At 49.9% G+C, this 140640-nt stretch overlaps 7 protein-coding genes across 20 annotated transcripts; 4 read left to right on the forward strand and 3 right to left on the reverse strand.

Moving 5' to 3' along the window:
- Nucleotides 1-2440: 2440 nt before the first annotated feature.
- Nucleotides 2441-40210, reverse strand: LOC120835956 (spermatogenesis-associated protein 20). 5 transcript variants are annotated; one of them, XM_042294633.1, is made up of 13 exons: nt 39972-40204; nt 35567-35716; nt 30551-30615; nt 29448-29602; nt 27227-27373; nt 24471-24839; nt 23110-23289; nt 17124-17333; nt 11880-12072; nt 9835-10003; nt 7713-7921; nt 5598-5864; nt 2444-2912 (listed from the first exon to the last, which is right to left on the reverse strand). In XM_042294633.1, the coding sequence occupies exons 1-13, from the start codon at nt 40106-40108 to the stop codon at nt 2566-2568; spliced, it is 2598 nt and encodes an 865-aa protein (XP_042150567.1). In that variant the 5' UTR covers nt 40109-40204; the 3' UTR covers nt 2444-2565. The 5 variants fall into 5 exon arrangements, with proteins under 5 accessions (XP_042150569.1, XP_042150567.1, XP_042150570.1 ...); XM_042294634.1 differs by having other exon boundaries at nt 2582-2912; nt 5615-5864; XM_040215444.2 differs by having other exon boundaries at nt 2647-2912; nt 5665-5864; nt 39972-40210.
- Nucleotides 40211-40220: 10 nt separating this feature from the next.
- LOC8025779 (cathepsin O) lies at nt 40221-43013 on the forward strand. Its single transcript, XM_002399189.5, has one exon. It carries the CDS (start codon nt 40603-40605, stop codon nt 41692-41694), a length of 1092 nt encoding a protein of 363 aa, XP_002399230.2. The 5' UTR covers nt 40221-40602; the 3' UTR covers nt 41695-43013.
- Nucleotides 43014-46982: 3969 nt separating this feature from the next.
- On the reverse strand, nt 46983-67490 carry LOC8025781 (E3 ubiquitin-protein ligase ZNF598). The gene is made up of 6 exons (XM_029969699.4): nt 67111-67490; nt 62737-62988; nt 61675-61886; nt 57789-57997; nt 51389-51491; nt 46983-49747 (listed from the first exon to the last, which is right to left on the reverse strand). Exons 1-6 carry the CDS (start codon nt 67273-67275, stop codon nt 48241-48243), a joined length of 2448 nt encoding a protein of 815 aa, XP_029825559.2. The 5' UTR covers nt 67276-67490; the 3' UTR covers nt 46983-48240.
- A 707-nt stretch (nt 67491-68197) lies between these two features.
- LOC120843941 (synaptogyrin) lies at nt 68198-83009 on the forward strand. Its single transcript, XM_040215455.2, has 4 exons — nt 68198-68726; nt 69957-70176; nt 75462-75601; nt 78693-83009. The coding sequence occupies exons 1-4, from the start codon at nt 68628-68630 to the stop codon at nt 78921-78923; spliced, it is 690 nt and encodes a 229-aa protein (XP_040071389.1). The 5' UTR covers nt 68198-68627; the 3' UTR covers nt 78924-83009.
- A 1924-nt stretch (nt 83010-84933) lies between these two features.
- LOC8025783 (guanine nucleotide-binding protein G(o) subunit alpha) lies at nt 84934-99723 on the reverse strand. Its single transcript, XM_002399193.5, has 10 exons — nt 99396-99723; nt 98475-98627; nt 95528-95619; nt 94663-94755; nt 94446-94606; nt 93791-93919; nt 92029-92158; nt 88366-88437; nt 88038-88125; nt 84934-87735 (listed from the first exon to the last, which is right to left on the reverse strand). Exons 2-10 carry the CDS (start codon nt 98596-98598, stop codon nt 87545-87547), a joined length of 1080 nt encoding a protein of 359 aa, XP_002399234.1. The 5' UTR covers nt 98599-98627; nt 99396-99723; the 3' UTR covers nt 84934-87544.
- Nucleotides 99724-100832: 1109 nt separating this feature from the next.
- LOC120836319 (beta-1,4-galactosyltransferase galt-1) lies at nt 100833-114654 on the forward strand. Of its 5 annotated transcripts, none has more exons than XM_042286149.1 (7): nt 101032-101259; nt 101347-101603; nt 105820-106385; nt 107583-107730; nt 109090-109338; nt 110448-110849; nt 112861-114648. In XM_042286149.1, exons 3-7 carry the CDS (start codon nt 106033-106035, stop codon nt 113242-113244), a joined length of 1536 nt encoding a protein of 511 aa, XP_042142083.1. In that variant the 5' UTR covers nt 101032-101259; nt 101347-101603; nt 105820-106032; the 3' UTR covers nt 113245-114648. The 5 variants fall into 5 exon arrangements, with proteins under 5 accessions (XP_040072283.2, XP_042142083.1, XP_042142084.1 ...); XM_042286150.1 differs by having other exon boundaries at nt 101032-101218; XM_042286151.1 differs by having other exon boundaries at nt 101208-101218; nt 101408-101603.
- Nucleotides 114655-117073: 2419 nt separating this feature from the next.
- Nucleotides 117074-132960, forward strand: LOC120843938 (zinc finger protein 358-like). 6 transcript variants are annotated; one of them, XM_040215442.3, is made up of 6 exons: nt 117185-117240; nt 117688-117718; nt 117788-117909; nt 125066-125191; nt 127018-127100; nt 131255-132960. In XM_040215442.3, exons 1-6 carry the CDS (start codon nt 117225-117227, stop codon nt 132851-132853), a joined length of 1977 nt encoding a protein of 658 aa, XP_040071376.3. In that variant the 5' UTR covers nt 117185-117224; the 3' UTR covers nt 132854-132960. The 6 variants fall into 6 exon arrangements, with proteins under 6 accessions (XP_042150419.1, XP_040071376.3, XP_042150418.1 ...); XM_042294484.1 differs by lacking the exon at nt 117185-117240 and adding an exon at nt 117247-117324; XM_042294487.1 differs by lacking the exon at nt 117185-117240 and adding an exon at nt 117421-117496.
- The last annotated feature ends 7680 nt before the right edge of the window (nt 132961-140640 follow it).

Consider the following 140640-nt stretch of genomic DNA (forward strand, 5'->3'; position numbering starts at 1 on the left):
CACATTGTTACCTCGTGGACATTTGAGGAACAGGGCATAGCTTGGCTGCAGCTGAATGACACGTCTGGTGTTCCTACGCAGAATGCACACAAGCTGCTGTGCGGACACCATCGAGCCAGCCCTACCACCGATGAACAGCAAGCTGCTTACATCGTGCAACAATCCCTTTGACTTGAGCACAAACATACCTACTAGGCCGCACTGCCGACACATCTCCAGTAAAAAGGAGATTTGTGTTTGTCAGGGCCGTACCCAGAAAAACATTTCGGGGGGGGGGGGGGGGGTTTTCGAGGACAATGGCGGCCATTTTGTCTTGTTTTCGCCTATGAATCATGTGCATCGGTGGCATATAATGAAGAGTTATAGCAAACCGAAGAACCGGTCCCGGTTTGGTACCCGGTAGCCGACCGGTGCCACTGCGCATGCGCAGAGGTGGAGATTAAAACCAACTGGCTGCAAGTGCACCGACCAGGGCCGTACCCAGAAAAAAATTTCGGGGGGGGGTCAGAACCCCCTATCCCCCCCCCCCTGGTTACGGCCCTGTTTGTCCCCCTTCTCCAGAGACCATTTCTTCTAGTTCAGCTTGCTTGCACCTTTGCGTTAATCGCATCATCACCATGACCTTCTTCCCTGCAGAATACCCAAAGGGTCGTGTTCGTCCCTATGGGTATTCTTTCAGTAATGCGTATACACTGGCATTTTTTCTTTGCTCATACACCGCTCATTACGTTGTGCTTTGGGAGTTGTCGCGCTGCGTTTGAACTTTTGAGGTTCGATTGCACACACAGCGTTAAATCGCGATGCATTGGTCTCCATTTGTTTGTTTCTGTTATTGGGCTGCTTTTTGTTTTTCGTATTATGCCATTCCTTTTGTATTCCTTACAAGGAATGATAGCATGCGCGAATAAATAAAAAAAAAAAAAGATCCGTCGAGGTTTCGAGTCTTTGGTTGTCCCCTGGTCAAGGAACACAGCACGAGCCAAGTGAACTGTTGACCCGTTGAAGGGACCCCTCGCTGCTCCCAGATAAATTGCATCGCTTCAACACTTTGACCACAGATGGCAGGAGATGGTGCATCTTGAGCCTAAAAATTTCAGGGATCGAGCTTGCCCCAGTAAAGAGTCCAGATTGATACACGACAAAATACGTTTTGGGCCGCCTCCGTGCAAAATCCAGGTTGATGCAATAAGGAACCTGCGTAAGCACTTGACTCGCGCGGTACGTTACTGGCAACATGCGTGGCCAAAGGCGTCGCTCTGGACAGCATTCCACGACTGGCCAAGCGCTCACTATTGCCATGTATTGACTAGGATTGAATCGGCTTCAATCAACGGAAATGAGCGTAGACGACCGACCCACTAACACCTCCGGGGTCTGAATTTTTACATTTCCAAGTTGCTGATGTAGTGCATTTGCAATGGTCCTAAAAACACATTCGATGAATGTGATTAACAATTGTTAGGCATATGCAATTCGCAACATTTCTAAATTTCTCAAAAATGCCTTCCTTTTCTATGTCACCAAAAGAAGAATGGGGGAGAAGAATGCAGATCTTTGACAGGCTCGCTAGAAAAATATCTTTTAGCAATAATACTTTTTTTGGGGGGGGGGGGGGGGGGGGGTTATGTTACGCACTTCTGAAGTGTCCGAGAGAATAAGCATCAATGGCCGACGCCATCTGCCCCGAAAATAATAAAGGTTGGGGAGTTCCCGACTTTACCCGACCAAACGCCCAGAAAGGCAGCGCTTTTCTCAGCATTTGTATGTGTTTTCTAAGGCTTCTACCCCATTTTTCGCGCACTGCCGAGCTTTTCAATAAACTTCTTCGGAATAATGTCGAACGGGGTTCCGTACGAGCCAGAGATTTCCAACCTCTCAAAATGGCCCCGAGGTCGTCTCCATCCCTCGCCGCTTTCTCCCGTGTGCCACTGGCAAGTTACGCACGGACGTTGCAGGCTCGTAGCCGTTATTGCACAAACCAGCCGCGGCACAAAACGCGTCGCCGCTCCTGCGAACCACGCCCCCCAAAGGGGGAGGAACTACACCATACTGCGAACAGTCCGACCGGACATTTCGATCGACGCTATGCTAACTCGGCCTTTCAAAGCACTTATTGCCCCGGCGCGTGCAGCCGTCTTTGGCTCGGACCAATTTCGTGACGCTGCGACGCACTTCCCGCTGTGCTTTTTCGCTTCGTTCGTTACGTCCACCTTCTCTCCGACGTTAAGAGGGGAAGAATCTTCTGGCACGGTTCCAATCAACATGCCCAATGAGGTAAAACAGGCGCAGTGACGAAGCCGTCCGCACAAATGCAGACACCAAGTAAAAAAGATTGGCTCTTGGAAGTGTGCAGACCGTAGGCGTCGATCGAGCAAAGCTAAATGTAAGCGCATTTGATCGAGAATCGGCATAGCAACAACCGCAATTTCGCCCTCACTTTTCTGCTACCCTTTACTAACTCACAAATTTTTTTGGGACTCCTTTTAGCAGTTTTCGGTTTAACCCTCCCCCACTATAATGCCCTCGTGGGCATTATAGCAGCCTTGGAGTCTTACGGAAGCTATTTTACTCTCGGCAGGGTGGCGACGAAAGAAACTTACGGCAAACATAGTAGTATGTACAAAATGAGTCCACGCAGAGACCAAAGAAAGCGAAAACTATTTTTGTTGCAAGAGCCGTTCGAGCTCCACGGCGGACGTGACGGGTTTCGAGCAGACGAAGTTCCGGCAGACGTAGGCTGTGGGCTTTCCGTCGACGCATTTGTACGCGTCGAAGTTGGGGAGACGCTTGCGGAGGGGGTTTTCGGGATCCTGGTCTGCCAGGATGGTCGTGAGGAAAGGAAGGAAGTGTCCTCGCAGACAGGACAGAAGTTCCTGGGTCCCCGGATGGTCCTTGCCGCCCGCCACGACCACCTGGATTGGACGACGGAAAAGGCGGCACTTAGCGATGGAACCGAGCAAGAGACCCTTTCTCTGGACCCCAAAGGCACTCAAACGCGTAGCATTTACTCCGTGGGGTCGTGATGTTGCGCACAACGGCACGTGACCTCAAAATGGACGGTCGCCATGCCAACGACACCGCGTGAACGCCATTCACTAAACATGGCCCTTTCACTGAGGCTGCGTCGCACAAATGCAAAAAGAGTTTATCGTTTTTTTTTTTTTAATCCTTAATTTTCTAAAATTTCAAGTTCAATCTTACTTTGTTCCTATTTTCAGAATTCCAAATAAAAATAAAGTTTATCCAGACAGAAAGTTACTTTAACCCATTCGCTACCAAAGCCGGTGAATCGCTGGGTGCACTGTCCGGGGCCGTGCCGTTAGGCACGGCCCCGGACGGCACACTTGGCGTTGCTGTTGTATTACCGGGTGTGCCGTCAGGGGCCATATTACCAAAGCCGGCGATTCGCCGGCTGCACAAATTTCTGTTTTAAAGAGCCTTTCATAGATAGCGTGCTATGTAGACTTCAGGTAGTGTAGTTAGATACACTGCCAACAGATGGCGAGGGTCGTTCTGTTCGCTGTTTGTTTGAGCGTGTTCTTTTGCGTCTTTCTCGCTCTATCGTCGCCTGCTTGGAGAAGATGGCAGCGTCCAGTGTACGGTGTGGCCTTTCTGACAATGAAATCATAGATATCCTCTCCGACAGTGGTAATGACGGGACTTCTGGTGAGGATAGTGAGTTTTCGGAGAATTCTGTCGACGACGGGAGCGATTCCCACGGCAGTTCCAAGTCCGAATGGCGACAAGAGTGCACTGGTTGTGCGATGCCTAAGCGACCGAGGATGAAGTGCTTCGAGATCTTTCGTACGAGGAAGAATCTTTGAGGGCTTATTGATTTAAAGACTCGAATGAACCACTTAAGCGTGTAAATAAACACGTTTTCTTGACAACCAAATGCAGGCACAGTTGCGCCAATCTGCCAAGGAGGCATCCGCCATTAAATTGCAAATGCTCTCCATGGTTGGAGTTGCTCCTTCTCCTAAACCTAGGCTCCCTCCGTTGGTATGCTGTCCCTAGCGCTCTGAACTCCCCCGTCGGCATGCAACGACGGCCTCCCCGCGTGCAATGCTGAAAAGTCGCTTCCCAGATACGGAGAGGGGAGCAGACGACGATGCAGAGGCCGCCGCCGGTGGCCTTGGCAGCATCGCCTGCGGTCCGTTCTGGGTGGATGCTCGGCAGCAAAGTGCGTCGGTCTGCGGCTTAATGAACCTTCTGAATTCGATTATTGTAAAAATATTGCGCAATTTCTTTTCGCTATATCCTCGGGAGCTGCTCACTTTTTTTAGACTCAAATACATTGAAAAAGTGCAAACGGGATTGAGAAATAGTGATGGCTTCGCTACAGCCGCCATTTCGTTACAGCCGACTTCATTATAAGTGGGTGCGACAGTATCGTAAAATAAATTTCACCCGTCCATAGGTTCTTTAAGGGGGGACATGGGCCTAAATTTTTTATTTTTTTGAAAAAATTCATTTTTTAATTTTGAGGTTTTCAGTTTTAGAAACTAATTATACACCCTTACACCAAATTTGATGACAATATGCCAAATAGTTACGTTAATATAAAATATTTTCAACACATTGTGAGCCAGTAACAAAGTAAAGGAGTTCAATGTTTGAATGCATTTTTCTCAGTTCCACTTTTTGCTGCAAACTTCATACGAAGGAATCTTTTGTTCGAAGGTGAAAGTATTCTGTTACCACAATCAAGATGTTTCTGAACTGAAATTTACTCAGGAATCGGGCTATCTACCTTATTTTGTTTTAAGTTGAAGTCCTCAGTGAGAAAAACTCAGTTTTCAAAAATTGACAGATGACAGATATGCATCTCCTAGTTTAAGGTAATAACTCTTCCTGAAATATTTACATTTAAGTTATTAAAACTAGATAGCCCGACGTCCCATATCTTCCACTTTATATTCAAGCAGTCAAAATGGTGCTTAATAGCTTAATTTGCATATCATAGATTTCTTAATGAAAAGTGACACATCATCTTATGCAGGTATGTAAATTTGTTCTAGAGAGCTGAAAGTTTGCACAGTACACCTACATCTGAAGCTAAATCTCCCGTGCAAATTTCATTCCAATCACTTGAGTAGTTTAAAAGTTCGACCTCTAGCCAGTGTCCCCCCTTAAGATGTCCCAGTCACCACTGTATTTTTACTCCCTTACACGTACGTTGCCGCTCCCCTTTTGTGCTTTAGGCTCATTTTCTTAATGCCACAGTTTTCTGAAAGTTGACTATCGACAGAAAGTTGCCTCTAGATATAGTTGACTACCGATAATCCACTATCAACAGGCTACTACTACTATCGATAACCGACTAGTCCGATAGTTGCCTCTCATTAGCCGACTATCGATAGATCACTATCGATAGTTTTGAAAAACAATCTATAGTATAAACCAGTGGTCCTCAAATGGGAGTCCACGGACCCTTCGGGGTCTTTGAAGGTCCCCAAAAGCTTCGATCGGCAGTCAAGCTGAGCAATAAAACTTTTCTGGTTGATTATTCTCCGTTTCTGTGCTTTGTTTGCACGCATTTAGTTTCCATAATCTACCCTTTGTGACTGTAATGGTTCCCCCTCAGTTGCGCAGATCCAGAAGGGATGCCCACTGGTGGTCGAGAACCAGCGGAGGAGGGAGTGACGGGGGCCGAGTCCCCACCTCCTGGGGCCCCGCCTGCAGCCGCAGCAGCCCGCAGACCATCTCGGGCAGCGCTAGGGGCAGGAGGCTGAGCCGCCGGGCGTAGGCCTCGGCCAGTCGCTGGGCACGCTCCCTCAGGTCGGCCCGGTTCAGCAGCACCGACAGACGCACCAGGTTGCTCAGCGACACCGAGTTGGGGCTCGGCTCGGCTCCGTCCTGGTCTGCAGACGACCGCCCCGTCAGACGCTTCTGCGGTTTGGCTAGGCCGCCTGCAACGCATCTCCGACCGGTCCGTTTCCCCCATCCTAACAAGCTTTTTATCTTTATTTATTTATTAGATACCACGTGGGTCCCGGCAGTATCGGCAAAACACAAAACAAGAGAAAGCGGCGCCTGTAGATCGAGCACGACGAACAATGACGCCATCTCGAGGCAGACGTCGCCATTTGACCCTGCACTTAGTCTGTGCGCACTCGTGCACGCACAAAGCAAGAAACATCACAATCAACGCACTTTATACGACAATTGCAGGAGCAAAAATATACGACGCTTCAAAAGTGCAAAAAGCACAGCGAGCAAGCGGTACAAATTGTAAAAAAGAAAAAGTTGACCTATACAATCAAGATGACACGACGCCTTCTAACGGCGATGCAAAATCTGCCGTGGTAAACGATTCTCGAGGCCATAAATTCCATTCACCTTTTGGTTGAAGATGTATGAAAACCTAAATATGTTAGTAGGTGCAAAACAGGGAGTTATTTTTGTGGTTCTGTCTATTGGACAGTCAATGACGTCGCGGATGTGTCGTGTTGTCACCTGCCGCAACCCTGGTGGCATCGCACTAGTGGCGGTGGATGACACCCGTTCTGGTGCAGGTCACCCTCCGCCCACAACTTGGGCTGATGGCGACACTGGCATCTGCTCCTGCTGGACTTCGTAGCAATAACGTTTGCCTCATTAAACATTTATTTTCGGTTCCACGTTCCTCCACTATCTCTATTCGTAACGCTAAACATTTAGTTTTCGAATTTATTTTAAATTTTCCATTCATTTACCATCTTCTATCAGCGACTGTATTTGTAATTTTCGGAGTGTTAATTGTGGCGGGTCAGCCCCGTCAAGAGCGCTTCTTACCGAGCACCAGTCCGCCGCAGGGAAGCGATACTCACGGAGCTGACAAAGCGATCCCGCAACATTGGCCAGATTGTGGTGTCAGCTCTTCGGGTATTGCTTTTCCGCGTGGCACCCGTGTTCGGTAAGAAGTGCCTTTAAACGAGCGTTCAGCCTTTAAAGAGCGACGACCAGTTCGCGCTTTCCACTTTTCTCCCGCTTCCTCCTCTCCCCCTTCTACACTGTCCACAGTTGCCTGTTTCCTCCTCCCCCAGGGTGAGGATGATCTTCTGCCTTGCAGAATCTCAGGTCTGGTCGTCGGCCTTTAAGCGAGTGTTTATATTTCCCCCGAATTAAATATGGCCGGGCGTATTTGAAGTTTAATTTTACGCGAAATCCATCGATTACTTTCCAACCCAAAGCAGACCACAGTTCGAAAATATAGTTAGATTAAATTTAACGGAGCTTAGAACTGCATACGTGGGAGCTTGGGACCAAGCTTTGAGGTTCAGCCGGACTTTTGTTTGAGCGTGGTACAACAGCTCGTAGTGAAAGGCTTAGAAAAAACTATTTGACATTCAATTAGAAAATACCCGGCGAAAAGCACCATTTCCTTCTAAATTATTTGCGTATGCCTTCGTGTTTCTCGTCGCAGCCTGGCTCACTTCTGCCTATCTTGAGAGAAACGTTGGCCTCTAGCGACCTCCGGGATCCCTAAATTTGACCCAGTCCCGCTTCCAATTTCCCCGCTTTGCCGGGGGGTTTCAAGGGCTGCACTTGCGGTACGAACTGCGAGGAGGTGACAAAAGGCGTCCATCGTCCGCCCGCTTTCCTGCTCGCCCCGCGACAAGGAAACGCACCCGCAATCGGTCGTCGCGGGAGGCATCCGTCACTGAACTGCAAATGCTCTGTATGGCCCCCTCTGCTCCATCCCTACGAGTGGGGTGGCAGGTGCGTACCGTCCTTGAGCCTGAGCAGGAGGTGGGCGTCCTCCCCGCTGCTCAGGAAGTAGCCGCCCTGGTCCGGGTCCCAGAAGCGGGCGTCCTGGGCGTCCTGCAGCTCCTCCGCCCGGAGCAGGCAGGGCGCCTCGAAGCAGGCCTCGTACGTGTCCAGCAGCCCCTGCACCGTGAAGGCGTAGTCCTCCAGGACCCCGGGGATGGGGCGGGCTCTGCGCAGGGCGGGGGAGAGCGACCGGTTAACTCCGGCGTTTTCCTCGCCATCCCGGACTCGCCTACGAGTCGGTCGAATGTCGCTCAACTAAAGCCCAAATATTAGGCTGAAATAAGTATTTTTGGTAAAGCTATTCAATTTGCAATTTAGGTCCTCGAGAGTTTTTTCAAACTAAAATTCTCCACTGGCAACAATGAAAGAGTGATGCGTCTGGGAGGGGTTCGCTCGTTGAACCGTAGAATTTGTTCCCCAAGAACTACAAACAGTTTCGCGACGTCAAATTAAAGGGGCCATGAAACGCTTTTCCAACTTTTTCCTGTTTAACTTTCCTCCTCAACTCATAAATCGCGCATTCCACCAAACAGTTAAAGAAGACGAAAAGGGGGAGTCCCCTCTTGCTCGCACTCTCGTTTGCGTAATCCGGACACATCCATTCTCCCCCTAGAAGATTAGCCCGTCGCTCAAAATTCAGACAAAAGTTGCTTTCCCCACCCAGTTCATTCCGAAGCTGACAGTGCTGTTGAAGCTACGTGCTCGTTGGGCCAGCCACACTTGCCACGTGAGCGTGGCAAATGTGGCTGCAGAGAATGAAGTCAGGTGATGAAAGGGAGGCGGCTGATTGGTCCGGCAAGCGCGTAGCTTCCACCTCATTGTCAGCTTAGGGGTGAAGGGAATAAGTAAGGTCCGGTTGCGTGTGACGTCAGTTTGGACCCGATGACGCGCTTTTGGGACCGCAGATGTATCATAGTGAAAAGGCAGAGAGGTTGCGAAGGGGAGGAGGTACGAAATAGTCCGCTCTGTTTTCAAATTTTCGCACTGAAAGTCAGGCTTTTGACTTTCTACCTTTTTTCTTTTGGTCCACTGAACGATGTGCTATTAGTAAAATCCCAATCTAAAATGATTTATCCCAACCCAAAAATCGTTTCATGGGCCCTTTAATTGTTTGGAAGATCGCTACAGAACTCTCGCAGCAAAACTAAACCGTGCACCGGAAAAAAAAAATGACCGCATCTCCACGTGGTGAACGATGTTGATTGGTGCGAAGCTCTGGTGGTGCTGACGATACTGATTTTATTCGTAGGTAGTGCTGATGGTACTGATTTATTTTTATTGCCCACAAGTAGTGCTGAGTTCCGAGTTGCGTTTTGACTTCATTATTACTGCTTTATGGTCGGTGAAATGCAGAGCCAGCGGTTCTTCAAGCGGATCAGCTGGGATCCGCTAGAAGCCGTGGGAACACATCTCCCCCGCTTCAGTCAACGGTCCATGTCAGAAAGAGAATGTGTGCTATGGAATGTGGTTATATACGCAGTTGAGCATTTGACCGCAGTGCCCTCTCGTCTATAAACGTTGAGCCAATGCGTGCAAAGTCTAACGCGATGATATACGCATTTGACCGCAGCGCCCTCTCCTGTATAGACTTTGAGCGGCTACATGCAACGTTTCATCCATGACATCCCCAGCTCTTGAGTTACATCTCAGAGCCCCCTACTCGTCCTGCGGTACACTGCCCCTGCTACACCCCCCCGTCGGAGCAGCGCCGTTGCTTGCGTACGACACAGCGCGGTACAAAAACTCAAAACTTTGTTAGAGACAAACACCCTACAGATTAGGCAGATCCAAGCACAAGCGACAAGACGTGCAAGTAGCGGCATCGACGACACAATCTGTTTCCTTTTTGCACCGTTGCGTGGCACCGTTGCCAAAACCTACGCTCGCAAAATTTGAGCGCGACAAATGTGCCGCCTAAAGACGTCTTCGCGGAAAGTTTTGTCGCGCGCAGTTCCTTGGCTCATTTATACAATTCTTGCCTCGCACCACAATGGCGCTTGACGACGTTTTGTACGAGCTTGCCCGGACATTTGCGGGCCGGGGCACCCTCCGCTCCAAAGACCGGGAGCGACAACTCACGTCTGCGTCACATGGCCGCCCTCTCCCCTGTAGGCGCTCCGGAGCAGCGACTTGCGGTCCTCGTCGTACAGGTGCTGACCGAGGAAAGCCACGGCCTGGAGAGCGCGCTCGGCGTAGCGTCGGTCGCCCAGCACTTTGGCCGCCGTCGCAAAGCCCGACACCATCAGTCCTGCGCAGGGACGGTCACGGATCGGTCGGAAAGGACGGCGAGAGGTCCCGGGAGGAGGCAGAAGGAACCGCTCGAGTGGGAGAAATTATAAAAAAATCAAATTCGGAAACTGGAGATTGTACAAAGACTTGCAACCCGGTATATATTCTCTGGATACAGACTCTGTTACTGGCATGTTAAAACAACAGGACCTTTCACCACTTTCCAACCGGCGAGGAATGCTAGACGCAAGTACATTTTCATGATGTTTCATGGCCTCTTTAGCCTTGACTACACCCAGTATTTGAATCCTCGTATTACTTGCATTTCAAGTAATAGCCATACTCAAATGATCCAGCCATTTCAAAGTAAAATCAATGTATTTCACTATTCTCTCTTTTCTGAAACGATAAAGTAGTGGTTCTCCAATGGGAATCCACGGACCCCTTGGGGTCCGCAAAGGCATTCTAAGGGTCCGCAAAGCCCAGCCTCATCAGTCAAACTTGGCAATTAATAAAAGTTGTCTCGTTTTAGATTGAGAAGAATTAAACATTCCAATTTTCGGGTGAGTTTTCGCGCGTATATGTGAAAAAGAGAAGTCTATTTCACAGTAGCACTTAGTTATATCAATTTATTAAATCGCAATCATTATCAACCTATACTTTCCCTTCCCCTCGCCACGAACGGGGTCCTCCATCATTTTGTTCTGCACTGTTTTACAAAGTTGGACAAAGAAGGATGACACTCACATACGAAAGGCTCGGTAAACCTGAACAGCGCAGAACCAAAATACTGAAAAACCAACTAGCCCAAACCCAGGCTTTATTGCCCTCCATCATCTCTGTTGATCCACAAGGGGTCCGAGAAACATCCATGGCTGGGAACCACTGCGATAGAGGAATGGAAACTTCTTCTGCAGGAAATTGTGAACTCACATTCCCCTACAGAGTTTCTACATAATTTCGTGCTTGTGGAACCAGTTTCTTCTTGGTACCATTGAGTGGTGCACGCACATTTTCTAATCATGCTCCACAGTCATTGTAATATAACGAGTATGCACTTTTGCATTGTTTACGCATTTGCTTTTGTATTGGCAAATGCAAATTATGCTTTACGTTTGCGCTGTTTCTCATTTCCTGCTGCTGTTTATTACTGTATATCTTTTTGTACTCTCTCCCGCGATAACCCCAAGAGGGGCTAACAGTATCTTGGAATAAACGGAAAGCAGGCTGTACAGGCTACGCGGAGCGCAAGTTTGTTCCTTGCACAGGGGTTGTGACGATGTAAGAATGTTGAACTCTTCATAACCGATTGAAAAATATAGTGGGTAGACCTTGAGGCATCCAGCATTGAGGTCTACCCGCCATCTTTCAATCAGAGCCAATCAGAGCTTGGCATCGCTCTGACATCAACGCAACTCCTGCGCAAGAAGCAGACGACTTGCATAGACAAACGAGGTTGAAACGGTGCCAAAAACAGTGCTTGTCCCAATTTGCTCACTTCTTCTCCTCAATCTGCTTTTTTTTTTGCTGCTTAAACCAGGTCGCGTAAAAGGAATAGCGACTCGCCCTCTTCCCTACTTTGTTACAGACAGGAATCGCATAAAACGGTAAAAAAAAGCCATACACTGTAAACGACTCATATTCGCCAATTTTGGAATTCGTCAAATGTCGCAAAAATTATATCGCGCTAATACGGCATTTTGCGGTGACAAACGCATACATACCTTTCTCAATCGCAAAATTTTGGCCAGCAAAATTTTTTCTGATCCTTCGCTGGGCAAAATGTTTAGAACATCGAGACGGGGACACTAAAAGGGTTTCCGGCAAGTGTGAAAACTGAGACGCGAAGAAAAACGGCTCTCGAAAGAACGGGACAAAAAAAGAACGGGGCGCACCGTTCCAGGCGGCGAGGAACTTGTCGTCGAGGTGCGGCCTGGGCCGCCTCTGCCGGGCCTCGAGCAGGACCCTCCGGGCGTCCTCGAGCAGCGAACGCAGCACGGGCAGCTCCAGGCCAAAGCGCTCCGCCAGGCTCTCCTGGGACTCCCGCACCACCAGCACATTCTTGCCCTTCAGCTCGTCGTGGGGGTCCTGCACAATTCCATCTCGCTTCTTCCTTTGCAACGGGTACACCGTTCCGAAGGCGCGTCGAAAAAGCCGTCGCACGGACGGCTCGGACCCTCCGAGGTGATGAGGCAACAAAAAGTATGCTTCCGGAGTTGCACTTTTGGAGATTTAAGCGAAGCGTTTGCAACCGCCTTACGACCAAGTACCCCTCTCGGGATCTCTTACGACGAGAGAGCCCACTGGCACCATCCAATGGGGAGCCGAGGAACACTTGCCAGTTTGGTACACCTTTTTCTTTTGCGCATCATTGTTCCCTTATTGGCTCGAAAAACTTTCGACCATGTTATGAGCAACCGTTTAGTACGCACATTTGACCTCGCAAATACCGCAAGGCCTTCACTTTGGTGAAATGCAGTTCAAGGGCCACCTTGTCGTAAGAGACTCCAAGGACTGGCTTGACCCTCATCCGATTGTTGACCTTTCTTCGCGAGAGGGTACCACGATGTCGTCTGATGGCTACAAAAAAAACAAGCTCTGTACCCTGACAGCTTCGGTGGAAGCGACTACTCGGCCGCGAGCGTGTGATCTACGCTCTGCTTATAGCCATGTCATGCCGCGGAGGACGGCGGGCGCACTGCTTGCTGTCCTCCGCGCCGTGGATAGCGGGGCGTGCTTCTTGTAGGAATGCACTGCGTGTAGGTATGCTTTCACATTCCTAGACGTAAGCAGTCTTACGTGTCCTCCTGTCATTTTCAAACATATATCTTGTCTTCTTTAAAATAATAACTTCTGTCATAGCTAATGTGGCTTTTGGCGCGGCCTTTCAACTACTGCACGACCGATTGAAACGACTCGTGATATTACAAAAATTTTGTACCGACGGGGACAAGTCAACATTATATTCATTGACTACTCAAACGCATTTGACCATTTTTCACACCCTAAACTACCGCTAAAACTATCACGTATGCTAAATAATTCAAAGACTACTTATTGGCTCACCATTGTTTCTTCCGCTTGCTGATGTCTGATGTCCCTCAGGGAGACCGCCTTTACTTCTTACCTTTATTAACGACGTCAAAAAGTTTGTTGATGTAGACATACGATTTTAGGCAGACGGCTCTATTTTGTTCAGAGAAGCAAAAAAATAGAGACAATCAGCCGTCACTTAACCTTTACCTAGGGAGGTTTTCTGAATGGTGCTTGACTTGGCAATTGCACTGAATATTAGCCAATCTGTGCAGATAACTTTTCCTAGTAAACTTTCGCCAATTTGTTTTTTTTTACCACGTAAATAACAATCCTCTTCAATGTATCTAAACAAAAAAACATATCTAGGGGTGTATTTTTCGGCCGATCTGAAGTAGAATGCGCATGTTGACGCCGTCATTTGCAAAGCTTATGGTAAGCCCTGGTACTTGAAGCTTAGCTTAAAGCACTCCTCATCTGACATAAAACTCGCTGTATACATAACCCTGGTGAAGCCTGTCTTTGAATAGGCATCTTAAGTTTGAGATCCTCAGATGTCCACAACCACTGGCAAAATAGAGTAGGTGCAGAGGTTTGCACTTCATACACAGTCAGTACAAACGAATACGTTAACCCATCTACGAAACGGCTCAAATTAAATTTTTATAGTCTAGACGTCGTAGGGCGAGACTTGAGTTTTTATATTCTATACTTATTGGTGACTTTAAAATGGACACCCGAAAATATTCAGCTCCGCGACTGGTTTGTGCCACACAAAGCTTGCATAATAGGGCGTCAGTTCCGTACCTTTGCCACAGTGACTCTTAAGTTTTCTTTTTTTCCACATACTATCGAAGAATAGAATAGCCTTCCTTAAGTTGGACCTCTACTTCAGAACTGTCGTTCGCGGCACCGGCGAATTCTGTCTGCCCTTGAAAGAGAAATTTTGAACCGATCAAAGGAACTGATATTCCTCCCGTACGACACGCCCGACCAGCCAGCCGATTGCACGAAGACGTCGCCGAGCCGTCGTCCCTTCTCGTGGCTGAAGGCATCGCTCGCTCAAACGTCAAGCACGAAGTGCGTACTCCGAGTTGAATACGCACGCGTACAGTTTCTTTACGAGGTGCGAATGTGGCCTATGCGTGGTGCTGCCCGACTTCATGCCGGGAGTGCATGTATTGAAGGGAAATCGGCAGCAAACTTCCGACATACAGTCGACCGGCTGCATTACTACGCATGAAAGAGTTCCTTCAGTAGCTCAGTGGAAAGACGTCCGCTTCACACGCAGCGGGCACGGGTTTGATCCCTGGTGTGGGTGTACCATTTTTTTATTTTTTGTCAAGCATTTTGCAATGTTTACATTTCTTTTTTAACAATTATCACTGAAGAAAAACAATTGTTGTGGACGATACGTCGCTGAACTAAACGTTATGGGATTCCATTTTTTGACACCTGCAAACTCAATGTAGTCACTTTCCACAAAATGCAAGGAGCATATGAATCGGGTCGCGTCCGCATTCCGAGCTTCGCGTAACTGTTCTACAGAAATTGCAGGCAGCCATTGATCCCGACCCGTTGATCTTTCGGAAACTTGTGCAGACTCTGCCGCACAATACCACCTTCAGATGCAGGACATCTTGGGAGTATTCTTTTCGGAGCCGATCACGGGAATTCACCACGGGCGCTCAGTACTAATTGCCAACACTTAAATGTACAAAACAACTCATCTTGAAGTAGAGAACAGCGAGCGGAACAAACGTAACTGCAGAGGAATCGCACGGCAAACAAATCCCGGAACGCATTTCGTCTGCCATGTGCGGGAAAAAAAAAAAAAGAAAAAAAACAAACAAAAAACTTGCACGATTGGGTGTAGCCACATGACTTCCGCCACTCACTCTCTTCTCTCCATTTCTCTGTGCAGTGCGGGAGTTTCGGTTTCGAGCGGTTGCGTTTTTCTGGCTTTATTAAAAAAATATGTGACTCTGTAGAAAAATATTATTTGGGTAGTATTCCGGCACCATAATGAATCGCCTGACGAAAAAGGAAAAAAAAATTTTGGGGGGATGTCAGTGTAACTTTAAGTGTTGCATTTCTGTATAATATATTTTCTACTGAGTGTTTGCCAAACTTTGTTTATGTTGATGTATAAAATCTTGCGCATTACTTTGTATTACCCCTCCTGCCACAACCCCCGAAAACAAATTAACAATTAGGAAAAAAAATTTTTTTTTTGGCAAGCGCAGGTATGTAAATGATTATGAGTCTTTTAAGTCTCGTCCCTAAACATTTGTGCCAAATATCCATCCAAAATTCCAACCAAATGGCCCTGCAAACATTTTTTTCCCGTTTTTATGCTTTAAATTTTTTATACTGGGCAATTTTATGGAAGCTGCCACATTTTTGCTCGTAAACAACCAATACTATCTGTAGGCTTTCTTTGTTTTGTTTCAGCAAGGTGCACAACAAAGGCACGAAATAAAGGGTATAAATGGCTCAAGTATAGCATTCACATTCTCATTTAAATATCCAATATCTAAAAAAAAAAAAAAAATCTTGATTGAAGAACACGCAGACTTGTTGTCGTGAAAACATGATAAATTGTCCTAGAGCTTTCACCAACACTGAACTGCATTCTGTAGACCTTCTAAACTCCATTCCCTCGTAAGCTGAGACTACGGTGGGAGCTTGCATAATAGCGCGACAGTCAGGCACCTCTTATCCCAGAGCTCTGCATGTGGGCATGGCCGGGAGCGTGATGACGTGGCCAAAGAGAGGCGTGCAATTGGTCCAACAAGGACATAGCTTCCACCCCAGTCTCAGCTCAGGGCTGAACGGAGGAGAGTTTGCAGAGGTAAGTTGATTTCTGGGTTTCAATATTTGCACTTTTGCCAATACGACGGCAAGCTTCAAAGTTCCAATACTCTAACCAAACTACAGTAAACAACTTTGTTTTCGCGGCTTGCAAAATTTTGTGAAGTGTGGCTTTTGCGAATATTTCGCGGGCTTAAAATTCTGCGATGGGGAGTGGTGGGCTATGAAATCGTTACCACGGGGTATATATTTTTGGTTGACCAAATTTTCGCAATGGGGTTTTAGTTGCAGAATTTACGAAAATTATGTCCTCGCAAACAGTAGGTAATTTAAGGCACTATACCGAAGTCAAACATGCTACACAAATCTCATTTGGAAGGAATTGCAAATAAAGACAAAAGAGCTCTAGAAAGAGTCTGTAAAGAGGAGCAGCCAGCTTCCCCCATAGGGATCAATGTGTCACCAGGAACTTTTCCCAATGCAGAAATCTGGACTGGTTGTTAGATCATCGCAAAACTAAAGGGAAATGAGAGAAGCCACACTACCCTGGATCGGCTGTCTGCATTTCGTCGCCCATCCCCATTTATCAGTGCCGCAGTTTTGCGGTAAATTTTTCACTAAGCAATCTCAGATGCGACACTGTTTTCACTTTTGGGAGAATAGGACGTCTCGCTTTCGAAAGGGGCCAAGTGCTCGAGGGTGAGAGAGAAAAGCCGACGGGTCTGTCTGTGACTCGAGGGACTAACGGGGAAGCATTTGTGGCAGGAACGCCGCAATGTCTCAATTCTACATCTGCACCCGACATGCCGCCGGAGGTGTTCTTTTCCCCCCAAAGAAGGACAGAATGAACACGCGGGCCACCCAACAAAAGTGGCCGTTTGCTAATCGGACCAACGTAAGAAAAAAGTAACGTGCCAAAAAAGAATAAAAAACCCGACAAAGAAAAAAACAAGGCCACCCACTTCAGTCAAGATCTTCCAAGAAAGAAATTAAATGGCGCCTGCGCGCAATAATAATGGCCCGTGATGCCTTAGTACATATGAGCGAAGGAGCAGTAAAACATCACCTGCAAGGTCTGTACTTAACTCTTTTCTAGCCTACTTTAGAGGAAAACACCGGCGTCACGCACCGTAGGAACATAAACGAAGTCAACGAGCGCTCGAACGACTTTAAGTTATTGTGGCAAAACGAACATGCCTGCTTTCTTTCTCCACCATTGGGTGGATCACTCGGGCGATGTGGGTGCCTACGATCTGCCGCCTTCACCCCCCTGGCCGTATGGGAGAGGTCACCTGCATGGGGTCGACGTTTCCGCCGGCCTCCACGCCAAAGTGTCGGCAGAAGAGGTCCGCCACGGTGCGGCCGGGGCAGCCCGGCAGGGGCTCCGGGAGCAGGCGCCGCACCTCCGCCTCCTCCCAGACGCAGAAGGCCCCCTCCTTCTTCTCCCCGGAACTGGCCTCCGGCAGCGAGTCCGCATCTTCTGCGCTGTAGAAGCCGCCGCTCTGCGAGCGGAAGAGACCGGCAGATTCTTGTAAGGATCACCATAGCGGCTACCTTTTTCCTGTCCGCCGGCTCGTAACCACGGCACGTAGGATATATAAGAGTGCGGACACCGCGCACGTCGCAGCTGCCGGATAAAGTCCCCTCCTTGCCTCGGTTGCAAGTGGCACCGCCGGATGACTCTTCGATGCTAGTGGTAGCCTGTCACGTGCCCGGTTTCCCACGCTTAGCCGTAGGAGACGAGCTCGCTTTTAAAGTGGTCTTCTGGGTGCAGAACATGGCACTTGCGCTACACATGTTGCTTAAACGCAGCTTCCTCGTTGACTACAGTTTCTTGCCTCAACGGCAGCAAGGACAGTTTTACTAACGCGTTGAAGCGGAGACATCTCCGACGGTCCGAGCCAGTGTCCGTCGAGGTTAGAGCAGGCGCGCCGAGCGGGAAATGCATGCGCGCAAATGCTATGGCAACGAGGCACTTTTTTTTTTTTTTTTTCCTCGGCTGTGGACGGCAAGGATGCTCTCGGCCAAGGCTGGTCAACTGCGTCGGAGCGTGCACCCTGTGTCCGCACTTGTTCCACCGTTTGGGGAACAATTGTAGTGCACACTGTGACGGTACACACTGTGAAGAACTTTATTTCTGAAGGCTCAATATGTCGCGAATATTGCCGAGTGTGGCTCTCGAGATTATTTCGCAGGCACAACATTTTGCAGTTCTGAGCAATAGACAGATTTATTACGCTAATGCAATATAGTAGCGCGACTGATTTTTCGTAACATTTTCCCAGCCACGAAACTCACAAATTATTAGTTCCTCTTGAAAATTATGCCGTTTACTGTATAAAAAAAAACCTCGAGCGGAGTTAAAAAAAAAAAAAAAAGACTACTAGTGTCAGAAGGACGCAGAAAACAAACCAGAAGGATATAAATCAAAAGCCGGTACAAGCCCGACCCGACGAGACGTCGACACGATGCGTCGAGTCGTTCAAGCACTGCATTCTACCATTCTTACTAAAACTGCACTCAAATAGTACAGGAATAAAATACCGCGCAAGAACCTCTAAACGTGAGCCAGTGCGCAAGATTGGGACGACGACGCCAAACCACCGTGTATATTGGCGACTCCAGCGAAATCGCCACAGCGCAGCGGCAATGCCGGGAACATCCGAGAGGTCATTCTGCCTCTGTTGTCTGCTTTCGCTGCTTGTAAACAGCGTAGCTTGCGCGTTTGTTTATTAAGATTAATTGAATATTCGCGGTTCATCGGCGCTGCAACAAAATAAGGAAAGAACAAGGACGTGAAAATGTCTTAGTGGTGTGCAGTTTCTCTTGCCCGCGAGTTGAAAAACTATGTCATCACGCAACACATGTTCCCGTGCCAAACTTGTGGCGAGATCCACGAACTGGAGTAAATTTATTTATAAAATAAAAATTAATGCAAAAGTCCCCTCGGCAAAAGAAGAACATAAATAAATGCTTAGAAACTGTTTGTTTCTGCCTCTTTTGCAAAAATAAACCAGGCCAGAGGTCTAGCTTCGGCCAGACGTGCAAATCGAGCTGGCGAAATAAGAAAAACATTGTTTTCAGTAACCATTTTTATGGTTTCCCCGTGTCACTATTACACGCTGACTAGAAGGTTTTTACCGTCCAAAAAGCACTTTGCTTTTATATGTAACATTGATTCTACGCTGCAACGCAAGAAATCAAGGTGGACCACGTGCTAACCATGAAACCGACCTCCTTTCATCTGCCACTTTGTCTGACCAGCACACAACCTACAGTTCGCTGGAAACGTCAATAGCCGAACCAGTTTACGTAAAACGAAAATGGTGCGTGCAATAATTTTTTTCAAGCAATGTCGCTAAAGCGCCACAACCTGGACTTAGTTCTTGACAATACCATCTTTGGTGATGCCGTGCAAGAACTAAAATCTGAGATAACTAGGCCACTAGGACATGCAACGAGTATATACACTTCGTAAACCTTTCCCCGCAAGCTACCTTTTAGTTTCGCGAATCAACTCCATTTAATTGTGGGCATCATTGGGCGAACACTACCGAGGCCTTCCAGTGAGAATCCTCCTCTCAGGTTCCTCGACCCACGTCTCGGCACAAGTTTCAGTTCAGTGCCCCGTTCCGGCGGCAGTGTTAGTGTGCTCCTCTTCAAAATACGCCACGTAGAAATTGCATGTTTTTCATGAAGAAAGACATATGCAGAAAATACACAAGGCGGTTCATTCAGACTGCGAGAAAATGAAGCGACCCCACATCTAGAACAACCTCGGAATTCCGGTCGCCTCTAAGTAGTGATAGGCCAAACTTTCGCCCAATCGAAAATTCGCCAAAGCCAAATTTTTGCTGAACTTTTCTAAAGATTTGGCAAAGATAAGTTGTTCCAAGACCTAAAAGTTGATATTTTGTTCTTTTTCAAACAAAATAGTTCTTAGATTTTTTTTTTAATGCATATTGACACAATTCTTACTAAATAAGATGACATTCTACAAGATAATTGGATTAGTGTAATTTTGTGCATTTACTGGCAATATTACGGTGACTTTTTGCCGAAGTGGTGTGACAACGAGGTTGGGTGGTAGCAGGGGCAGCAGGGCTGGGCAGAGATACACCAAAAAGTATCCGGGAATACAAATAGTGCGATACATGTGTTTTAAGGCAAAAAATACAGATACTGGGATACATTTTTCTTTTATGCAACAAGATATCCCTGAGATACGTCTAGAAAAACGGCGAGAAAGTATTCCAGAATACAGATACAGGTACTTACAGAAATATATTTGTTCCCGGACAGTGTTACATGGGGAGGGTGTGGCTCGTTGTGAATGCAAATGGTAATTTATGCTTGTGCTCCACTTTTTGTGTCATTTTATGCACTACCCATTACCTCAAACTCTCTAGTTGTCCTTAATGCCGTTAAAGAAACATGTCACCCCGTTGAACCACATAGTTATAGAACGGTAAAGACGGCGGGCGTATCATGCTTGACAAAAGGCATCTGGCCGAAATGAACCCCGTCTTGCCCTGAGGGTGCATCTCCAACTGTCACATTATAAGGTTCTGAGTCACCGATATGCATGGGGAGATTGGACAGCAAGGCCATACTTTCTCCCCACTCAACTCATTTGCACCATTCGCTCTGCTAAATTGGAAAAAGCGGGGGGCTTCGTGAGAGGAGCTGATTTTGTCACTCTTGCCCGCAACCTTTTTTAAACCACTTTTTTGTTGTTGACTGTGAGGGATATTGCTATAGGGCGACTTAATATTATCAATACCAAAACAACTTGCACCAAACAACTTTTGTCTCTTTTAAATTTATCTTAAAGGCCGACGACCAGATTTGGGATTCTGCAAGGCAGAAGAACAGGCAACAGTGAGCAAGGTAGAAGGGGGAGAGGAGGAATCGCGAGAAAAGTGGAAAGCACAAACTGTTCGTCGGTCTTTACAAAGGGCAACAAATGTAACGAGATAAACTAAGTCTGGCAAAGTATTGTGATACAAGCGTTACATTGCAAAGGTATTTCACTACTGAGATACAAATACATTTTTCAAATGTTGATACAGAGATACAGATGCTCGAAAGTACCTCTAAGATACTATCGCGATACTGCCCAGCCCTGGGGTGCAGTTACGATACGAGAGTTTCGGTTTTGAGGCCTTATCAGCGCAAGCCTGCAAGCGTGTACGTTGTTGAAATAAAGGCGGTAATACTGTGTTCTTGCTTTCTATGCAAGTCAGCGTTTTGTGCGCAAAAATGTAGGGTTGTGCAAATAGTAGATTTTGAGTTTGAATCGAATTCGAAGCGAATAGTGATTTTGGTCGAATATTTTCGAATCAAATATAGAATACTTGCCATTCGAAAAACTTGACCGTTTTTAGAGGGAAGTTTACTGAAATACTTCCGAACTGGACTTCTCACGCTGTCGTCAGTCCATCTTGCCAACCAACTTAGCTGCCGTCATTTTGACAATATCGATGTCATCCACTCACCTTGTCGCTGTAATAATATAATATTCCTTTGAAATATGATAGTTTGAATGTTTTGAAACCGTGTTTATAAGTTTTATCGGAAATAAAAGTTTATGAGCAATTATGCATGTTATGAGAAATTTCTAAAGGTATTTATTTTTATCCTAAACTTGTTTTTTAAATTTATGTCTGGACGTAGCGGTGGTGAAAAAAGAGTGCTGGCAACCAGGCCGCCAAGATTGTCGAAGATGACGCCGGCGTCTCAGGAATTCGTTGCTCAATTTCTTTTGCCTGTTATTAAAAAAGCTGATGAAATAATTACGATGAGTATATTTGAAAGTTCCCACCATAATATTAATACCATTTTGCCGAACATGTCAGTATATTCTTGATTTTAGATATTGTTTTTTTTCTGGTCTTTAGACAGTAAACATACTTGCGACCGTGAGTTTGCGAACACTTCGAAAAGCATGAATATTACAACTGCCCTCGAAGCGAATATCGGATAGAGTACTATTCGAAACTACTATTCGAAAATTCAAATATTCGCAAAACACTACAAAAATTAATGCAACGGCTATCCAAGAGAAAACAATATTATTGTAAACATGCTTTTTTTTTTTTTTTTCAATTTAAATCACTTCAGCACAGCTCCAAAATGTGTGTCCCATATTCGCAATGTCTTGTTTTTAACTTTAAAAATACCGGTTTCTGATGTTAGGACACACGCAAACGTTTAGGAGGATGGGAAGAGTTAGGAATGTCGGATGTGGAATGCGTGATAGTTCTGTGTTTAGTTTTATGCGAATAGATGAAAACCGCGAAATAACGCTAATTAAAAAGCAACATTATTTTGTTTTGGCACAAGCTACAAGAGCTGAAAACAGAATTGTTATAATTGTGAGGAGTGCTTTAAAGTAGTTGTCAGTCAATAACGCGACTACCTCGTTGCATCACTGGAAAGAAAGATCAAATAAAAATCACACTGTCCAGAATGTATCCTATCATTTGTCACTTGCACAGTGGACTGCGTGAATTCCTGGTTGATCTATTCTTGAAGCAGAAAATATTGGAGAACCACACTCACAAAAGCTGACAAACACAATTATCATGTCGCCTATTTCGCACCTCGCCGCAACTGCCGGTAGTACTACCACACTGTACCATGGTAACCACAAGACCAGACGGTATCCATTTGCAATCGATGGTCTCGTTGCGTTTTCGGGCGTGCGCAGACGTTTCCCGAATTTTCGCCAAAACTTTGCCGAACTTTACTTCAAAAGTTCAGCACGTGCCGCAAACTTTGCCGAATCTAAAGTTCGGCAGATTTGGTCCACCACTACGTTTAATATTGCAAGAGCTCGAGTTCTGGTGAGCAACAGCAAATCCAGAAGGCCTTGGGTTCAGAGTCCTGGACCTTCTGAAATCCTGAACCTTGGTGCCACTCAGGATTGTAGATTGGGTGTCCTGGATTGTACCTCAATCCTGCATAGCACCTCAATTGTATCTGGATCTTCCTGGATCCACCTGGATTGCATTTGGGCTCTTCTGGACTGTACCTAGATTCAGGTATGATCCAGGAAAATCCAAGTGCAATCTGGAAGGACCAAAAAGGATCCTGGTACAATGCAGGACTCAAGACTATCCAGGTGCAACTCCGTTGGATCAGGGTGCAACCCAGGTGGATTCAGATATAATCCAGCAGGAACGAGAAACAATCGAGGTCCAGTCCAGGAGCATACAATCGAGGCAGGATTCAGGAGGACACCAGAATCCGGAAGGGCAAAAGGCCCCGACCCACCTGGTGGCTGAGGTCTCGCTCGACGTAGTCCAGCACGTCTCGGGCCACCTGCGCCAGGTGGGGGTCCCGGGTGGCCTGGAAGGCCTCCAGGTAGGCCCTGGCCAGCTGCGCCTGGTCGTACAGCATCTTCTCAAAGTGCGGCACGTGCCAGCCGCCGTCCGTCGAGTAGCGGTGGAACCCCTGCGGAGCACGGGATTCTACCACGGCACACACGTTGGCCGGCGGCCCAAGCGCGCACCAACGGCCTGGAAGGCCGTCCACTGTGTCCAAGGTAAGTGGTTCTTCCACTTCCGCCCGACGATGGAGGCGTCACGCTGTGGCCGGATGTTATCCTGGTGGCGTCAACAGCGGTGGTGGATCTGACAGACGCCTGTTCCGCTACAGCTTGACACTCCACAAAAGCTTCAGCAGCTGGGACTACACTCGCATTCTCTCGTGCTTTCTTCCATAACTTGTACGGCCAACCGACAGTAACGTGCGATGTGCGATGGCATGACACTCTGGCACTTGTGAAGTCATTTGTCGCTACTTCAGGACCCCTTTCCATGCATAGGCAGAATAGGACGCCAAATATCTGAATGAACCGTCCACGACTCATTTTCTCGTCAAAGCTGATCTCCGTGGGAAGATGAGGGCATTTCCACAATCGTTTAGTTTTCCAGCTTATTGATTGAGGGGGACTGTGACTGAACACGACATGCCCGCCTTGTGACTGGAGTTTTCCGTCAGCTCCGCGAAACAAACTCGACCGGGCCTCCGTCAGTGTTCGGAGAACTCTCGAGTCGGTCGACGATACTACGTTGTACCGAAGTATGCTGCACCCTACCAAAGTGCGACTAAATAGAAGTTTGAAGAAGGACGTCAAAAAGTAACATGGTTTCACATATTTCTCGAACACCGTGCACCATATTTTGACACATCACCGCGAAATTCTTGGACTTTTCTGAGCCGCCAAACGCTCCCCGACGATTTCGGGTTCTTCATCGCCGATGGCGAATGCACCGACGGTGCCTCGAATGAGTCTGGGACCGGCGTGTCTGGCGTCCCATTCTGCCCATGCATCCAGACTGGTCCCCAAGTGGCCGCAAATGACGTCCCCAAAGCCGTAACGTCCCACCGTCGGACGCCCCGGCAGTTGGTTGCCGAAGTTCCGGCAACGAGCACGAGCAAATGCAAGTGTCGTCACGGCGCCCCAACTTTGAGCCGACAAAGCTTCCACGAGCCGTCACGACGGAGAGTGAAGCGGAATGCGCGTCTGCCTCGTCCACAACGCCGCGGTTGACGACTGCGTTTACGTCGGGCAGAAATCGAGGGAGCGCTTTTTGAGGCACGGTCGAGAAGCGTTTTGACGGAAACCTCACCTTGGCCACGTGGTCGTGGATCCCGCCTCGCGCCATCTTGTTCAGCGTGTTGACGCACATTTCGAGCGCCCTGGCTGCCTCGCCCGGCTCCTGCGACGCCACTGCATGGCGCAGCAGGAAGTTGAGGTTGACGCACTGCGGAAACTTGGGCGCCTTCCCAAAGCCCCCCGCAGCCTCGTCGTAGGACCGCGACAACTGCTCAAAGCAAGTGGCCGCCACAGTGGACGCGCGCGGGACCGCCTCGCTCCCCGAGGTGGACGCGGCAGCACCCGCTTCCCGCTCGTCGGAGCTCCGCAAATCCGAGGCCTGCCGGAGGATCTCCACGATCCGACTGCCCTGGTCCAGCAGCTTGGCCCTGTTCGTCCTCCACTGCGTCGCACCCGGAGCAAAATGTCAGATCGACTCAGGGGAGCACCGAGGAAGCCGTCCGCCGAGCAATATCCTCCGTCAGTTCGTAACCGATGAGAACGTGCCGTTAGTACGACGTGACAACAAAAAGTTCCGAGACTAACTTTGTAGCTCAAAGAGAGAGGGCAGCACGGTGATGGGTGCATGGCGGTTGAGGGCAGGAACTTTCCTGCATCGTCGTGCCAAACAGCATTGTTTTCTGAATGTGTGAAGCTGCCCTATGCGAGTTTTTGTGACCACCAGCACAATGGCTATTTCTCCAAAGGCTGCGAACCAGAGCGAGGGCAAACATCAATTCTGCATTAAACTCGGAAAATCTAAGATGGAAAACTTTACGGTGATTCGGCGGGCTTATGTCAAAAAGCAGTGAACTGCACGTTTTTAGTGTCGCTCGCGCTTCAAGAGTGGAAGAATGTCACTGGAAGGCAAACAGAGGTCAGAGAAGGTTGCCCCACCTCTCTCGGTCTTCCAGCAATGTCCCACCATTCCTGAAGCGCATCTGCCACTCGAAATACTTTGCACAATTTACTGCTTTTCAACGTAAGCCTGCTAAATCAGTTCAAAGGCCTCCGTTCTCGATTTGCCGAGTCTGAAGCAGAATTGACATCCACTCTTGCTCTGGCTTGCAGTCTGTGGCAAAATCTCCATGGTGCTGATGGTCACAGAGAACTTGCGTAGTGCAGCTCCAAACGATCACGGAACGACGTCCTTTGGCACAATGAGACACGGAGGCCCCCGACTGCTGCGCATGCATCACCGTGCTGCCCCCTCTTTTCCCGCTACAAAATCAGACTCGAAAGTTTTTGGTCGCACCTCGTATTTCTCGGTGCAACTCGAACGAGCTGCTGCGGCGTTTCTCGACCGGAACGTGTTGCGAGGCCGGCTCCCCTTCTAATAACACACTTCCGTAACGGAAGGGCGCCGCACGAGCAACGGCGCTCTCTGGGCCGGCGGCGGGTGGCTCAATGTGCGGCCCCTCTCCGCAGTTCCCCGTGCGCCACCGCTGCCTTCCACGCTGCTCCAGGCCGTACAAGCCGGCTGAGAGAGCTCGCAAAGTGTGACGCGGCCGAGTTGAAATGGCCGAATGACGTTGACTTTCCCAAAGAAAGCCGCCCGACGCCGAAGGCTTTAGTTTCTGCCGAAATCCCGACAAGACCATTTCGAGCCCTTTTTCCCGAAAAATACTAAGGATCTGGCTCTGGCAATTTTTTAATCATATTTGCGCCGCCTCCTCAAGTTTGCTCGTTAGAAGCGGGCTAAAATTAGATTGAAAGTATAGTAGCCGGAGTATACGGCAAATATTAGTTCGTTACATCTTTTAACTCTTCCCTTACTCAATTCCCACCAAAATTAAATCGGACGAAAACATGAGTGCCTAAGATCATCGTCGCTTTCTCACGGATTCTGGATGGCGATTCCCACCAAAATTAAATACAACGAAAATGCGAGGGTCTAAGATCTTCTCGCAGATTCTGGATGGCATGCAATGTTTCGCTCGATTTAATTATTTGCATCCAATTATATCAAAATTAACTGTTGTGCTAGTTGGCTACACATTGTTAAAAATTCAAAAGCGCAAACACCAAGAAGAAAAAAAAAAAAAAGAAAAGCGCTTTGTTCTGTCTCTTCTTCTTTTCCTTGGTGTTTGCGCTTTTGAATTTTTATACAATCCAATTATAACTGCAAACGTAACATTTAGCGTCGTTAAACAAAGTTGGCTGTCGAAAACCCGCCTAGGAAGTGTGCTAGGTCCTCGCATCTTTATTACTGAAAAACATCCCCCGGTCTCCCGTAAAATGGAGGTGCTCGTGCACGTCTCAAAACTAGAGAGAAAATTTGCGACTGCAAATGGAGTTGCTCCTCCCCGTCGGTCGGTTCTACGAGCGCACCGGTGCAAAAGCTTGATGAGCGTTCACCAGTGTTGCGCGGTGAAGCGCCAGTCCGGTGAATCTCGACGCGAGAGATGGACCCTTTCCAAAACCCGCCGAGCAACACTGGCGGTCGGCATTTCTCGGGCCCGACGCGTGCGAATGGATTCGCGCCCTTGCCGCACGCTGAAGCGGCGCTCGTTTTCGATACGAGCCGAGTTCACGCCGAACACCGATGTCCCAACACACGCTCGGAGTAGGTGACCGAGCAATCGTACGCTCGGATAATTGGCGCCACAGCTACTGGACAGAGTGCACTTTTAAAAAGGGTCTACGGGGAATTTCGGAGGCCTTATTTGTAATAAGAAAATATTCCAAACACTCGTCGCTCAGAAAGTGAAAAAGTGTTAGGCAACGAATCGAACAGCAAATGATGGCAGCCCCGGCGAGAAGCTACCGGGTGGAGTCGGTCCGACTTACCTGCTCGGCAATGGCGGCGAGCAGGGTCTTGAAGCCCGGGCGACCGAAGTACCGGTCGTCCGGCGGGAAGTAGGTGCCTCCCACGATGGGCTTCAGGTCGGGGGTCAGCCAGACGCTCATGGGCCACCCGCCGCCGCCAGAGGTCGCCTGGAGAAGGGCAAACGCGTCACCCACTTCCAGCCAGTCTCGGCTAAGGTCTAAATGTCATTCGTTAAAGTTACTCTCAGAAAAATGTAGCAAAGTTAACTTGTTACAGGTAACGAAAAAAGTATCGGCTCTCAGTTACCTTTCTGTAACAAATCAAAGAAGCAGCAGCAAACGCCCCCCCCCCCCGCCCTCGAAGAAAGCTTATATAGGTCAAAAAAGTTAGCGGAAGATGAACGTAGCACTCGGAAATCTTAGAACACATCATTTGGAAAGTGAATGGCTCGATTCGTTCAAAATTTAATCCCGCCCGAAGAAACTGTGACAAGTAGCGGCAAAAGTGACGTCATCACCGACGCCTTCAGAAACAGTAACACAGTTGCATTTAGAAAAGGTAATGGTTTAGAGTTAAAAGCAGAAAGTAACCGAGTTGACCTACCCAAGACAGCTTCAACGTCCCTGCGCAAAAGCTGCCAGAAACTCGGCGAGAACAAAAACAGCCGTGTTTCTATCGCGATCCTCGGGTTCCCCTGGTCTAGAAATGCTGCCGTTTTCCACCCTGGGAAACTTTTCCAACATTTGTTCTCCCACAAACGTGTGCCACTGATCGCTGGGGGTGGAAAGAAAAGGCCGCTTTTACTTGTAACAGCCTCAACACACATTGTCCCTAATGTGCACTTGTGCCAAAATAAAAAAAACACGAAAACTGGCATTGCTGGCTGCAGCCGCTTTTATTTAGGCGCCGAGTTCGGAAAAGTTTGAAACTAGAACACGCAGTGACCAACGAGGATGTAGCAGAACTTTTCAGCGAAGCAAGAAATAGAGATAAGAAAACGAGAATAGCAGAATTTGAACCCGTCTGCGCAGGAGCCCCGTGGCACCGATCAAGGATCTCACTTTTAAACAAGCTGGAAAAGTTGTCGCCAGTGCATAACGAGCTCACATTTTCATCCAAGGCGTAATTTAATGGTGGCTGTTGCCTCAATAAATTTTAACGTGTTCATCCACTCAGACGAAACATTAAAACCAGTTGCCCGAGACCCTTGGAAGCAAATGGCGACGATGCGCCAAAATGAGCGGCTCTTGGAAGTAAATGGCGGCGGAGCACTCGCTCGTGACACGTGTCTCGCACGTTCTCACAACCACTATGGTTGGCGGTACTCGCAAAAAATGCCGAGCATGAATTTCTTCGAGGGATGAAGCAAGTAGTTTGTTGAAAGAACAGGACGCAGTGGCACCGTAGCTTGCTTTTGACCGAGCGCTCGCCGTGCCTACCGGTAGAGGGCGCTACGAGTGCAACTCTCGGGCGTCTCGGTCGTTTGCTTTGACACTAGTCGTCAAATACGTCAATGACGTTGTTTCACCTTTTCACTGGACTAAAGCTACGCCTCAAGATTTTGCAGATTGAAATCCACCACTAAAATACACCTTTGAGGGAATTTAAACTCTGGTGCCAATTTTTTCGGGTCACTTTACGGCGAGCCTCTCGATTTAAGACAACCTACACTGCTAGTGTGGGTGGTTGGACAGGCCCCATTTCACTTCTATTAACAGTCAAAGGTTGTTGGGAAGCACGAAACTGCCCCAGCAATCCATTCTCACTCCTTTCCACTCTCGTCGTCCGCTCGCTCGGAGCTTTCGGCCACGCCACGTTCGCGGAGCAGCAGCGACCAATGGTGGCATCTTACGTGGGTTGGCAAGCTCGGTCCTGCCGACGCTAGAGCAGGTGCCAGCTATCGACGTCTCAAACCTCTAAAAAAGTCACTAAGCCTTTTTCGTGGCCCAGTGAAATTTTGAAGCGACAATGAACAGCTCTCGTTCTAGGGAGCTCCTCACCCGACCGATTCGCTGTTGGCCTCTCATACTTTAGGGCGTCCTTAGGAGAAAATTTCTTCCGAGGCGTGACAAAAACGTCTTAGGACCGTGCGTCAATGCGCCGACGCCAGAGGACACTGCCGTAGAGACAGCCAGTCGCCGGCGAGGCTCCTGTCTCCATATTCGATTGTGAAAACAAGGCAAGGAAATTTCGTGCCGGAAACTGCAACGTCCGAACTGCAGGGTCCTTCGCGACGGTCACCTGTATGTAGGTCATGTAGACCCTGTCCAAGTCGGGCCTCTCCTCCCGGTCCACCTTGACGTTGACAAAGTGCTCGTTCATGAGCCGGGCAATGTCCGCATTCTCGAAGGACTCCCGCTCCATGACGTGGCACCAGTGGCACGTCGAGTAGCCCACTGCAAGGAGGAAACCGGCACTGGCACTTGGGGGCGTCCCCAGGGCACCGAGCTGTCCTCGGAGCCTTTGGTTCTCTCGGGAACATTTACTTCCAGAAATGGGGCCTTGAGTATGGCCGCGAGGCCGAAGACAAAGTGACGCTCTGGTGATGGCAACCAAGAGCCGGTCTACCTCTTAACCCTTCGAAGGTCGTCACCCGTACATGTGCGGCGGCCATAACACGTTTGTAAGTGCCCGCCTAGACGGAAAACCGTGAGCACCGTGCAAGGTGTTGCTATTTATTCTATCTGCGACAAACTCGTTTGCGCGGTGTTTCGCTTTGCGGCGTGGCGATTTATAGATTTGAAATTAGGCGCTCCGCGCATGTGAAGCGTGCGAGATGGTCGCTTCGTGTGTCGGCTGCTGTGGCGATAGTGGCAATTGGAGCGGCGGCTCTTCAAATCGAGACCTATAAGCCTTTTCAGAATCGAGTTTGGACAATGAGAGCTTATCGTCCAATGGAGAAGCTTCACAAACTACCTCCAATTGGAAGTCCGAAACAGCCGGAATGTTGCGGAAGCAGACGCGCCGAAACGAAACCGAATGGAAGGTGACAACATTTTGCCTTCAATTTTTCCATTTGATGCTTCTGAACCTGTACAGCTTGCACGCACAAATGTGCTCCCGCTAGATAATTAAGAAAAAAAAAAAACCTGCACATTGGCCCTCTCTTTATACTTTTCTTTTGGATACAAAACCCGACCACTGGGAAACATTGTTTGGGAAAAAAACTCACCTGTCGAAGGGTTAAAGGGGTACGCACCATTCGACGACCATTATGAGCTCTCAAATTGAAGACATTGTGTTACTCTTCACCTCGAGACTGCCCACCCAGTCGTTCGTTATCCCCATAATCACCAACAAAACATGCACGGAGAAGCCGACTGCAGATGCCTCAGATACCTTACCCGAAAGAAAGATTGGCTTGTCTTCCGACTTGGCGCGGGCAATGGCTTCGTCGCCCCACGGGTACCTGCACATGGCGGATATACTTGATTCAAAGTGAAGTGCAGTCTTGGACAAGAAAGACACACGTTCAATGCATTTCATTAGGGTGTGGTGCACCGCACCCTTGTGGGAAAATCATCTTCGTCAAACCGGGCATTCGTCGTCGTGGCATTGCTTCCGAAGCACTGTCCAAAATCTACCGCAGTTTAATATTTGCATAAATCTATCGGACAAACTGGAATTTTACTATACCAATACAAGTGAGAGGCCGCAATTACGTTGGTGCGTAAAAATTGTGACCATGCAGTTCCCGTTTTTTTACGCGATATAAATCGTCCAGCAGACTGGTTTTCCCGCAGCATATTTGTAAATAGAAAGGAAACCAACATAAAGTAAATAAACGCAAGATCAACTAACCAAAACTAACTAAGTGCCTACTGAATTGTGTTAGCTGCGCTTTTCCTCTGGCGGTGAATTTATTGGTTTGCGGTGCAACAGCAGCAAATCCAGGAAACGTCCCTATCCTCTGTCAGCGAATTTATTGGGGCCACTGGCCGGCTGGGACAAGATTAATTTCGGCACCCAAGACGCACGGGCAAGCCAAGATAAAATTGAATCTTTAGGCATTAAGTGTATGATGGGTACAGTAACAGGCAACTAGGTATTGTAGGTGAGAAATTAAGAGCCATGCAGAGGCTCCAGCACAAGCTCTTTTCCTTCCGTTAAGCTTCGACTGCACGTGCGACCAAGTTCTACCAAAGGCAGAAAGCTCACGCTCGAGGCAGGGCATCTGCTGGATTCTTAACCCATCACCAACTATCAAATGTGTTAACTAATCGAGTAAAAAACATGAAAATAACAGCGTCGTTTGGACATACAATTATCCTCACTCTTAAATAATGTCCTCCGCAGATAACAGTTAGATCATCCGCATTTGCAGACTTCGTATCCACAAAATTCGGAACCGCATCCGACCCTTAATCCGCACATTCACTTTACATCGTGAAAATGGATAAAAATTAAAGCATCTGGATGGTATCCTAAAAGCAGTCTGCTTACCCTTGTACAAAGAACTCTTTGTGTCAGAATACGGTGAGTCATTTTATTGCATTCTGTTTTATCAAAATTTATAAAAAAAAAAAAAAGCAATCTTCTTTACAGACACTTCACACCGCTGGAAAGAGGATCACAGATCAGTCATGGGCACATTACTACTAAAAAGTAACAGTGCTACAGTTACAGTTACCAATGGGGAAAAAGTAACTCTGTTACAGTTACAGGTTTCAAAAAAGTAATGTGTTACAGTTAGTGCAAAATCAGTAACGTCGTTACTTTGTCGTTACAATACCAAAAATTGGACACAAGAAATCCCAAACCAAAAGAATAATATTTTAGTTGTTACACTATAGTGAAAAGAAAGGTAGAGTGAGATATTAGAAAAATTTAAACCCGAAGGGTGTTTCTTTTTTTGCATCATTTGCCATTTCAGCATTTTGATGTGCATAATTTATTTGCAATAATTGTCATAACCTAGAATCAACCGTTTTTCAAAATTGTCATCGGCACGTGTCAGTGAACGTTTTGGTTTATATTTCACTCCGAAACGAATGAGGACAGATATAGTCCCATAATTACCTTACGGGATATACTCGGAAGCAGGCCTAAACATAGCAGGTCAAACAGCTTCCAAAGAATAAAGGGGGAAAGGAGACAATTAACTCCTGGTGCTTTACGAGTGTACGGCGACCACCCCGGCGTCTATGTCCGAAATGCCAATTGTAGAAGTCGTGTTCACTCGAGAGCCTCCGAAGAGAATGAAAAAGTTAAACAAGCGCCGGCTTTCTGCACAATATGGGGACGGCTTCCTTGGAAACTAATAGGGAAGAGGAAACGGCGAACGGCTGGGTGTAAAAACGACAGCACGAACACAGCCCAGACGGAATACTCGGAGGCATATCACACGAGCACCGACACCCACAGGTGGTCCCCACTGGAGAAGAGTGAGCTAAAGTCGGTGAAACAGACATTGTTTGCCGCCCCTACCACCGCAGGCGCCGCTTCCTTTATCTCTCAGCTTCGTGCTCACTTGTCCTTCGTCCATTCTCGGTCGTGGGCTAAACCAGGCAATTTTTTTGTTCGTTTAATGCGTGACCACGCTTCTCTTTATTATTTTTTTTTGTCATCGAGGAGCATGGAGAAAAATACTTCAAGATGGAAATTTTTTCTTGTCCGCGGCAGTGGCTTCTAATTTATATCGTAAAAAAAAAAAGTAACTGTAACGGCCTCAAAAGTTACAGTTACCCAATAAAAAAGTAACAGTGCTACAGTAACAAGTTACCAGTATTAAAGAGTAATGCGTTACAGGTAAAAGTTACCGAAAATAAGTAACTAGTTACCGGTAACGAGTTACTAGTAACTAGTTACTGCCCAAGACTGTCACAGATACAAGATCGTCTTGGGAGTTTGTGACAGACACTCCGTTCAGAAGATGCGCTCGAGAGGAAGGAAATTGCAATATTAATTTTCCTTCCTTTAAGCAGACGCATATTTAATAAACATGAAAATTAACAAAGGGCAGACTAATAACAGTGTGTCATTTTATTTAGGCCAGACGATAAAAAGAAGTGGGAGAGGAAAGGCACTCACTCACTGCAGCAAAATACTCGTGTACATGTGGTAAGGCACAAGTACACCACTGGGAAAATATCACAATACTCAATAATGGAAACATCTCCTACCGGTTACACTTCTAAACAAGAACCCTAAACTGCATGCCCAGTACTAACTGTCGAGAAAAAGAAAACGCACACACATGAACGCTTCACTTGTCTAGGTTGCTATGTAAGATAAATAAAATATTGTCACCATAAACAGATTCGAAGTGGTTTGCTTATCTTAAAGGGCAACTCCGCTTCATTTTTGTTTTTGAAAAAAACCATGCCGACCTCTTCAGTATCATCTAGGAAGACAAGATGTCAAATATAACATCCTGTTTTGTCTAAATGTTTCTTAAATGGTCCGTCAAAATTTGCAATGTGCCAAGTTGCCGAAATCTGCTGACTCTAGCGGGCGAATCGAGGTGCAACCAACAGTGCAGTCAAGGCTACAGCGTTGGCGTAGCCAACATCATCACCACTGCCCCTTTCTGTTTGCTTCGACTTCTCTTGGCAAGCGTAACAAGTGACATCAGCAATGCTTCCTCTCGGCGCTCAGCAATGTCCACATGATTGGTGTAACGCACCAGCGCAGCGCACTTCTAGGGAGCCGTCCGGCCGTCCCACCATTACTGCTCTCTCCTGCATCACAACGGCCTTCTTCACCTCACCGTTTGTGATTATTGTCTCTCGGAGTTTCGTTCACATTACGTGTGCAAACTGATACAGCAGTTGTGCGGATGTCGTCGAATGTCGTAGACACCAAAACGTGGTGAAGAGTGCGGTGCAGGCGACACTTGCGCCTTGCACGCGCTGCTCCAACGGAGGCCCGCCGGCCCACCCCAATCCTGCCCATCGTAGAGGATCGTGTGATATCTTGCACCACGTGATAGTCATGTTTTTGGCAGCCCGAGGCCAATGTTGCCAGACGGAGGTGATGTTTCGGTTTCTATTCATGTTTAAAGTAAGATTTAACCATACATATTTCATTTTTGCAAAGCAAATGACGTAGCATGTTTTATCAGCGCTTTTTAATGTAAAATCACTCATTATCCCGAAATTTTCCAAATTGAGCGGAGTTTCCCTTTAAATTAATACCCGCTAATGATAAATCTCTCTTCGTTGATGCTGGGATGGCACGCACAAACTGCGCTACAAGAATGAGGTGTGGAAACGTGCGCTGGCGCAAGTTCCTCCACTTCAGAGGATTGAATTCGGTTTCCTCCATCTACTTGCAGGTGAAGAAGGCACTTGCAGGCTTCTACTTTCTTCTGGCTTGTACGTTTTGGGTTTTTCTTTGCCCAAAGAACATTTTCCGCTCTTTCCCTGCCAAACAAGAACACACTTTCCTGGCACGACTGATACTCCTGCATTCTTTACTTTTTCTAGGGACAGCATTTTTGGTGAGATAGAATGTTCTAAAGCAATCTTTAATAAGAATCAGATCGTTCTCGACGTTAAAAACAATTTTTTCCCCGATCGGCACCTTTTATTTGCGAGAGTACTTTACCCCATAATACCGTTCAATGATGCACCTTCATAGTATCACTCACTTATTCACTCTACACTGTGAGGTTACACGCGTTTATGAGCCACCTCGGCAAAAAAACGTAAATCCGAACCCGTGGTTTTCCGCATCCGCGGCCTGCATCTGCAGCCCCTGGCATCCGCACCTGATCCACAATCCGCTACATATGAATAATTTTTATTCGCATCTGCCAGCTTGCTGCGGATATAGGCAGATGATCCGTGGGTAATCTGTGGATATACATAGAGCCCTTCTTATAGCTAAAGTAGATAACATTTCTAATAAGCTAAATCATTTACCTAACCCATATGCACAAACTGGAGGATTTAGCTTTACATATTGTTTGTGCTAAAATAAACAGCTTTGACATGGAACTAGAGATTCAATCTCGGAATAACTGGAAAAAGCTCGACGCCGTCGACATAGTACAAGCACGAGAAAGCAAGAACCCCGTTGAGACGACTTACGAAGAGTCTCATCATACCTTTCTCGTCCAAATTGACCCGCAGTCCTTTTTCCAATTCTCGTCGATCTGAACGAGGCACATTGTCTCGAAATTCCTCCCAGCGTTTGCAGTTTACGATTCCAAGCATATTGTCTTCCGCCGCCAATTGCATCGAGTCGGACGTTTTACGACAAATAAGCGTAAGCTGCGCAACGGGAAGAAGCCGGTTGCACAACCTAACCTCGACCCCACGCTTACGATTCCTCCGTCTCACGTTGGCGGGTACGCCCGAGGATTTGGAGGGTGTTTTGAAGCGAGCGAGGCATGGAGTGAGGGAGCGGGTGCTGACCAGTCGACGGGGTTGTTGGCGTGCTGGAGCAGGTAGGGAGACTTCTCGCCGGCAAGGCGGTTGGGCCCTTGGGCACCGCCACCCGTCGGGGCCGAGACGCTCGAGGAGCTGCAGGCCATCGCGGGGCTGCACCACGCTAGGGGGCTGCGCCTGCACAGTCCCCAGCACAAGATACTCTTTACACGAGGACAGACGACACGGAAGAAGCTGAGAAACGATCGCCCAGATAAAGCCCATTGGCACGCCTCCCAGTAGCCTCAGACAAAGGCGTCTTCGCAGACTAAATGACACCACTAAAGAGAAAAAAAAGTGTTCCGTTGCTATCTATCTGGTGCACGTGCATTGCTCTGCTCCGACCTCGACAAACACTGGCTCGAACACTGCGCCAGAGATCTCTCCGCTTTCATGGTGTTTGTGAAACTGTTTTGCGCAGTTGAGGCTCAAAACTGGGGACGAATCCATGCCTATACAACTCGCGTGGTGCACGTGCCAAGTTCTACGTGACGTGGCACACTGAAAAGATGACTTTAAAAACGAACCCGTCTTATATCTTGAGCATGCCGTAAGCAAATGTCCATATAATAGTTTATTTACTAATGCCAAAATTGTAAAATATAATTAATGAGTACTTTAGCAGGGCCAATAATTAAAGAAAATTCGTACACGGCCTAGATAGGACTGACGAAATATTTCTTGAGTAGTACTAAATAAAACGGGCCAACGAGTAATCATTTGTTTCTATAAATTCGCCGAGCCGTTATGCAATACCTTTTTAGTCTGTGAAGCTCACAAAACGATAAGTGTCCACGAAAACCAAACAGCAGGTAGTAAATTTGTGAGTTTCTTCCGTGTTTCCCCGATTCAGCACATTGCTAATCAAGTTGTCGACCTGCTTCTTCACATTCATGTATTAGTCTCTTCACTAGTTCACTTTTCTGGAAACTAGTGTCATCAGGTACGGCCATAGAAGAGGTTAATCCGCCCTGTACTCAGTCGTTTTGACACCGACCATGGCCGAAATTAACGATGAACGCAATCAGATGCGTCGAAGGTGTTAGTAAGAACGCCCACAACTTAGGCTCGAGATCACGCCATAGTCCTTAAAGCAGCACAGTACCACTGTTTCATCGGTTGTGACAAGAGACACATCTGTATCACAAAATTAAGCAAAAACAATATCAGACGGCAACACAACAGCGCATGCACATTGAAACGAACCAAATTGAAGCAACCTAATGGCGGCGAGAGTGTACACGACCTCTATCCGCCAGTCAGGCGACTAGTGAGAGGTCTTCATATATCTTAGACCGTGATCCCGAAAGAGACTTCGTCAAGCAACACTCGAATAAAGTGAAGCTCAAGTGGGATATCTTTCGAAGTGAGGCGCTCCGAGTGTCAAACTTTTCGAAAATGTACCTTCCTCTTGAATATGTGGAATTCCCGCACAATGGCAGGCACAAAAGATAGCGCCAAAGTTGAAACTCCCTAGTAACTTCGCTTTGTCGCCATCTTTTCCAGTTTTAAACTCGCACGTACGGCAATTCTGCAGCAGGTTAGACCTTTTAACGATCGGTGCGTTGTATTTAAATTTTTTGCAGTTTCTATATACACTACCTAGATGGCGCCACTGTGCACCATTGGGCCCGTGTTGTCAGGGTCGCGTCCCCGTGGTGCTTGACCCCCATGTTTGTTTTCCCTCCTATAAATGAGTACGCCATCAGCCACCATCCGTGTCGGACGCCTCCTTCCTTCTGGGGCTCCCGTGCCCCCGGCCGCACCGGTCACCACCTCGTCATGCGAGACCCCGCGTCTTTTCCGCAGGCCCACGCAGGCACTGCTCTTTTATTTTACGGGTGACCGCCTTTCTTTTTATTTACAACACGGTGCAACTTTCAGGGGTCCGAGAAATTGGCTACGTTCGTCGTACGACATCTGGTCAAATGGAGCTGAGGTTAAGTTACCGAAAGAAAACCAGAATCTGCATTTATTGCAGCAAGCTTATTTGCTCTCATCGTGTATGCTAGCTAGCTCAAGGCCTTTTCTTCCTTTTTTTTTTCATGTTTAAAGCCTCTTGAAGTCCAGGTGGGCAGAGTGTTTTGATCAGTTGATTTCAGGCTCGACAGATTTTCCGAGCTCCTGCTCGTATTACGCTATTAAGCTGCACTCAGCTGATCATGTCTTTGCTAACTTAATGATCAAGCTAAAAACTAGTGTCACATAAGTATACTATATGCTCTGCACCTGATGTAATCCTGCCAGCTCTCCGGCCACCACCAGAGAAGAGGGGAAGGAGGAACCCCCCTTTCACCGGGACTAATAATAATAATAAAAAATTCAACTCGGAAAGAGTTGCGACACTAGACAAGGTGAGGAGCTCCATATCAGGAGGTCTGCGGTGCCAGAGCTACATAAACGACAAAAAAAAAAAAAAAAATTACTTAAAAAAACATACACACACAGAGGCAAGCACAACAAACAACACTCGGATGCGTGCCACTTAGGGCCGCAAGTGGCTGGGTGTCCCAGACGTGGCTATTCTCCCTCCACAAGATTCTAGAAGATTAACCAGCCACTCAAAATTCGTACAAAAGCAGCTTCCCCCCCTCTCTCTTTTTTTCCCTGGTGGTGCGAAATGGATGTTGTGACGTCAGTACCTATCCCACCTATCCTCTCAATCCCCCCTACCCTAATCGGCTGTGACAAGCAGGCATCCTGCCAGCAAAAACAGCCCGTTTTCTGAAAAATAAAACTTCAGTTGCGTTGTCGTCACGTCACCCTCCCTCCTCCCTCTCTCTCCTCCTCCCTCCCCCCCCCCCCCCCCCCCCCCCTTCCTACGCCGCCGACTTTTGTGAACATTAAAGGCCCGTTCACACTCTTGCAACCGAGTTTGACTGAGAGAGACCAAACCGGTTTTTAAGCCTCTTGCGATCTCTTAGGACCAGCTCCGCCCAGCGCATCCGGTCCAAAGAAGTTTTTCTCGGTCGTACTCGGTTGCAAGAGTGTGAACGCGCCTTAAGGCCCGTTCACACTCTTGCGACTGCTTGCGACCTCTTAAACCTGGGTTCCTTAAAACTTCTTAAACCAAAGAACACACTGGCGCCATCTATTGGGAAGCAGTGTAAACTCGGCGGTCCGGCCTATTTTTTTTTTATTTCTCGCGCATTATCCTTTCTTTTTTGGCTCGAAAAACTTTTGTCAATGTTATAAACGAGCCTTTCTATGGTTATTACGCACATTTGACCTCGGAAATCCCGCAAAACCTTCGCGCTTGTGAAATGCAGTTCCAGGGTCACCACATAGATGGCGCCACAATACCAGTGTGTTCCCTCATTCTTAAAACATTTAAGAAGTTGTAAGAGATCCTCGTCTCTCTCAAGGCCCGTTCACACTCTTGCGACCGAGTACGACTGAGAGAGACGAGATCTCTTAAGGCCCGTTCACACTCTTGCGACCGAGTACGACTGAGAGAGACGATATCTCTTACAACTTCTTAAATGTTTCAAGAACGAGGGAACACACTGACGTTGTGGCGCCATCTATGCGGTGACCCTAGAACTGCATTTCACAAAAGCGAAGGTTTTGCGGGATTTCCGAGGTCAAATGTGCGTAATACCTATAGAAAGGCTCGTTTATAACATTGACAAAAGTTTTTCGAGCCAAAAAAGAAAGGATATTGCGCGAGAAATAAAAAAAAAATATGCCGGACCGCCGAGTTTACACTGCTTCCCAATAGATGGCGCCAGTGTGTTCTCTGGTTTAAGAAGTTTTAAGGAACCCAGGTTTAAGAGGTCGCAAGCAGTCGCAAGAGTGTGAACGGGCCTTTACAGCTTCTGAAATGTTTCTAGAATGAGGGAACACACTGACATTGTGGCGCCATCTATGCGGTGACCCTAGAACTGCATTTCACAAAAGCGAAGGTTTTGCGGGATTTCCGAGGTCAAATGTGCGTAATATCCATAGAAAGGCTCGTTTATAACATTGACAAAAGTTTTTCGAGCCAAAAAAGAAAGGATATTGCGCGAGAAATAAAAAAAAATATGCCGGACCGCCGAGTTTACACTGCTTCCCAATAGATGGCGCCAGTGTGTTCTCTGGTTTAAAGGAACCCAGGTTTAAGAGGTCGCAAGCAGTCGCAAGAGTGTGAACGGGCCTCAGTCGTACTCGGTCGTACTCGGTCGCAAGAGTGTGAACGGGCCTCATGGTTTAGAAGCCTTTAGTGCTTAGAAGCACTAAAGGCCTTTCTATTTTGTCCTGACGAGTTTGGCACAGATTTGTGCTGCGTAGGACACCAAAAAGGTGTCCTACGCAGCACAAATCTGTGCCAAACTCGTCAGGACAAAACAGAAGGCCCCGAGCAAAGAGAATCTGGGCGAGCTGTTTTTGGTCGTGGTAGAATCGGTCTCACCTTGATACACGACCGGGCGAAGTGCGAAGGGACGAGAACAGTCTTCCATTTCGGAGCGCGCGCGGCTGTCGGCAAAGCAGGCAGAGAGCTTCACCCCGAACAATCGCAGAGGACAAAACAGAGCGGACACAGTTCATCGAAATAAATCAACGGTGAAAAATTGCACTCGATCGGGGCGGGCCCCGAATCGAAAGTTAGCTCGGTCCTTCTTCGCGTTGGTCTTTCGGATTCGGATTCGGATTTTGGGGCGAACCGGCTAACTGTGGCTAACCCCTTCGCATCGGGTGCTGGATTTAGCCATTTAGCCACTCGTATTATTTTCCTTGATTTTTCTCCGCTGCCTTCCAGGTTGGGCGGTTGGGCCAGTTGGGCCAGGCTGGGCCATTTGGGCTCACCCACCGATCAGTGGGTTCGCCTGTCATGCAACATATACCTTGTGTCATGTATGTACAAAGCACTGTGATACAAAGCGAGTCAATCCGTTGTCACGCAACGGATTCAACGCCGATGCAGCACGAAGTAACGCTTAGGCTGACAGATACCTATGGAGCGCAACGATAAGCCAAGATAAATACGATGCCTGCCCGCCAGATAACCGATTGTAACAAACAATCCACCCCGCTCAACGACCATGTTAACCCCACGGTCTCTGGCTTTCGTTGCCGTCATCCAGCTGATCCCTCTGCACCACGGAGACGGCCGACTGCACGTCCTCCGAACCGAAACGGACGACACCAACCGTACCGCCGATCCGTCCGTGGAAGCCGCATTCGAACAGTACGTCAAGAGGTACAACAAGACCTACGCCCCTGGCAGCGCCGAATACTCCAAGCGACTGAATGCGTTCCGGGACGCCCTGATTCGAATCGAGGACCGTAACCGACACGGCAACCACAGCAACGGCGCCCTGTACGGTCTCACGCCGTACTCCGACCTCACTCCGGACGAATTTCGGGCACTCCTCGCCACTTTTGCGCCGGCGGAAAACACGCGGACCGAGGCTAACGAGGTCGAACACGACGATCTCCAACTAGCGCTGCCCGGTGCAACGTCTCCCAGGTATCCGCCCAAGTTCGATTGGAGGACTCGGGGCGTCGTGACGGCTGTCCGCAACCAGCGCGACTGCGGGGCCTGCTGGGCATTCAGCACGGTGGAAACCGTGGAAACCATGCACGCGCTTGCCGCTGGCACACTGACAGGATTCAGCGTTCAGCAGATGATCGACTGCTCCAACAACTCGAACCATGGCTGCAACGGCGGAGACACCTGCGCCGCACTCAAGTGGCTCAAGGTCAACCGCATCAAGCTCGTCCGAGACAGCGTGTACCCGTTCAAGGCCGTTACCGGAAGTTGCCAGCATCCAGCAAGTGATGTCACGGCAGAAGTCTCGGACTACACCTGCGACCGCCTGGTCGGAAACGAGGAAAGGATGATCGACATGCTTGCCAACGTCGGACCGCTGGTCGTGGCCGTGGACGCCACCACCTGGCAGGATTATCTGGGAGGAGTTATCCAGTTCCATTGCGACGCGGGCAGGAACCACGCAGTTCAGATCGTGGGCTATGACCTTACAGGCGATGTTCCCTATTACATTGTGAGGAACTCCTGGGGTAAACAGTTTGGAAACGACGGCTACCTTTACATAGCCGTCGGCAAGAACCTGTGCGGTATTGCCGAGGAAGTCTCCACGGTTCGGGTCAAAAACCCAGCCGGCGGTATTTAACGACGGAGATTGAGGTGCGCCAAACAAGAACGCATTTGCATTCGAGCTTCCCGCAGGAACCCGGTAGACCAGAGTTGGTAGTCAGCGACAGCTTTTAGAAAAGACGACCGGAACAATTTTTGATCAACGGAAGTCGTGTTAAGCTCTTCAAGCTGTTGATACAATCTGTGAAAAACAAAGATGAAAGCAAAACTATTATCGGGGACTTCTCTCCGAGCTAACGCAGTCAAAGCTATTGCAAAGCAAATTGGACTTAGCTAGCAGGTCCGCCCGACACTGGTTTACACCATAGATAAGAAATTTAGCCAGTGCACCAGCCTACGATATTTAGCGTGCAGTAGTGATAGGCAATCGGGCACCTTGTTCACCTTGATCAAACCTATGAAGGCTCTTTGCTTCTTCCAAATGGCCACAGAAAGCTGTTCTTGAGTAGCATCTTCAGTTGGCTGCTTTCTACGGATCAAAACTGAAACACGATTGTACTGTTCATTCTTCGGCAGCCATATACAATTGTGTGCGGAGTGCAACAAACTGCCCAAACTTTTTGGGGCGACGTTTTCAGCATTATTTTGTTTCACTAAATAGGGCTCGTGTCGCGGCATGTGTGCCACACCCGGCAATTATTCTTTGTACATCCCACCGGCAATACTCAAAACTATGCACCCACTTGCACCGAAGCACACATAATGAGCCAACTTGCTGCTCACGTCCTAGTAGGAGTCTCGTGATCAATGCTGCTTCCTAATTGTAGTTGCAAGGGTCACGAGCGTGTTAGTGTGCCTCCAAACGGTTTATTGGGCGTTTCCTCGTACCATTCGTTACGATGCCCCATCTTGGGAACAACGGTGGGAAAACCTAGGTCAGTGGTTCTCAACCATCGATGTTTCGCAGACCCTTGTGGATCTGCTGAGATGATGAAGAGCCCCATTTGTGGTGACAGGAGAGGAAAGGTACAGGTTACATATATTAATGATTTGGTAAATTCACATAACTTAAGGGCTAATATGAAGCAGACCTCTCTTGTTGACATACACAATTGAGAAAACTCGTCCAGAAACCAAAACATTTCTTCTCGATCTGAAAAAATACAACTTTTATTGCCGAGCTTGACTGACGAGGCAGGGCTTCGCGGACCCCAAAAGGTTTGCGGACCCCCATTTGAGAACCACTGACCTCGGTCTTTAGCTGGGAAAGCGGTGCCAAAGTGTACGGGACGATTTCTACCCGCAGTCTTTTTGAGGGCTTTTGCCTGTCCTTTCACCGTGCATCAAATGTATTTTTCGAAGCTGCCCAAACAATAAAAACAAATATTTCGGGAACTGTTTGGGCCACATGCTTACTCGCCATGCACATTGCAATTTGAGCCAAAAGCCGATTACGTGGGATCGGTTCAGATAAAATCTAGCTCGTTTTTCAAAATGTGAGCCAAATTGTTCCTGCGAAAAGTATGCATCGCACATTAAAAAAAGGTTAACGTTGTATTGGTCTCCACCACAGGGTCCATTAAAGAATGTTTGTATAATTAGTTTATCATTTACTTTCGAGGAATTAACTTTTGAGTTACCATAATATCCCGGGAGGTGCCACACCCTCAAAAAATAACTTGCTTTTGGCACGATTTGCAATTTTTTTTTTCAAAAACGCCGAAAGCTAGCTTGTTTGTGATTGTGGCAGAAATGATGTCACTAAGGCACGGCGAGACATAAGTGAACATTGCCAGCTGGGAAGGACAGTAGTTTGGTTCATCATCCCTCCCTGCGACTACAAGTTTTCCAGGTCACTGAATCTAAAACTGGCATTTCTTAAACTTTCTTTTTTTTTGATCGCACATTGAAAGTTATTTACTTCTTTTAACCCAATTTGCTTTTGATTTCATCTTGGGATATTACGGTAGTGAAGTTATAGGTATGGCTTCAATTAGAAACTTACTGAGGATCATCGAGACCCACTAAATTAGCTAATTCTTGGAAGTATAGGGTGCAGGTACAGCATTTTATGGCATTCCGAAGTCGCGCTCAATTCAAACGCGTTTCTAGATTTTGGTTTCTCGTCGAAGTACACCTTTGCACAAGTGATCCTGCCCCTCGTGACCGAAGTGCACAGCCATCGCCTCGCCTCCCTCGTAGGAGGGAAGGAACGTGCGTCGGGCACCTCAGCCACAAGGGCCAGGACCACCGGTGCAAAAACGTGCTCCGACAGAAAACTGATACCTAGAAACGCATCCAGATTGAGCGTATTCACGGAATGCCGCAAGATCCCGTACGTGTCACTTATACTTCCAAGAACGAGTTACTTTAGTGGTTTTCGATGATTCTCGGCAAGTTTCTAATTGAAACCATGCCTATAAATTTACTAATTGAAAAGTTAATTACCCCGAAATAAATAAACTACCCCGACCGAACATTATTAATTTTTCCAAGTGGGCCCTTTGGCAGAGGCCGATCTTGGGTGCAATGCAAAGCTTTAGTAGGGACGATTTGGCTTACGTTTGGAGTCCTGTCCACGTGCGCTCAAGATTGTCCCCAGCAGGGAGAAGGCTCTTGGTTTAGAGCCTCTACCGACCCGGCACTGCTCGGTCAATTGATTTCCTCGGACGACGATTCCCACAGTCCCCGAGGGTCGCCCGTCCTCCGTTCACGCCCTTCGGATACCTACTGCCCAGAAATTGGCAGTCTCCGCAAAGCCTCCGAGGACGAGAATCGTTGCGGACTGCCACGAGCTAGCCGAAAGAACTGGCGATTTGCGACGTAGTGCCAAGCCCCGCATAAAAAGAAACTCAAAAGGGTCTCTGTGCAAAATGCGAAAAACCGAAGAGAAGACGTTACGGAGTTTTACGTCGCAAAGCAACCGGCCGGGGTGCGAGACCCTCGCTTTGCTAGCACTCCGCCAAGCCACACAAAACCTTTGCAACACACAAGCGGTCGCGATGCAGAAAAAAAAAAGCGACTTACCTGGTTACTTTGCACGAAGCCGATTGATGCGCAAAGCTTTGCAAGTTTGTGTTGCCCTGCTTCGACCTTTAAAGGGACACCGACGGGGGCTGGCACCCAACCACTTCCGGCCTCCAACCGGGAATAGAAGTAGATGAGCCACCGTCTTCTTGCTGACCAGTGCTAGCTGAACGTCTTCGAGTCTATCCTCGTTACCAGCGATTTCCCCAAACACACCTTAGGGGGTGTACACCCCCCCTTGTTTTTCTGAAGGCACCCCCTCCATTTGCAATGACTCCTCTGTTCTCAATGCCCCCCCCCCCCCCTAAAAATTTAGACACCCCCCCCCCCTAATTCCTGGGGAAACCCCCGCTCTTTGCTACAGGCGGAAGGTAAACACGATGTGTTTGGACGTACGGCGGCACTCTGCTCCGCAAAATGAGCGTGCTTCGGGCTTCCACTAAGGGAGAGCGTCAGCAAAGCAGAGAAACAAATGCGGACACTCCGTTAGACAAAATAACTTTACCGCAACGGTAGCAACGACTTGAGGTACGTTGGAGGCTTTGGCCCTCTTCTGCCGAAAGCTGGCAACAGAGCTCCGCTGCTTTTCACATCTACCGCGTCTCACTCCAACGGACTTAAAGTGATGCTGAACCGAAATCTTGATTCCACAAAACACGGCGGCAAAAGCGTGCAACGGGATGCTACAAACACCTAAACATCACTCATACAGCGATATCTCAAATGAATGACCGTATTTTTCCAAAAAAGGAGGCGTACTTCACAGGTACCTTTACGTTTTGTGTTTTTGCGAGAAGGAGAGGGAACGGCCTCGCATCTTCTCCGCCTTGAGGGAGCGAAGTGAAGGGAGGAGGAAACTAGGTATCTTGACGTCACGTGCCTCGTCGGCCTGGTTCAATCTCGACCTATTTTTCCAAAAATACGGTCGTCCATTTGAGATCTCGCCTTACTAGTAGTGTTGTGGGGATTGTAGCGTGCCGCCTACAGCTCCTGCATCGTTTTCTGAAATCCAAATATTAGTTTACCATTCCTTTAAGTCGCATTTACATTGACACCGCAGAAGGCGACACCCAGCCACCACTTGTAGCATCCAGTCTCAACACTAAGGTATCGCAGTCTGCGTGGCCTTTGCCTCGCTAGTACGGCAAAGGGCGACTTTTGCGTCAGTTTCACCCGCTTTGCCCATTTAGCTTTTGAAGCAATTCGTTAGGGATGCCGACACAAACACACGACGGATTCTGCGTCGATCGGGTTTACTACGATTCTCGAGGAAAGTCCAAACTCTCGCTAGCGAGCCACGATTGAGCCGCCTCAGCTGCCCTTAAGTGCAGCTGCGGCGATTCGTGACGGGTCGCAGTCAAGTGGTTGACGACAGCGTGTTGCGTCATGCGATCACTAGAGATTACGGCGTCGTGCCAAGTCGTGCGGATATAGCTTTAGTAATCGTGTATCCTCAATAACGTCGTTGCACGAGCTGACGTTGGAACAACCAATTTTTGTCCGAGTATCTAATGGCCATAATGGCGCAGATCCGAGCAGCTCCACCGACGCGGGGGTGGAGCGTTAAATGACGGAGCGCTTGGGGCTCGACTCCTAGCAAGAGCCAATCTTCCCGACGCCTGGTTGCATTAAAGCCGGTTCGCGCAGCATCTTTTGCTTACGTTGCATTACGAAAGCGTATGTCTACTTACGGAGAGTTGCAGAGAAATCTGCGCTTCGTACCAGGCCTGGCAGCCAATTCAAGTGGTACCTTTGCACGCGGCGTACAAGGCACCAATGTTCCAGGGGCTTTTGCCCGCGCATTCTTACATAATGTAAGAATACGCGGGCAAATGCCTTAGCGTGAATTGGCCTCTATTGTTTTTTTCGTAATGCTCTAGGCTCGAAAACCGCTCGAAAATGCACTCTGCATCAAAACGTGAAATTCATACTCCCTACTTTTGGCTCGTGCAGGCTTGTCGGTGCGTGTCGGTACGTTGCACCGAAACGCACCGACAATACCTGGACCGTTGTTTAAGAAAGCGTCTCCGTAAAGACCTTCGAAGATGCTTTTTACCATTTGTCGGTCTCTCCGGGGTCACCATCGAGCGAAGATGAGCAGCACACGGCTCGATGCACCTAATTGGGCGATTCGGGAAGGCGGCAGGGACACGGGCCGGCAACTTTTGAGGACTCATACTTCCACACTTCACAGCTCCGGGTTTGTTCCCCAGCCACTAAGCTTCCGGCACTATGTCGAAGCGATTCAGCTGCCCACTCGGTGGAAACTTTCTCGACCGCGGACTGGGTCAGTTTCGGCAGAGGCGAGATTTTCAAAAACAGCAGACAGCACGGGCATTTTTAACGAGAACAATAATTTACTCACTGAAAAACCACCTCGAAATCATTCTTTCTCGAGTTCCTTACACCGCCTCCTCTGAATAGAAACGGTCTGTGAGAGTATGCAGTGTCCGATTTGACCGAGAAAACTAGCAGAGAAAACAATGTCGCATTAAAAATTTGTTTCTAAGCGCAGTTCGACTGGCAGATGAAATGACAGAGTTCTCGTCGAGAGCGAGGGAGAAAGCACCAGCTTGTGCTTTCTCTCGCCACATGAGCAAACGGTCCACTCCATCAGAAATGTGCCTTTGCGAGGCAACCTAAAAAGCCACTGCTGCTACGGCGGTAGAATTAACGAGCTCTCGCCGAAGGCGCCGACGAAACAATAGCAAAAAGACGAAGAGTGGCAAAAGCACAAAAACATGAAACGAGTAGCTTCCGAGGGCGATACCTACCAAAGCGCGACGCCCAAACTAGCGACGAGGTTCGAAAGGTAAAAAAAGAAATAAGAATGGTCATTCACCGTGACCGCTAAACGACCGTAATTTCCGAAGCAAACGAGTTTTGAGCGTTATGGTCGCATCCACGAACAGGTGGTTTCGTCAATTGGATACGGTCCGGCCAGAACTAGCAACTAGGCTGTACAGATACTCCTGCTGCGTAATGCAAACATTCCCCGATGATCAGTGGCGTTCCAAACACCAGAGGCATCAGCGACGCACAAATTCCGCCCTCTTTCCAAGACGCGTAAAATCTTCTCCATTCCCCACGAAGAAGCGCGCCCGTTTCGTCGGCCACTGTTATAAACCCGGGATCCGGTTCACGTCGTGGACTCTGCCACCTCCCTCCCTCTTGCATGGAACGGCTAATTGCCGCCGCGGATCCGAAGACACCTCCGTTTCGACTTGCCACGGAAAGTCCAGACTATACTCCAATCATCCTTAAGCCGAGAGTGCAGAAAATACGGCAAGCACGTGATTGCGACTTTGAAACATTCTTCCGCAGAACGAGCGCCCGTGCTAGAAAGGCACTTCTCAAAGGCAGGAGCGCAAGCTAGCTCGTGCTCCCGCCTTTGGCTGCCGTCTCGGCTTAAGGGTGAACGGAGTATATTCGAGGCTCCTTTCGCCGTCGTTGCTTCCAAGTTCGCGATCGACCCTCTGCCAAAAAGGTCGAGCAGACGCAACGAGACAAAACTAAAAGCAAACTTGTAAAGTGCCTAGAGTGTAAAAGAAAGGAGGGACGTCGTGGTGAGTCGGTCCGGTAAACCGATCCGTCCCTAGGCGGGGTCGTGCAGAGTCCGGTGGCTGCGGAAGTCGTCCGCCGACAGCACCTGCTGGCAGGTGGCACACACAAGCAGCTGCACGGCCGCACCCTTGGGCAGGGCACCCGTCGACGCCCCACACGCCTTCCGGCGGGCGTTGTAGGTCGCCATGAGCTCCCGCTGCTTGCGGATGTCCGGCAGCAGGAAGAGCAGCTCGGGGAAGACCGCCAGGAAGCGCTCCTCGGCTCCGAAGAGCTCCAGGCAGTGGGAAAAGTAGTCGGCCGCAGAGAGCGTGCCCCGGCGGAAGGCCCCGGAGAGCGCCTTGAAGCGGCCAAACTGGTCCCCGGCCAGGCTCTTCTGGATCTCCACAATCAGCTCCAGGTTGCGCTGCTGGAACCTGGCCGGCTGCGTGTACTGCGGAGCCTGCGGGACCGACGGCACGGTGGCGGCCCCCGGTGCCAGCGAGACGTCTGCCGGCCGGGAACGGTCCGCTCCGGGACGCGCGAATCCCGGCGGCGGCTTGGGCTTCCGGAACCCCGGCGGGGCCGCCGTGGCTCGGCCGTTGAGGTGCGGAAAGTCCTTCTGGGAGAGCGCGCGTCGCTCTTCCTCCTCGGAGTCGGAGCTCTCGCCGCCCGACGGCTGGGGGTGTGTCGCATTTCCTTTTCTTGCGGCGGAAATGAGCTGGAGCAGGTTGTCAGTCGCGTTCGTGCCGTTTGTCGCGTCGTCCGTTGCGGCGGATGGCTTCGGGGCAGACGCCGCGCGGTGAAGCGCGGAAGGCTCGACGGCGGACGACTCTGTGGCGGGCGGATGACCGTCGACTACGGGCGCGGGCTTTCGGGCTTGGGGATCAGCTCGCTTCGGCTCGTCCGCTTTCTTTTTCTTTGTCTTGATTTGCTGCCGGGACGACGACCCCGCCTCCGCGGAAGTTGCAGACGCTGCCGACATCCGGGGCACGACGCGGGACGCGAGTGCGGGAAAGTCTTCCTCGAAAGCCGGCTTCGGAGGTCCACGCGCAGAGGAGTGCGCCTTAGAACCGTCTCGCGCGCACGCTGCGGCCGACGGTTGACTTGCCGCGGGAGGCGGCTGCACCAGACGAACGGTTACGTTGGCACCGCCGTTGCGACGGGAGTCCGGGTCACCACCGGCGTTGTTGTTCCGGTCCTCTTGGCCACCTTTCGCCTGCCCGTTGGACTGCGGCTTGGCGGACGACGAGGCCCTCGCGGCAGGCGGCCGAGCCCGGGGAACGGCCGACGCGGGCCGCGGGGGAGGGGCGGACGGATTGAGCGACGGGAACTCGTCCACGCTGTCGAAGTTGACCTGCTCGGGCCTGCGAGACGAGTACGGCGTGGGCAGGAACGGGCCCGTCCCCGGCCCGGCGCCTTCTCCACCCAGCTGCGGGAACTCCTTGTCGCACTGGTAGTCCACGGGGGGCGGCGCCTCCCAGGTCAGGTCCAGGGTCTGCGCCTGCCTCTCCGCCGGCCGCTGGGCGGTGCTCGGGGGGCCCCTGGCTGGCTGCTCCTCCCTGCCCCGCACGGAACCCCTCCGTCACTTCCTGTCCTCTCGAGCACGGTTCGCACACTCGCTTTCAAGCGTGCTCGAGCGCACCTGCCCTAACCGCTCAGTACTACGAGACATACAAATATTTTAATTAGGGGTACGCAAATATTCGAAACTTAGAATACTTTGCAAATAATGTTTGCTATTTGATTCGATTCACACTTTTGCCGTTCGAAGGATTAGAATTCTTCGAATACTTCGAAAATTACGAATAACGTGGAACTCGCTGGTTAGTGTCAACTCGCAGTCGAGGTCCTCGTTTTGTTTTTTGTAGTGCACAGTATGGTTTTGAGCTTGGCAAACTCACAAAAGCCAACCCAAGTGCCTTTTTTTTTCTTTGTAAGAAGCAGTAGAAAGTTATTTGCATAGCACGATCTGTCCCTTGCTTGCCACGATGTCTGGATTGCGGAGTTGGCGAAAGAGTCGTGGCACGAACGCTGCAATAGATTTGATGAAGGACTACAACTCGCAACGGTACGTGCATCGTTGCGAGCGCAAACGCGAAGGACCACACTTAGTACGGTCCTTCCTACAGTCACTACACTTGCCAAGGTGCTCTGGATTCGGATATGAATATCTGGCACACGTTTTTTTCCGCTTGATTTTCCGGTTCATCAGTTTGCCAGATTCCTTTTGTTATTTTATTCTACACATTCCCACTGGCAAAAGTGAGACCATCTCCCTCTGCTAAAAAAAAAAACAAAAAAAAAACTAAATTTTTTATTTATTGTTTTTTTGTTACACCCTCTATCGGCAGAACTATAGCACACGGAAAGAGATTGCACAAAGTCGGTGCGGCTGCAGGCTGCGATCTTCAACTCTGCTGTGGACTGCCGACCTGCCTCCGCTTGTGTAATTCCATGCATGTTCACAAGGTTGCATTCACCCGCGTAAAAAGAGACGGCACAAAGTCGGCGACGCCATCTTCGATTTTGCATTGTGGCTTGCCAACCCGCCACCGCTCATGTACTTTTGTTGACGTTCACGTGGTTGCGTTCGTCTGTGACGCAATCTCCGACTGTGGCATTGTGTCTTCCCAACCCGCCTCCACTCGTGCACTTTTATTTACGTTTTGTAACTTTACTCCTTGAATGGTGTTTTACTGACTGATCTTTTATTTCATCTGTATTTTATCAGTCACATGCGTGACATTTTTCTTATTGCAATAAAATTAACATTTTCATAAATGTTTGCTAAAAAAAGTTCCAGTTGTGTTCCAATTGAGCATTCTTGTCTATCTCACGCCAGATAAAAAATATTTGTTTTCAAATGTTTTTATTCGAAACAACAATTCAAATTCCAAAATATTTGATTCAATCCGATTCATAATTTTTATTATTCGATTCGAAAGATTTTGATAGTCGCACATCTCTACTTCTTATAGCTTTTGATGCATTATTCTTTTACCATGGGCTCTAAAGAACGCTTATGCGATGCTAGGAGTGACCGTTATCTCGCAAATTACAAAAAATCTTTTTGATCCGGAAGCATTCTGGAACTACCCGACGGATGCTGCGCCCTCTTGTCGTAAGAGATTGTGGGCCGGCGTGCTCCGGGGCGAAGGAGCGAGCCCGCCTCGAGAGGGGCGCCCATCCCGAAAGCCCACCTGTTGTTCTGCGGGAGAGCGCCGCTCCGGTTCGGCCTCTGGTGTCCGCCTTGCCTGGGCAGACGTCGCGCGTGGCTGCCGTCCTCGTGGTTGCCCGACACGCCTGCGCAAAGTGTTCAGTCTTAGACGATTGAAAGGAAAAACGAGAGAGCTTCGGTAACATGAGAGATGCAAAGAAGACAATGCACGAATATTCTAATTTTCGAATAATACGTTATTCGAAATTCGCTCCGAGATCCAACTGCGATATTTATACTTCTTGAGGCGTCGATCGCGGTGGGTTAGCCCCGTTCAGTGCGCTTCTCACCAAGCACAAGGGGCATAGCTTCTCATACTTTTACTACATCTGTCCAGACGCTTGGCTTCACCTTTGAGTGCGTCTATGCCACCTACCTAGTGCAGGGGTCAGCAACCTACGGACTGCTGGCCGGATCCAGCCTGCGAGGCAATACGGCACCCAGCAAGCCACCAAAAAAACCTCCTCCCCCACCCCCCAATAAAAAACACACACACATATAGAACAAGAGGTATGTTTGGGTGCATACCCTGTAATCAAACGTATGCTCTAGGGAAGATCTGCCTGACAGAGCTGGCTAATCAGCTGATCTCCGAACAGGCAATAAGCTGAAAGATGCATCTGAAAGTCAAAACTACTTCACTGAGTGTTTTGCAGACCTCCCTGAAATAAAGTTTTCAAATCTACGCAATCTCAGAGCCGCCTCGATCGAAGTGTTTGCTGAAGCGCATATATATATTATTTGCGAATATACCTTCTCGAGATGAAAACTCTGAGGTCAAGCACAGACGTTGTGCAAAAAAGACGGGCACCTCCAAAATGTTTTACGACTCATTGATTAATCGTGGCGAGCAATATTGAACACCCAAAATTTTACAGACAGGGCTCCAGCAATCTTACTTTACCTGCTCCCGATTCAAGAGGACGTCTTTGCGTAGCACTTAGGGTATGTGATAGTTCTTTTATATTATAGTACCCCCCAAGCTAATCTCCTCCTCCTCCTCACTCTTTGTTTTTCCGGCCCGCTCACTCTTCCCCTTTGTGGCGATTTTGCCCGCTTTAGCAAAAGGTTGCCGACCCCTGATCTAGCGTATTAATTTTAAAGTGGCAGCTTCCAGTCAGACACAAGAAATAAAAAGGTACGCCAAATTGATTGCCTTTGCCGCCAACCACAGCGATTTGGATATGGCCACCTGCTTGAATGTGTCGAGGTACTTTTTTTTCAAGGTCAGAAAACGGTTCTAGGATTTTGACGGGACGTTGTATCCGTGGCCAAGCGAAAAAAACATCCCCAGACGTTGTCGAGAGAGACGGCCGAGTTTGTCCAGCTGGTGCGGGACATTGTGAAAGTGAATGAACGCCATTGCCAAGAGGCTGGAGAAGTTTATTTTCGGGCTTTTGGTGTACGAGGACCTCAAATACCAGTCATACGTGATGAGGAGAGGGCAGTTTATGTCCCGAAAAACCCATCCGGTCCAAGTGCTTGTTGAACAAGCTTCGGTTTTTTTCCAACAAGAAGGACTTTGGGTGGCTCTGTGCGAGTTCCGAGGAGGTCCCTGTGGTCATGTGGACAAAGTCCTCAGCGGTGGCCGCTGTGAGCAACGAGGGTCTGGCCATCTTTCGACCAGGCCTACATCGAGACCTTGGCACTGTCCTTGGATAGAAGGGCAGGCCATAGATCTCTCAACAGGAATCCATGCCACGAGGCCCACACGACCCTAAATTGGCTGGCTGACAACCTCCACGACCATGTCACCCCCAGTGGCCTCCTGTTGTATTCTCACTTCTTATTTCATAGCCACATCTTCGCCACATCTATAATTCTCGGCCACTAGATGCCACTTCGTCTTTCTCTCCTTCTCGAGCTGGGTCCTTGCGCCCCGAATAGACATCATTGGCCTGATGACGGCTGTTCAGTCACGACGTCCCTGCCGTTGTCCCTCGCTGGGACACGACACCTCCTAACTCTCCAGATGTAAACCCCCTGGTCTACTACGTCTGCTCCGTGCTCGAGAGAGACACCCAAGCGGCCCCACAACACCAAAGAGTGGCTACCGTTGTGGACGCTATGGCCAACATCAACGAGGACCACTTGGTTGGGTTTGAAAGAATAAAGTTCAAGAACACGAACAGAAAACAGGACCTGTACCAAACTCTGTAGATTCCTTCAAACATACTTTTTTTGCTAAAACCACCGTTATGTTCTCAAATACCTCGCGCACCCTGTATGTTTGGCAACGATGTCTCAACAACTGGCGTTCACCATTCATGCTTTTTGGGGGGTCAAATCTAAAACTATAGAAGGAATACTTTTAAATAGCGAGCAGATTTACGAATCCCCTCAGTTAGGATAGCTGCGACAAAGTTGTTCTTAACGTGCCACAGTTCGTAGATAAATATTGTTGTATTAAAACTAACCGAGCTTAGAAGTGGACACGCGGAAGGTTAGGAACGACCTTCGAGAGTTCAGCTGAATTTTCGTTTAAGGGGGAACACTGGTCTTGGAGCATTTTTTCTTATTCTGTGACCAAACCCATTGAAACTTCATGAGCTTGTTCAGCTTTTTGTGCTGATTTCATATATCTGGTCGCTTTCTCAGTCAGGAGAATTTTCCTCAAGGTAATTAAAACTTGCCTCCCTTTGTTTGGAGGAACGATAGGAAAAAAACTACTCAACAAAATATCCTTTTTAACACATGGCTAGGTACTAGAAAGTGTAGAGCATACAATGTTGGAAATACTTTTAAGATAAACCCACTATTAGTGATTTTACCACACATAGAAGTTCAGTGCTCAATGCATGGTTAACAAGTAATAAAACAAAAGATCATATAGAAAATTTTCTAGACTTTTATTAGGAAATCTGCTCTCAACATTGTATGCTTCACACATTTAGCGAGAGTTTTCAGGAAAGGTTATATTTCTGTCTGCTTTGGATGCTGAGATATCCCTCCTGCAAACTCTCCACGAGTCCAAAAATTGTGTCTTGTGAAAGCAATGTTTTAGAGTCAACTTCAACTCGCATTCAGCCCACATAGACATTATTAGTTGATTTATATCCCAAATATTCACCCACAAAATTAGAAGCCTGGTAAATTCAGAAGAACAACAGCCATCGCCATTTTCAAAAGATACAGTTATAGGACGTTTTTGGCTCCAAAGACCGATGTCTCCCCTTAAGCATGTTGCACATAGTAAAAGGCTCAGAGAAACTATTCAATATTTGATACAAAATATTTGGCCAAAACCACCATTTGCTTCGAATACGCTTCAAAATCAAAATCTGCAATTCGCACATGCTTAATGACAACGATGAATCGGTTAGAGGTATTGTTTTCATTCGCATCGGGCGCCATTAAAGTCATTGTTGGTGGCAGTTGGGTTCTGCGCTTCCTCCCGGCCACGGACAAGGAACCGGGTTTAGACCTATTGCTATATTACCCGAGCATCAAGGAGAATGCAGGGATTGGTGTTCCATGCGCCGCGCGTGCTGGCATCAGCAGTAGCAACTTTTCCAAAGCAAAAGCCTAAAACAAATGGTATCTTGCACGCGCGTTCGTCAACGCTTTATTTTGATTATTTACTTCGAACCTCTTATACGGGGAAGGCGAGCGCGAGTGGCGCGTGGAACACCAATCCCTGCATTCTCCTTGATGCTTGGGTAATATTGCAATACGTCTATTAAATACCTAATGTAGGGCCCACCCCGTAGGTCAACGGGAGATTGCGGCTCACTGCAAACCTTTGCATCCACTATGAAAAACCCCCTGCGAAGAACGCCCGCCTACCGACCTGGTACCCTCCCCGGGTGGAACTTGGCAAAATCGTCGTCTGTCGTACGTTTTGTAGCAGACAACGCGTGGTCTGCTTCAATGGGAGGCGCAACCAACAAAATTAGTCTGTCACAAATTTTAAAGCGGGCATTTTTCCCCCCTCACATTGCTCGCTCGTAGCAGGCAAAAGACAGGGCCCCCAAGACATACTCCCCTCCCTAAACAAAAAGGTTGACCGGTTCCATGTCCTCCACATGGCGACGACAACCGAGGTACTGCACACTGCAGCACTCTCTAGGCACAGCCACACTACACATTAACCGTGAGATCACGCCACATCACAGCACGTATTGGTATCGTAATGTAATGAGCCATACATCGCGACATCCCGCGATGTCAGAGCGCCACGCAATGTTACGGTGTCACCAGGGGCAGATTTAAGGGACAGGGATGACCATCCCTCTAAGCCTCCCAAAAGTAACTTTTTTAGAGCGCAGCTCTTAGGGGCCCGTTTCCAGCCTGAGCGGCGTCGCCGTTGGCGTCGGCGTCGCCGTTGGCGTCGCCGTCGCCGTCGGCGTCGGCGTCGGCGTAACCGCGCCCCTCCCTCTCCTCCTCCTCCCTCTCCTTCTCCCCCTCCTCCTCCCCTCCTCCTCCTCCCCTTTCTCCTCCTCCCCTCCTCCTCCCCCCTCTTCCTCCTCCCCTCCTCCTCCTCCCCCTCCTTCTCCTCCTCCTCCCCTCATTGTCCGGCTTGAGCGGCAAGGAGGAAAGCAGTACGAAGGTGGAGGAGGGGGGGAGGAGAGACGAGGAGGCGGAGGCGAGGGGAGGGGAGGAGCTTGAACGACGAGGAGGTGGTAAAGGAGAGGGAGGGGGAGCAGGAGGGGAGGAGGACTAGCAGGCATGATCACGAGGGAGGAGGAGGAATATACCCTCCACTCCTCCTCCTCAAGAGCTGCGCTCCAATTCGGCGTTACAGGAAGTTGTAAACGGCTTTCACTTTTTTATTAAAGAAAAAAACGGCATATACTAACTTTTTTTTAGGAAGAAATGTCTACAGTCAGTGAGAGGTTTAAAATTCAGCGGAGGCTCCGTCCTACAGGCTTAATGCATCCGCCGTGGGTGCTTCCCCCGACAAAAAGTAACGCGTCGTCTGCTCCGCGACAAAGCCAATGTGGCGACGTCGGTATCGGGCGCGAGCGGAGAGAGCCGAGCTCGCTGTATTTTATGCAGGACGACGTTGTCGAGAGGTGGCAGAGGCACCTGCGTTACCTCGTAAGAGGCGAGGTGCCGGAAGATTTTTTACCTCGTGTTGTCTAAGGTGACGGCAAGACACCTTCGCGAGTGACGACGGAGGCAATTGCTGGTTACCCGATTTACTACCCGACCGATTGCAGCGACCAGACTCGTCGAGGGTGCCAGCTTCGTCAACAAATAAGTACCGCTTCGAAGGCGTCGTACCAGGAGTGGCATCCTTCGTTTATTGAAGCGAGCGGAGATGCAGACGGGAGTCCGACGAGGCAGAATGGTGGTGGCACCGCTCAAGTATTTCACGTGGCGTATCGTATCGGTAGTGGGGACTCTGGAGTTGGCACACCACCACGAAGAACACCACGATGATTTTGCAACGTTCATCCTTACAGGGGCAAACATTAAATGAATGAAGGCATCGACGTAGAAGAAGCTTGCGCCGGTTTCGACGGGTGAGGTTTACGCGATTGGCGAAGTGGAGGCATAGAGCACAAAGCATGGGACTGCGCGACTCTCACGTCGTCGCGCAAAAACTACCACGAAAAAACGCTCGCATTGCCACATTTTGTAGCGGTATTTGTCTCAACGGCAAACACCAAATGAACAAAAAGTTGTCAAGCGAGGTTGACGCGACTGTCCAAGCGGGGCACCGAGCAGGTCGAACAAGTTGGACGGCGAGACAGTCGCCGAATCCCCTCGCCGCAACATAAAAACTAACGCGCACAAAAGCGAATACCGGCCCTGCGACGTAAACCCAAGTCACTTCGACAAGCCGACGGGCGAAACTGTCGTTGAAAACTCTAGTTTATCGATCCCTAACGTCGGTGACATCAAGGAAGGCGTGGAAGTGATTGGCTGGCGGAGTGATATAAATCCCTTTGAGGTGCATCTGCCACTAAATTCTTAACCTGTGACATACTATGCCGTATAATACCGGGCAAGCACCCGCCCCATTTTCGCTCAAAACGGGATAATGTAGATTTTGGCGCTTGTCCAGTCAAATCGGGCACTTAACGCATATTTAGCGGAATTCCCAAGTTTGGGAAATGTTAAGTGTGGGCGCCCGAAGGAAGAGGGTGCTTGCGCGGTACGTAGTTAGTTGTCAATGAAATGGCAATTATTAGGTCAACGAAATAGGTGTGGGCCATGCTTCACCCACAAGGTCGGATCTCCCTGCGGGTCTCCCATAAATCCACCCTCGACGTGACATTGTGCTGTCGTGTGACGTCGCGGCATCACGCGAAACCATAGAGAAGCTCTACTCGGCGGAGAAGATTTTCCGCCAGACGTCAGTTTTCCGCAACATCGCGAGACACTTGGACGCCCCGACCTGCACCAAACCCCTCAAAAAAACAAAGAGGACCGACCGGCCCGTGGGGCGATGGAGAACTCCAGGTCGAGGGTGCGAGCCTGCTTGGCCTGGGCTTTGGTCATGCTGCGGTTGTGGTGCTGCGCCCGGTGGGCCTTGAGGTCAATCTCACTGCGGAAGGCCGCCGTGAACGTCTCGTTGCGGCAGTCCCCCTCCTCGCACAGGAAGTGCTCCTGCCGGAAGTGCTCCCGCAGGTACTCGTAGTTGCTGCACCCAGGGTTGCTCGTCAATTTCCCCGTCAAGCTTATCAAGCTCGTACTCTTATCCAACCCATCAGCCCACCAAGCTCATAGACTCGCCAGACTAATGCCTCTCGTCAAAAACATGTCCCAATCGAACTCGTCAGTGGCATTTTTGGAGGTCTGAGGCGGGCTAAAGCCCCATAAGCCTCCCCCCTGGCTACGCCACTGGAACTCGTGCTCTGACCAAACTCGTAAACTTATCAAACTTACTGAACTTTTTTTCTTTTAAGTATGTGCTGATCTTTTGCCTTTCTCTCATTCGCGTGTATTTTGTATTAGAATATAGTCACCTTGTCTCCTCCCCCCTCATGTAATGCCTTTGGGCGATTTGAGGTCAATAAATGAAATGAAATGAAACTAACAAAACTCGCGTCCTGCACCAAACTAACGCTATCACCAAACTCACCAAACTCGTCAACTCAGAAACAAGCGCCTCGCTAAACATCCATCTCTCGAGTTTTTGAGGCTTACGAATTGAGTCACCCTCACCTTGCATCTCGTAGCGAGGGTGAAAAGGTGAAAGTGCACTCGTGAACAAGTTTTGACAAGACACGAGCGACGGTGCCACGAACCCGACCCTCGGGCGACTCCTTCGTCTGCGTCGGAGACTACCAGTGGAAATGTCGCGAATGCTGTTACTTCATTTATTTATTTTATTTTAGAATATTGTCACTCCCACGAAGGATTTTAGTGGGACTGAACACGCACAAACAAAGAAAAGTAATGCACCTTGAGTAAAACATCATAAGTAGATCGTTCACATAAATATGCTCGTGCTCCGACCGAACTCCACCCTTTCACAGGAAACAAGTCATGCTTTTGAATTTTGCTAGGTAACGCAGGAAATACGCCACCCTTCGATGGAAATCTGAGCTCTCCACATGCATGTGCAAATTTTGTCTGCTCGTTTTATGGGCAGCTACTCTATTCGTGCCACTCTGTACACGTTTGCAAGCGGGACCCTGCCCTAAACTCAAACTGCGCGTCGAGGTGAGGCATCTCTTGCTGAAGCATAGACCACAGGGCGCCCAAAGAGACTACAAAATGATTTCTTAAACATACAGGTTAACAAATTGACAAATTATAAAAATAGTTAAACTCTCAACCTGCTTATAAGAATGCACCAGAAGCCACATGGCCAATGCATTACCTAACCAAAGCTGCATTCGCGGCAGCTCTTGGTTCTACGATGTGCCGGAACAGACGCTGCCATCATTACAAACTCTGAAACAATTCAATATTACAATATTGATGCAATACAATACAATATTGCCTTACAATATTTGACGCTACGATTCTGCGTGGATACCTCCTCCTGCGTTTTGCAACAGTTAGTGCGTCGCTAATGCTGGCAGTCGGCAATGCAACGGACGTTGCTACCTTGTCCTCGGGCACCCTAATGACATGCCCCCAGCACACACCAACATGGCGGAAACGTTAGGCAATGAAAGCATAGCTCGAAATGGCAGTGCACAGAAGGCTTTCTTGCAAACATGTATATACAGGGTGTTTTTGTAAACAAGGCCCCATTTGCTCATGCGAAAACTATGCATTGCAGAAAAAACAATGTTGAAGAAGTAGTAGTTTGAGCCCAAGTGCCTATTAAATTTTTTTTATTAGCATTCAGTGTAATGAAAAAATGAATTACTCTTTAGTAATTGCTTTGAAGATATGATTTCGATCAGAAACTTCATGCAAATCATCCAAAACCACTAAATTCACCCACATTACAATAATACGAGGCATTTTACGGCATTCCCAAAAACTGCTCAATTTAGACGCCTTTCTAGGTTTTGAAATTAAAAATGGAGCGTATCTTCGGGTCAGCCTATGGCCAAAACACACAATGTGCGTGCACTGTCACGCATTGCATGTAAAGAGAGCATCTTCACCAACGTCGAAAGGGAAAACCTCATGTGGCAGTCCATATGTCAAGCCTCTTTTACGTGCGATGCATGGCAGAGCAAATAAGTTGCGCATTTTGGCCACTGGGGGCGGGATATCCGGAGCGGAGGTGCGCTCCGATAAGAAACCGAAACCTAGAAACGCGTCCCAATTAAGCATTTTTTTGGAACGCCGTAAAATGCTGCACCTGCTTTATATCATTGTAAGGTGGGTAAATTCAGTGGCTTTCGACGATGTCCAGCATAAACCTGTTGCAGAACGTAGAGCGCCATGACGACAGGTAATTTTGGGAACCTTGGGTACAGATCAGGCGCTTTCTCGTTGCACCTCCGCAACTGCGCGCGAGTCGCGGCAGCTACCGCCAGAAGCCGTCGCGGCCATCCGTAGTTGGCGGCATACTGTAGCCTATACGTGTTTTTTTTTGTGTCTAATTAGGAGAGCCTCTGTGCTATATGTTCAGTCCACATAAACATGCCCGAGTGACAGAATGTAAGAGTTTTTAGCGTTAAAATTAACTTCCGCACTTTAGTTAAATGAGGTTGACCATACATTGGCGCTCGTTACGCGCGTTAGTTTGTAAGAAATAGTGCTGAAGACTAACATAGTACCGCACAAAGTAATATCTGAGAAATAAGAGTAGCTCTGAATAAGTAATGAATCACATTAGGCGTTGGCAGTTCCTATTTTGTTCTACGGCGGTGGCAGCTAGTGCCCCTTCCCAGCCAGAAATGCTCATGCAGGAGCGCAAAAGCCCTCCCTACAGCGAGGACACTGCTCTCCCCGCCGTTCCTTAGATGCAAACTGCGGTGAGGCTCTCTCTCAGTCCCACCCCTTCCCCTCTGTAGGCCGCCATGGTTCCGAAAAACCCCGGAGATCACGGGGAGAGCGCTCTCCGCATCCCCATTGTTCCATCCGCGCACCCTCGGGCGATGCTCTCCCTTTCTCGCACCCCTCCGGCAGCCGCCGTTGCAAAATACCCCCGTGGTCGCCCCGCGCGGACACGGTGGCGCACCCCAGGTTTCTCCGTGCCTCGACAGATCAGCTCGATACATGCTTTCCCTTCTTCCACTGCAGTCGTGGGCACTCCAAAGAGTGCCCACCAAAGAAGAAAAATTTTTAGTGGGGGAAAACCGACGGGTGGGCAAAGACGAGACAGAGACGAATTTGGGCCTTTACGCTCTAAACCGACCGAGGGCACCTGGCGTGCCCCGACGAGGAACTCGTGACGTGCAACCGAAGTCTCGGTTACGCCTTCTCCGTCATGAGCCTCCTCGGATTCGGAAGATTTGAATCCCGGCAACTCTACCGGGTTTCAAACCCGCCGACTGGGGGTCCGTAGGCTGGCGTCATGCCTCGGAGCCAAACCAACATCAAATTCCGGCGTCTGGCATTCGCTGTTTCTGTTCGAACAGTCAGTAGAGACCACCGTGACACAGACAAGCTTTGCATCTATCTACCGATTGGCACGGTGCTAGAACATCGAGGTCGCAATCGATTCCCGTTGGGGCACGCTTAGGATTGCATTTTTTTCTTCTCGGTTTACCACTCCTTTGTACAGATTGTCTTCTGTAGTACGTGTTACCCGTTTCGTCACGGTTTCTGTGGCATTCTATGACATTTTTCCCGAAGATCCCAGCCTTTAAACACATTCTGCGCACATTGTAGCCGTGAACCGTGCATTCGAATACAAATTCCACGGTGCCTTTCCAGCAGAAAGCACCCGTGCGAGGCCCTCACCGGTAGTACTGGAGGCGGTAGTCATCCCCGCAGAAGTGGCAGTAGTAGTGCTCTCGGCGCAGGTGGCGGTACAGCTCGTCGTGGTCAAAGTAGCGCACGTCGCAGAACTGGCAGAGCGGGTGGCCCTTGTGAGAGGTGTCCTCCAGGTCCCCGGAGTGCAGGTGCCGGCTAAGGTCCTTCTTCGAGTAGGCCGTGCGCTCCCCGGGGAAGATCTGCAAGGGGCAATGGGGTCAAATGGTTGGTGAGTGCGCGTCCCCGCGTACGTTGAACGTACGGCCAGTGAGGTGCTCGTATCTTCGGGCATGCCCGGGCCGGTATGCGAAACACGCTTTTATGTGGATTTCACTCACTTTTACCGACTTATACCGCATTTCAATGAACACGCGGAGAGGCAAATTGAGCTGTACTAATCAGGAGGCCACAAGGCAGCACTAGCTGCTCATCTTATACAATCTTGTGCGCAACGAAGACGAGGACAAAAGCAGAGAAGAGGACACAACAAGGCTTTTGTCCTCGTCTTTGTTGCGCACAAGATTGTATAAGATGTCAAACCAACTCGCCTAAACAACCACTCTTCTAGCTGCTCAGTTAGCACGATAACCCCCAGGCCCAAAATGGAGAGCAGTGTCGGGACATTTGACGCTGCTTGTCTAAGTCTTTTTGCGTTGCTACTGTGGCAGCTAAAGCTGCCATATACCATGGATCTAGCACCGACAATGTTTCGAGGAACGGTCAGAGGCAGCGGAAAGCGTACGAGAACCCCAAGGCGGAACTTCTCAGTCCATCGTTAAAGAAGGTGTGCAACGATTTTCAAGATAAAAAAATTTGCATCTCGTCATTTTTAGGTTGTTTATCGTGTCTCGAAGGATGGAGAAAACATCTCCTTCATTAAAAGCGAGTACAGCTCTTGTCCTGTCGCGAGTTCTTTTCGTCGTTGCCATTGTTTCTATCGTGTTTGCCAACTCGGCCCTTTCAGAACTCGGTCACGGGTTCGCCGGGGAGAAGGGAAAGCTCTCCCTGGGCAGCCGCGAGGGCGGCCTCCCGGCCGGAGAGGGCACTCGCCTTGAGGTGCTCGACGCAGAGGTCGCAGTAGGTGCGGTGGTGCTCCCTGCGCACGTGGGTGCGCAGCATGCCAAAGCTGGCGAAGACCGGGCGCTTGGCCCCCGGTGGGCAGTACTTGCAGCGGTTCTCGAGCAGGGCCCGGTATGCCTGGCGCACCTGGTCGTCCTCGAAGCACACCTGCGGGTGCGCGTCCACCGGGTACAGTCGCCGGTTCAGCTCCTCGAAGGGCCGGGCCTCCTTCACGAAGATCACCTGCGAAGCAAGGGGGCAGGGGGTCAACCCAGTCGCTTCCAGACAAACTCCGAAACCGTGGACGAGCAAAAGACGTTCTGGTCCGTGGGGATCCAGGCGGGTTCACGGTGGGGAGGTGTCTTATATTTCGTCTTCGGAGCGAGCGTCTAGCCGTACGTTCTGTTTTGCCTTACGTTTAACTGCGGCGAATGCTACGAGCCATCTCGGCCGATCCAGCTCCAAGAATGTGATGCGCTCTCTGCCCGTCACTGCGCTCCCTCTCAGAGATCACGCAACGCTCGCACGAAACCGAATTGGCTCCGACGGCTCGTAGCATCCGCTGCAGTCGGCTGTAAGCTAAAACAAGGTACCGACGCGAAAAGGGGGAGATTAATATCCTACCTTCTTTTTGAGCAAAATAAATTTCCAGCTTTGTGGCTATATATTGGATGGTCGAGAAATAAACCAGTTAGCTGAGTTTGAGACGTCCCTTTCAGTCTGTTCCTCCTACTGAAAAGTTTCCAATATTTTCCACCACAGTCTCAGTCGTTATATGACATGATTAGCTATCACCAGCTTGCCTGCACACTCACTGTCTTTTCGTTAAAGACTTTTCGTGCATGCGTCATCCTTTGCTTCCCCGCAGCCTCGGGGTCATGTTATGTCTAAACTTGGCGAGCTTGTTGGCGCCCCGACTTGCAGTCTCTGTCCTTCCTGCCAGCCACCTAGGGGATTCGTCCGCGAGAATAGCAAGGACCGTCTTGCCAGACACCTTCGCTCCGCGAGGTAAGTGGCACCCGTTGCCAACGAAGGCAGTGGCGAGCGACGGTGCCTCCGCAAGGATCGCCTTTCCCGCTTGGCAACCACCGATTTGGAGACCGGAGCGTACCAGACCCGCTACGACGGGCCTACCTCGGCAAACCTCACTCATGAGAGCCCTGTGCGAGATGACCAGTTCTCTGTGAGGCCTGACTTCGCTCGACGGCGTAGAGAATTTGCGAGGGGTTGCAGCAGGTATTGCAACCTCTCGCGACATCTCCCGGGAAGTGGGGTAGACGCTCGCCTCGCAACAATTTCGCCCTGCAGATGCATGGTGCGGTTTGATTATTGGGTAACGGGTGAGAAAGCAGGAGTTGGTGCAAGCTAAGGCTCGCTGCTTGGCGCTATTCGAGAGCGCGGTTTGCGCAGCTAGCATTAGGTTGGCTGTTTTCTTCGTTACGTTCGAGAGAAAAAAAAGGAAGTTGGGTCCGAATGATTGGGAGCTCGCTCACTCGCTGTTTTAGACAGGGAGGCGGCGGTGAACGGGCGGCATTTTGCCGGTTGGCGGCAAGCCTCGGCAAACCTCACTCGTGAGTGCCCTCACTCACCCTCACGCGCCCCCACCTTTAAAGGTGAGATGAGGGCGAGTTTCCGAACCCCAAAAATTTATGAGTGTGAGGGTGAGTGAGGACCGTGGGGGGTGCGAGGGCAATGAGCGCGTGGGGGTGAGTGAAGGGCTGAAGGTGAGTGTGACCGTGAGGATGAGTGAGGGGCTCAGGGTGAGTGTAGCTGTGAGGATGAGGGTGAGTGAGCGGCTGAGGTGAGTGTGGCTGTGAGGGCGAGGGTAAGGGCGACCTAAAATGCCGACCTCTGACGACAGGTACTCTGACAGCAAAGCCGGGAGAAACGGATCTCCGCCAGAGACATTGGGTGGTGCACTTAAGTGCATGGGAGAGTGCAACGAGGCAGTCTCCTTTGACAAATGTGGATTTGTTTGTAACAGCAGACAGGGCTACAGTCACACCGGCTCCATCTGTTCAATATAAGCGAGGTCATAAAGCAAAGGTGAAAAAGTAAAATTGCAGGCAAGCTGGTGAATGAATTCTATGCTATAACCCGAGACGAGGCAAAAAAGAGAAGGAGAAACACACACCATCTCAATATCAGCAACTCCTGTATTACGCAACTTTGCCCCCGTCAATGTGCTGGGTGTCCCCCCAAAATAGTTACGAGGTTTTCTTCACCTCGAGAGCAAACTATGCATTGCCGAACGCTCATTCTCCGGCCAAATGTAGAGCTAGCGGTCCCAAACCAGATGCCAACGTTTCAGCACTAGCAGTCATCTTATATAAAAGCTACGAGTGACTTTCTGAAGAAAATGGCGGCTGATAGAGCTCTCAAATGTATACACTTTTTTCACAAGGGCGCAGCCACCTTGAATGTTGTCACGTCTGGTATGCGGTAACACATTGTTTTGATCCGTCCACACCGCTGGAAGATGTTTACGAAGAATGTGTGGTTGTCACACATTCTTGTTTTGCCTCACCTATATTTTCTCGCAGATTTCAGGTTCAAAATGTTTTATTATTTTTTCGTCCCGCATACCAGATACGGCACCCGTGTGATTGAGAGTGACAGGAAACAGAGAACATCTATAGACCGTTCCATTAGGGTCATAGCAGAGAGGGTAAAAGAGAAAAAAATGCACTCCCCCTCTCACCCCGCATGACGTCCGCCCCGCCGAGTGGGCTGTAGGTAGCGTCCGGCTGGTGTGCAAACTCTGTTTAAAATCACGTCATTTTGGAACTTTCAAGCGCAGATGCGCACATTTTGGTATGCCAGTTGTCGTGTAATATTATGCTAGATAAAAAGACTCACGGGGTCCAATTGCGCTGTTACCTGCGTGCAAATAAAAAAAAAATATTGGGAAAACTGTGTCTGATTGGCCGGTCTTTTTGGCGAAAAGTAAATCCGGTGGCTGTACATCTTTTACTATACACAAGTTCGTACTGGTGTAGGCCTTTAGCGACCGTGAGTGGAAGTCTGAAATAATAAATAAAACGTGCTCTCCTGCCACAATACAAGCAGTAGTTGAGGGTAGTACTGCCGGCTGACTCAACTGCTATTTAAGTAACGGAAAAAAGATATGCTAGTTGATCATTTAGCAAAACAGAACAACAGAGAGCTATAGGCTGATTTTGGAGTAGCCACAACTATTCTAAGAACGCGAACCACTTCAGAGTGGCAGCCACGAGCGAGAGTTCGATGTTCCGTACAGCCCGCCGCTACAGCCCAAAGATGGAGAACGGCAACCTCCCGGTTTGTCGTCTGCTAGCGGAGTCGCGCGCAGGCCCTCTCTCTCGTTTTACCCCGCCGAACCCGCGGAACTTCCCGGAGGTGTGGAGAGGGCGCTGCGGTCGCACAAAATGGTGCCGCCCAGAGAGCGCTTAATGGAATGGTCTATAGCTTGCATGTGACAGCACTTGTGGCCATGTGCGTGTGGAGAACCGAGCGTTGGGCGACGCTTAGTTTATTGTTTGCAATCAAAGAAACACCGCAAATTTCTTTCTTCTTGTGCATGGTGCATATGCGAGGGTGAGGTTGTAACATTAATTAGTTGATCCAAGGGAGAAATGCTGCCGGCACCCCACCCTTGGGGTGCCGATGTTTTGTGCGCACGCCCTTCGTCCTTCCCTTTCTCTTTGCACGCCTTACCTCTCGCGCTTTTAGTTTTGTGCACATTAATTAGCTGCAGAGTTTGTGATGGTGCACGTCTATGTCAGTTTTTCTTTCATTTACCCATTTTTGTACTCGTCTCGGGTTGAAGTATGGAAGCCATACATGCTTATCACCCGACGTCATCCCGCCAGCTCTCTGGCCACCACCAGAGAAGAGGGAAAGGAGGAACTCTCCTCCCACCGGGACTCTGTTTTGTGTGTCCAGGACGTGGCTATTCTCCCTCTATAGGATTATAGTAGGTTAACCCGTCACTCAAAACTCGTACAAAAGCAGCTTCCCCCTCTCTCTCTTCCGTGGTGGTGCAGAATGGATGTTGTGACGCCGGTGCAAGGCACGTATATTACAATCCCTCTTTTGGGTGTGCAGCCAGCCTGAAGGCAGCCAGATGTTGGTCCACACCGGAAACAGGCAGGCATGCTCGACACTCGTTAGTGTGAAGTTGGCATGGAAACGCGTCGCTCGCACCAAAAACGGGTACACGCTGTCGGCGTCGCCGCAAACGCGTTTGTGCACGGACCAAGTGTATCCATCCGAACCCCCCAAGTGGCCAGCGAAGGTCCTTCTGGCCCGACGTGACGAGCCAGGCTTCCGCAACGGAAGTCGGGCTCGACGGCGATCGTCTCGAGTGCGCCGGGGTGCACCCACCTTGGGCAGGTTTCGCCTGCAGATCGGGCACTCGCTCTTGCGGCAGAGCACCCGCATCCTGGTCGAGCACTCGTGGCAGACGGGGTGGTCGCAGAGCCCGATGGCGTACACCTGGATCTCACGCCAGCAGACGATGCACACGTTGTCGTCTTCCTTCACGTCCATTCTCGGGTGTCGGGTGGCCGTCGACGGCGCCGAACAGAGAGCCGTCCGCCGTTCACGATTTCCTGGGGCTCCCTCGGGCCGAGTTTCTGGGGCCAAGACCGCGGTACGAGCCACACGACATAACCGAAAAAGTCTCCGATAGAGGGGTCGTGGATTTGGATATGACTTCGAGTCACTACGGGGAAGTTCCACGTTCCACCGCAACAACTGCACTCCTGAACGCTAGAACTAAAAGTAGGCTTATAAATTTAAAACAAATAATATCGGAGGCAATATTTTTGTATATAATATGATTGATACGATTATACTAATTAAAATATAAAAGCAAAATTTCAAGTAGAGTTTGCTAGATTCACGCTGGATTCACACGACTAGTGTAGAATCATGTGATACCATAGAAGAACGCCATTTAAAGGGTAGCTATTCCTCGCCATTTTTATTAAAAAGATACGTTCATTGGGCTTAATATTTCGTAATATTGTCCTCGTGTCAAGCGCCTGAGGTTCCTCAACTCAATATATGACAAAAACGTAAGGCTTATGGGAGTCATGTGCACTAATGAGCGGTCCTGCGAGTCTACTGCGTCGGCTCCGTCGGCTCTGGACTGCGTCTTTCGGCATGTAAAGTCTCCAGCGTCCGTAGCCAATCCGTAGCAGCCAAAAGAGCCAGAGCTGGTTTTGGAAGGTTTCGGTTTCGTAAAAAAGCAGCGGTGCAGCGGAGCTGGAGGAGCGAGCGAGGACGATACACCAAAATCAACGCAGGCGATGACTTTAAACCAAGTAAATGATGACTTGGCCGCGCTACCGCGCTACCTTAGTAAAATTTGTTAATTCCTAAACACCAGATACCTGAATAAATTAAAAAAAAAAAAAAAGCAGCTCGGAATTGTCGGATGAAGAAACGGTCCGGACAGCGGAGCGAAGCCTCTCGTGACGTCAGCTTTTTTCCCACCAGCACTCCTGGCGCTCCCGCGCTCCTTCATTCCCATCGATGCGCGCTAGAGGAGCGACCCTTCCAAAGTCCGCGCACCGCACCTTGGCCACCTAGGCGTTGGACCGCGACTGGGCCACGGAGAAAGAAGCGATCCTGGCATGAAGAACCAAGCCCACTGCGGTCTCTAACAAGTGCCCTTGAGTACCGTCTACCGGAGCGAGAGGAGATCCCGCCGCAGAAAGATCACCGCGAGCGCCTCGGCGGGTTCAACCGAAACCTTCTCCACTGCCAGGTCTCCGAGGGCCCAACCCGTCGGGCGTGCGCGCGAGATCGCCGGGACCAGCGCCAGCAAAGCGGCACTGCACCAGCGCCCGAAGAAGACTCGTTTGGACGGGCGAGAAAAAGAAGGCGCAGTCACCATGAACGGGGGAGCGTACGGAGCTGGCAAGGCCGGTCAGGCATTTGACCCGATCATGTTCTTGATCAAACCGCAAGTCACGCTGCGCATACTGTGCTGGGTGAGTGCTCGAATGGTTTTAGCTTGTCTCCGCTTTGCCACTGAAAACACACTCGGGCTTTCAATTGGAGAGGGGAGAAAAAAATAAATAAAGGAGAACTGGCAAGCAGGTATTGATTTTTGGTCGGAGCTCGAGTCCTTGCCGGAAATGGCGGACTTTGAATGTGGGCCTTCGCGCAGAGGCTTTCCACTAAAATCTGGCTGCTTTTTCGGCTTTCGAATCTATTCGAACGCCCGTTCGCCCTCGCCCGAGTAAAACTGGACACGCTCTGCGCTGCACACTCCAAATTTCGCGAGCACCCTTGAAACTTTTCGAGTGTACCAAATGCTACAACTCGAGCGCCCTGTTTGCTCTCTCGAATTTTGTTTGCCGCGGGCTTTGAGCTCTTATGGTCGGAAGATTTGGCCAGCCGAAAGGACTTTTTAAGTATCCGAGTGCATTAATGTAATGTAAAACATTGGCCAGACGGAAATTGATTGTAGATACAATTCTCCAATGTGGCGAACCAAAATTGAATAAATGACTTCGTTTATTATAACGATAATGTTCAGTGTGCACAAATCAAACCATAGCTTAAAAAAAAAGAAGAAAAGAAACAAACAGTGTAGCTGACGTAAAGCTTTGTGTTAATCTTTTTCGGCAATCGGCGATGCTCGGTTTAAAATATGAGTCATAATATTCGGAGGAGGATCGAGCTAATATATAGAGAGCAGATACTTTATTGATAGAAAATGTAACCAAATTGAATTGCAACGGGAGCCGATTTCTTACTCGTCACGAAAAAGGAGATGCAAAATGTTGAAAAATACCACAAGCCGGTCTACCCTTTAAACCATTTGGAGACGTAGGAGCAAAAATAGCTGACTATGGTATGTAGTTGCTTACATACCCTATGAAAGGAAGGTATAATGTGGTGTATACATATATGCGTCTGTGCAAAAATTTTCCAAAGGCGGGGATTCATTATGATAAAGCAAACTAGGCCGACATGACATAACAATATTAACAGTTTAATCGGACCTTTTTGTCTCCCATGCGGGAGACATGTTGCCTGTTTAGTGACACACACTGATGATGTACCGTGCATAAGACACAAAAAGGTCAGAATAAATTGTTGCGTCTGTGTAGTTATCCGTGTGGAGAGGATACAAGCAAAGTGATGAAAGCTCTTCCCACGAGTGTGGCCCAGTTTTGGCCAGGCCAATGGTTGCAGGGTGTGACATTTTACAGCTGTTTTCCGTTGTGGTGTTTGGCTGCATCTCGTCGGGCGCCTGGCTGGACGAGCGTTGCCTGTACAACAGCGACTCCAACGCCTGCAACTTCGGCGTGGCTATCGGCGTCATCGCCTTCCTGGCCAGCTGCGGCTTTCTTGCCATCGAAGCCATGTTCGAGAACTTCTCCAGCATCAAGATCCGCAAGAGGGCCGTCATAGCCGACATGGCCTTTTCCGGTAGGAATCGCTTTTCTGCTCTTTGACACGCGCTCTCTTTCGCAAAGCACTTGGGAGAACGCTGCAATCCACGGGGATGATTGGCGGATAACATGTCGACCTTGGTCTGCGCCGTAGAGTGCGGTGCAATGTCGTACTGTTTTTGAGTTACAGCGCAGCTCCTAGGCGCCCGTTTCCGGCTTGAGCGGCGTCGCCGTAACTGTAAGGTCACATGACCACCCCCCAGGTCACGTGACCCCCCCCCCCCCCCCCCCCGAGGTCACGTGACCCCCTGACGTCACATGACCCCCCCCTGAGGTCACATGATCTAAAGGAGGCATTTATATCCCTCAGTACCCTTCCCTCCTCCTCCTCAAGAGCTGCGCTCTAACCGGCGTTACAGGGAATTGTAAACGGCTTTCATTTTTTCTACGGCAACAGCTGTTATGGGATTTTCCCAGCCCTGGAAGTGGCACCCGTTGTAGACAGTGTAGTTGTAGTTGGCGTATAGGGTGTCTATCGCCGAGGTTGCGAAATTCCTAAAAAAGGTTGCTCGCTTCTCACGGGAATCGAGCCTGGGTCCGCTGCGTGCGAAGTACAGGCATTACCGCTGAGCTACGGCACAGCGTCAAAGAGACATTGACAAGCCCCCCCCCCCCCCCCCCCACACCAAAATGTTTTTGAAATTTTTTGCCAGGCGAATTAATATGGGGTTAGGAAACTACCAAATGAATATTTTTCTGGAGTCACATACTTTTAATAAAGCAAAAAAAAGAACTCAACTGCTCAAAATCGATACACGAGCAGGAAAGCTTATGGCTTATGGCAGCATTTTTTTTTCTCTCCGCTTCTTCGGCGTGTGAAGCAGACGACGAAGCCGTGTGGAACGTTTGTCGTGCGATTGTTCTGCACTTGTATCCCTTTCCCTCAATGTTTTGCGTTTGAAGATCGATTGGCCAGTACCACGTCTGTCGCAAAGTTGGCCCTTCGTGCACCGCCGTCGCATCTTCCAGTCCGCAGTACGTCGCCATATTCAAAATGACGTGTTCATGTACTTCCTGTGGTCTGTGCCGCGTTTTTTTTTTTTTTTTCTTTTTTCCAATCAACGTATTTGCAGTTTTTTGGAGGCCACAAAAATGGAGTTCTTCTATTTTTAATATCGGCTATGTGCCTTAGATAACCCACGACTTCGAATATATTTGGTACAAGTAGTTTGAATACCACACGATTATGAAAAAGAGTGAGCGCGACTGAAACTGGACAATTCTGAACCGGCTGTTTTTGGGTGGAAACAATATGAATTTCGAGCAGCAAATTGTGTTCTAGGTATATTCCGTTTCACAATAACTTGGCGAACTGTGGAGGCTGCGGTCCCCACGACCCAATAAGGGCACCGGAGTAAGGCACGCGATAACACTCCACGGTCGAGGCCACCGGGGCCTCGTTGCCGCCACAACAACAGAGCCCTCCACGACAAAAAGTAGTTCTAGGCTGCTTTTTTTTTTTTTTTTAAAGGCAACTGAACTTGCGAGATTCCATTTATAACGAGAAGATATGAAGAGTAAAGAATAAATAATCGCAAATTTACGAGTTTGTGGTCACGCACACACGGATATCCGGTGGTGGCCTGCGGAAGCTTCGGGATACCTTACCCGGCTCTGGTGCAGTGTCGTCGGCAGACCTTGCCGCATGCTTACATTGGCCCCCCCCCCCTATTATCGATTGCATGACGTTGGATAATATCCCGGCAATCTGACCATCTACAGCAGACACTACTCTCTCGTTTGGCTGCCTTGTTGCCTTGCGGTTGCACCACTTCGTGCCACCGGGGGGGGCCACGAGGGTACAAAAGAATGCGGCGCAGGACAACACAGAGACGAGACGGAGACGAGACGGCCAGGGACCAGTGGACACCGACACCGCGTCCTCATCCTTATTCTAAATTCGGCCATATTTTAAGTAATAAAATGTTAGTTTTCTTACGAACCGTTTCAGACCAGTTTAACTTCCGAGTCGAGTCTGGAACAGCCCAAGACGCTACAAAGTGACGCCACATCCGTATCCACTCAATTTTTTTCACCTTGTAGCGTCGTCGGCGATGGCAGCCATGTAATCGGTTGTTTCCGCTCCAAACATCACACTGTGCCCTAGCATTATCACACGTTGCAGATTCGTGGCTAAATTGAGCTTACGGTTGTCTCATGAATTTTCCCGGAGTGCTCCCTAGTGTAGCGATTGGAAATGTTGCTGCGGTGAATATCCGTCCGAAGTTGGCTGGTTTCGGAGCAGATGACTCTTGGCTAGCAGACGACAGCCGGTTCCTCCGGGCCTTGCGGCTCGCATTTAGCGTGGTGACTCAAATGAACGAGTGAGCGACGAAACAGAAACAAACGACAGCGACGAGCCTCCAACACACGCAGCATGCTCGTGATAGTATCTTTGGCAGGTGTTTAGTTGTTCGGTGCTCATGAAGTGAGCACGAGTGATTTCGAACTTGCCAAAGATACCCTCGCATGCATGATGCTCGTGTCTGAGCATAGCCTCCTTTATTCTACAAAGCCTGTCAGTTCGCGAAAGACTCTGGTTGGAGGCTTGTCGCTGTCGTTTGTGGGACTCGGGCCAAATGCTCCTAGGATGTTGGGTCACGTGCCTTGCTCCGACGCTCCAATTGGGTTGCGACGCCCTAGCCTCCACAGTTCGCCAAGTTATCCTGAAACAGAGTATAGTTGGACTCTTATAGGTCATGTTAAAAAAAACAACCTCGGTGAGCATAAATACCGTCTTTGTTGCTTTAACAACCCGCTTCATACTTGGGGTTTTTACCCAATGCCCACCGCGTGCGCTCTCTGGAAAAAAAATAGCTGATAAGAAAATGCCCTTGTAGCACTGTCTACGCCATAAGAGCTCGTGCCGGGAGACATGCTTTTACGCGCTCCAGAACAAAAGGAAACAAAAGCATTTGGAAAAAAGTGGTCCGACGTCTATTTTGTTCCGAATGCTTTTGTTCACGCACCCACACACCCCTTGGTGCGTGAATGTGACGCCAATGCCCAAGGACTTCGCCGTGACGTGTGGCAGCTGTTGCTCTGACTCAACTATGGATCAACACAACAGGACAGCCAGATTTTTGTTTTAGGTCTAGACCACATCCTTTGATATTTATATTTGATATTTCTTTGTTTAACGCTTGAGGAGAGTTTGGTCACCACAAAAGGCCAATGGCCCGTACCCGTAGATACACACGCTCTCAGATAAATAAACAAGAATTGAACTAAGAAGGGAAGTAAGCATGGCAGTCTAGCTAGCGCAGAGGGAATGCACAGTGTCCCTGCGGAACTCCTTGACATTTATCTCGCCTTCCAGGACTCTTGCTGTCGGCCTGTTTGGCAGTGAGCGTTATATCTGAACAGTATGGAAGGGATAGGACTGCCGGTGACGCTCTGTGCGCACAAACAGGAGTTGAAGAGCTCCATCACGGGTGTGTCAGAGTTAATCGAACTGGGGAGGGGGACGCTAGTCAGTGCAGGTTATGCTGGCAAGCAGCCTGATGGACGCCACTTTCTGTCGGAGGGCCAGAGCGTCCCAGCCTATAGCTTTGAGCGATTGAGGAGTCCGCGTGTCTTTGTGAAGGGCGTGGTGGGGGGCCTCTGCATGCACAGGACAGTGTATGCAGCACGACGTTGTACACTCTCCAGTGATGCAATGAGGCTAACCTGTGAGGGGTTTGAAGAATAGTACTCGAGCTGAGGAAGAACGAGCGGAGTGAAAAGGTTCTCGAGGGTATCGGCTCCGGCACCCTTAAAGATCGGAGTGATAAAGCCCAGCATCCTCCTGGCTCCTGATAACGCCTCGTTGATGTGTGTAGTGAACCAGAGTCGACGGTCGAGCGTAACGCCCAGCAGTCTCGTTCTTCGATTGGTTCTATCAAGTGCTTTGCGGGAGAGTACCGTATTTACTCGCACAATGAACGCACTCGCGTAATGAACGCACCCCCCAAGTCGGCTCTCAAAATTTCGACTTTTTTTTTCACTCGCGTAATAAACGCACCCCCAACTCGGACGTCAAAATTTTGAACCCCCCCCCCCCCCCCCCCCACGCGCGCGAAATGAACGCACTTTTTTATCCTGGTGCAGCGAGGTCGCGAATGCATGGGCAGCGTGGGCAAACAAAACGCCTTGCAAAAGGCGTTAAAAAAATTCGCAAAGATCTAACGGAAGCAAAAAAGAAAAACATGGAGAGGAGCTTTTTTTTTTTTTTTTTTTTTCCACAGCGCTGTTTGGATTTTGGGTTCGTGCGCCGCCGCGCGACAGGAGGTAAGAAAGACAAGCGGAGAAGCGCTCTAAGCGAACAAAACAACTTGCGAAAGGCGGCAAAAAGAAAACACGGAACTAAGAGAAAACAAAACCAGAGGAACGTTTCCTTTTTTTTTTTTTTTGGCACAGCGCAGTTTGGTTACGGGGGGTCGCGCGCCGCGCGCAATGAGGTAAGAAAGAGGAGCGGAGAAGCCCTCTAAGCAAACGAAACAGATTGCGAAAAACGGCAAAAAGAAAAAAAACAACAAAAAAAACACGGAACTGAGAAAAAATACAAAAAAAGGTTTTTTTTCTTCTTTTTTCCACAGCGCAGTTTGGTTACGGGGGTCGTGCGTCGCGCGCCGCGAGCAAGGAGATAAAGATAAGCGGAGAGCCCTCGCCTAAGCAAACAAAACAGCTTGCGAAAGGCGGACAAAAAAAAAAAACCCAAGGAACTAAGAGAAAAAGAAAACAAAGAGAATTTCTTTTTTGCACAGCTTAGGTTACGGGTCGGGCGCCGCGCGCAAAGAGATAAGAAGTTCGATTTTTCAGGATAAAAGGTCCGTTCATTATGCGAGTAAATACAGACACAAAACTTTTACTTCGCATAATGAACGCACCCCCCAACTTTGCGTCGATTTTTCGGAAAAAAAAGTGCGTTCATTCTGCGAGTAAATACGGTAGTTGCTCCAGATTTCTTAGAGTGCAGTGCCACCACCGGGAACGCGGCAAATCGGCCTAGACACCTCGAGCACCAGTCAAAACCGTCTTCACTCTCACGGGCCTCGTTTTTCTGTCGATTGCCGAAACGTTAGTGAGGCTATCGTTGAATTTTCTAAAAGATTTACCGGGAGTGTGAACTAAAGGCGTTTGCCAATAGCACTCCGAAGCTGGCATACCGTTGCAGCCAGCGTTGTTTGCGCAAGTACAGAAGGCTTCACTTTTCGCGTCGTTGCGACATATAAAAAACTCTGCACCGTTTGAATGTTCGACTAATGGAGCTCCCCCGGACAGGCCTGTGGGCCTTCATGTGGGTGGTGTGCTTCTGCTACCTGTGCGACGCCTGGCGCAAGTCGGACATGCCCAGCGACGGCTACGGGCTGAACAACATCCGTGCGGCCATCGCCTTCAGCTTCTTCTCCGTCTTTGCCTGGGTGAGTGGGCGGCCGTCTCTGCACTCGTCGCGGGCGGTGCTCGGAACGCATGTCCCATTGGCCCCTGCTGGCAAAAAGCATGCGCCTCAACGCCCCAACCCCGGCCGGCCAAGCTTCCTTCGAGCCACTTGCGGCAGAAGGGGCGTCCACCACCGCGACGCTGCCGGCATCGCTGCCGCGCTACGCTTTTACTTGGTCGTAGGGGGCAAACAGAGGGACTGAACCGGTTGCAGACACAAACCCTAGCGGCCATCGAGGGACGTTCTGCTTGGCCCTCCAGGAAGAGTCGGCGAGTTTATTTTTCCAACAGAGACTGCCAATCGTGGCCAACGACGGAAGGATCCGACGACAGTGCTCAGAAATTGCAAAAATGCCTCAGGGCCACTGAGCAAAGTGAAACATCAAGCTCATTTCCTTATTTACATTTTTTTTGTCTAATCCGAGCATTGTCATTCACTGGGATCCTTCTATCGTTTGCTGCGATTGGCCGTGTTCAAGTTCTTTGGAAAAAGTCAACTCGCAGACCTTTTTAGGGCGTAGGGTCGGCGGGAGAGAATGAGGAGAAACAAACCGATTAGACAATCGTAAATGGTTTTGTTCTTCTTTTACGATCAAGAAACACATTCAATTTCTTTGTCCATTATCTAGATAAAGAAACCAAAAGTACACGAGACTGCACATTTGATGCTACAGAAATGCTATGGACCCTAGTTACTTTGGCAGATCGTGTAACGTGACAACACAGATTGAAGAACGCTGGACGCGGGTAGGTTTTGGAATGCCAAGGTACAAAACTCTTACCCTGGAGTAAGATCGAGTAAATTTTCCAACACGGCCCAAGTGACGCAAAAAATTCTAATACAGTAAAACCTCATTATAACAAAGTTGAAGGAGCGGTCGTAATTATTTCGTTATAACCATTAGTTTGTTATAGCCACTGTCCATTTCTTCCCACTATTAGCAAGCAAGGGGAAGTATGATTGCTTTGTTATATCCATTAGTTTGTTATATCCCATTTTGTTATAACAAGGTTTCACTGTACAAGTTATCCTACGGTAATTAATTCATTCTTGGTTAATTAAACCCGTTCAAATTCCCAGCCGGCACCCATTCATTTCTGAGGAGGAAAACATTTCTGTATTAAGGATGCGGAAGGTCTACACATCGTGTAATGCGACGAGAAAAAAAAAAAAGATTGACTAAAATGGGTCACTGGTGCCGCCATGTTGTTCTTTTCTTTATCCTTGTCACTTGTTTTGTTTCCATCATTCTGCTGCTTCGATTGGATTGCAAGTTCTCGGTTGAAAATGAGTGGAAATTGACGGCCGTTTATCGTGCCCTTCAATCAGGAGGTAAGGTGCTGGGAGCCATCATACTCTCCGGACTAACAACCTTTCGGAAATACAGTCTGGCCACCTTAATAACTATCATCATCTTAGTGCCTTTGTATATGCTAATGGCAGCCTCTAGATGGCTGGTGAAGGAAGAATTTGAGGACAGGGACCGATGCGGAGCCCGAACATTCCGAACGCTAGTTTGCTCTATTGTTGGATGTCACCTTGACGAAAAGCCTCTATGCTCCAGGCATTTCAGGGCGTCACCTAAATCCTTGAAACGCTTGGCTTCTGCAAGTCCCAGACAACAGCTGACAACAGGATGTGGTGAACTCTATTGAGAGGTTTACTTAAATAAGCGCCTCGGGCGGAGTGGTACACACCATCGAAACAAACTAATAAGAGAAAGAACTGTACAGCGAAGAAAACCAAATGTTTCGGTCACGTAATGTCGACGAGTAGGCTCTGAATTTTAACCGCCATTAGCGTGCAAAAATTTAGATGGCTACTTGAGCCACTACATAACAGGGAGTTTGTGAAAGGGTCTATTGTCCGCACTCCGTGTATAGTCCGCAAAGGTTAAATTTTGGACTGAGATTTTTTTAGGATAACCCGGATACGGTGCCGCACATAAAATTACCATTTGCAGCACACCGAAGAATGCCTGTTTTAGTACTTCAAGAAGAAGCTCGTATCATACAGAAGTAATCATTAACCTAACCTGTCATTTTCGACATTCACGACTCTCGTCACAATGAAAGATCTTGAAAAACGAATCCTCGTATAGCCCACAACACGGAGAATTTCAAGTTTCAAACGTGTGGAGTACACTGAAAAAAGTCGGGGAAATACGGTGGTTGCAAAAGAGTGTGTTGCGACGTGTACGAAAGCACACCAGTCGCGCCGCCAGAAATATTATCGGGCGCGTAGGCAATGTCCGGTAGAGCTGCACCACGTAGTGCGTAGGATTTCTACGAAAACAAAACCTCGCGGCAAGAGAGAAAAAGAGTTCATTTCGCGGATGGGTTGCGGCATGTCGTCGACCCTAAATCCAAGTTGGAGAGTCTAAGTTGGGACTAATGCTCGTGCACATTGTCTTTATTTTTTTTTTGTTAAAATATGGGCACCCTCCCAAATGTGCACGTCTTAAAAGCCGACCTGCAAAATATTTTTCAGGCAGGGTGAAAGCCCTCCTCGCCACCCTTCCCATTGCTGCATCTTGGGGCCAGATAAGCCAGCAGCTCATTCCAAAATGCAGCAAAAAAAGGAGTGAGGGGGAGAGGGGGAAATGGGAAGGGTGGTGAGGAGGACTTTCACCCTGGCTGAAAAATATTTTACAGGTTGGCCTTTAAGTGCGTGCGACACAGAACGATGGCAGACTCTATTTGGCAACACATTAATCGTAAACCCGGCAGACGCTTTGAGTGCCCGGAAGACACTTGGTCGCAAGCGCAGCCAAAGCCCGGCAAAAGGCAACAAGCGCACACCGGAGCTTCGTCTTGGAATATTTTCGACCAAGTTGCGAGGTTTCGTCGAGATAGAACTGGAAGAAAGGTTTGCCATACTCTTTACATCTAGCGCACCTCGACGCAAAAGACGCTGGTGCCTTTTGCGTCGACGTCGGTCCTTGCCGGTTTGCTCCCTTCGCGCCGGGAAGGGAGGAAACCACTCGGACGGGTGGCATGGAAGCGGCCTCTTTCCGGCAGACGCTTTTTCCGGTCGGTGGCAGACCCAAAGGACGGGTGTGGTCCTTGCAGGCGAGCTGCGTGTTCTTCGCCTACCACCGCTACCGGCAGGGGGCCGACGCCCCCTTCATGCCCAGCTACGAGGCGGACCCCAGCGGCCTGGGAGGGGCCACCCCCTTCACGGGGGGCTACCCGGGGGACATGGGCGACGCCTACCAGGAGCCCCCCTTCTCCACCAAGGCCGACCCCGGCATGGGGGTCGGGGCCATGGGGGCCGGCAACTTCCAGGCGCCCGCCTACTAGGGCCGCCCCGCCGCCCCGTATCCCAGAGAGCGCAGAGGACGCCCCCCGGGGAGCCGGTCGCCCTCGGACGACTCCCCTCGGCTCGCTTCCTTCGGGTCGCTCCCCCGGATCGCTCCGTCGAGGCTACTCCCTGGGACCGGGTCCTGCACCCGGAAAGCGCCCCCCGGGAGTGCTCCAAGGGACGCGACCCCGCGGGACTCTTGCCCCAAAACCCGTCCCCGGGGGGTCCACTGTTCCGCGGAATACTCTCGGTGTGGCAGATCGTTGCCGCCAGTTTTTCGGTTACTTTGGATCGCGTTCGACGAATGTGCGAGGTTGTTTGTCGTCTGTTTGCCCGCGAGACTACTTCCCGCGGTAACACTCCCCAATTCAGAGTCGCGTCGGGGTTCCCGATTTCCTACGTCTGAATTCGAAGCACACCCAGCTTCGTTGTCTCCGTTTCCACGATCGTAGCGTTTGTGGCGACGTTACCGGATGCGAAGCGGAATTGGTTCACATCGAGTTTGGAATGGAACCGTGCGAGGGAACTCTGTACGGGATCACAAAAGGAGCGGGAAGTGGGTGGCGACTCTCTGCTCGCAGGTTGTCATTGCGTGGCTCTTTTTGGAACGACCTGCAACCGAGCAGTCGCCGCATTTACTTTCATGGCTCGCTTTCTCTCTAGTCACCCGTAGCCAGCAGTTTAACCGTACAGATCAAACGCCACTGCTGTAGCCTAGTCTGTGCCACACGCGGCCTCGTTCTAGTCATTTACGGAGTTGTCCACTTCGGTTTCGAATTTGAGGATAGCTGCTCCTTGGTGCCTGCATTTGGGCATTTGGCCGTCGCCCACGTTTACTCGCGGGATAGACGCGCAACGTGAGGCACGTTGAGTGACGGCCACCGAAGCGGCGGAATAACACTTTGCACTTTGAAGGCAGTCTCTGGATTGCGGTTGGCAACTCGCGTTGCCTAGGCTTCGTCGGGGTTTGCCTAGTTGAGCTAAGGGTTGTCACTCCCGCGCACGATCTCACAAGTAACGTTGCGAATGACCTTGGCTTTTTTTTAATCTTTTACCAAACGGGGTGCTTCGGCAAATGGCTTGTTTGGTCTTTAACGTCTACGCCAAGCCTGTGCTGGACTCCTTGCCCCGACGTGGTTACCGTAGAAAGCGTGCCGAGGTTGCACAATTGGGCATGCTGCGCAGGGTTTCTTCTTTGCAGGAAGGAAAAGATGCCCGGGAACTGTCTACTTAATTGCGAATGTTTTGTTGCTTTTTTTCCCCACCTTCCTCTTCTTACGTTCGCCGTTCACGCGATAAACGGTGGAGATCTCATTGCTGCACATGCCGACGGTTTGCAGTTTTACGTAGTGTGGGTTTTCTTCCGCTCACGAGCTCATTTTCTGGACCGTTGTATCTTTTCGCTTCGATTTACGGGTGCCAACGACGTTTCCCTCAAAATATTCCCTAGTGGCAGCACGTAGCTCGAGCCTTCCTTCCCTCTGGGGGAGCGTTTTTGTTGGCAATGAGCCTGTAAAAATCTACCCAAGCGAAGAAGAGGCCCTTATCCCAAGTATTAAATATTGCTCCTTTTATCCGACCCGCGCAAAGTGAAGGTACGGCACTGGGATTCAATCTCGTTTGAGATTCGCGCAACACGTCATCCCTACGCGCGTACCGTCACCCACCCGGTGCCCGTGGAGACCAAGCGTTAGGAACGCCCGTGGCAATAACGGAGAGTATTTTTCCCGAGATCCCTCCCAGTACCCGAAAGAATGCTCGCAATAATCGTGCCTATGTGAATACGACCGAGGGCAGGAAATTGTGGGTCGGGTTCGACCAGTTCCGGTAGTCGAGACTCAAAAACTGCCATAACGGCGACGAGACGCTCACTTTGCACTCCAAGGCAAACTTTCTCAAGGAAGGTTCTAGGTGAGCCTTTCCGCAAGGACGAAGACGCAAGATTGCGGAGTGCGCCTGCCGGGCTCCGTACCGGCATCCAAATGGAGAGCGCCCACCCGTGGGGGCGGGAGTGTAGAGTTCTGCGCCGGGCAAATTGCCCGGTTCTGCCGGAAACTCCCTTACGGACTGAGAGGTTAAAAAAAAGAGGTCCATTTTCTGTTTCCCCTAGAGCGGAAAACCCCTTGCGCGCACACCGCGTCACCGGCGTTGCACCTGCTGGGTCGGCATCTGTCCTGCGTTACGCCGGCCTCGCAAAGCGTCGGAAATATGCTCGGGAAACGAGTGTGCACAAACCCCGATTACGCAATGTGCCCGAAGTCTCTTATCTTGCCTTAAAATAATGAGAGCCGACAGCTGTCGGGAGAGGGTGGAAAAGGAGCGACGCCGAAAGAAACCGTAAAAAAAGTTGTACTATACTCTGAATGTAAACGCGGCCTACCTATAACGTCTCTAGTCTACGTTGTAAATAGCAGCAATGTTTGTGATCGCGACGAGCTTGTACATAATGCCGGCAGCCCCAGTGTCAGTCACATTCCCCCGGAGCAGTTAGGAAGTGTCGTGTCGTCTGTCACTCTCGCTTTCGAGGAACTTTGTTTTTTAGGGGGGCAAAATGTACAGTTCTTGTCTATATTTGAAAAACATTTACAGATGTCTCCCACTGGTTCTGCAATCCTCGTTTACTTAGATTTTATCTCATTTTTTTTGCCAGACGACAATAAGGACAATTATCTTTAGCACGATGGCCGTTGTACACGTGTAGCGGTGCAGTCTGGTTGTGGCAAGCCGGGACTCTATGCTGAAACGGTCGGTAAGATGCGGAGATACGTACAGTGGCCCAAGTTTTTAATAATGTAGAGCGAGTGTCGACCGCCAGGCCGGCCAGCGCTGTGCCGCGGAAGGGTTGTGACATTACGGGAGATTAGGCGCGTCCGCACAAACCTTTGTGCGGTGCAAGCGTCGTCTGCCATGCTAATCCGTTGACCGCACACGGCCCCTGCTCCAAAATGTAGGGCAGTGTACTTTCGGGCTTGTCTCAATACACAAACCGGAAGTAGACTGCCCTACAGTTTTCTGCACCGGTACAGGAGGCGCAAGTCAGCTACTGTTTATCCAATGCCCACTTGTCTTTCTCTCTGCTTCTCTTATCTGTTGGTGGAGGAAACGTCTGAAGAGCGTGCGCTGGCATGAACAGTGGTGCAGTGAGTGTACGCTACGCCTGAGGAGCATCACCCAAGCAAGCGCCCTTCAGGGGCCCTAATCTGGACACTCGGCGAAAAAGGCGGCGACAAATCTGGCGACCGGAATTGGCCAACGCCGTACTTGAACTTGGCACCGGCCAATCATAACCGCCGGATTTCTGACCGACGTTTTCGCCAAGTGTCCAGATAAGAGCCCCAGATCTTTGCTTAGCTCTGCCAGCAGATAAGGAGCAAGGGTCGTGCGTGGTTAAGGGAACAGCCTAGCAGACGACGCTCGCACCGGAGAGGGCTTAGTGCGCACGCGCCTAATCTCTCCCGTATCGCTGCATCCCTCCGTGGTACGGCCCGGGCTGACCCGGCGGTGGACGTTCGCTCCATATTATTAAAAACCTGGGCCACTGTACACGACCGCGTTCCAAATCTCGCTTAAGTAGATTGGAGTTCCTCTTGCAGGTTGCATCTCGCGACACCGGACGCAAGTGGGTTTCCGAGCATCAAGGTCCTTTATGCTGGAGCAAGACCGAGCAAATTTTGGAACGCGGCCCTCCCAAATAACTTCCTTCGAAGGGTTGATTGCTCGAAACTAAGGCGATTTCCTCGCACGTAACTCGAGAGACCAGGGTTGGCAGTTGTTCGCCGGGCTAGTGTCGCTACCTTTTGTGGTGTACTCCACCGCTACTAAAACCGTCGACGGCCGGTCGTCGGAGGTACGCTACCCTGGCGCAAAATGTCCCGGGTGGCAAAGCGTCTTTCCCCCAAAAACTCGCGTGCAGTTTGTTTAAAAATGGAGAAAGGGCATATGCCGGGCCATAGAAAGAATGTGCGTGTGTGTGTGTATGTGTTTGCGTGCACGCATTCCAACTATTCTAGCAAAGACCAGAAATCTGTTAAAGTGTGTCGCTGTATCTAGTCGACAAAAAATAAAAGGCGCGACATAAAAAGGAACTTGCCTCTTTCGTCGTTTATTTACCAGCGCACCTCCGAAGAGAATCGAGCCATTGTAGCCACGACAATGGCACCGGTTGACCGCATCGACCGGAAAAGACGAAGGTTGCGCCGGCACCCAGAGGCCGCGTCAGCTTTGCAGCCGCGGCACACTCGCGAGAGATTGGTCGCAAGCGGGGTCTCTAGCCGGTCGAGCTCGCATCTTTTAGAGAGTTGTACCTTCGAACCACGCTCGTGCGGTGTATCGGCCGCGCAATGACAAGATTTGGTCGTCAAAAGATAAAGGACGACGCTTTTGTGCGTTTGAAACGTGCGTGCTTCGATAATAGAACAAAAACTTAACTACGGTTTTTGATGTGAAAATGAGTATTGGGAACTGTATGCTTCTGTGCTAACATTCATGCAATGCAACTGGCGCTGCGCTAAATAATCTAGATATGGACGCTTAAATTTTTTCTATTTTCTCGCGTTTTGGTATTGGCTTTATTAGGGCCTATCGCTCGTAGGGCGAGGCCCGATTTTGTGACCCGCAAAACTTGCCATCTTGGGGAGGAGCGACGAACCAAATTCGACTGTCATTTCCAGTCGGTAGTGTTCGCTTATCCCCCGCCGTGGCTAGGCGACACCGTTTCTGCCCAAGTCACCATTGGCCAGGGCCCTGGAATTGGTACAACTGAGCTAAAAATAGTGAATTTAGCCAAAAAATATGGGCGGCTTATCTTTCGGCGGTTGGGAATCTCTCGGGACGTTACGGTAGTTGTTGATGTACTTGTTATCGTCGTCGATGTTGCAGTTGGCGATGTAGGGCGTCCGTCGTCGACGTTGCCAAATCCAGGAAAAAGATTGCTCGCACCTGCGGGAGTTGAATTTGGGTCCACTGCGCGCGGAGGCGTTAGCACTGAGCTACGCCACAGCATTAACGAGCCACTTTAAACTTGGGGGTTTTGTAGTAGCCAATGCTCACTGCAGGTGCTCTCTTGGAGAAAAAAAAAGAAGTTTTTTTTGCACCGTCAATGGGAAGAGCTCGTGCCGGGAGATGCGCTTTCCCGCGCTCCGGAACAAAGAAACAAGCGTTCGGAAGAAAGTGGTCGAATGTCTGTTTCATTCCGAACACTTTTGTTTGTGTGAACGTGACGCCGGTGCCTAACGACTTGGCCGTGACGGGACTGCTAAATTTTTTATGCTACCCAACGGATGATGACCACCGAGGGACCAGTCGGGCCGTACCCTCGCTCGACCAAACGTCCAACTGGTCCTGCAAATGTCAGAAACACGGCCAAACCCTGTCGGGCGCCGCTCGCGTGAGGCCGATTGAGTTCGGCCGCCTTCGTGCGCGACCAAACGTCTGGTCGGACGTTTGGTCGCACGTGGGCAGGGCCCGACCGGCCCCTAGTGGTTACTGCACGACCGGTGGCACGAAGAAACGCCCCGCAAGGATGCCATTCTGCGGTCCTCAATACGCCAAAAGCGACAGTCCAGACGTGAATGCGAGGCTCCCAAAAAGTGGTTCTGGCAGGGCACAGGCTGCCACCCAGCTGCTGAGAGGGCAGTTGGCTGCCGGGCGGTCTGATGTGCCAACCTCTAAACTGTAGATACATATGACACGCCCCTCGTCTTACAGGATCTTCTTCTGCTCACACTCTGCAGGCATTCCACCTGGCATTGGGCAAAGAGTGCAGCAGTTCCCGAGCAGTGTTGGTCTCACCCCGACGGAAACTGCCGTCCTTCTCGATTATTCTATAGAGTTGATCTTGCAGTGTTCACGTCGGGGGTTCCCAATTCTCGGGAGGTGTTCGTGACCGTAGAACCCACATTTGGGGCACGAGTTTGGGAGAGATGCCGTCAAGTACTCCAACAAGCGCTGAACCAACTGCAGTGCGGGGCAACCGGGGAAACCGTGAAATTCATACCCAAAAGTGTTTTCTTGTCACTTTTATATTCTCCTCGTAACTCTGAATGAGACCAAAAAAAAAACGGACAAAAACCTTCAGCTAGGCATTTCAGCATGCACAAATGAAAGTCACAAAGCGGTACCGAAAAGGTTGCCGCAAAAATGCAGGAACGACAAACGTCGCGCGAGGATGCGAGGAAATGGCCGTGAATCTCGCGCGATGTTGAACTTAAAAAAAACCTCTAACAAATTTGACAAAATCATGGACTCTAGGTGAGTATATTGAGGGCAGTTGCACACGGTAAAAAAAGTTTTTTACACTCATAAATAGCTGGCATAATGCACAATGTAAGTACTATATCAAAAGCCACCTAGGAAACAATCACCAAAATACTGCGCAACCTTAAATAATACCAAAAAATACACTCGTACACGAGCAATTTTGCCGAAAAACTCCGACAAATCGACGTAAAAATGCCTCTCGCACGTGAAGCTTTGCAGGACACAAAAAACAACACAGACAGATTGGCGGGACAATGTGGGTAAACATCTGAAACGCAAGATAGTGAATAGGAAAGGACATTCCGTAGTAATAAATAGTGAAGTAACCGTTTTACGGCCAATTCTAAGCTGAGGCGACGTTACCTTGTCCGATGTTTTGCTGCAGACTACAAAAACATTCTTACAGCAGCCTCGCAGAATAGCCGATAGAACTCTAAAGTGCGGGCAATTTAATGTAACCAAATGAAATTTGTCACGCTGTTGCGCCACCGTTGCAGCAATGCACTTCGTATGCCCATTTGAGGACGTGCCTAACAATGTGTGTTCATGGCAGGTCTTAAAAAAAGGGGCAGACTGTTCTGTAAGCTCATTCCCTTCATAATCCCTCTGGCAGTGTCTTAACACCAGTAGTGTCAGACTCTAGCGAGAAAAGTCCCGCGTCAAATGTAATCCAAAGCCACAAACTGTTGCAAATATATACGATTGGAATTACTGCAAAGCATTGTCTGGTTTGCAGCACGGTGATTGGCAGTGTACCGTCTCGGCATTGCCACTGCAGCTAGTAGTGCCTGGCAACACTAAGATGGAATGGATAGTGCGAGTGATTCCTCTCGTATCTTAGAAGGCACAGTTGGTACAGTAACAAGTTTCCTCCAGTTCTGAAAAGCTCCTCAAATTTGGCTACCTCTGGTGTCTTTCACGAGAATTCCCAAACAAGCCCAAAGGTCGTCAACAACACCCAACGAGTAAACGAAAACGTTTCGGCCGGACGTAATCTCGCCGCACTTGCGAAGAGAGTTGCAGATCGCGGAATGAGCTAATCCAACGTTCTAAGCGCGAGAGAAAAACACTGGGATGCTGTGCCGCAAGCACCAAAGTAAAGAAAACATATTGCACATAATGCTCCGGGTGGCAGCCGGCACGAGGCAAAGACTCAAAGAAAACCGAGATATTGAGCATCTGCAAAGATTAGAATGATACAAAGCTCAACGAGTATCACCGGCATTTCAATTTCAGAGTTGTTGCAATGTTGCGGAAAAAGTGTTGCGTAAAAGCCCTATGAGAGCTTAACCTGGGAAAGTGCAGTGATTGAATCAGCCTCGAAAAGGCCCCCATCTGGTAGCTGCTCAAAAATGAGTACCGTGTCAGCATTTGGTGAGGATTCAAATCCAATCGCACGCTTCGTGCCTGAGAAACGGGGACCACCAATGTTACTCTGTGTGGGGGGGGTATTGCCCGCCCCAATGTTCCGTTTCAACGGCGGTCAACCGATCGTGCAGCCACTTCAAATTCGATCGATCGTTTCGAGACTTTGCAGCTGGCACCCTCGTCGCGAATCGGGAGACGACTTTGTGCCGGAACATTGTTCTGCGGCGAGGCGGCAAAAGGTAGAGGCACGTGGGTGTGGCTTCGTAGTTGCCGACGCTCACAATGACCGAAGCAGCTTCGTAAACTTCCCGTCTGTCGGCTGCACGAAGCTGTCCGAGGGCCGAAAGGAAGCGTATGATGCGTGAAATCGAGATTCAAACGACGCGATCGACGTTGCAGACGGGCGCCAAATGATTCCACCCGCTTAAAGCTGTCAGGAGTGGAATGTAGATTCTGCGGAACAGCCCAACGTAACCGTGCGCAGCTAAAACTTGCATACCCCGAGGCTACACATGCACACACATACCGATTTGTACGAAGCTCTAAAACAGAGGGGAACCCTATGCCACATATATGCAAGAATCTGACAGTAACATGGGCTATGTACATAAACAGAAAGACGCGCAAATTGAACCAACCCTTACGCAGCAAAGCGAAAGAGATTCCAGTCGAAAACGATAGTTGCTCGAAAGACGAAAGCTGCATCGAGTTCACGCCAGTTGAGCGTGGCGCATCCAAACGAACAATGAAAGGAGACGATGAAGATTGTCACTCGTAACTGAAGCTAACAATGACATTAGGCACAAGTGGTGACCGGCTTGTTGCGGTCACTGGATGTTTCGAGAATGGAGGCGAGGCATTCTGCACAAGTCTGTCGGACTGCGCGGACGAGTTGGCACGCTTCACGTTTCCTGGAGTGAGGGAGACTCGCACGTACAAAACCAGACCCCAGGTCCGGAAAAGACCCAAAGCGGGCAGAGGGCATTGCTGGCCCTCAGAGAAGGGTGGCAGTCTTGAGGTTTCCCCTGAGCACGGTGTCCATGGCCACCTGGAAGACCACCTGAACGTTGCTGGTGTCCGTGGCGGTGGTGAAGTGCGGGTAGACCAGCTTGCCCGGGTCCCGGTTGCGGCTCTGGAACCGGTGCTGAATGAACAGGGCCCCGCTGTCCACGTCGTAGTCCGGCCCTGCACCACACGCAGGCCTCACTGGGCTGCACTCCGGGGGAAGTGAGCTACGCCCTAGGGCAACCTCGCTTCGATCGCTCGGTTTCCGAGAATCGGCGGAGTTACTGGCTTTTGCAGACATGTTGGACCAGCCACAGTCCGTCACGCTCGTCGCTAAAGCGACTTGCGACGGCCAATCAGATTGACCAAAGCAGTCGTGGCAGCCCAGAGAGGTGAACGCAAATGATTACGGCGCGGTTGCACCAATCGCCCAACGTAGAGCCGAGGCGAAAGTCTTTGAAAATTGGGACCGGAAAACGCACCTTTGTAGTCCGGCAAGTAGTAGCGAAGGTGGCGCTCCGAGTAGAGGATCTTGTCGCGGAACAGGTCCAGTTTGTTGAGGAACAACACCTGAAAGCAGAACGTCCCGTCGGATAGATATGAAGCAGCGTCCGCGTAGGCGCATCGCGACAACAATCCAGGAGTCGAAACTTAAACCCTCGTATTAAACCGTTTTTAAAGCGGTATTGCGTTCGTACGGAAGTTAACTCGGACATCGCGAGCGTCACGGGGCAATGCAATTCCACGCGCAACGGTTCTTCACAAGCATCGATATACTGCCACAAATAATTGTTCAAGAACCAAACTTACCAGGGAAGTGTCGGTGAAGAACATGTTGTTGCAGATGGAGGCGAACAGCTTCAGGCTCTCCTGCAACCGGTTCTGCAAAGTTGGAGGTTGTTGGAAGACGGAAACTTCCAAACCGCACACGCTTCGGGGACCGGGCAATGGGCACTGCCGGCAAACCCCGATAAACGTCCCGCATCGCATAAGTTGGTTCGATCGTTTTTCTTTTCTTTAAACGAGCAAAGAATGCGTTTACATAAAGATAAAATAATTCTGAAAAAGGACGCCACCAGCATAGACACAATTTCTTCGAGACTGGCCACGTACCGCACCAGACTCCGGGGCACGAGTACAAGGGATGACTGGCGGTAAAACGGCGTTGACGGTACGTTCTCGGTCGACCCGGCTGTCACATTGGCGACAGCTGGTTCCCTCCTTGCGGGGGCACGGTTAGTATATTCCTGTTTGTTGCATCTGCCTCCCCAGCTGCTACGTGCGAAGACCTGAGCCGTCTTTGTTTTGCTCCTCTCTGCACGCCCCTCGCTCGGGCAACTGGGCACAAGTCCGGGCCGGGCTTTCGCAACAGCCCCTCAGTCTTCCCTTTCTCCGCTGCACTTCTGCCATCCTCGACTATGCCGTTTTGTTTTGTGTGGAGTTCAAAGTCCGCAATCATACACCGCAGGTGCACGAAGCTTCGCTGCTTCGCTCTGGCGCATCAGGGGCGGCGCCCGACGCAGGGCTGCCAACCCGTGGGAAATTTCCCAGATTAAGGTCTATGTGGTAATAAGAAAATCTTGCTAGTTACAGTGGAGCTGTTAAGAGCTAGGTTCCCCAGGATCGTGTGTGGTACCAAATTGATGTCGACACAAACCTATAAAAACTTCTGGACAGCTACCGCCATCTATGAGCAACGGTGGCAAGCACACAACCAGTCTGGTTGCCGCCCTCGCTGATAGATGGCAGCAACCTTTCCAGCGATTATACAGAGTGAAACAAGGAGACGGCAGGTTCTTTAAATCGACCGCAAAATTCGGTTTCCCAACCTATCACGCTGCGACTTTGTGCAGCGTTGCCCACAGATGGTGCATTTTTTTCATAAAATTTGCAAAGAGCGAACTTACCTGAGGAAAAAGTAAAGAAAGAAAAAGGCTTAGCTCCTACGGAAACGCAGCGACGCCACCGGTCTTCAAACAACACGGCGCCGTTTCGCACGGGAGACAAGAGATGGCGCAACGAACGCCGCGAACGAGCGAGCATACGGCGCCGAGAGCCAGCATCTTTAGCAGACAATCTTTTCGACTCAAAAGCAGCGCATGTTCCGCAGGCGGCGACAGTCGCAGAAACAAAAACAGGTGCGATAACGACAAGGAACTGCAGTTTCTTGTCTGGTAAATACGCTGGCTCTCGCCGTCGTCTGCTCGTTCGTTGGTGGCAGTTGGCGTCGCGACCGCTTGCGCCATCTCTTGTCTCCCGTGCGAAACGGCGCCGTGTTGTTTGCAGACCGGTGGCGTCGCTGCGTTTCCATAGGAGCTAAGTCTTTTTCTGTCTTTACTTTTTCCTCAGGTAGGTTCGCTCTTTGCAAATTTTACAAAAGAAATGCACCATCTGTGGGCAGCGCTGCACAAAGTCATAGCGCGATAGATTAAGAAACCGAATTTTGCGGTCGATTTAAAGAGCCTGCCGTCTCCTTGTTTCACCCTGTAGAAGAATGGATAGTTGGGCGCGTTGGTGGGAATTCATCGTAGGAAACAGCGCGAAAAACGGGCGAGGACGAAGAAGAAACACACCTGACGAGCGCAGCGCACGTCACGTGTGTTTTCTCGTCCTCGTGTGTTTTGCATGCTGTTTCCTACGCTCTTATCAGTTTCAATTTGGACTTGGGATGGATTGGCCGCGTGCCCTTCCGGGGAAAGAAGACTTGGTGCGGAAGGAGTGGCGACGTGCGCAGCAGCGCGAATGGGTCTGCAATTGACGCGAAGCCACTGTCGCCTCCACTTCCACTCCGTCCACCGCTTCACACTCCCTCGCGAAAGAAGAGCACATCTCTCGCCTGGAAAGCCGCCCTTGAAAACAGAACCAGCGATGTAAACGGCGCCGGCGGGCCAACGCCACCGACAACGATCGTGCCACGGAGGCCAAGCGCAAGCGCGAGGCCCGACGACGACGGCGCTCCATCCCGGCTGAATGGTTCCCGGGTGCGACGGCGAGGTTTCAGAAAGAGTTTGTGGAGAACCCATTTGACGTGACGTGCGCCGTGTGCGACCGACTCTGGTTCGCCGGAGACGTGTCCACGATCCACGGCGTGTTGGACGCGAAAAAGCGGGAAACGGGCGCGTTGTGCAAGTGTATCGAGTCGGCGGACGTCTGCAAAAAAACCGGTGTGCAGAATAAGCCGAGATTCCCTGCTCAAAGGCGTGGTGTCCCGGTTTGCGACTGTGAACGGCTACGAGGGCCCACCCGTACCGGAGCACCTACTAAGGTTGAATGTAGTGGAGGAACGAGTACTGGCGCCTCGACTCCCGTTCGTGAGCCTTCGGCAGTTGACGTGGTATAACAAAGACAACCGGGGACAATACGGTTCTCACATAGTCAATTACCCAATCACACCTTAATCCTTACATTTATAAATACCTCATTTACACCATAGTACAGCTCCGCTGGTCTTCCTTGTTTACGAGAGCGGAAAGGCTGAAAGGTTTTTGAAAGGAAATTTTGGGCACCATATATTTATTTGGAATTTTTTAGGTCAATTATGATTTTATATAGAGATAACATCGAATGTTAGCGGCTTTGGCTACATTTAGGCTATTCCCTCCAGCCACTTGGCGGCAAAGCCAATTTTCATCTGTTTTCATCGCCCCCTATGGAGGAAGGGATTAACCGAGCAGATGCTTCTGAGCGCGCCACTGTGCCTTAGTACAAGAAATGTCTGGAGAATCCAGACTTACTATGACTAGTAATATTTCGTGAAGTGATGTGCACGAAATGGTAGTTACTGGGTGTTGCGTTTGAGTTTGAGAACTCTCGCTTGGGTTACACCATTCGTTTTGGACCGACTATTATAAAAAGCACTATGGAAGTTATTAAGCAGTACCACGTTCTAAAAGCGTGCATAACATTTAAGGAGAAAATAGGGTTTCACTCGTCAGTTTGAATCTACCGCAGTAACACTTCCCGTCGCCAGATTTGCTTTGGTCACGCTTTTGGCCCAATGAACTCAACTTTGGGAAACGTACGCAAGGCATAAAGGCTACACAATATATCTCTCATCATAAAAATGGAAATGATGCGAGAAAGAACAATGAATATTTAGTATTACGGAATTATTTGGGCAAGCGAAGGAAATTTCGCAGAAATAGGGAAATTTCAAGCATTCGCTAAAGAAAAATTTTGACTTTCTGTGTTGGCAGCTCTGGCGGCGTCCCAACCTGCCAAAGCTTCCGTAGACTGCCTAGCCAGAGAGCAACTTGCGGCGGGACAGGCGTTTGCTACACTCATCGCTCCTGCGACGACGCAACACGTCCGCGACGTGCCGAGAGACCACTTTTAGTAAAGATGCTAGTTGGAGACACATTCGGGGCAATATAGTTGTTGGGAGACGACAGCCTGTTGGGCTTTTGAGAATCAGATGGTGCGCTAGGGTGCGACTGTCGACAGTTGCAAGCGCGCCCAGAGACGCCCACCCACCACGCTGGGGTCCTCCTGGAGCGTCATGTCGTAGCCGCTGAGCGCCACCACGTACAGCAGGGCCTTGACGTCGTCGAAGCACTGGATCCACTTGCGCCGCTCCGACCGCTGGCCGCCCACGTCGAACATCCTGCGGATCCGCCGGGGTTCAAGCGCGCTCGTAACAAGTCGCAACCGTACCACTCGTTGACGCCCAAGTGCCGACGGGGCCGCACCTTCAAAACGACAAAGGATTGCGGAAGTGCGAGCGAGACCTAGAACTAAACACAACGTAAACGAAAACGACGGGACGTCGTCGGTGAAACCCGGCCACGAGTCGAAATGATGAAATGAGAGCTAAGAGTTGGAACTGGGAAGCACTTACCCCGAGGTGGGAAAGCAAAACATTACATTAGCCGTAACTCGCGACGAGCGTCGACCGCAAATTTAATGACGGTAGCTGGTCGATGTGGTACCCTGAGCGCATTCACAAAATTGGGGCACACATTCTTGAACTCTGCTCGCGACACGCTCTTTGTCAGCCTCCTGCTTCTCCTCTTACTCGGGGCCATTTCGGGCCCGTCCATACTAATAATAACAATAATACTTTATGTACTGAAAAGAAAAAACACGCAAGATAGTATGCTGGCCCACAAGAGCAGAAATGCTTATGCGTGGGTCCAGCTAGTCAACAAAACACTGCATACATCATCACACAAAGGTTAAAGGGCGACTCCGGCCAAAATTCAAAAGGAAACAAATTACTGGTATCGCTTTAGGGACACAAAATACGACCCCAGCCAAAATAGTATGTCAAGGGGACGCCGCATTTCCAACTAATGCCGATAAAAAAAATGCGACCCGCCGCGAGCAGCCGCTCCTTAGCTGGCCGCCAGCGAGTCACCGATCGCTAAAGCAACCTTGGGCCGCGACGTCCACCATTGTTCTCTTTTTTTCCCACCCGGCCCGGACGGGCTTGCCCGTTGCGCGGTCGAGCTGCGTAAAATGCGCTTCTTTGAGATGCCACCGCTGCTACTTCGGCTAGTGCTTGGCGTGTTTAGCTGCTGCTTTTATCTGTAGCCCGTAAGTATAGCCTCGAGCGGCTAGTTTCGGTTTTGTCGATCGCGTCCCAAACAAAACCTTGAGGCGTCGATATCTTTAAAACTATGCACAATACCGAGAAAAAAAATTACATTTTGTAATTCAGGGACGCTGACTGCACTAAAAACAGTCATAATGCCAAAAATTGGAACCATGGATTGGAGTTGCCCTTTAAGGAAGAAACTGCGTACTAAGCAAACGATTACAACATTTAATCCACAGGTAGTCGCAGCGAGCGTTTGACACCGTTCTCTAACGTTTAGTTTTACCGCGCAAATGGATGTTAAATTACATAAAGTTTCAGGCAACGCCCTAAATAATGCAGGGACGTAATATTTCCTTTCTTTTTTACCGTAAATGGTTAACAACTTGCCAGCGCACCCCCACCCCCCTGTTGAAGGAGAGAGGCGTCCGAACGACACTGCCTCGCCATGGACCGAGTGTGTGAAAGATTCGGTCTCATTCCTGACAAATGTCGCGCGACGGCACGGCACAACGGCAGCTCGAAAAACCGTCCTTTTTCGCGCATTTCCGAAGGGGCAAGATGCGCCGAAAGGCAAAGGAGATGCGCAAAGCACGAGTCGAACCCCGTTTCCGGCCTCGTTCCGCCGGCCCGCTCCCCGAGACTGGCGTCGCTACGCACGCGACTCCGAGGACGCGGCGAGAGAGAAGGCCCACGTGCCTGAAGACGATGTCGTCGATCTTGAAGTGGGTCTCGATGATCCCGTTGGTCCTCACGCGCGCACGCAGCACGTCCCTCGGCGAAGGCACATACTTCTCCGAGCAGATGCGGTCCATGTTCTCAAACAGGCTGCGCGGCATGGGCAACCCACGGGTCAGTCGCTCCGTTCGCCAACTCGCTCCCACAGATCGACATAAAGACGAGGTTGGTCGATCGACCAACGGAACAATATGCGAGCTGTATCTGCAAATACTTCAAACACTTCCTACAAATGGAGTGGTGGATAAAAGAAGACTCTTTTCGGGAAAAAACGGCCAGCCACGGTGGCGGATGTCGGGGATAGCGAAAGACACTAATTAGCGAAATAACAACCTAAGATTCACCGATTCACTTTTATATTAGCAAAAATTAACGTACGGTTTCAATGAGAAACTTGTCGGGCGTCGTCAAAAGCCCCCAAATCGGTCAATTTCAGGAAGGGTCGAAGCACGGGGGTGCGCTAAATTTCTCGCTCGTGCGGCCGGCTGGAAAACCGGCGACGTGAAAACGTGGACAATTTTTGTAACGTTCCATGCTTTCGCTTCGGCGGCCCTTTGCCCGCAATTTCCGGAGCCGAGCAACGGTTGGCCCCCCGCGTCGGGACGACGGGACTCACTAGAGGGCCGAGTCGTTCAGCTCGTACTCGAATCCCCTGGCTGCCGCCAGCCGGATACCCTTGTCGTTCCAGAGGTTCTTGAGGGCCGAGCCCACGAAGGGCAGCATGGCCGTGCCCTCGTCGAAGCAGCACTGGCAGCCCAGCACCGTCTGGGCGTACGCCTGCAGAGAGATGGTTCGGGTAAGGGGCCCCTCTTGGAGCCCCCGAGCCCACCCACCTTGTTCTTGGGATTCTCCAGGTTGATCCGCAGGATGCCCATCCCGGTCAGCACAAACTTCATCGAGCCCAGCAGGTTGTCCAGCACCGTGGGCTGCCGCGGGAGAGAGGTCAGTCAGGACTCGACGGTGCCTGAAAAGCGTCTTGCACCTGCGCGTCCCTCGTCCAAGGTGGTCCTCGAGCAGCAACGAACGACACTGCGGCATGTCGCGATCCTGGTGGTTGCGTGTACCGAGTCCCAGTAAAAAGTAACAGCGAATGGGAGCGTTTTTCCGTTGCCAAAGCTTTCATGGACTGTCAAGCTCGAGCTCAACCCGTGGCAGAACGGGCATTTGCCGACGCCTCTACGACATCGTCGGGCGGAAATCTAGGGACCACTTTTTAGGATGCGGTAAACACGCCGGTCGGAGAAGCATTCTGGGCATTGAAGCGATGGGGAAGGACTGCATCGCGCATTTCCGTTCTACGAACGCTTCCATCCCACTACACGTCCCTTCCTTCATCGTCCCGCAGATATCCAAGCTCCCTAAAGTGTCAGCATTCTTCCTTTTTTTTTTTAAAGAAATACGACGGAGTGTCTAGATTAGCCCAAGGTCGTCCACGTCTGTTCGTTAGTGCTATACGGCTAAATTCAGTCGGAAATCCGGAATCGACGCATACCTATACGGCGATTCAATTTCCCCGCTAAATATGGCTGGAAGCGTTTTTCCGCAAAATTTTAGTGGCAAGGCACCAATCGGAGTGTAGCTCGCGTTCCCCGAGAAATGCGAGCGGCCGGACAACAGAAAGCTGGACGACGCCGGGAGAGGGCGTCCCCACCCTCTGCCCGACTGGGCGTGGCGGAGGACCTTGGACGCATCCCTCACCCGGAAGCTGCGCAGCTCCTCGTCCGAGAAGCCCTCGTTGTGGATGATCTTCATCTGCTTCACAATGGTGCTCTTGCCGCTCTCGCCCGCACCTGGACACCCGAGGGTCCGACCGTCAGGATGCGGCACGCCGCGAGACCCACTCCGTGTGCTCGCACACCACGCCCGGACCCCTTTTGACGGGCCAACCAACCCTTTCCCAAACTCAGTCTGGCATCACTGTCGGCCGACTAGGTTTTTGTCGAAGAAAAATTGGCAGCCCCCTCGCCAGGGGAGGAGGCAAGAGGTCGTGCTTTAGAGCGTAGCTCTTAGGCGCCCGTTTCCGGCTTGAGCGGCGTCGCCGTCGGCGTAGCTGCATGGTGCATTATGGGACGCGTGAGGTCACTTATCACGTCATTAGTGATGATGACGATGACTTCATCCTCACCGATGACGTCATCGTCACTGATGACGTCATCAGTGATGATGATGATGTCACGTGACATCACTGATGACATCATCACAATGACGTCATCGTCACATGACCTCACAGGGGTCACGTGACGCCACAAGGGTCACGTGACCCTCGTGAGGCGACGGCGCCGCCGCTCGGAGGGAGGAGTAGCGGACAGGATGAGGAGGTGAGGAGTGGTATAGCCTCCCTCACTATCCTTCTCTCCTCCTCCTCTAGAGCTGCGCTCTAATTCGGCGTTACAGGGAGTTGTAAACGGCTTTCATTTTTTTGTTTCTTCACAATCCCACAAAGGTCGTCCAAACGACATCACACACTGCCTGACGATACTTACAAAAATGCCAAGGGGAAGCAAATTGATTTAGAAGGGCGAGAGGAAGAATCACACTTTTGGTTTCTACGCTAGGTGGCGCGAGCTACCACCCGCTACGAGGGGTACAGCCATTAGCATCTATCCATCCATCTCGGGTGTATGGCATTGGTGCCAGACTAGAGGCAGCCCTCTTAAAGTGGAGGAAGGAACAAGCTGAAGATACTACTGAGCGGAGGATGCATGAGGCCCAAACGTTCCGAGACGCCGGTACCACTTGAAGCACGAATTAGATACGACGGCTGCGTAAGCGCTCATTTCGGTGTGTGGTCCAATCAATCAATCTCTCGGCACAAGTATGGCTCCAAAGCCTTTTGACGGTGCAAATTTAATCGAGGCGCTTGTGGGTAGCCACTTTGTACTGGTCGGTTCTTATGTTCATACTGTCGAAACTGAAACGAATTGAGAAAGAATTGTGAGGTCATCGAAGAAACAATTCTCACTTTTCGTGCAAAAGTGACAATGCCCGATGAGGTGCAGTTTTATGAATGCCATTAGCTTGTCAAAAGTGAAACTGCTTTTCGAGCCACCAGGTGGAACTAAATATTGAAAAGGGTCCGTTTTCCCCGTGGACTCGATGTTGGCGACGCGATGTTGCCACCAGAACTCTAGAATATTCTAAGAGGATGCGGGCGATCCGGGACGCGAGACTTTCGCATGACTGATTGCGTCGACGACATCGACAAGCAAGGGTGAATCCCGTACCGTTCTTCTTCGCTTCGAGCTCTTTTTGAGGATCGATGCTCTTAAAGGAGCTTTTAGCATTCCCAAAGCTATTTAAACAGGTAGAAAAACCTCGATTATTGCATCTACATAGTGTGACAGAGCCACATTTTTAAACGCTGTTAAAACTTCAGTTTGGGCGAGGTTGTTCACGAGTACTGTCCGAGTGTTCTGTGTGTCTGTAAGCTTGAAAAACAGTTCTTCTAGGGCGCCGTAACGTCGGCCATCACCTTATTAAAGGGTCCGTGCAACATTGCGTCGGAGTGTGTCCCATTTTATGCGAGCTTACCGACGCCCGTGTGACCCGAACATACTCGCACGCAACTGACCAAAAAGCATTTCCGTTACAGTGGAATTTCGAGAATAAACACACACTTTTGGAGTCTCTGATTCGCGAGACTTGGTGACAGAGTTGTGGTAATCACGGAGTAATTTCTCCACAACTTTGTGGCGACGATAACCGAGAGTGGCTCGTAGGTTCAACATGGGCACCAAGCGAGCGCTTGATTCGGGCTCGTGACAATCAATGTTTCGGCTCTCGTCCAGGTAGCGGCTCTCGTCCGATCGCTTTGACGACGGGAATGGTTAAACCCTAGCAATGTCCGGAACTCGGAGAGTGCCCTGCACTTTGCCAACCCCAACAGGTGGTCACAGTGAACATTGACGGCATACAACCGCACCGGGTCACGGGGCTGCTCATTCTAGCTGTGAGCCCAGGTGTTGAAGGATGCTCATTTTTCTCCGACTAAGGCCTGCTCCATAGCTCATAAATATCTAGGACCAATTCCAGGCAGCACTTATTGAAAGTATGAAAGCCGTTTGCGCTGCCCCTTTGACGATAACCAGTGTATAGTCACGGACGGTAGGAAAAGGCCCAGGCAAGTGCATGGCTCCGAAAACCTCCGATGCTATCCAACGAAAGAAGGCTGCATTAAGGCTATTAGGTTAACGAGTGGCATTTCAGTAACCGTTCCACCTTTGCCGTTACTCCCCACTTAATCGCCGCACGACTGCCGAGTCAACACCGACAGTAGCGGCGCTCGGTGAAATAAAATAAATACCGCTTATTGTCACTTATTCCTCAAACTCGTTATCGAACGCCCAAAAACTAATCGCTCAACGTGCCTACCCAATGGTTTCAGCCACGCTCGATTTTACCTGGAGTTGCAGAACGCCTCTACGTTCGGCGTCGGCACGAACTCGGCGACAGCTCGTCAAGCGAGGGGCGACGACAAAAACTGTTTGGCTGCCGAGGCCTCGACAACAGTAGAGTTTTCTTCGGACGGACAGCGACTGCTAAGCCAAGGCTTTGCCCGGACTTTTCCGTATCGATCGTACAGAGCTGTTGCGGCTCGTGGAGGCGGGAGACTGTGGCCACGGGCAAAGGTGGCCCGTGCACCCACCGAGGAGCAGGATCTTGATGACGTTGCGCTCTTGACGGGCGAGCTCGGCGATCTGGCGGTCGATCTGGGAGCTGCGCAGCCGGGCCCGGCGCTCCTCTTCGTCCTGGCTCAGGCATGCCCCCATGCTGCCTCCATGGCCGAGCACTCCGACACCTGCGCCCAGCAGCGGGCCAAAACAAAACGGCCCACAGTTCCCTAGTCGCAAGATTCTCGAAAACGCGCGCTTGAACCCCGCTGCAACGGAAGACCCATAAAGGGCTGCCCAAACAGGACGGGTTTTCTGATTTCACGCCGTGTGCCCCACCGGAAGCTTTCTCTTTTCTGATCTGTTCTCGCGGAGTCGATGTGTTTGAACATTCACTCCGCATTGCGGAGTTGATGTTCAAACTGAGAACGGACGAGCGCGCCGCGACTCTCTTATAAAAGACGTGTACGCTTATCTCTTTGCCGTGGAAGTTTTCACGGTGTCCTGCTTGGGCAACCTTTCAGACGATGGGCCGTAGGCCCGCGTAAGCTACCCGCCTGTGTACAAAGAATGCGGCAAAGCAATGAGCCCGCAGTCACTGACAGCAGGAAGAGCGGGGAACCTCGGCGTGCGTACAAACGCTCGTAAAACTCTGCCGTGTTTTGTTTGCAGGGGGGCGACTCCTCCAAGCAACGAGCAAAACGACGCAGGCGAGCACGGAGAAATCTAATAACGGACGACACGAACTCCCAAGCACTCGACTCAAAAGCGATGGCAACGGATCGCTACGACCGTTGCCAGTACGACCCGAGCTTACGTGCCGCGCTGGGAAGGCCCGAGATCTGTCCATGCATGCACGTGGGAACAAAGATTACGGCCTCGCTGAAAGTCGAGTCCAGAGGCGGCGGACATTTTTAAATTGACGCTCGCGAAAAGATGTTTTAATATTCACCCACGTTTTGCCAACGTATTTCGAAGCCGGGGATCTTCGCAGCCGTCCGGCGGTCGAACACGGGCAGCTCGTAAATCCTAGAAAAACACGTTGCCCCGCAAATTTCGAGACGAAAGTACACAACGTGCCGAGAGCGCTGACACAAGGCGATGCAAGTTGGCACAAGCACACAAGCCACAGGCGTTCTTGTTGACATTCCCAGAATGCTTTGCTCGAGGACGCCAAGGGAGATGCATAGAAAGCCCGTCATGTGGCGCGTCGATCGGGGAGCGGCGCGCCACCGCCCGATCCTAGGTGGCGTAAGCTGCTGCCCGATCCAAAGGGCTCAGCCATATTCATCTATCCATCCATTCCTCCGGCGGAAGGGTTGCGTCCATGTTCCTGTCGTATTTTTTACCCGTTCTTCGTCCCTGTTTATCTGCCGTTGTCCTGTCATTTACCCGTTCTTCGTCCCTGTTTATCTGCCGGTGTCTTGTCGTTTATCCGTTCTTCGTCCCTGTTTATCTTAGGCTCTTTTTCATCATGTTTAACTGTTACCAACTGGCCCAAATCACCCCCCCCCCCCCCCCCCCCCCCACACACACACACCAGGGAAGAGGGCAAGAGCTCCCGAGCTCTTATCAGGATTCTCTTTGTGCCTCCCGGATTTGCACAGACGTCGCTATTCTCCTCTCAGAAGATTACAGATTAACCCGTCACTCAAAATTCTTACAAAAGCAGCTTCCCTCTCCTCCTCTTACATGGTGGTCAAAAGTATGCGATGCGACGTCAGTGCAACCCATGTATGAAAGCGAGAGGAAGTTACAGGTGAAAGTTACCTTGGCTACGTGCCCGCCGGACCAATCAATTACCAGTCAATCACGTGCCACTCAGTGGTTTGCACCAACTGCTCGCTGCGCAGGAGGCAGCGGAGGCGTCCGCCATTAAAGGGATACTACAACGAAATTTCGGCGCTCATTTTTTTGGTCTATATGTGTTCAAAAGAGCAGTATCACATGGAACATACCAATATCTTGTTAAAAAAGTCTCGGAAAGGAATTTTAAAACGAATTAAACGATTAGCGAAGAGCACCTGGTGGATGTCGCTAACGCCCCGTTTGTAATGCCCGTCTAGGAACCTTGACAGCTAGTGACGGAGGTTGTCTCGTCTCCGGCCACGACGAGAGAAGGCAGGAAGGAGGAACTCCCCTCTTCCCGAGAATCCCTTTTGTGTGTCGCCAGAAGTCGCTATTGTCCCCCTAGAAGATTATAGAAGATTAACCCGTCACTCAAAATTCATACAAAAGCAGCCGCTTCGGTGGCTCGAACAACTAGGCCATCCTCTCGACGTCAGCCTCGCCGTAGCTTTGCTCGTCCTGAGACGACCTACGTCACGATTGCGTTGGATGTCACGTGCTCTAAGCTGGGCCTTCTCCGAGCGCTTGCCAGAGTGGGCCGTTTATAACGAAAAATACAGCCACCAGGATCAAAATACAAACGTGCGATTGTCATTTACGGATATTGTGGATCATATTCAACCTATTTTTGAACACGACGGGAATATTTCAAATTTCGTTGAAGTATCCCTTTAAATTGCAAACGCTACCCATGGTTTCACTTGGAGAGCGTGCTGGTAAGGATAATATAAGTAATGGGTAGAACACAAGGACGAACGAGACGATTTCCCGACAGACGTCTGGTGCCAGTTGGGAAATCCTCTTGTGCGTCCTTGTGTTTTCGCCATTATTTATGTTATCCATGGTTTAAACAGCGGCTAGTGCTTGGCGCGAAGGGGCAGCCGGTGCCACGGCTCTGGCCGGTGCTACAAGCTGGGCCAAATACTGGCAGGTACAAACTAAACGGCAAAACTATATCTGGTTGCGTGTACCGTACGTTTCAGTTATGTTCTGCATGCATTTACAGTCACAAGGTGAAAATTTTTCGCTTTGATGTTTAACTCGCTCTCTCCAAGCTAGGTGGTGCCACCTGTGAGTCGGCATTTCCCCCATTTCCCTTCCCCAATCGTCTCCCGAAAAGCTCGACGGACAAAGCTCGAAATGGGAGGAGCAAGGCCAACTCCAAGATGACACCGTCCTCCCCCGGTTCACAAAGATCATCAGCTGTGCAGATCCGCAGGGTTATCCTCGAGGCGGCCAGCTAACCCTTCCTCACTTGGCGGCGTGTATCGATGACCAGGTCCTAGGGAGATCCTCCCTACGTCCGAGCTCTGCGGGTAAGCCCTACTTCCGTCTAGGTTCTGGGGTGGCGTCGAGGGTTAAGGAGACCACCGCGTAGTTCTATTCATCATAACCAGGCTGCAGCGCAAAACTCTTCGCAAATAACGCTCCTAATTTACTGCCGTTCCATCGTGTCCAAGGGGCCGCTTTGAATTCAACGGGCAACGCGCGAATTTCTTTATTTATAGTACTGCAAGTAGTTGCCGGGGCCATCATGATCACAAAAGAAAGCTTCGATGCGTCATATAATATCCATCGGCGGGCGAGACGAATATCACGCACACGAAACGCAACTGTCCAAAGGTGGTCTTTCACGCAAGACACGGATGATGAGCAGGCAAAGCACGCTTTACAGGCACGTTTTTTATTATCTTTTTTTTTTTCATTTGCTTTTACTTTGCGCAAAACAGAAAGTTACGTCACGAACCTTTTCGAGACGCATCCAATAACGGAAGTAACGTAAAAGGTAAAACTTAAAAAAAAAAAAAATAAATAAATAAAGAAGATAAAAAAATGTGGGAAAGGTCGCCTGCGTGTGGATGGTAATTTTTATGATGTCGGTACGACCGATTCCTCGATGCTCGCGAAATTCTGTATGTGCGCGGCATCTAAAACGTTTCGCACTTTGCACGCAGTTCGTTTAACGGTTCTCTTTCTGCGAGTGAATATTACCGAAAGGTTTTATTTACGTGAAAGTCTGGGGAACTGCGGACCGACACCGCATCTTAGCGCCCAAGTCGACAGCGCACAGCGCCGGTTTTCTTGACGACTGCCTTTCAGCTCCGGGAAATAGACGAGGCTGCTCGCCCGTGCAACGCTCTTGCAGCTCCCCGTATCCAAAGCGGAGAAAACAAAACATTCCCGGAAAACGCCCGCGAGAACGTTAACGGCTAAAACACACAAAAAAAAAAAAAACACGCACACGCGCGCGAAAACAAGAACAATTAACGCTAGGCAGAATGACAAGCTGTCCTGCGGGATTATATGGAGTGCGATCTGCATTGCACGATAACGTCCAACGATCGCTTGCGCCCCCCGCCTTTTTCCTCCTTGCCCGAGGTATAATGAAATTTCAGTCCTTCATTTCGCAGCCGTGGAGGCAATCGAAAACGATGCGATAAAAAAAGCGAGCAAAATATAAAATGCACCGAAGCAAAACTAAAAAAAAAAAAAAAAGGAAAGCCGGAAGCAATATATGTTTTATTTCTTTCCAAGTTTTTGTTTTTTTCCCCTTTCAACAGGAGAATGATATATGAACCGAACCTTCTTCTTTTCCTTTTCTCCCTATTTTACACCCTTTATTAGCTCAAGTAGTGGTTTTGGCCGAATATTTTCGAATGGAATACGGAATAGCAATTCTGCGAGCCTCCCAGTTGAACTTTTGTTGTATTTAAATTTTTTCATCAAAGGTTGTTCCCAAGCTTCTGCACTTCTAAGCTAATCTTAATTTCACTATATGGAGATGGGTTTCAGAAAGCAAATGCCTACATTGATGGCAAGTAAATGACGCGTATGACAAAACACATACAGAGATGGCCAGATAGGTTTAATCGAGGAGATTTATAAATATTCTCGCTATATATGCAAACATCCTTTCTTAATTCCCAAATTCTAGAAAAAAAAAAAGGCAACGAATAAAGCGAGTTGTTAGGACATATCTGGATAACATATACACTGCCTTATAGCCAGTGTAATAAAACAAGCACAAATCACTCTAATATAGATATCAATATTCACAAAGTCTTCGTTTCTTTTTAAATGCACATACCATCCCGCTTTAAAAGTGCGCTTTCCTCCTAAGCATGCGACTGAAATATATTCCTGTATTTCGAAGTCTCGATCGCGACGGCTTAGCCCCTTTGAGTGCGCTTCTTGCCGAGCACCGGTGAACTGCGGAGAACAACAACCGCAAGCGAGCTCCGCGGGTGTTGCTTCTTCGCACTGCACCGGTGCTCGGTAAGAAGCGAACTCAAAGGGGCAAATCCGCCGCGATGGAGACTTGGAAGAATATGGATATCGCAGGTAATCTCAGAGTGAATATCGTATTATTCGGAACTATATACTATTCGAATATTCGCGCAATCCTAGCTTATTCTCTACAAACGTTTGGAAGGTGGTGCATACCTGTTTTCTTTTTTTGTAGTGCCACAACGATTTGGTTGAAATAAATAAAAAACTATCTAATCATTTTGAGGTTATGTTACCCGTAATCGAGGTCAGAGTTACTGGTATGCTTTTGCCGAGATAGTAGGGAAGATAATGGGCCCCAAGTTTATTTATTTATTTGTACTCTACAGCGCCGGAGCATTACAGCAAGGGAGTGGGGTACAGATCACGTCTATACATTGGAAACTCGCACAAAAATGGCGCCTGTCGGTCGCGATTACATTGTATGCGTAAAAAGTGCGATGTTTGATTCCGACGTCATCAATTTGAATTCAAATGTGTCACAAAACCTCCTGCTTCGAAACATCCCATGAACCTCCCTGCACAGCGATTGTACCTGCTCGTCTGAATAGGTGTGCTCTTACTGGTCGTACAATCAATATATCTCATTACCAATCACAAGAATTCGGACGCGTGCAAATAATTTCGGGCGCATGCAAACTCGAATGTTTTCGACAATTATGCTGATTTGGAGAGGCACTCGTGCGAGGTGCTTACCCTTTCAGCGAATTTGTCTTTTTGCTTGCTCAATAATTTACTTCAGCGCGTTTTAGATCCTATTACGTTGTGCTTCATTACAGACAATTGTATTTATGGGCACAGAATTAAAGAGACAATGTCGATGGTGAAGCAGTCCAGTGGTTCTCTACCCTTGAAGTTTTGAGGACCCCCCATCCACCAGGGAGGAGGGGAGAGTTGGACGGTTACAACTGCACAAGGGTCAATGTAGAAAACTAAATGTGTGGACAGCATCCTTCAAACTCTGAAACGGGGAATAATCAACCTTATTCACTCTACACACGTTTTGGTCTCTTTTGCACTGTGCGACAGCCAGCACCAATAAAAAACAATTGTTTTATTGCTCAACTTGACTAACAGTATGTCGAGTGATTCCTTGTTGCACACTCTTGATTCTTCCATCATTTTCAGCCTGGAGCACCCGTATCTGGCATTATTGCGGGGGTAAACAAATGTGAAAAAAAAAAAAAAAAGTTTCTGCATTTGCGGCATAAACAGTATCACCAGGCGGAGCATTACATTCCCTAATGGTCTTGAGGGAAAAAAGAACTCTTATCCAAGTCCGTCCCAGTCTCACATGTACTCTGGAAGCATTCTTTACGTTGCAAAATATACAAACAAACGTAGGGGTGCTAGTAAGCTGGTGCATGCTGTACATTATGAGGCAACCTGAGAATCAGGAAATACGAAAGTTGACATTAAAAGAAGGAGAACGTCTCAAAAGACATTCTCCTTTTGGTGTCAACTTTCGTATCTTCTCTCTCTCAAGTTGCTTCAAAATGTGCAAAATAAAACTTGAAGGTAAAAAGCTATGACAAACCGTCGATGTTAGTGGTTTTACAAAATTACGCAGTCTAACCTCTTTAGAGCAGATCTGGGTACAGTAGGCGTTTAGTCACAACATGCCGATTTGTGAAGTTTGGTTGGTCTTCCGCTATGTCACTGAGCCAACTTTGCCGATTGCAGATTTTGTTATGACATACATTGGAATATAATAGACTCTATTAGGGAGTTCGTAAGAAATCCACAATTCCATTGCAGCAGACTCTTCAACAGCAGTCCTTATATTGGACATCACTCGGCTTTAATTCGGTAGTGGTGGCATCCGTTTTGCGAACTGCTGCCTTCGCGTGACCGAAACCGCCTGGCGATGATCATCAGTACAGCTTAACAAAATCACTAGCTGTCAAAGTTTAGAAATTTTGAACAAACCAGTTCTTTCCTAATAATCATTCACATTTCCTCACTGGTTCGACCAGAGTCCAGTCATAATGAACATCAAAGTCTCTAGTATGAGTATCTGCATTCTGTATACTCTTTTTACGACAGACCAAAGCCTTGGCGCACTATGGCCTATGTTGCTGCTGCGCCAGAAAACTCCAAATTCATTCATTCATTCACCAAAGCCTTTATCCCTATAAAGGTCTGTTAGAACGAATTTACACTGTGTAGCACGAATTAATTTTATCCCAACTCTTATATTGTGTCGGTGATGCATTCATTCCCCACCCACCTCTCTTCTCTCAGGTACGATCCGAGCCAAAAAAAGCAAGAGCGGAAGCAGCGCCACCGGTCGTCCTAGCCGTGGAGGCGATCGGAAGCCGACGGGCGACATCCGAAGCAGACTCGTAGGACCACGATTACACGATGAAGCCTCTCACATTCACGCGAGACATAATGGTACGGGACAGATAACGGCGAAAGGTGTCGCGGAGCTTCGATTCGGACCGCCTGGCCGAGATGGCGCCCCGCAAACGGTCTCCACCACTCTACCCGCGCCACCGGGCCCTCTACCCGTCCGGCAAGCGCGCCGTGGACCGGCGCTTCCTGTCCGTCTACATGGCCCTGGTGTTCTTCCTGCTCTTCGGCTGCCTGTTCCTGTCCCAACTGGTGTCGGACGCGCCCGGGGCCGTGCTCGAGCCCTTGGACCCCGGACTCCTGGAGGAGATGTTCCGGCCCAGGTCGCCGTCCGACGAGCGGAGCCCCCTGGGCTTTCCGGACTCCTCCGAGTACGACCCTCCGGCCAACGTCAACATGTCCACCCTCTTCAAGATGGCCGAGTCAAAGCCGGATCACTGGCAGCGAGTCCGCAGGTTAGAAGTTCGTCTGCATGCTCGCAGTTGCTCGACCGACCAATGGCCCCGGAAATGGACTTTTTTGAAAGGTGCGCCGTACATATACATATATATTCGTTTATTATCACTACAAAGAAGTGTGGAGAGCAGAAAAAAAAACCTGCAGTTGGAGCTTGACAGGCCCCTGCCCCCGTATAACAGTCCTACAAACAACCTAAAAAATTGTGCTGGGTCAACGTACGAGACAGAACATTGGCAACAGGTAAAAGGTCCGTCTTTTTGTTCACATTTCTTTTGTGGGCGATTTTTAAAATTGCGCGAGGTGACGGAGTCTGGGTCAGATACCGTAAATGCGATACATTCTGTGGAGGCACTTAATTATTGCGAATAAAACTTATCGCCGAATTTTGTGGCGAGTATGTGGCATATTACCCACCCAACTAGTCTATTGAGCGGCTTTGAATCGCAAAATTAGCTACTGCGTAACGTGTCTGAAAGAAATATTCTGGCCCATTTGAGATATTAAGCGCATGAATATAAACTCATTGTTGCCACTTAGCGACGGGTCTGGAGGCGAGACGATAGTTTCCGCACGTACAGTTGTTTTACGAATGACTTCGGGAGCTTTGAGTCTATAGCTTCGCAAGGTGTCGTCTCGAGTGTGCTACTTCCAAGACCCCAGAACTCTCCACTCAAAAGCAACACCGTATGTCTTTCTTAACCGAAAACTGTAGGCAAGTCAGAAGCAGGAAGAACGCAATGGCAATTCTTGCCAACTGAAGCCAGCTTGCCAGACTTTAACACCCACCAATTGATATTGTCAAACATTTACCGACATTTATTTATAGCATCTTTTGCCAAAGGAATGTGCTGCTGTTTACTTTCCCTTTTTGCTTCGGTTTGATTCGAACATTTTCGCGCAGTGTTTTATAGAATTGTTGCGTTTACGGAACTATCTCGAGCCGCTGAACTTTAGGGGCCAGAGGCTTTGTCAGGCACACCTTTTTCTTTGCCCCCATTGCAGTGAAATAGCGAAAAAAAAAAATATTTCTTCATCACAAAAACTTGATACTCCCTGGTCGTTAAAACTTGAGCGCAGCTTAAAATAAACCCAGTCTTTATTAAGGCGAGATTGCCAAGGTTGTCCATTCGGAATTGAAGAACACTTTTAAGCAGCCTCACAGTGACCGGGGCAAGTGTGCCTCCTCCCGCCAGGACCAATGACCGGTTCTACGTCTTCTCGGCCTACCTGGACACCCGGAGGGCGAGGGCCGTCCGCATCATAGCCGCGGCCCGCACGCGGCTCACGGACCGCGTCGTCTGCCGCCTCTTCTGGAAGACCACCGACGGCAGGGAGTTCCAGGTATGCGGCGAGGGGCTCGGCCACAGACGGATGCTTGCGCGGTTCCCTTTGAATTGGGCGGCGACTCGCGCCCCAGCCAAATAGTATATTTAGTTTTAGATCAAATAGTGTTTGAGCCAACTTTAGTGGGACTACCTGTCCCTCGATTTTAGCCGCCATTCCCCTAATCCTCTTTTAGCAAGCTCTACTTCATCGAAACATTTTGTTTCAGCATTGTCGTAAAATCCCGGGTCCCCGAGGAAGTGGGCCTCTTGGCGCAGTGCCCTTGGATGGCAGAGCCATTTCACAACGACACTTTTGGCATTTCAATTTCCTCCCCGCTCATAGTACCCATCTCTCGGTATTTGACGCTGTCCTAGTTCTCAAAGCTCTTGTCCTAGCCTCGAACGATAATGCACTTCCTCTAGAGTTATCAAATGTTCTCCTTTCTATCCGTTTTCAGTCCTGTATATTTCTAAAGGTAACTGCCGCCCCTTGCCCGTTGGTGCTCCACCGAGGTGAAGCCGACGCAGACGCTATCACAGTATATATGCCGTACGGGAAGTTTTCTCTCGTTTCTGGTCCGGTTTTGCCTTTCTTTTTTTCTACAGGGAGCAAAGCTTTCTTCCACTTGCGTCTTTGAACGCCTTTCACTGGCGTCTTTAAACGAAGGCTCAGAGCGTGCTTATCGCGTGGGTTTGGACAGCCACTCGCATGCTCTGCTGGCCGTCGTCGACGCCTCTGCCATTGTCCCTCCAGAAAACGACAAATATAGGTAGATTCACTTGAAGCTATACAAAACTGATCCATTCGATTTATATTTTCAAATTATATAATCAAACCGCCAGCGTTACTATTATGAAATGTAGTCTCTTTCTCCCCAACGTATCGACTCGTAAAAAATAAGCCCGACTAAGTTTATTCCATAAAATCGATTACACCGAGGCCACACTTTGCAGTAGGCTCATCACACCTCCTCTTTGCGTTTCACCTAGGCTCGATTGTCAACACAAAGTCCCTCGTGCTTGCACCAATCTCTTTCGCCCCGTCCTCCAGCTACAGCCTGCGACTGGAATGACGTCCCTGGTCCCATAGTTTTATTCACAGATCATGTTCATTTTAAAAGTGCCTTAGATTGTTTCAGTATAACCAAGCAATGCTCATGTTTTTCCGCAAGTTTCATTCCAATTTACGGGTACCCACTTCCCCCTACGTAATGCCCGAGGATGAAATAAAATGAAGAGACAAGAGCAAGGAGGAAAGCTGCACCGCTTGCGTAGTCGACGTTCGACGAGCTGCAACTTTAGCATCTCTCTTTCTCGAGAGAGAAGCGTACGCCGTTGAGAGATGGCCCGGGGCAATGGCGGGGGGTGCCCGCAGGCGACGACGGTGCTGGCCTCCAACAAGCTGATCCGAGAGAACTGGAACCTGCGCTACAGCGCCTTCTTCCTGCTCTGCCCGCTGCCGCCAGGCATGACTGGGGAGACCCCGCTCTGGGTGTCCGTGCAGCGCCTCAACGACCGGGCCCTGCCCCGCAATGTGCTGCTCGTCCACCGCAGGGACCAGCACCCCCGGCCGCCCGAGGAGCTGGCCGTCTGCGTCAAGCCCATTCACTACGACTACAACAAGGTGCGCCACCTGCCCCGACCGGGCGTCTCTGACCGGCGCGTCCGCCCGCGCATCCAATGTGGTCCAGGCGACAGACAACGTCGCAAAAGCCGGAGTGTTGCGCCGTCGGACGTCGCAATCTCGGCAATTAGGCTCTCGAGAAAAAAAGCGAGGGAAAATCCGACTGTCGTCGCGGCATCCCAGTCGTTGTAGCTTCCTTGAACTGTTGAACCGGAGAGCGACATGCAACAGAATCGGTGTGTGTTATTGTCCACCACCGCCGGCGTGACGCTTCTATTATGTCGTCGGGCGGAAATGGAGGTTTCTTGCATGCGGTCAATGTGCCGGTCGGAGACGCGTTGGGAACAGAGCTCTACACGGGGCCGGGCCAATCCGAAATCCTGGGCCGGGTTGCACGGATTGTTTCCGGGTCCGGACCGGGCCGGGCAGCGCGGATTGCTTCAGGGTTTCTGGGCTCGGGCAATGGCGTAGCACACTTTCTAAAACATTGAGATGAAATTGCTAATGCTTTGATCGTTTCGATTCGAAAGAAACGAACAAGCCGATTTGCGAACTCGCTACGACGCCACTAAAATAATCTTAGAAATAAAGAAAGCTGTTTTGGACTAAGAAAGTCCACAAGAAGATACGGAGAATCCTGGGGATTTCAATTGGCATAGTGGGACAGCTGCCAGCAAGCAAGAAAACGAGGGCAATCCTGTCACAAGGGACAGTACAATTATCCTTCCCTTTCCTTTTCAAACTCTGAAAAAAAAAAAAAAGAAAGCACTGTTTTGCTATTAAAGATAAGCCATATGTCTTTTATATTTGTGCAAGCTTTCGAATGTTCCCCCTGTGACTGCGATATGACAGCATCTTTTTGGCAAATTAGTAAACGAATCAAATGCACAAACATCTTCCTACGGCAGCTTTGAATTTAATAGATGAGGCACGCTTTGGCCTCTCACCGGGGCGGGCCTGATCAGGTAGACGTCTTGTCGGGCCGGGTATGGGTCGGGTAAGACTAAGAGTCAGCGGGCCCGGGCTGTGCCTCAAAAAGCAGGCCCGTGCAGTGCTCTAGTTGGGGGCACCGTACCGGAGGCAAGGAGTGCAATGCCCCTCCCCCGCAGGTGCTGCAGTTTGCAGAGTTTGTGGAGCTGAACCTGGCCCTGGGCGTGTCCCACTTTGTGCTGTACAACCACACTGTGGGGCCCGACGTGGGCTGCCTACTGGAGCGCTATGTGTCCGAGCGGCTGGTGACCCTGCTGCCCTGGCAGCTGCCCATCGCCTCCCAGCGGGAGATCCGCACCGAGGCCCTCTTCGCCGCTCTCAACGACTGCCTGTACCGCACCATGCACGCCTTTCGCTGGGTCGCCATGATCGACCTGGACGAGTTCATCGTGCCCGCGGGCAACATCACCCTTCCGGCCATGCTGCGCCGCCTGCATGCCGCCCACCAGAGGGCCGGGGCCTACTCCTTCCGCAACGCCTTCTTCTACCTGCAGTGGCCGGACGACCCCACCGCCGCACGGGTTGGTGCACGCCCTAAGACCATTTCGAGGCCCTCGCTTTTTTCCCCGTTGCCGGTGGACGCACGTGGCGCCGCCTAGCTTGTGTCAAGCGCAACGCCAGGGGTCGACGACGCCAAGACGTTGCGCCGACAATCGTCGAGCTTTGGCGCGTTTGTCTCTCAGGGTGGGTCGGAAATCCGCCAGCAACGAGGTCGTGCGCGGGCCTCGTCTTGTGGGTGGCATTGCAAAGAGGCGCCCCGGCCGCGGAGAATTTCCTTTTTCGCGGGACGGGTTTCTCTGCAAGTAGCCAGCTCGAGAGTGGGCAATCATGCTCATTCCCAAGAGTGGAGTCGTTTTGAGACGTCTTGTAGCCATTCCAAAACAGCCAGAATTAGTAGCAGACGTCTTGGGATACACGAGACGCGAGAGTGCAACGTGCCAGACGGCCTCACCTGGATGTCTAGAAAATATGTTTACCTATATGTCTCGAAGACATCTTTTCGAGAAGTCTCTAACTACTCGAGACGTCTAGAAGACATATTTACGGGACGTCACGGGCCAGTTGACACGTTGTGGTAAATTGTCTCATAAACAGATTGCCGAGACATGGTGAGGAAGCATAAAATTTAAAATGTAGCGATAATAGAAATGTTTTTGGGCATGTGCACGGTTGCACGCACCACCGTGCAACAAAGCCAAAGGCGGCAAAAGGTGCGGCAACGCGGGTAACTACCGCCGTACGGCCGCCCGTACGTCAAAAATGTCGTCAAAGCGTCGCAGGCGATGTACCCCGTCGATGAAATTGCTCTCACTAACGAAAAACGGCAACACGAAACGAGTTTGCCGTAACCTGCAACCTCGTTTCCAATATTTGTGCAAATTTGCAAGGAATAGCCGCTCGTAGATCGCTTCTTTTGTATAAATTTCCGCCATTGTACGTCGAAAGGTCTCGTTCGGGACTTCGCCGAACGTATTGCCCTTTGTGATTGATACGCTGCTCCTCGTCTCATCCGGTCGCTTCTCCGGCAAAACAGAATGTACAAAGGAAGAGGAATCTTGCAAGAGTCGTTTACCTCAGTCGCATTCCGGTTTGCTGGTTCAGCCTCCCTTCGACGGTATTGGCATGCCATCGATCTACGGGGCAAGCCAACGCGTCAGTCACCATTTGTCGTAAACCATAGTCCACAAAGCAATGTCCCAAAGCATCTTTTTTCGACGTTACTAGATCACTTCGCTGGCGGAACTTCTCGCAAACTGCGTATAACGGACGACGTAAAACCTTGCATCCGATTTTGTCCTAGTGGCGGCACGTCATGCTTGGGTCATCTAATAGCTGTTAGTTCTGGACAAGAGTCACACATAACCCACATATAATCGTGTAGGTGACAAAGATCAAGTCAGTCGTAGAATGCTGCGTGAGAGGAGACAAAACAATCATTTCGGAGCGATCTGTGTTGCGACCACCGTGAAGATTCTTTCTCTCCTAAATTTAAGCAAAAAGCTGAACGTTCAGAATGCTCTTGAAATAACGATTCTTCTGCCGAAACCGATTATAACGAGGTCAACGGGAATCAAAAATCACTTCACTATATCCGCTATTTTGTTATAATCGACTTCAGTTAACGAAGTGCAGAAGGGAATCTGAAATCGTGATCGCTTCGCTGTAGCCGGTATTTCGTTATAACAGAGATCGTTATAACCGGTCTGGACAGTATCCCAAAATTATAATATGGCCCTTAAAGATACGTTTGTGTTTCTTGAAGGATACCTCGAACCTTTTTGTTTACCTTCACGCGGTGGTCTTTTGGGCCTTTCAAGCTCTCCAAGTGCTTTTAAGGAGAACGAGTGTGCGATGGATGAACCGCGGGAATTCTTCTCCAGTGGCACGCGTCGCAGCAATCGCAAAGCCATCGGTAAACGCAGACGATCGGTTGGGGCCACCTCTCGTAGCACCCCCTAGGGGAAGGCGAGGCACATACGCAGCAGAAGTATCCTCTTACGGAGTCTTCTGGCCTCAATGCCCTTTGTGCAGGACCGTCTGCCGCTGGTGACGATGCGTAAAACCCTGCGCAAGGCGCACCTGCACGCCCACCGACAGCGCTCCAAGTGCATCCTGGAGCCCGAGAGCGTGGTGGAGGTGGGCAACCACTTCGTCTGGGAGTTCCTGGCGGGCAAGGCCACCGTCAACGTGGCCTCCAGCGTGGCCTTCCTGCACCACTATCGGGTGTGTGAGTTCGGCGGCAACGACTGCGTCAACGCCACCTCCGTGCGGGACGCCCGCCTCCACTTCTGGAAGCCCCGGCTGCTCGAGGCCGTCGGACGCCGCATGCGCATGCTGCGCCGCAGGGACCTCGCCTGCCCCGGGCGGGGCAACGGGACCGCTGCGCGCCGGTCCTCCCCGCCCGGTCGGTCCTGATCGAGCGGCCCGTCGCTCGGCCAAACACCGACCACGCCGGGAACGAAACAGCGGCTCGTCCTTCCGTCCGGGAACACAAACGCACGTGCGCCGCCTAGAGGGCGTTAAAAGCAACGGAACGGCTGGACAGTTTCTTCGACGGTATCGCTCCGCGTTTGGGGAAGGGTAGGTCTGGGGAAGCTGAGACGGGCGACACGAACGATTTGCACAAAGCGAACGACGCTACGCTGCCCGAATTGGTACAAGCCACCGTGTGATGTCCGGCAGAGTATCTGGGAATTGGCGGCGACGGAGTGACGTTGAATTAGGCTCGCGTTGGAGCTTGGCCGTAACCTCGACTGACGGTGGACAGCGGCGAGTGTAACCGAAGGGCTTCCGACAAAACAGGGATTTAGACGACTGAACTCGCGAGTGCGTTGGGAAAACGTTGCGTCGACCTTCTGTCAAGAAGTCTCGAACCATGGGATGAGCATTTACGTCGACGAAAGGGTAACGTTTTCTTGTCTTGCACCGCAGGACGCTCGGACCATGTGATCCAAGAACCCCAAACGTGAGTTGTGATGGAGTGGACGTGCGGTATTGTCTCGGTAACGGTACGAAGCAATTAACGAATTGCACAAACAAGCACAGAGGTAGCCACCACGCCCGACGCTTAGCTTAGGATATGAAAATGGAAGAGATGCTCCCAGGGGTGAGAATTCCCGGGACCGCGCGAGATCAAATGTTTGAACAAGGTTTTGCCGCCTTCTGCGATTGGGACGACCGACGACCGGGACGTGCGGGCAGTGCCCTTCTTGCGACACGACTCCCGGGTGCAAGCGACAAGGACTGGAACCCTTGCAAGAAAGCCAACGATGTCAGAAGACATTGAGAAGGTCGAACATTTGATGGACGACGTTCCGCGTCCTCTACGTGCGACAAAATGTGCCCATTTATAAGAAAAAGCAATCGTCACGCAGCCAAGTGCCGTTGTCCACGTTTAACGGGCGTGCGCGGTCGTATCCACGTGACGCTGACTGACGCTCTCTCGAAACAAAAACAGAGATCTAACAAACTAATGGACGACTGAAAACAACGAAACGATGATCAGTGACCACGAAGGAGTGCGCTCGAATAGAGAGACGGGTTGCGGGAACCCCGAAGGCTGCAACCATACATGAGGAAGACAGGAGTGCTTCGCGCAACCGTCCGATGCGCCCGTTTAAATGTGACTATCGAACGTGCAGGATGTATGCAGGACCCTGGTGTGTTCGCTGGTATCGCAGGGTTCGCAGTGTCACGCTTTCTGTCCGCCAATAAGCTGCGCGATTGTTGTGGGCTGAGCGTTTTCAGATCACACGTCGAAGAAGGGGAAGGGGCGGGCACCAACGTGGGGACACGAGACAATAAAATGTCAATTCAGACGGCCAATGTGTGTTCCTGGTGTTGTCGCGTGATATGCGAAATTCGTCCCAGTTTGTTATGACAACGGGAGCATAGTACAATGCGAGAATAAGCTGCACAGCCTCTACAAAAGGTATGTGGAACATGTTTTTTAGGCTTTACAGATTTGTTTTAAAAAAGTCGCAAAAGCTGCACTAATGCAGTCTGTGCAGAGGAGCAGACAAGGGGACGTCGTAGAGGGAGCAAATCCCCGTGACAAGTTGGATTATTAACTAAAATTTGTTAAGTAACTTTTTATTCAGTGAAAATAAATGTGCGGCTCCAAGTAGAAACTTGCTGAGCATCATTGAAAACCACTGAATAAGTAGATTTTCGAAAGCGATGTGAAAACGTAAATAAGAAACTGAAAAGCCGCATGGGCCTGTTTTTGCACCCGCAGCCTAGTGCCTGTTCCACCACGAACGGCAATTTTAGCGCACGACCCCGCTCCGAGTCTTTCTAAAATTGACTGATTCATTAGTTTATGTTGATGCTCATAGGGTTTGTAATTGGGACAATAAGGCTATCTTTGCTAATCAAAACGTGAATGAACAAATTTGAATCAATTCCCCGACTTACTGCACGCCCGGCAATAAAAGTTGTATTTTTCTAGATTGAGAAGAAACAATCCAATTTTCGAGTCTGTTTTCTTGCGTGTATGTCAATGATAGAAATCTAGCACTTACTTATATTGATTTATTAAATCATTATCATAATTAGCCTATACCTTTCCCTTCCCCTCACCACGAACGGGGTCTTCCATCATTTTCGGCGATCCACAAGGGGTCCGCGAAACACCAATGGTTGAGAACCACTGGTCTAGAGTAACAAACGAAACTCTAACTACTTTCAATCTCTCAGAGTCAAAAGCAGTAGAATTGTACGTAAGGTAGCAGTAGCACAAGACTACCAAACAGCAACCTGTCTTTCGATTTTTAAACGCGTTCCATTTTTCTTTTTGGGGAAATGCTCGTATGACCAGGAGGGAGGCGGGGGAATGTGTGTGTGTGTGGGGGGGGGGGGTGACTAGGAGAGGGAGCCGCAAGCTGCACTTTACCACGCGAAGAGCCGCATGCGGCTCGCAAGCCGCAGCTTGGCCACCCCCGATATATAGGGTGACCAGGCGTCCCATTCTAGCCAGGACATTTCCCTTTTAGAGGTTTGTACCAGCCGTCCCTTGTCCCATTTTTGTGGGAACTTGGTCGCAAAATCGGTACCTAACAAGTGGAAGCAATATGAAATTTGCAAACTTGTGACAGTGTATTAGAGTTACGGTGACCCTATACATTCGGTTTTGGGCGAGGGTTTTAGCGCTTCATTTTATGTCATTTTGCCTCGGAAAAGGTGCCTAATGCCCAGTTTCTGAGGGAACATGCAGTTGCGAAATTAGCACTAAGCGAACGGAAGCGAAATAATGTTCATCCCTTAGAGACATAATTTTATAAAAACAATCACACTTTGAAAATGTTATCTCCCGTAGTTTGGCAAGAATAAAACAGTACTGGCGACAAAAGCCACTTGCCCGGAACAATGTGCTCAATGACTCACCATTTTTCTTTGGCATCACCTCTCAAACATGAGTGTCCCGTTTTCTACCCTTATGGCCACGCAATTAGAGTAAGCATTGTATAAAAATGTTATTTCCAGTAGAGTATGCTTTCTAGCTTCTCCACTTGTCAATAAGCTTTGTTTGCAACAGACGTGTTTACCGGGCATTTTTCTGTATTACTGAATGTGGCATGCTTAGGTTTTGCAGAATAAGTGAGAAAATTGCTCGTGTACTCAACTATTTGAGGAAATGCCCCAGGGAAGCGCGTTTCCACGGTGAACTGAATAGTAGCAGAGCCACTTCTCTCTCTCCCCCTCTTTTTGATGTCCGTGTTCTACACTGAGGGGTATGGTCACCCTATCGACATCCCAACTAGCTCAACTCTCCACATTACTTCACGTAGAAAGCACACTGTTAGCCAGAGAACATTTAGTCCACGAATCGGCCCTTGTCGCTCCCGTGTCCCCTTTCGGGACACAGTGTCCCCTTTCGGGACACAGTGTCCCCTTTCGGGACACAGCAGACATAAGGCAGGAAGCGACACGGTCTCCGCCATTTCAGGATTTTCAGAATCTGGGCGCAACAGACTGCGTGCCAGCACCGCGCAACGGACCCACTGACCCGAGCTGAAAATCACGGTGGCCGGGCAGATTGCCACACGATCGCCCTCGGCAACGTCGGAGTACCGCAAGCCCGTTCCACGACGTCGTAAGCGTTTTCGCCGTCGAAGCGGTCGAAGTACATTTGAATTTTATAATTTAGATTGGATTGGATTGGATTAATAACCTATCTCAGAGTGTAAACGGTGTAAATGTCGCAGCCGGCTGCTAGAAGAACACTTCCATGTTTTGGTGACGCTTACCGCCCTGATTCGTTTAAAATTCTGAGAAATTATTCTGAGAAATCTAGAAGGCCCGGGTCGCCTTTTTCCAAAGCATAAATTTTAAAAGTTTGGCGGATTCCGTGTGTGCACTTTGCACGGTCAACATTATGCACCACCGTACACAACATGGCGACTGCTCCAAGTAAGCGTCGTATGCCCTTCCGTACTTTCACGCCGTATGGGCATCTCGGTATTGCGGAGTTTATATTGCTCCAGAATTTCAAAGGTCGACAAAATATTGCTCTTTCGCTGGATCACTTTTCGCGTGAAAAAAGTCGTGCAACCCAAAGGCGGTCGTTGTTTCCTGGGGGGTTGACCAGCAGACGCTCTCGCGTACGGGCTTTCTGCTTCGCCTCGCACGCCCTCCAGGACACAGTTCGCTCTTTGTGCTAATAAAGATTTATTATTATTATTATTATTATCGCATTAACAGCAACGACTAACTTGCCGTTCTATCTTTGTGCGTGTGTTTGTTTACCTTCCTGCACAGCCATAGCACGCCACCCAGGATAACATTCTTGGCGAATAAATATTATTATTATTATTATTACTTGTTTATAAATTGTAAATCTGTCTCCCATCATTACAGCTCGCAGAACTGCCTTGCCTACACGCTACAGGTAATGCGTTAACATTTTGCAGCACGATGAACATTGGAGCGAGTTTTGCCTTTGTCTTTGTGCCCTCAGACACTACGAGCTGCGGCCGAGTGGCGAGAACCATCCCGGAGACGAAGCGTCGGCGGGTCGCCAGCGGAACAGAGCAGATTCCCGACGTCGCTGTAAACGCGCCAACGTGGGCCGCAAGTCGAGTGAGTTGGGCTGCCCCTCGTAGAGCCAGCCGGCAATGGCGGCGCCACGAGAGGGCTGCATTCAGCGCCACAAGTGGAGGCAGGTGTGTTAATGGGGCGGCCAGTCTGCCCGTCGGCCCGTGACGAGCGGCGGCGACCCCGATTGTCCGCGTCTACACGTGCGCGCCGTGTCCCTGGTCCTTTTTAAGACCATCGGCAGCCTTGACAGGTCCAAGTGTTTAGAGCATATTCTACAAATGAACGATGCTAAAGTTCAGGCTTGGGCAGGGTGTAAGATAGACAGGTGGGGAAACGAGAGCCAAATGAGCGACCGGATTGTGTCCCCCTCTAATTTCTCTTTTTCTGTGGCGCCATCTATGTGGAGCACCGCGAACCCTCACTCCGGGTGGGCGACCGGTGGCGACCGGCTAAACTGACGGAGGTAATTTCTCGCGGATTTTCAATAAAGGAATGTCGTCCTCTCGGTTTATTTTGCACACTCTCCCATAAAGTTCCATGCAAATTCGACTCCAATTTTTTTCCTCTCGCCGCAGCGCCATCTGTAGCAAGGGGGGGGTACCCGCTAGCAGACGAGTACACAATCCGGTCACGGCGCTGCGGTAGGCTTTATGGGCCGTTTCCCCACCTGTCTATCTTACACCCTGGGCTTGGGCGAGTTGGTACATACTTCGGAAAAGCGCTACGTCCGTGTCACTTCCTTGTCTGGTCCTCGTCTTTCCGCGCTGTTTTTAATTCCATATTCTACAGTTGTCATTTGGACACCAGTTGGAGTTGTCTTCACCACTTGTAGGGTCGCTCTATAATAATTGCCGCCCGATCGGTCTGTGCTTCGCTAGTCTCCCAGAAAGTGACACAACACAACGAGAAGGCAGTGAATCGGTTTACTGTATTCCTCGGCTGCCCGTCTTCGAGAGCCAGCATTCCGGACCCGCCAACCCTAGTTGTCGCCCGTCGTTCAGAGCTCGCACTCGGAGTCCGTGTCCAGACCTGCGGATCGTCCTTCCCGTGCGCCAGTGCTGCGTAGGCTAGCTGTTCGGGGCTATCACAGCCAGGGCCTCGCTGCGGAGCCACCCCGGGATCGCCATGGCCCAGGCCGGTATGGCCAGGGCTCGCCGTTTCCGCCGGTCCCTATCCGAACCTCGTTGGCGGAATGTTCCCGGGGATCGCCATGGGCCAGACCAGCCAGAACGGCTCTGTCGTTCCTGCCCGGCCCTCGTGCAGCACGCTCTTCCTCTTTCCTCGCCGGCTGGCCCCCGCTCGTGCCTCGTTCAACCGTCCTCTTCTCCCGACGCCCCCACACACTAAAATAAAATGTGGCTAATTAGAATCAAACTCTGCATGCTCTTTAGCAGTACACAAGCCTGGTGTAAAAAGGCAACAGGCAACAAAGTGTTTGTGTAAAAAGGATATTTATGCTTTGCACGGAGCTTTTTCTAAAGAAAAACTTTAGCATCCTGTTTTCTGCACGCCGTCACATTTGTTACCAGACTCGGCATTAAATTTGGTTGCTGAAACAAGATTTAGTGCTACAAAAATCCAGTATTTGAAAACTCGCAGGTTTGGGAGGTTTTGGTCATGACCGCGCGTGCCAAACGGCATTATGAGTGCCGAAACGAGACGACGGGCCTCTCGCTTGAAGACTTGGTTGCCCGATTCTCGACGTCACAGCGAAGCCAACAATCGGCCTAAATTGTTCCTACCATATTTCCCTGTGTGGCTGTCTAAATGACTCGTAATACAACTTGTATAAATATGTTATTTTGCCATGAAGTCTGCAAAACTAGTTTTTCAGATTACTTTCCAAGCCAGTACATATATTTTTGTTCACTCGAACAATTTCTGTAAAATTCCCTTACTTGATGCGTCGCACTGCAGCAATCCACTCCTGTCGCCGTGTCACTTCCCAAGATCTTGAAGCGAAGATTTAAAGTTTGACGCTCGAGTCACCTTTGCCACTGTGACATTCTTCTACGTAGCAGTAGCGACGTTTATTTTTTTGGGGAACTCTAGGAGTAGGTGAGATGTCACAGGAACCCGGTGAGATCATAGAGACACGAAGTTTGAACTTGCTTTTACGAAAAACGGTCTCAAAAAAGCTCGCGTCGATCCAAAATGCCACATTTACGCGTGGTTTCTAAATGCGCCCGGCCGCAGTCCCCGCGACCCGCGTCGTCCTGGCCTACCCACTTTTTTATTTTGCAGCCTCTAGATGGCGCAACGTGTAGTGCCAAACTGCATTGCCGGTCGCCTATACGTGGCTTGCACGTGACGTCAGTCCACCCTTTCTGAAAGGGTAAACAGCGTGTCGGTTTAAAAGACCGACACGCTGCTGTTTCCAAAAAAGCCCCCATTTGCCCGCACCAGGTGTGGGCACTGCGTGTTGGCAAGACCAAATGTGACGTCACGCCTCTGTTCTGATGTTTTTCGGTGGCGCTGTTGTTGCCATGGCGCATGGGCAGAAGCTTCACCTCGTGCGAATCTGGTTTCTGCGCTCGCACACTGCCCACACCTGGTGTGGGCAAACTGCGGGCTTGTCTGGAAACTGTGTGAGCGAGTAAAGGGCTGCCAGTGCTTTCCTTCTCACCGAGCGGTTAGGAACGGGCAAAAGACCTCGATGAACGCCTTGGGCGCGTGCGTTACTCCAAGTTCGGTTGTTTTCTTCGCGGTTTCCTCTATTTTATTCTACTTCCAGATGTAATTAGAGCTAGTGGAATCATTGACGGCGATCCCTTGGTCATTGGGACATCGTTGTCCGGTAATAGGCAGCACGAATAACGACCAAAAGCACAGAATATTGTCGGAGGACGTCTGTATTGCGCACGGGATCCGACAAGGCAGCTGGCTGCAATGTCTTCAAGCGCCTTTGCCCTTCAAATGACAAAACCTCCGGTGCAGAAGGTTGCGTCAGTAAAAGGAGATAATTTACCCCAACGCCATCCTCTTGAGTGTGCTCGGAACATTTCGCGAATATAGAGTGCACCAAACCTACCACTGTATACCGTCGATGAACATGGGCAGTGTTTGCAAGGTAGGTGCAAGTTTTCTCGTGAGAATCGCTGTTTCAGCTTGTAACTATTAGTAACTTAGTTGATCTTAATGCTCCTATCTTGCTTTGGTAACGTTAACTCAATCTTATCATCTACAATGCTTAGTTGAAGGCTCGTTTCCCCTGCGGGTATGACTGGGAATTATTGAAAAGTTAGTTCTATCAGAGTTTCTTAATCACAATCTCCGACGCGATAGCAGAGAGTCGTGACCTAACGTTAACCGTCGCAGCGCGTCTTCATATTTTGCAAATTGGTACATAACGTAGCTGAAAAGAAGACTTCAATTTGTATTGCTGAAACATGCTGATGCATTGATTTCGAATTGCTGAATCATTGATCGACTCGCTTTGGCAATAGGCCCATCTCAACTTCGCTGTTTTCAGTTCTAGACAAAGGGCACGCTGGTCGACACAAAATCCTCAATTCCAACTTTTCTAAACATCTGCAAGCTGGAGGGAGCTGCTGTCGATCATTCCCTGCAATTCTCTTTTATCGCGCATCTGTTTTAAAATTAAATACAAAAAAGAATTAAACTCAAAGGACAAACAAAATAACGCACTTGTCCATCCTTTATGTTTTATACTCTCTTGTACTTAACTTTATCACCAATGCACTCAACTAAAGTTTATTGTTCATATTATATTTCATTGTTGTGGACGACACGGATTGCCAACATATTTTCAATGTACTGCATCTAAAACGACAAAAAACCTGAAGAAAAATTCAATCGCTGTTAACTTAAAAAATGTTTTGAGTATTCTCCGATTTCAATCGGTGACGTGTTCAGTGTTCTTCTCGGCATCGCCACACTGACACATGCCATAATGCGGGGAAAAAAATGTTCCGAATGAGTTGAAAAACGCTGTCCGTGGCACATAAGTAGACAAGACGCGCCCCAAGTCAAATACCCAGCACTTTGGGACACTCAACTAGCATGCCCAACGCGGGAGCGGCGTCTCGAAGGGCACTTTCGCCAACGTTTCTAACCACTCGGCATGGCCGCGGAATCTGATGCTCGCTAGATGGCGCCACAGTATTCAAAAAGACGCTGCTTACAATAAGGTGGCCCTGCCACAGAGCTCCAAATTTACTGCTATAGTTTGTAAAGCCGGCGACTTAAAGGGATACTACAACGAAATTTCGGCGCTCATTTTTTGGTCTATTTGTGTTCAAACGAGCAGCATCATATCGAACATACCAATATCTTGTTAAAAAAGTCTCGAAAAGGAATTTTAAAACGAATTAAACGATTAGCAAAGAGCACCTGGTGGATGTCGCTAACGCCTCGTTTGTAATGCTCGTCTAAAAACCTTGACAGCTAGTGACGGAGGGTGTCTCGCCTCCGGCCATGACGAGAGAAGAGGGGCAGGAGGAACTCCTCTCTTCTTGAGAATGCCTTTTGTGTGTCGCAGAAGTCGCTATTGTCCCCCCACAAGATTATAGAAGATTAACCCGTCACTCAAAATTCGTACAAAAGCAGCCGCTTCGGTGGCTGGAGCGACTGGGCCATCCTCTCGACGTCAGCCTCGCCGTAGCATTGCTCGTCCTGAGACGACCTACGTCACGATTGCGTTGGATGTCACGTGGTCTCCGCTGGGCCTTCTCTGAGCGCTTGCCAAAGTGGGCCGTTTATAACGAAAAATACAGCCACCAGGCTCAAAATACAAACGTGCAATTGTCATTTACGGATATTGTGGATCGTATTCAACCTATTTTTGAACACGACGGGAATATTTCAAATATTGTTGAAGTATCCCTTTAAACAATCGTGTAGGCATGTACATAAAATAAAACCGTGCACATGTCTTTCATCGTGTACCTCCATGCTCCACGCTTTTATTTTGTGCAGATTTATAAGGTGTACACCGTGGGAGTCCACACAGCGACGAATGGAGTGACGTTGACAAGGAGATGGCTCGTGCGAGTGTGCTAAAAGATGCAGATCACGAGACATGACAATGGCGCCACCTATCCGCGTCTGCTCGCCGACAGGTACACGCGTGATGATATCGCAGAAGTCGGTGCCGCAATGAAACTTTCCCCTCTGCTTATGTAGCGTCGCCAGTGTTTAGAGAACACGCGTCAGGTTTTTTGACGTGCCAAGCCTCGTTTTGAATTGCAATAGCACTCGCAGGGCACCACCTAACTGACCGTGAGATTGCGCGCGTCCGTGCGTAAGCACCTGCTCAATGGACCAGTCGTGCGTCTGTCTGCTGCCCCGTGATCACTCTCCTGCCCTTGGAGCAGAGAGTGGGTGACGAAAGGAAGTGGTCCATTGGTCTGGCGAGCACGTAGCGTCAGTTTGGGGACGATGGGAGTCTGGCGGCCAACCGAGCTGCTTTCCGTTCACTGCCCCGGGGCCGTCGGGAAGAGAATCGGATCGTTGTGCCCCAGTGGCTAAGTTGAGGACTAAACCTACGGAGACAACAACGTGGACTGTCGTTTCCGGTGGAGCGCCCGGGCGACGTACCGATCTCTTCGGCTGGCCTCGTTACGGCATCTTCATCCGTCAGAGAAGCCGTTGGTTTTCCACACGCACAAACTTGCCTCGTTTTCATACTTTGGAGAGTTTGTTGCGCTAAGACGCGATATAATTTCTAACTTTCCACTCTCAGCGATTCTTTTGAACCTCCTAAGTGAGTTTGATGGAGTTTGAGCCAAGCTCACAGACCCATGGGTACGAGGCAGCAAACATAAATAATGTGAGATACGAGCACGTGGAGGTGCCAGAGTTTCACTCTGCCGACCTTGCCGTGGACGACTCGCCTTTGAAGCGCCCAACGATTGGTTTGGGGCGGCCTCAGTGCGGTCTGGTGTCCGACACTTACGGCCGTGTTCACCAGACGTGACTAGCACCTGTTTAACTGCCAACTAGGTCGTCGATTAAAATGATTACGTGGCAGGCGGTGATCGCAGCTGAGCAAGCACCCAATATTCACGGACCGTGTCACTCGGGGCTTAGTCACCTCGAGTGACTCGGAGGGCGATAAAAAAATCTTAGTGGGGTTACAGCTAGTTTAGCCGGTGTTATCGGGCGGCTAGCGGCTCAGCGTTTTGTCCGACTCGTATCGCCGATGACCACTGGCACTTATTCAGCACTCATTGTCTCGGAACCCCGGGACACAGATCCAGAAAGAATCGGAGCAACAAATATTGTGGGAATAGACGTGTTCAGAGATGGCGCTAAAGCAGTCTCAGCAAGGCGCTGGATGACAAGAGCGCCAGCATTTTCGGCGACTTTCATATTTGCGTATTTGGTCTGGCAGTGCAGCTTCCATGTTTTCTCTCTCTAGTTTCTTTTTATTTCCTTCAAAAAACTGTCTCCCAGGCAGTCAGCTTCTCATTAATGTAACATTTTATTTTTGGTAATAAACATCGATATATCAGTTTTTGTACGATAATATTCCCATTTACGCAGTGGCGTTGAAGTAATGCTCATGCATGACCTATCTTTTTATGTCAATAGACCTATTGCTGTATTACCCAAGCATCAAGGAGAATGCAGGGATTGGTGTTCCACGCGCCGCACGAGCTCGCCTCGGCAGTAGTAACTTTTCTAAAGCAAATATCTAAAACAAATGGCATCTGGCACGTGCATTTGAAATTGCTTTATTTTGGTTTTTTACTTCGAATCTCTTGTACGGGGAAGGCGAGCGCGAGTGGCGCTTGGAACACCAATCCCTGCGCTCTCCTTGATGCTTAGGTAATAAAGCAAATGGTGTTTTCTGTTTTCTTTACTTTTGGCTAGATAATCAGTCACCCGCTCGATTCGTGCTCGTGAACACCCTGTAACTAGTCGCTGCTTAGTCACCGATTGTTTTCTTGGTTCGTGACTACGTATACGCGCTACTAACTTTAATATGGCACTAGTTAGTCATGACTGGTGGATAGGGCTTGTAGGGTTTAGCCACTGCAGTCGTCCTTCCATTCGTGTGCCAGTGAAAGTCGGTGGATACAGCTGTGGCGACCGGCAACACGTGTTGCCGGTCGTGTTTGTCCTTTGACCCCCTCGTTCCCCTTCTCCGGGGATTATTTTTGTCATTCTCGTCCAGCTCGCTCGCACCTTTGCATTAATTGCATTATCACGATGGCCTTTGTTCCCCGTCCAGGCGAAGGGGCGGGGAGTGGAGCATCAGGTCCGTCCAGAAGGGGCGCCGAGAGGTTTCCCTGCGAGACGTGCGGACAGACGTTTGACTCTGGGCTGAAGAGGACCAGGCACCAGTTTGCCCACCTCGGTAGGTGCGCCGTTGATTGCGTGCACGGTGCGAGATATAAACGGGTGTGTGGACACACGGCGTGGCAAACGCCCCGACGCGATCGGCCGGATGAAGTCCTATTGGTGCCCCAGTGGCCTCTTCGGACGGCGTCTCCACGGGCCAAATGGCCCGACCGAGGAAGAGAGACAAAAACAAAATGAGTGTCCCGTTGCCGGGCGCCTTTTCACGCACGTTTTCTGCTCGGCGTGTTTTCTGCGATATTGGTGCCTCGATTGTCGTGCCGAAAATCTCTTCGCTTGGACGTAAAACTGTTCTTGCCGCAATTGAGGCTAGGGTGAATGCCAAAGATGCGTCTAAGCGACGTGCACAGCAGTATCGCTCTAGGTGACGTTGCACAGCCAGAAATCGACTTTAAAAACAAGCTCCTGTAGAGAAGCGTGGGAACCCAGGCCTGCAACGGGCTGCCATGTTTCAAGAGTCGTCGGATGGCGCCGCTTGCAACCGAGGAGAGGACTTTACCTGGCAACACCGTCCACACCCACGTATATCTCGGAACGTGGTCGCATGCATGGCCAGCTCCGGGGTTGTTTCGCAACGGGACTCCCCATGGGAATTCTTGGCGCTCACAATTTGTACGTTGAGAGATTGGTGCCTGCTATCCTCTGTTTCATACTTAGTGTGCAGCGCTCTCAAAGCTTTTGGCGCGAGCATGGGGCTTGATCTCGTTGATCGTTTGCACGCGTTCTCGCGCAAACAAAACCATAGATGAAGCCGCACGCTCGCGCCACTAGCTTTGACAGTGTGGCACACTAACTATGAAACAGAGTATAGATCTGTTTCGAGATACTTAATTGCATGGTTTTTCGAGGAGTGAGCCAATTCTCGCAAATATTTTTAACGGCTGTAAATAACTTAAGTTACGGGAAAAGCAAATTTTAGCGTAATTCGTGACTCGAAAAATGTGTCGAACATAGCATTGTGCAAATATACCGTCTCCATAGTTACAAATACATGGCCGTTTACACTGAGAGAGTTTGGACTTCTTGAGGAGATTTTGACAGCCCGACAATCACAGCGGCGTTGTCTGACAACCAGGAGAGGACTACTTCTGCCTGCCATTTTGTGGCTCTGACTCCTAGGAACTCTATGCGATTTCTGAGGAATAAACGAGACAAACCAGCAACGCCATTTTGTGTTATCGCGAAATCCGCTTGTTTTAGCAGGCAACAAGCTGCACCCATTGGCCCCACCTCGCTCAGTATAAACGGCTCTGACCAGTCCTACTTGCGAGATTTTGTTCCCACGAAATATTGCCAAAATTCACACTTTTCATAAAGACGCAAAGTATCGAGCTCGCACAAATAAACTCGTTTTTAGTACAAAGTAAAAAGAATCTAGACGCTCTAAGTGTAAAAATATTTTGGGGCAAAAAGGCCACGGGAGTTAAGTGTTTTTCGGCAGAATTGCGCCATTCGTTACGATGAAAGTTGCAAAATTGCTTGTTCTATTACGTCGTGAATTATAGTCTCTTCTTCCTCGGTAATAAATGAACGAGGATGTGTCTTCCAAAGACGTGCTGCTTGGCAGTTGCTCGTAGTTAGCGCATGGAGCTCCAGCCCCAAGCACCCTCAAAGACTGCACCTGCGGGCCTCTGATACTCCGCATTCACCCCTACTTTTTGCCGGTATTGCCATGTCGGGACATCTGACAACGTGACACTCCGGCCTTTGCGACGTCATTCGTTGTCACTTGGGCAGAATGGCAGAATGGGACGCTAAATGCACCAGTCGACGTTTTTCATCCAAGCTAGAGGAAACATTTGGCCCGTCTTCTCTTCCGCTTAGGTGGAGCTTCTCGGCCATGCCCGCTGCAGTGCTCCAGTTGTCGGCGCACATTTTCCAGTCGCCTGGCACTGGCCGAACACCAGGTACGGAACGAAAACCACGGCGGTAATTGGCGAATCGCCACCCAGCGTCCTTGCTTCCTTTTGCCCGACTTAATGAAAATCAAACAGATATCCTGTCGCACCTACTGTGAGAAACGTTTTTTTTCCCCACACGATCGGAAGTGCTTTTACCGATTTATCACCCGGTGAGGTTCCACAAACGAGTTTTTCGTTATGAATCCTGGGCCGTACCCGCCATGATGCTTCGGTGCTGCGGGTTGCTCGTGTAAGTAAGTGAATAGATAGAGGCCGCAGTGATGACGGCAGGCTAGAAATCTGGCAGCAATCTCTATCTCAAAAGTCCTTTAATGCATGGGACGTACGGACAAGTGCGAGGGCGACTGGTGCCTCATGCCTGCAAGCACGTGCAGCTTGCGTGCGAAACTAGCTTTGGCGAGCCTGCGCTCGCACGGGCTCGTCTGCACGAGCAGAGACATGGCGGCTGCCAGTCGCCTGCTTGTCTGTGGTGGGCGACAGGCTAAAAGATCAGGGGGAGCTCTCTTTCCACTTTAGCGGAGAGGTCGCCTTCTCTACGGCATTTTGTGTGCCGAGACTCTTAGCCTGTCAGCAACTATAAGGAGCGATCGGTTCCTCGAAGACAACCTATTGCATACAAAGTTGTTTTTCATAAAACACTGCAGAAAATTCTTAAAATAGGCGATTTTCACAGAAAAGAAAGGAAACATTCACTCAGCCTCCAGGTGTTGCTTTCACTATTAAAAAACAATGAGTCATCAGAGAGATGGTAGGGCTCATCATCAAAAACGATAGAGAAGTCGTCACTTTTAGGAATTTATTTGTCAGCTAGCAAACGAAAAGGCCATGCCACCTTTTCGCGTGCATGCAGATGTCAAATGTTCTTTCCAGGGAGAACCCTCTCTCGGTGAAAATTGGGAACGAGCAGCAAAATACCGTATTTACTCGCATAATGAACCCCACAATGGGCATCAATATTTAAACTTTTTACTTTTTTTCGTGTAATGAATGCGCTTTGAACTTTCGGCTCCTCGAGTCTTGAAATTAATTTTCTTTTGTCGCTAAGCAGCCAGGCCAAGTCAAGACAAGCCAAGCCGCTCTCGTAATGGCTGCAGTTGCGTGGTTGCGGAAGTGATCAACCGTGAAACCGCGTGTAGCGCACGCCTAGCGACGCTGGGGTCTAGGAATTGCCCAGCCCTGGATGTGCTTCGTCCATCAACAAACACGCCGTCGTCTGTGGTCCGCTTTTGGACATTGCGCGCGTTAAGTCAACACCACCTAGACAGAAGGCCTCCGCATGGTTTCCTCTTCCTCTATGAAACGTCATCACAGTCGGGTCGCGCTCGGTCGGCTATTGGACCCGAGCCCGACCTTCGACGCGCTGATTGGCCACGAGCCGCAGCCGAACACTGACGCAGCACTCGTGCCCAATCTCTCGCCTCGATCGATCTGACTACGATGACGCGTGTGGAGGCCTTCTGTCTGGGTGGTGTTGGTTAAGTCGGCGCTCCTTTACTTCTACTCCGACGCTCCGAGTTTCATGCTCCGAGCGCAGCAACTAAACGACGTATAGCGCGCAGGAGTGCGACACACCGACGCTGCGTTCCAAACCTGCTCGAAAGGATCCGAGTTACCCTGGCGGATTATGTCACGTGACAAAAAAATAGAAAAACGCTGGATGCGGGTAGGTTTTCGATAACCACCTTTACCCTAGAGTTAGATCGAATAAGTTTTGGAACACGGCCAGAAACTATCGACGGGCCACACGAGCTCCTTCCAAGTTCCGACCGTAGATACCTACGGGTGGCAGAAGCCGAAAATATTTCAAATACAAATAATTAGGCCCGTGTGGAGCGGCAGAGTCTAAAGCAAAAGAGACGGCGACGTTATGAAGTTTCTACGAATGTTTTAATATCCCTGAAAGGTTTGAAGACTCGCTTCGTGCACTTATGTGGAAGGCTACCTTGGCCAATCTATTTATTGACCATGCATGCTGTTCCGATTTAACGACAACATTCTTCAACTCGCTCGTCGACGCATGAATCCCTAAAATTTGTCAGAGATTCCCTGGTTCCGTTGGTTTCGTGTCGCAGCGAGATGGAAGCTACGCCGACACCGGCACACTGTCGTTCGATAGCACGTCAATTTGTTTTTAGGCAGTATGCATGAACAAACCTTAGCCGGAATGCTAACTGGTGTTTCGGCTTTCCAATCTAAGTATCTTTATTCGCCGCGGCTGGGCTAAGCATTCTAAAACAGTGCAGCGATCCGACTGTCTTCTCACCACAACCTTTCTGTCGCTGAGCTATCGGCACGCTTGTTCGATAGATCAATTCGTTTTCAGGCGAGATGCACGAACAAACCTTTTCCTCATTGCTCACTGATGTTTCGGCTTTCCAATCGAAGTATCTTTATTCGTTGGGCTAAGCATTATAAAAGAGGCAGCGGTCCGAATGTTTCCTCATTTCGACAAATTTTCTGTCGCTGTGCTATCGCCGTGCTACCATTGGATAGATGAATTTTTTTCCGGCGAGATACACGAACAAACCTTTTTCGGAACGCTAATTGCTGTCTTGGCATTCAAATCAAATCGCTTTTACCTGCTGGATTAAGCACTAATCAACTGAAAAGGGGCAGCGGTCTGGCTACGCCTTTTGTCTCGACGGTCTCAACAGCAGCGCAGCCGGGTGTAGGACAAAATGGTCCCGGTCAAAATGGTCCAGGACAAAATGGTCCCGGACAAAAAGGTCCCAAGTGCAAACCCGGACAAAATGGTCCCAGGTGAATTTATCAATACTTTGAGCGCTGTTAATAGGACAAAATGGTTTGGTACTTTTATTTTGACACACATTCGAGGATAATATCAACATTTTCATTATAATCATTTGAAACAAATTTTAAATCCCTTCTTCCTATACTATGTAGCTCTATTTCTCAAAGGCTCTTGATTTCTACCGATATATTCCACGTGTGTGATCAATATGTTTCTATCGCCAGAACCTGATTTCAAATTAGCGCTACCAAGCTTCAAAACGATATGCGGAGGGGAAATCATTATCATACACGTACTACATGTTCTTGAAGTGGTTTTTTTAAATGAACCTGTCGTACCACCGTGTTCTATTTTTCAGAAACAGCATCGCTCTGTCTGAACATTGTATATTAAAGAAATCAATAATTGATTTCACAACTATGAGCGTATTTATTACATAGATCACTTAAGAGACAAGAAGTCGACGCTGCTGAAGCGAAGGCCTAATACGAAAATGTATTCATATGACCCAACCCCTCAAAAAGTCGTTCAAGGGACGGAGCCCTTGCACATACTTTGTGCACAGAGTTACAAGCCGCTGCTAATATCCATCAAGAGTAGAAAATACAAAAAAAAAACCTGCAAACAGCAAATAAATAATGCCACACTGGGACCATTTTGTCCGGAATGGCAGTTGGGACCATTCTGTCCGGGACCATTTTGTCCGGGACCATTTTGTCCGGGACCATTTTGACCGGGACCATTTTGACCGGATCCCAGCGCAGCCATCTTGTTCGTTTATGTGACGTCACGGAGTGCGAAGAAGTCACTCGCGCTCCGAGAAATTCTCGGTGCACGAAGAGCGCGCTCGAGTGTCAGTCTCCGGTGGCACTCCTGTCCGTTTAGTGAAAGGAGCGCCAAACTCTCGCGCTCCGGAGCACGGACTTAACGCGCCCAGTGATGTCGCGAAAGGGGTTAGGCCTAAGAATGGTTGCGTCGCTCTTCGTGTCGAGTGTGCTTCGTAGGGTGCTTTTTCTTCGGCAAAAGGCACGCCAAAAGCGCCCTAAAAAAAGGTTTGCAGTTTATAGAGCATGGTTACTGTGGCGCACCCACGACCAGCCATGGGTGCGCCTCTGTCAGTGGAGATGCGCCACAGTACCCTGCCATGCCATATTGGTACCTAAAATGACATGTGCTCAAAATGTGCAAATGCAAATATTTTACCCCGCGTAATGAATGCACTCTCCAAATATGTTTTTATGGCTATGCTTTAAAACCTGGAGCTTTTGTGCAACCTTAGAGTTGTCTCATACTTTAGAGCGCCATTTTGTACATGGCACCGACTGCTTCTCGGAATCAAAGTTTGCAGGGATTCTCACGCCCTTCCTCCCTTCCTCCCTGGGCCCAGGCTCGTCACGAGAACAAGATGCTCTACGTGTGCCCCACCTGCGGCCGGCAGTTCCGCCAGAACACGGGCCTGTGGCGCCACCTACGCACCCACAACCCGGACGCGCCGCGGCCGCGCCACCCCTGCGCCATCTGCGGCCGGGAGTTCTCCCGCCCCGACTACCTCCGCGCACACTCCGCGACGCACGACCATCCGCACGAGCGGAGCTTTGTCTGCCAAGTCTGCAACCGCGGGTTCCTGCAGGGCTCGGACCTCAAGCGGCACCGGCTGGTCCACTCGACGGAGTGCCGGTTCCGGTGTGCCGTCTGCGAGCGAACCTTTTCGGACCGGTCCAGCAGGAACCGGCACCAACGTGAGCACGACCCGATGCAGTGCTACGTCTGCACGATGTGTGGGACCACTTTTAAGAGGACGTCCAAGCTCAGGGGTCACGTGACCAGGATGCATGGCGACTCGACGGTTTCGGAGCTACGCCCCGGCACGTTGAGCACCGGGAGAGCCACCGACGGTACGGCCGTCGTGCCGAGCGGTCCAGAAGCGGTTACGACGGAAAGCGAAGAAGTGTCAGGAGTTTGCGCGAGTGCCATCTTCGATTTGTCTTGCGGAGTAGCAGTGCTGTCGGACGAAATGGACAACGGGCTTCGGGAAGTCTGCAAACCCTCGGTGTCAGAAGAACGGCAGCCCGAACTCGAGACTCGTGGCACATCGCTGCTCCTTCGGGGCGAAGTCTCAAATGGTCATCCCACCTCCCTCGAAACAACCGGCGAGATCCGAGCTTTAAATTGTCTGGCCCTGCCCCATGAATCAAACATTGAAATTCCAAAATTCAATCGCCTCTCCGCATTAAGTGAACTAACGGACGGTGTTCAACCGTCAGATGAGCCAGTCGGTGCACTTCTGGAGCCCGGTAGTCCTCCGTTGGTAGAAATATCGTCTGAAAAGCTCGCGAGTGGCGACAATCTGCGGATGTCCGGCGAGTCGACCAACGAACTTTCGGCGTCCCGCGACCTGGCGTCTCGTGGCCTCCCGCTGCCGAGACAGTCCGTCGAGCTTGCAGACGACGACTGCCCTCCGTCGTCCGGCGAGCCACCAGCATTACCCCAACCCGCCGGCAAGCTTCCGGAAGCCGACTCCCTCGACCGAACGAAAGCGTGCTCGGGCGATTCTCTAAAAGGAGACAGCACGACGACGGTGGCTGACAGACTCGAGGCTGTGCCGGGAGGTGTGACAGATGTCCTCCGTCGGTCCCTGGACGACGCGACGGAGGCCCCCAAAATCGCCCTTGCGCAGGACCCATCCCTCCCGGATGGGTCCTGTGGCGATGCGGACTTTGCGAGCTTCCCCGACTTCGGGAGCCAGGCCTACTACGACTGGCTGGCGGGATTCGCGTCCGTCTGCAACCTCCTGTCCCCGCCGCTGGACGGCCGGGTCTTCGCCCGGGTGACGCAGGTCCTCAAGACGCTGGGAGACGCGCTCGCTTTGCCGTCGGGCGTCCTGGCCTGCCGGGAGAACTTTGAGATCCTGCTCGGTATCTGGGACGACCTCCGGAGACTCGTCGGGAAACACCTGGGCTTTGTTGTGGCGCACCTGCCGGCTTGACTGAGCCTTGCAGCCTCGTAGTCCCCGCCTGAAAATTTGCTCAACTCGCCAACATCACTGGAAGGGTGACCCAAATATCGGGCCAAAGTAAATTTTTAATGCATTAATTGTCTCTTGCACCGAAGCCGTTGTCTGTAGCAGCGAAAAGCGGCAGCTAAATTTCCATTGGCTGAGCGAAACGGCACCTAAATTTCCAATAAAACTCAAAGAAAACCAAAGCAACGCAGATGCTTCGTCATGGAAGCCGGCGGGTGCGCTCAAGGTCAAAGCGGACACGCCTCAGAAATAAAACAAAGAGAAGCGCAGCAACATAATGCTTCGTCATGGAAGCCGTCGTGCCTGTGCAGTGGGGGGGCGTGATGTCACCGTCGTGTGCGAAAGGAAGACGTGGCGCACTACTTGTAGGAATGCGCTGCGTGTAGGAATGCTTTGGCATTCCTACACATAATCAGTCTTAACTGCCAAACTTTTTTTCACAAAGTTGGTGAATTTACAATTTTGGTCCTCGCAGTGTTTATTGATGTGAAAGTCTCTACGAGTAACAATGAAAAAGTGAGGTCAGCGGAAGGCAGGAGTTCACTTTTTGGAATGTAGACTTTGTTCCCAACTGACTACAAGCAGCTTCAGGGTGTTAATAAATGCTTCGGAAACTCACTGTAGCGCCCATGCGGCAGCACGAAACAAATGCTTGGCATAGTCCATTTTTAGACTCCACGCTCGACCCGCAAACCTGCCTTCCCCCGACCTCGCGGCACTCAAAAGCGCGGGTATATCTGAACATTGGGTTTGTCATCATTTTCACTCAGCCATTTCTCAACAACTATTCTGAATTTCCCGATATTAAGTAGCATACCGGAAAAGGCAAAGACCAGTGATTTCGGAAATCTATTTAGTTGGAGTAGTTAAAACAATAGCCAGAGTACCCCTTTAAAGGGATACTTCAACGAAATTTGAAATATTCCCGTCGTGTTCAAAAATGGGTTGAATATGATCCACAATATCCGTAAATGACAATCGCACGTTTGTATTTTGAGCCTGGGTGGATGTATTTTTTGTTATAAACGGCCCACTCTGGCAAGCGCTCGGAGAAGGCCCAGCGGAGACCACGTGACATCCAACGCAATCGTGACGTAGGTCGTCTCAGGACGAGCAAAGCTACGGCGAGGCTGACGTCGTGAGGGTGGCCTAGTCGTTCCAGCCACCGAAGCAGCTGCTTTTGTACGAATTTTGAGTGACGGGTTAATCTTCTATAATCTTCTAGGGGGACAATACCGACTTCTGCGACACACAAAAGGGATTCTCGGGAAGAGGGGAGTTCCTCCTTCCCCCCTTCTCTCGTCGTTGCTAGAGCACTATATAGCTCCTACGGAGCAGAGTAGCGCAATCCTTTGAACTCCGTGTTTTGCCGACAACATGGCCGACAGAGCGGCTCGGCGCGAGTCACGTGGTACTCAGGGTTCCAGGAGGCGGCCCGCCCTATGGGAGAATACATGGAGATCGATACAACACGGCTGATTAAAAAATGAACGGCGAGTTCACACTTTTCAAAACTAGCCTGTCGTGAAGTTAGTAAAGCACTAAACACTTTATCAAAGTTTTATTAATATCGGATGCGTGTGAAAATTTTGAGAAGGCAATTTCCAAGGCAATGGCGTTTGAAGCAGACGATTTTTGCTCGCAGCGGAGATGGGCTTTTCGGGTTGGCCAGAGTGGGTCACGTGAATGGTGTGACGTCGCCGTGTCGTCTGCTGCATGATGCCGCTCAAGCAATTTTTTAAAAAAGTCAGGTCCTTTCAAGGCACAAAACTTAGCGCAAATTATTCTAAAATGTTCCATTATTATGTCAAAAACGATTGCCATTCCGTACATTCCCACATTACTGAAGAAACAACGATTTTCTCACGTTTTCCATGCATTTCTGACCGCAGTTGGAACCTCCGGCCGTTCGCCGCTAGTCGCCGAGAGGCGGCGTTCTAGATTGCGCTACTCTGCTCCGAAGGAGCTATATAGTGCTCTAGTCGTGGCCGGAGACGAGACAACCTCCGTCACTAGCTGTCAAGGCTTTACAAACGAGGCGTTAGCGACATCCAACAGGTGCTCTTCGGTAATCGTTTAATTCGTTTTAAAATTTCTTTTCGTGACTTTTTTAACAAGATATTGGTGTGTTCGATGTGATACTACTCCTTTGAACACATATAGACCATAAAATAAGCGCCGAAAGTTTGTTGTAGTATCCCTTTAAATCGACCGGAAAATTCGGTTTCTTAACCTATCGCGCTACGACTTTGTGCAGCGTTGCCCACAGATCATGCTTTTTTTTTTTGTAAAATTTGCGAAGAGCGAACTTATCTAAGGAAGAAGTAAAGAAAGAAAAAGGCTTAGGTCCTATGGAAACGCAGCGACGCCACCGGTCTGCAAACAACACAGGCCGCGACGCCAACTGCCGCCAACGAACGAGCAGACGACGCCGAGAGCCGGCGTATTTAGCAGACAAGGAACTGCAGCTCCTTGTTACCGCGCCTGTCTTTTTTGTTTCTGCGACTGTCGCCGCCTGCGGAACGCGCAGGCGACGAAGGTTTTGAGTCGAAAAGATCGTCTGCTAAAAATGCCTGCTCTCGGCGCCGTATGCTCGTTTGTTGGCGGCGTTGCGCCATCTCTTGTCTCCCGTGCGAAACGGCGCCGTGTTGTTTGCAGACCGGTGGCGTCGCTGCGTTTCCATAGGAGCTACGCCTTTTTCTTTCTTTACTTTTACCTCAGGTAAGTTCACTCTTTGCAATTGTTATGAAAAAACAAAACAAAAAAGCACCATCTGTGGGCAACGCTGCGCAAAGTCGTAGCGCGATAGGTTAAGAAACCGAATTTTCCGGTCGATTTAAAGCGCCTGGCGTCTCTTTGTTTCACCCTGTAGAACATGAGTAGTACTTGTTTACTAGGTGCACATGCAGCCGATGCGTCGTGGTGCCTGAATTCAATCCTCTTGAGCGCCGCTGCTTCATGGAAATGAGCAGGAAACTTACAGACCTGCAGTTGAGGTCTCACTTCGAGACCTGTGAGCTTTAGTAAACTCGCCTAGGGTTGTAATCATCATCACCAAAGTGCATCGAGCGTATCCATCGTTTACCCACGGATTCTAAAAGTTGTCCTGCGGGAGCCGCAGTCAGCCTCCGGTCCATCTCTTGTATGTCTCTCGGAAATGCATGCAGTGCGATCACTTCTTGAGTTGCTGAAATACCGGGATATAGTCCCTCACACAGCACCTTTTGGGCATTGTAGTTGATCACGTCAATTCACGGAGTCCACTTCTTCTACCTTTACAGCAACATCAAGCGATGAAAAGCAAATAAAAGAAACGTCGTCTGCTTGTATAAATCACGACTAGGGTGATTTTTTTTTTGGCGTGTCAGAGGCTTTTTAAGCTGAGACTAGAAACTCCGCTTTCAGCGCGAGCTTTGTGCCTTTGCTAACACATATGTGAACGTGCAGGTACCCGCAACCAAAGCACTTTCGAAAGCCAGCAAACTGACGCTGAAGGCGGAGCTTCTAGTCTCAGTTTAAAGACAAAAGGAGTATAGGCAACGACCGTGCAAGTGAGGTTTGCTCCCTCTGTGTCTTTTAAAGTCTTACCAGCGTTCAGCTGGCAATCGCTTTGCGTGTCCCGCCACTATTGCGGTTTAGGACGGGGGTCAACGTTGACGTCTTCCTCGCTATTTGTCTAATCATTAGCTCCTAGGTAAGGGTAATGCGCCAGACATCTGCCGCGTGTTTCTTCCGCAACTGGACAGTCACAGTACGGTCTGGTCGTCGGAAAGCTCAGCCGGCTCAGGCGTTGGTAGGCTTGTCAAGTTCAAACAGCGGCCATTTTTCATGACAGACCGTCTCCGGCGGGTAGCTCCACCGATGCGAGTTCATCTTCCGCTCGTCGATTTGGGGTGGGTCCCACGGAGCATGTCCTAGGGCGACGAAAATAATCCCTGGAGAAGGGGAACAAGAGGGACAAAGGACAAACACAAATCTCCAAACACAGCTAGGTGACTGGTGCGCGACCGAAAAAATACGCCTGGTCCGGGTATCGAACCCGGGACCTCTCCATTACAGGTGGAGTGCTCTACCAATTGAGCTAACCAGGGGTTAGACATCAGTAGGGCAAACGGGTTTTATCAGCCGCCACCAGTCTAACACCAACAAGGGTGAAGCTTGCAATTTAAGGTAATGATTATAATGCAATTAAATGCAAAGGTGCAAGCGAGCTGGATAAAAATGACGAAAATACTCCCTGGAGAAGGAGAACAAGAGGGACAAAGGACAAACACAAATCTCCAAACACAGCTAGGTGACTGGTGCGCGACCGAAAAAATCCGCCTGGTCCGGGTATCGAACCCGGGACCTCTCCATTACAGGTGGAGCGCTCTACCAATTGAGCTAACCAGGGGTTAGACATCAGTAGAGAAAACGGGTTTTATCAGCCGCCACCAGTCTAACACCAACAAGAGTGAAGCTTGCAATTTAAGGTAATGATTATAATGCAATTAAATGCAAAGGTGCAAGCGAGCTGGATAAGAATGACGAAAATAATCCCTGGAGAAGGGGAACAAGAGGGACAAAGGACAAACACAAATCTCCAAACACATCTAGGTGACTGGTGCGCGACCGAAAAAATCCGCCTGGTCCGGGTATCGAACCCGGGACCTCTCCATTACAGGTGGAGCGCTGTACCAATTGAGCTAACTAGGGGTTAGACATCAGTAGAGCAAACGGGTTTTATCAGCCGCCACCAGTCTAACACCAACAAGGGTGAAGCTTGCAATTTAAGGTAATGATTATAATGCAATTAAATGCAAAGCTGCAAGCGAGCTGGATAAGAATGACGAAAATAATCCCTGGAGAAGGGGAACAAGAGGGACAAAGGACAAACACAAATCTCCAAAAACAGCTAGGTGACTGGTGCGCGACCGAAAAAATCCGCCTGGTCCGGGTATCGAACCCGGGACCTCTCCATTACAGGTGGAGCGCTCTACCAATTGAGCTAACCAGGGGTTAGACATCAGTAGAGCAAACGGGTTTTATCAGCCGCCACCAGTCTAACACCAACAAGGGTGAAGCTTGCAATTTAAGGTAATGATTATAATGCAATTAAATGCAAAGCTGCAAGCGAGCTGGATAAGAATGACGAAAATAATCCCTGGAGAAGGGGAACAAGAGGGACAAAGGACAAACACAAATCTCCAAACACAGCTAGGTGACTGGTGCGCGACCGAAAAAATCCGCCTGGTCCGGGTATCGAACCCGGGACCTCTCCATTACAGGTGGAGCGCTCTACCAATTGAGCTAACCAGGGGTTAGACATCAGTAGAGCAAACGGGTTTTATCAGCCGCCACCAGTCTAACACCAACAAGGGTGAAGCTTGCAATTTAAGGTAATTATTATAATGCAATTAAATGCAAAGCTGCAAGCGAGCTTATTTAGTGGCACTAGTGGTAACGATACACTTTTTTGGTATTTGCACTACTTTGTTTTTTTCAACCCTTGAAATATTGCCCTAGAATTGACATTTTTCAGCACAAATATGTTTTTAATGACAAGTGCTAGGACAATGAAATTAGCTACAGATGTAGTGCTTATTATTAATAATATGCAGAAAAAAAATTTAATGTAGTGTAACATTTTTTTTGTTTAGATATTTTATATTAAACGTAGCACTTTTTGGTGCTTCGAGTCATGGTACTTCATTTGGGCCACAAGTCGAGCTCTCATGGGCAAAAAGAAAAGCAAGACGGCATCCCAAACTCTCGCCCTCCAACTGGGCCTGACGGAACCTGAACTTGCGAATTTGGCCGGAGACGCGTTCTTCCCACAGCCAGCCACTCAGCCCGTATTAAAAGACCCCGTCTACTCCCCCAAAAAATCGTTGTGCCCAACCACGGTATGGACCGGCCGTTTTCCCTTGGGGAATTAAATTGGGCGATTCACAAAAGCAAGACGCGATCCGCACCCGGGCCGGACAACGTCACCCCTGCCACGCTTCGGAACCTCCCTGACGAGACCCGCTTGCAGCTCCTTGACTGGATTAACGCAATCTGGGTATCTGGAGAGCTCCCCCAAGCATGGAAGCACTCGATCGTCGTGCCAATCCCCAAGGGGAACAAGGCCCGCAACACCATTAAAAACTTCCGCCCAATCTCGCTCACTTCCTGCGTGTGCAAGACCATGGAGCGAATGGTTCTCGCCAGACTAGATTGGTACCTCGAAAACAGCAACGCATTTCACCCTGCACAGACCGGCTTTCGGACCGGCCTAGGTACGCAGGACAGTCTGGCTCTCATTTCCCACCATATCATCCGCACCAAAGGTCGACGGCAGAATCACGCCTGCACCTTCGTCGCCGTAGATGTCAGTCGAGCTTTCGACTCCGTCCCGCACTCCTCCATCATGACAGCTGCGGTCAGTCTTGGCATCTCTGGCCGAGCACTCAATTTTATTCGTAGCTTTTTGGCCAATCGCACGTTTTCAGTAGCCACTGGCCGAGAAGCAGAACAAACCCAGCCCAAACCGAATCGGCTGGGAGTGCCTCAAGGCTCCGTTCTATCCCCGACACTTTTTAATATCGTGATGGCCGCCCTGCCGCACGCCTTAGCCGAGATTTCCGATATCGGCTTCACCCTATATGCCGACGACCTGACGATCTGGGCTTCTCACACCTGCAGCTTAGAAAAACAGGAAAAGGTTCTACAACATGCACTGGACGTCGTCGAGGCACATCTTTTCCGGGTGGGACTTCGTGCCTCCCCCGAGAAGACCACTTACGTCTGTGTCGCGTCCAAAAAGTATCGTGATGCTCAAGTAGCGGAGCGACTTCATCTCGTCTTGGCCGGACGACGCATTAGCCCCTCCCCTTCTGTGCGAGTGCTCGGCATAGCAATTCGAGAGGACGCTGCTGCCGATTCCTGGCTTGAAGAGACAATAGAAACTCGTAACAAGGCACTCAACGTCATCCGCCGAATTTGCAGCTCTGGAGGGGGTGCTTCCGATACCGTCGCCAAACGACTGTACAAAGCACTCGTGGTGTCGCGAGTTTGCTATGTAGCACGTCATTTTTGGCTCTCTAAGGCACATTGGACCAAATTAGAAACTCTCAACAACCGTGCTCGGCGCGTAATCACCGGACTTCCACGCTTCACCCCTCTCAGCACTCTGAGAGCAACATCTGGAATAAACGACCTTCGGGATGTCGTCGAGACGAGAATGAGCGCTCACGAAAAGCGACTACAACTTACCCCTTCAGGCCGAGGCATTTTGTCCCTTTTGGACAAGACGACCACCAAACTTCCGCGCTATCCAGCCACACTCCCTCCATGGGAAGATCTGGCTGACATAACCACCACCCGCCCACTGCCCCGAAAGGGTGATGCTGAACAGCTCGCCCGTCGAGGTCGCGCACACATAAAAACGGTCAACAGCTGGGACCCCGCCTTTTTCGCTGCCGTATACACTGACGTCGCCTGTCTCGAAGGTCCACAACCAAGGAAGACAATTGCGGCCTTCTTCCCCATGAGCAAGGCTGCATACCACGATGTCATCCCTCCCTCCTCCTCGACCAAACAGGGAGAACTCCACGCCATTTGCCTGGCTTTAGCATCAGCCCAGGAAGCTATGTCCTCCTCCACATCCGCCCTCCCTGCGAACCTTCGCATCTTTTCAGATTCACGGGAAGCAATCAAAGAATGCAAGGCTAGAGCCAGCCATTCAAAGCTAGTGCGAAAAATAAAAACTTCGCTTTGCAACTTCGTGG

The sequence above is a fragment of the Ixodes scapularis genome, unplaced genomic scaffold (genome assembly GCF_016920785.2).
Source record: "Ixodes scapularis isolate PalLabHiFi unplaced genomic scaffold, ASM1692078v2 PGA_scaffold6__148_contigs__length_123643588, whole genome shotgun sequence".
NCBI lineage: Eukaryota > Metazoa > Arthropoda > Arachnida > Ixodida > Ixodidae > Ixodes > Ixodes scapularis.

Bases quoted from the DNA above. Each gene is read 5' to 3' on its own strand.
- LOC120835956 (XM_042294633.1), bottom strand. From the start codon at position 40,108: ATGAACTGTGTCCGCTCTGTTTTGTCCTCTGCGATTGTTCGGGGTGAA. The intron at 27,374-29,447 runs GTGACCGTCGCG...GCCCTTCTCCAG, and splicing joins TCTACATGACCTACATACAG to GCGACCTCTGGCGGCGGCGG. The intron at 5,865-7,712 runs GTACGCACCTGC...GGTCGTCTGCAG, and splicing joins CCTGCTCAGGCTCAAGGACG to ACCAGGACGGAGCCGAGCCG.
- LOC8025779 (XM_002399189.5), top strand. From the start codon at position 40,603: ATGTTAACCCCACGGTCTCTGGCTTTCGTTGCCGTCATCCAGCTGATC.
- LOC8025781 (XM_029969699.4), bottom strand. From the start codon at position 67,275: ATGGACGTGAAGGAAGACGACAACGTGTGCATCGTCTGCTGGCGTGAG. The intron at 62,989-67,110 runs GTGGGTGCACCC...CTTGCTTCGCAG, and splicing joins GCAGGCGAAACCTGCCCAAG to GTGATCTTCGTGAAGGAGGC. The intron at 49,748-51,388 runs GTGGGCTTTCGG...CGTGCGGGGCAG, and splicing joins GCTCTCCCGCAGAACAACAG to GGAGGAGCAGCCAGCCAGGG.
- LOC120843941 (XM_040215455.2), top strand. From the start codon at position 68,628: ATGAACGGGGGAGCGTACGGAGCTGGCAAGGCCGGTCAGGCATTTGAC. The intron at 68,727-69,956 runs GTGAGTGCTCGA...GACATTTTACAG, and splicing joins CGCTGCGCATACTGTGCTGG to CTGTTTTCCGTTGTGGTGTT. The intron at 70,177-75,461 runs GTAGGAATCGCT...TCCCCCGGACAG, and splicing joins AGCCGACATGGCCTTTTCCG to GCCTGTGGGCCTTCATGTGG.
- LOC8025783 (XM_002399193.5), bottom strand. From the start codon at position 98,598: ATGGGGGCATGCCTGAGCCAGGACGAAGAGGAGCGCCGGGCCCGGCTG. The intron at 94,607-94,662 runs GTGGGTGGGCTC...ATCTCTCTGCAG, and splicing joins TGGAGAATCCCAAGAACAAG to GCGTACGCCCAGACGGTGCT. The intron at 88,438-92,028 runs GTGGGTGGGCGT...CCAACTTTGCAG, and splicing joins TCCAGGAGGACCCCAGCGTG to AACCGGTTGCAGGAGAGCCT.
- LOC120836319 (XM_040216349.3), top strand. From the start codon at position 106,033: ATGGCGCCCCGCAAACGGTCTCCACCACTCTACCCGCGCCACCGGGCC. The intron at 107,731-109,089 runs GTATGCGGCGAG...GGGTGCCCGCAG, and splicing joins CCGACGGCAGGGAGTTCCAG to GCGACGACGGTGCTGGCCTC. The intron at 110,850-112,860 runs GTTGGTGCACGC...CCCTTTGTGCAG, and splicing joins ACGACCCCACCGCCGCACGG to GACCGTCTGCCGCTGGTGAC.
- LOC120843938 (XM_042294484.1), top strand. From the start codon at position 117,252: ATGCCCTTCCGTACTTTCACGCCGTATGGGCATCTCGGTATTGCGGAG. The intron at 117,719-117,787 runs GTAATGCGTTAA...TTGTGCCCTCAG, and splicing joins GCCTTGCCTACACGCTACAG to ACACTACGAGCTGCGGCCGA. The intron at 127,101-131,254 runs GTACGGAACGAA...CCCTGGGCCCAG, and splicing joins TGGCACTGGCCGAACACCAG to GCTCGTCACGAGAACAAGAT.